Here is a 121,896-nt window from a genome sequence, read left to right as displayed (position 1 = left end):
ATTAGATACTGTTAAAAATATCACGTTAACAGATTTTATATTTTCGAAAGATATATAGCCAGTATTTCAAAGAAATCGGCTTTACAGTTTCAAAAGATCTTTGCAAAAGCATTTATATATTGGTTGATTTAAATTTTCCTTTGAAATAAGTATTTTTTAAGGAAAAACCGTATGGAGACAGATATACGGATAAGAGTCCTTTTCAGGACAACTCATGTAGATATCAGTTGATATCAAGAAAAAAATATTATGTGTCACATTTTCTTAATTTCTTCAAAGTTAATACATAGGTTATCATTGTTTGAAACTGTTCTAACTTTAAAACAATAGCCAACAAAACTGACGTAGGAAACAATTAAGTAGGTTTACTTTATAAAATTAAAAACGACATTTCGTTTGATTTTATTGTTGTGCTTTTGATTAATAAATATTGTTATTAAATCCATTATGCCTTGTATTATTGTTACAAATAGGAAATGTAAATTCTAATCTCTAAGTAGTAGTAAGTAAAGAAAAAATTAATTATTTATAAAAGCAAAGTTTTGTTATGTGTAATAAATAATTTAATATATCTTAATTTTAATTAAATAATCCGTTGATTTTACAGTCATGCATAATTTTAATCAATATTCTTCTCGTACTGTTGAGTAAACTGATGGTATTACATTTCTCTAATCTTCCATACGTTTGTTCTAATACTTTTCCAAGTATACTAATTTATACGTTCATATTCGTGGTTTAATATTTTACTTTCCTGCCTATTTTTACCTTCACTTTCTTAACGCAATCTTTATCATAGGTTTATCGCCTTATGCTTGTCATATCGATTTATTTATTATTTTTCTAATCTGTAAATTATTATTGAAAAGACAAAGAACAATTAAGAAAATCGTAAATATTGCCGTTTGTTCAGCGTGCCTTAAAGTAATTCGCATTAACAAGTCGATAAAACTGTTTCTAACACAAAAAATCGCTACTGTATTCTAACAGGTGTAATACATTCATACACCGCAAATAAATCCTGATTTAAAAACTGAAAACTTGACTAAAGTGTTGAAAATCCAACCACGAAATTCAGTTAAATTTCAAAAGTAGTGAGAGTTTGAACCAAAGCAAAGGGAAACGTGAGAAAATATATTTACAATTTCATGTTATAAAGCTGGCGTGTAACAGTCTTCTGGTATGTTGAACATATTTCCAATAACCTTCATATAAGTTACCTGAATTGTTTCTTTAGTTGTAAATTTTTCATATTTATACATCACAAACTATTCTTAGCGTATAAGAAAAATTGCCATGCTTGTGAATTTCATATCAATAAACACACACTATTAAATTGTCAGTAATATCTTAAAATACAATAATGTAGAAAAGTTTGGAATTTTGTAAATCATATATTTATATCTGCTGGTATATTTACAGAGCTTTAAGCATAGATTCGTTAGAATAAATCATATGCAACCCTGATATGTAGAAACTTACTCATTAAAATGTAGTTGATAAAGAGTTAAGTATTCCTTCTGCACATGTTAAAGTTATCTTTATAATAAAATGAGATTGATATCAAATTCCATATTATTCAAGCGTGAGTATGTGTTTGTTCAAGATTTTCTTTACACCTAGAAATGTAAACCTAGTAAAAACTTTAAATTCAAGAGCTACACGTTGCTAAAGAAGATAGTGGCAACTACCAAAGCGTCTTTGCTCTTTTCTTTATTTTATAATTATATCTAAGACATATACAAATATATTCAAAACAAGAATGGCCATTGTTGGACATGACAAGTCCAACCTAAAGTTTTAACATATTAGAAGTAAGGAAATATTTAAGTATTTTCTTAAATGTTGACAATGAAAGTTTAGCATATTTAAGAATATGTAATATAAATTTACATAAACAAAATATGGCCTTTTCTTTTCATAATTCTTCAAATTACAATTTTCTTTTTATCCAAAATGATTTTTTACAAATGCATTTTAAAGTACATTTCATCATACGACTATTATTATTATTTAAGTTTTTAATATTTCACAGTAATAAAACACACCTAAACTATAAATTTAATTCAACTGATAAACTTCGAGCGAAAAGAAAACTTGTTCCGAATAAAATACTTTAAGAAAAAGTTCAAAATTTAATAGGTACTAAACTGCCATAATGAGTTACATCACCAGAATAAAAACATAAAATAACTGGTTATGAAGATTATGATTCTACACAGAAAAAGATATCTTGAAACAATAAACGGAAACCTAAAATATCGACGAAACCAACTTAAAATGTTTAATCATCAAGAATAAATTATGATATCTGATTTAATTTTAGGCGCAAGGAACAATACATAAAAAACTTGAAACGCTTTGTTGTAAGATATTGTTTTATTAGTATACGTATAATTTTTAATGCATCTACTTTAAACATCTTTTTCTAATAGTTTAAACGTTTTAATGTGTTTATTCCATTCACAAGTTTATGTTTTCATTCTTGCTGAACACCAGAAATGGTAACATTCAGTCAAATAACTAAACAAACATTTTCGTTAATCTTTAACACTTTATTTTATTTTTACCTCCAAATTTTATTTACATTTCTGTACACTGGAAGTGTTAATAGACTGTGAAACATTTTGACACTTCCATAATACACTGCTGTTTGGACAACTAAGATGATGCCAATCCATAAATTATTTTTTACTTTTCACAAAATTCTGAGAACTTCGCAGACTTACATTAATTGTAAATAGAGAGTTGTGTTTAATAAAACATTACAAAGTAAATCAGTATCAAGATCTGTCTACAATATCAAAGAATAGATTCTTAAAGAATAGCACACCAAACATTTTAAAAAGTCTAAGAAAGTATATGCGACGTAAGATTGTAATAACGATTGATTTCGAAACTATTTTACATATTGATTAATATTCTGTTTAGCTATTGTTATTCTAGTATCCATAGTTTTTATATAAAGCTACTACTTACGTTTAAATGAAGAAAGTGCATAATAAGTAAGAAGTCTTGAAACATTACGAATACAGATGTTAAAAATAACAATTCTGCAACACGATCTCATTTTAGGTGAAAAGGAATTATAAAATGTTTGGTGATTAATATTACACATAATGATAATATTTTAAAACTGAATGTTAGTTATACATAACCAGCATTACTTTTGCCAGTTTACGAACTGTTTATTTACTTAGCAGTAAAATATATATATAATGCAGATACGACGGTAAAATCTAACGTTGCTTCTTTAATCTTTTATCACCACTCTGTATATGTACATCAGAATTCGAAAGTTAACAGATGTTAAAAATGGTTTGTGCAATGATTTATTCATACAAAGCAGCATTTGCAATATTCAAATAAATCAATAACTTTAGAATCTCATTTTCCGAAGTATTAAGAACATTTATTTTTCGAAAATTTACTACACATGAAATTATATTTACCTTCGAAACACAAGGGAAATTTGGTCAAACTACAAATCTTAAACGGCAGACAAAAGCTTTGTGAAATTCCTAGTAGATGATTGTAGATTAACACGCAAGTTAGAACACATACATGTAAACGTACACTAAGTCTGCTTGCTGTGTAACTGCTGGAGAAATTATTTCGTCCCGTAGTTCTGATAAAAGTCCATAACTAATTGAAATTTCAAACATTTCGTATTTTACTAAGCCATTAAAGGTTTCAGTAATAACAGTACCGAAACATGATTTGAACTAAACACACTATCTGCAGGAAGTCTTTCATAATAATAACAGTACATTAGTAGTATTTGAGATATACAGATTATCTATCTATTGTGAGGCAGCCTTTCACTTCACTCAAAGACTCGTCAGTTTGTCGAAGTTAAAGCACCTTATGCCGGATAAAAACTAAAAAAGTGCTGTTTAAATGCTATTAATGTAACTTTTTGTTTGGAAAATCGAGGCTTTGAAATAGTTTTTAGCATCATTTTGATATTGAACAATTTATAACCACATTTGAAAGGTTTTCAATTCAGCTGACAGTGAAGTAAATTTCAAACAAAATTCTTGTTTTCTTAAAAAATATACTCGACAGCACGAGATAAAATGATTTATATATATATTGTAAAATAGACACAGCACAGAAATGAATTTTTTCATTCTAGACTTTAGTGTGATAAAAGCACACATAGTTGTTTAAATGTTGCATGCGCTTTCTTGTGATAAAACTTCAATTGTTTGCTCAAAGACGACACATACATTTAACATGCTCAACATTTTTTGAAAATAACAGTATCTTTTTAAATGTGACGATTGCTAGTTTCTAAAAATGTTGATCTATTTGGAAATATCTTTTTAATTATCGTCGTAAATAATAAACTTAATTTTGTTTGTTGTTAAGCTCAGTTATACACTGCGCTATCTGAGAGTATTCTCTTCCGATAGTTTAAAACATACACTGGCACCATACAGAATGTCGCTAAGCCTTTATTAAAATTCATTATTCAGTGACAAATCTGGAAATCATTTAATTTTTTTTTAAATTAAAATTCTATGTATTAAAAAGTTTTATATTTTTGTTTCGATAATTTAGGTTAATTACAAAATATGAGTGTTATGGAGAGCTTTAAATGACCACTATTGCACAGATTAGTAAACTAGAATGAAAATATATTTTATTGGCTGAAGCTGAGGTAGACAGATAGGTGAGGAAAACAAGATCACAATAATATTGTCTTTATTTTAACAAAAATGTATGAAACACTTAAAAGGTTGAAGAGCTATTATATTCCTTTTGATTTTTAGTTTCTTCACGTACTTGACTGTTCGTCAGTCAAATATCATATAGCTATTGATTGATTGTTTGTTTGTTGTAATTAAGTACAAAAATACACAATAGGTTGTCTGTACTCCGCCCATCACGAAACCCGGTTTCTAGCGTTGTAAGTTCAAAGACATAATGTTGTGCTACTGGAGGGCTATATTACTATTGAAGAATGAGATTTGTTTTAAATACAAGTTATCTGAATCTCGAAATTTACAGTTAAGAACTTTACAATAGGCAATTTCGTGATAATTAGTGGATCCGAGGATGAGCATTAATTAAGACTTCTAGGGTCTGTTCAATGGGAAAGGAAACAGATTTTGAATCAACAGAACTCGACAATAGTTAAATTCAAAATACAAGCCTATTCAAATTTTTCCGACACTTAAGTACCTTTTGAAGTAATATAAATATCATTAATACATTTATTAAAGTTCTTAGAATAAGGGACTGACAAAAACTGATATATATGTTATGCTGATGCATAACAACTGTATATATCTTCTGTTGGGTTACCTTGTATAATATAACTTGAACAAAGTAACATTCTAGATTTATAATTAAATATCCTCATTATATAAAAACAATGAAATAGTTGAAACCTGTGTTTGACACAAACTACTTCTTCTAATTAAACTAAGTTAACTAATACACTAAATTTCTGTAACTGAGTATTAATTTAACATTTTCCAGAAAAATTAGCTTAACTACTTAGCTGCGTTGTTTAACATTTTCCAGAAAAATTAGCTTAACTACTTAGCTGCGTTGTTTTGTTTTCCATCTACTTCTGCAATCACTCTTTAAATTACACAAATGCTGCCATGTATAATTTATATTATAAATACAAAAGCATAATTTCAGACGGGTATATTCAGTGAATGTTCATTTTAGTAATGTTTATTTTAAGTTAAGATTATGTACATGATTACACCCGAATTAGACTCGGAAACAAATGAAAAACATCGTGTGTTTCTGGTTATATGTAAAAAGACTATGATACTAAAGAATTCAGATATTATATATCTTAAAATGAGAATCTGCCAAGACCCACTGAAGAGTCTTTCTACGGTTGCACTATTTGATGTAGTACAGTCTTACCGTTTGAAAACCCGATAAGTGATATTCTTTGATCTAATTCAGTGACATATCTACTTAATTAGTAGTTACTAGAAAAGGATAACATAATCCAAATATTTTTGTAAGTTTAATTACCTGCCTTAATTATTTATTTAGGATGTGATTAGTGATAAAGTTGTTATCATTGATTAAAATTGCAAGATTATTTATGTACTGTAGTTTCTACATTTTTATTTGAATTATCTAGCATTTAATGAAATTTTGTTTAAATGTTTCAGACGTTAAGTAGCACATTTATTTCATGACTTTAAATGCAAAGAGGATAGAAAATAATAAAAATGAAAAAATAAGTTAAGCCTAGTTTTTGCGTCTTCGCGTAAAACATTTCATGGCAAGATGCAAGAAACAAAATCTTAACACTTGTTCCATAGAATGTGTAAGGATTTGAATTTCTATTAATGTAAGAAACAATATGATATATTGCTACGTTGACATGAATAACAAATAGTCGCAGTTATAGAGAGTAATACAACAGGAAAATACAAACAAATGGTTAACGTCGTTCACACTGGTAAGTTAAAAAAATGTTTGATTTCGAAGATTCATTCATACTTCTAGATTTTTAAGAATTTGACTTCCGTTGCAAAATTGTTCGTAGAATTCACTTCGAATAAACAAATAATTCAGAAATAACTCAAAATGTCTGTTTAGCCTGTAAGTGGTTTTTGAAACTTTCATATATTTAATATATGAAGCCAGGTTTCAGTAATACCTTGAGTTTAACTCACGGACTGTTATTTTAAAGCGACAATTCTGATATTTAAAACAATCTTTGGTATTTATCTTTATTTTCACACAAGTTGGAAACATTTGCTCACAGTAAATTGGCGATTGCCAAAATCTAAACTGTCACTCACTTTTAGACCTACGTGAAACAGAAGTAAAATGAGCTACATTATATTGTTAAGCAAGGCCGGATTTTCTATTAACAACAAATAATATTTGTGCACGTTTGAAATAATTTATGTCACTACAAATTCTATTAGTTTTTGAGCAAAAATTTACATTTTATTTGAACAAGCATAAATCTCAGATATTTAAAACAAACTCTACATCGAAGTGTGGATAAATATGAAATACCAGTTGCATACCTTTTATTATAGGTTCTTTATCAATAATTTTTCTTACCAATGTATTTCACTAGTTGGTACAGGCAGAAAAAATTTTTGACTGATAGAATTAACTGGTGTACATACAAACACAAAAACCTTCACTGAATACAAGTATACCTGTACGCATGCGCATATGTACACACACATTTATATATATAAAAGTGTGTACATGTATCTCTTTGTAAGTTATTATAGATTATATTTGCCTACACAACCACGCAAGTACATAAAACAAATATGGCATACTTCTTGAAAATTTTCAACATTTACAAAACAATTTCAATTGCTTCGTTACAAATATTCGATTCCTTGGCCAGAGCCTTCTGGAGGCGTACGTTAGAACACTTCTGTGAAGGTGTTGAAAGGTTATAGTAAAAAATTACAATATCCAATCTTGTTACGAGAAGACCACAGCTAACTTTTCACAACTTTCAAAATAAATTGATTCATAGATCATTAACCAATTATATTTTGTTCTCAAATACTTTCACTAAAATAATCTTAAGTTTATTTAGCAATTTGTAAATCTATCTGGAGAAAAGCCACTGCTTCTGTGTCTATTGTTCTCATTCAGTTAAAAATATTAAACATAAAGTTAAGAGAAAATTTTCAATCTTTCAAGGAAACAGGTTTCTTCTTTGCTTCTTTTTTTTTTTTTTTTTTGCTAAGCACAAAAATACACAATAGAACATGTATGCATTGTTCAGTGCGAATATCGGAATATGAGTTTTAGCATTATAAACCCTCTGACTTACCGCTGAGTTATAGAGGACAAATTTGTTTAATTTATAAAATTATTTCCTATGTATTTGTGAAATTCGTGTAATTTTTATTCAAAACGGCTAATTGAAAATAAGAAGCAGTGTTAATAGAGAAAAAAGTAAGATGCCCAATATCAGTTGTCCAAATAAATAAATACCTTATGTCTCATATGTAGAAACACTGGTAATTCATAGGGTTAAAATATAATGTTACTGTTGCTTCAAATAGATTAACTGGAAATTACGTAAGATACAGATAGGTTAAGATATGACGTTTAAAATCCCTTTTTATTCAAACATAATCCCATCTAGTGAGTAGATTATAACATTTGTTCAATAATGCATGCGATTTGTTTAGTATGCGTGTCTAAAATGATGAGACACTATACTGCTACAAAGTTTATAACAGCTTCTTTTCAATCTGAATCTCACTATCACAACTTGTGAAGTGTCTGGTTGACTGGAGTTCATCATTAAATTGAATCATACAATGCTAGTAGAAGTGTTGATAGCGTTATATACAATTTGAGAAAAGATCTCTTTTCAGACTCGGTTTTGGTCGGATGGGATTATGCAGTAAAGGTGGAGCTTCTTTTATTCGAAATTATAATTGTGGGTGAGCTGGGTCCGCTTGGCACAACGGTGTAGCTTAGTGCGAGGGGCTTTACGTCCGCCTTGGTCCTCTTAACTGTTCCCTGACCAGAGAAGAAAAAGGATGTATTATAATGGAATGTAGAATTGAATATTAGTTTACGGATCGGTTGTGGTGAAAGCAGTTCAAGAAATCAAAATACCTAATCACGCACAAAGTAAGTGAGCAGTAAGCTAGTGTAATTCGAAACGTCCAAAACCTCTCTTCTGACTCTATCTCCAAACAAAAACAGTAAATGATTTTTTTTTTAAAATGGATCAATATTTCAACTCCATACCAACCTGTGTACGTTTATACATTTTATGAAATAACTCAGCAGAAACTTAACTACTGACCTTGCTTGTTTTTGTTTTGAATAAATTATCCTATGTTAATTCACGCTGACTAGTTGTTTCTTCAAAAACTCCTATTACAGCTTTAAACCTAGCAGGACCAAAATTAGCAAGGAAACTTGGTGTGACCCGGGTTTTTTTTATTTATATGGCGTAGCTCCCTATTAAAGGGTCTTAAACGTCCTCAAAAAGTCGCACAAAACTCAGTATTTAGGGTCACTCAACCTGAATCTGGCATCCGATTTTGTGTTTCTTCTCTCCTCTTTCAGGATCACGGGGGCTTCATATTTGAGGCTCTCACTCACAAGTTAACAATATTAAATGTGAGACAAGTACTTGACCACGCGTGGGTGCCATAACCTCGTTTTTGTTTTGGTAGAGACCCTTCTTGAGATATATAAATAATTAAGGATAATAGAGGAGCTTTATGTGATCTGCACACTGACGCCTCTGTAAATAAAAAGTTCTTTAAACTTCACAGTAGAACATGGGTATTTGATGCTAATAAATACAATTAAGACAAATATAGCTTCTTTACTATGCCCGCACATGAAGACACGTCACTAAACAGCAGATATGCAAAATTACAGTCCCAATTTAGAAAAGGCTAATTAGACGTGAAATTGAAATGAAACCTTTTACATTAGCATTTATTAAGAAAATTATGCACTCAAAACAATCAATAATAAAATACAATTATCCCTTTATGCATTATTTAGTACCAAGTCTTGATTGTTTTAGGTTTGCTGTAAAGGTTAGTTTTTGCATGCGGTATAGAATTAAGTACAATAGAGAAATTAGTGAATTAATAAGAAAACAAATAGGATTGTTTAGTACCTGTCAGCGTCTTGCTCTTTTACAGCTTCCAAACGCTATCTTAAATGAAAAAACACGACAAAAGTGCAGAAAATTTAATAAGATATATTCTGTTTCATGAAACTATACTTGATATGAAACGTAAGAAAAACAGATGAAAGAATAACTTAAATACATGTTGAAGATGAATAAAACGAGAATTTATACACTCCATTTTTAGTTTTTGTATACCATGAAATCTGATACAACACCTTTTTGACTGTCCTGCCGTCGTCGGAAGAAGACATTGGTAGCGATGTTGGGGTGCCAACTACGCTACTTCCGGTACTCTTGTTAGAATAGTTCAGAGGATCTTGACTTTCATGATGAGTTTCTAAAAATAAAAACTAAAAAGTAGTATTCACTTCCAGAGAATTAATGAACTATTCCCTATAGCAGCCAGTACTGCTTTCTTGGGGAAAAATATTTTTAACACAATGATAGCATTTTACATCATTTTCTTTTTACTTGTGCTTCGATGGTTGTTTGTTCAAAAGTCACAAAAAATGATTGTTTTAACCACAAAAATGAGAAATGAATGATTAAAAAAAATAAAATGTAGTTTTCCTTTTATCAAGGGTACGAGCAATATTTCCAGATCAAAACAATTCAATTGTCACACCATTTATACAGCTTAAACACACTGCTTTAAAATAGGCTTAGGTTTTCTCATTAGCTTCCAATTTCTTACAAGATTTAACTTGGCACTAGAGAAATAACTTTCTCGTACGAAGGAACACGATATGTAAATAACTCGAGTGTAGAACAAATGGGTGATTTAATCTGTATTTAGCATCCTTGATAAATATATTATTAAAAGTTTTCATATTTATGACACACTGGGAATTTCATGTGTATGAGGTTCCGGAAAAGTAGGTAGCTATTTTGGGATATTACAGGTGTTAGAGATCAAAATATTTCGCAAAAGTTGGGTTTTTAGCCTGCTATTTCTTTATATTTAAACCAGGCCCAGCATGGCCAAGCGCGTTAAGGTGTGCAACTCGTAATCTGAGGGTCACGGGTTCGCATCCCAGTCGTGCCAAACATGCTCGCCCTTTCAGCCGTGGGGGCGTTATAATGTGACGGTCAATCCCACTATTCGTTGGTAAAAGAGTAGCCCAAGAGTTGGCGGTGGGTGGTGATGACTAGCTGTCTTCCCTCTAGTCTTACACTGGTAAATTAGGGACAAACAAACAACTTTAGACCAATCGATTTGAGACTTTGTATAAATATATCTCGTGAGAAGCCCACGACTAAAAGACGAAAAAACATTTTCGGGATTTGTGCTTTGCTTTTGATATAACAGAGATGAAAGGTAATAAAATCGCAATGTAGATAATATGATTTCTGATTATCTGTTTTAGAATTTCGAACAAAGCTACTCGAGGGCTATCTGCGCTAGCTGTCCCTCATTTAGCAGTGTAAGACTAGAGAGAAGGCAACTATTCATCAAGACCCACCGCCAACTCTTTTTCGTGATCCCGACGATGACCGAAGAAGGTCGAAACGTTGTTCACTCCTCTGGATAAAAAAAGTTTCAACCCAAACCAGCCGTTTTTACTTATATATTTTTCTCTACAAGTGGGTTTTCTCGTCATCACTGAGTGTATGAAATAATTTTTTCCTTTACATTGATTTTTCAGTTAGGTTCTCTCGCTGATATTTATATTTTCAGCAGTAATTCCAATAATGTGTCACAAGCTTTTAACCAGCTGAAAAGATTTAGGTTAGTCCTAAATACATATACCAAGTTTGTTTTGAATTTCGCGCAAAGCTACACTAGGGCTATCTGCGCTAGTCTTTCCTAAGTTAGCAGTGTAAGGCTAGAGGGAAGGCAGTTAGTCATCACCACCCACTGCTAACTGTTGGGCTACTCTTTTGCCAACGAATAATGGGATTGGTCGTCACATTATAACGCCCCCACGGCTGAAAGGGCGAGCATGTTTTGTGCGACCGGGATTCGAACCCGCGACCCTAGGCTTACGAGTCGAACGCCTTAGCCCACCTGGCCATGCTTGGCCCAGGATTTCTGAACCTACAGACGTAATATCTGTGTGCATACATTAAAGGGGTTATTATAAATAGGGTTTTGGTACATAAAATGCTTGAAATTGTATATACCATGTCGAAGAATAAATTTTATTTGCCCAAAATGTACCTCTAAAGTTTTGTGATTGTGAATAAATTTACTTATGAAGAAATTAACTGTTCTCAGTATAATAAAGTCACAGTTAATTATGCTCCAATACATCTTTCTCACGAATAACGCTCGAGTTGATTACGTGTTAAGTGTCTATCCTTGAAGTACGTATGTTTAGTTTATGCCTTTTCCAGTATCTTCAATACCATCCTCTTTCTTTTGCATTCTAGTGTATTTTGAAAATCTAACTGAAAGAGACGTTCGAGGAAGATAAAGGAATGCGCTTGCGAATATTGGATTTTCTAGTTTGTTTAAAGTTTATTTTACTTATTATTTTTTTTAATATCTCATCTTCAATGTTTTTATTATTTAGTTCAACCCATGAAAAATCCTTATTTGGCTAAATCATCCAATTAAGAATATGTCATTATAAAGTACAATCTTTATTGTTAACTACAATAAATAATATTTCATTACTTACGCATCGTTAACTTTTCATTCAAATTGCTTAAGTACAAAATTATATTTATTTTAACTTTCAAGAGTAATAGGGGAACTAGGCTAAAGCTTTTTATCTTCATTGAATATGCTACGTTTAAGTATCTCATGAACCTTCAGCAACTTCAACGAGTTAAATATTCGTCTCTTTATATAATTATCGTGTGTGTTTTTTTCTTATAACAACGCTAGATCAGGCTACCTGGTCAGTCCACCGAGGGGAATCGAACCTCTGATTTTAGTGTTGTAAATCAGTAAACTTACAGCTGTACCAGCGGGGTACTATAATTATCGATTAATTTTTTCTTTTATACTTAACAAATTACTGTATTTCAATAATATAAGAAAGAAATGGAGTACTGTATATATAAAGATAATATAAGGAAGAGATGGAGTACTATATATATAAAGATAATATAAGGAAGAGATGGAGTACTGTATATATAAAGATAATATAAGGAAGAAATGGAGTACTATATATATAAAGATAATATAAGGAAGAGATGGAGTACAATATATATAAAGATAATATAAGGAAGAGATGGAGTACTGTATATATAAAGATAATATAAGGAAGAAATGGAGTACTATATATATATAAAGATAATATAAGAAAGAAATGGAGTACTGTATATATAAAGATAATATAAGGAAGAGATGGAGTACTATATATATAAGGATAATATAAGGAAGAGATGGAGTACTATATATATAAAGATAATATAAGGAAGAGATGGAGTACTGTATATATAAAGATAATATAAGGAAGAAATGGAGTACTATATATATAAAGATAATATAAGGAAGAGATGGAGTACAATATATATAAAGACTTAATAGTCAAATGGGAGGAAAATAAAGTGTATTCTTAGAAAATATAAATATATATCAGTTTTCTTTTATACGTAAAGGTATATTAAAATAGCAACTAATAGGTTTGGACAAGGGTGTGATTTTTTTACCAGAACGCGAAAAGTGAAATGAAGGTTGAGAGCTCATACTACTAAGTTGACGACAGTCAGTAACCTGAAGGCTCGTGCGTCGCTTGCAGCTTTTCTGATTTCGGCCAACCTTGATGTGCATCAGGCGAGGGTGAGGTGAATTGAAGATAGTCCTTTGATTCCGAAATCGGGCTCTGTCAAGAAAAGATGAATAATAAAGTAACTTATATCTACTGTCATCTGGACTATAAAAGGACAGCGTAGTTTCCAAACTCTCATGACTAAGCAGAACATTTCGTAGCAAAAATAAGTCTTTTATTTAAATAAACTGTGTTTGCAATACAAGTTTTTAGAACGTGTGCAAATAATATAGGGTAATATTTCAATCCATGTTTTGATGATGGTTTTCTACACAACAATTGTATCCACTAATTATTTGAGCAGCATCAGTAATTCTAGCTTTACACTTTTTTATTTCTGCGCAACCAATAATATCAACTATACATTATCATACTTATGTATTTAGAAAACTGAACCATAAAAAAACACAGATTTGTGTGAATATTTATTCAGTTTTGACTTTAAAGCTACGAGGTGAAACACAACTTAAACAGAATTCCGAAAGTTATTAAGTCTGTCTCTCTACCTACCTATTTGAAGTTTCAATGAAACTCTAGGTATTTCAGGGAGGCTAAGATCAGTTTCTCTGTGTTTAACAGGGAAATGTAATCGAATTTTTAAAATTAATGATGGAGACATTAAAAACTGTGTACGCCAAATTGATCCAATGGACAAGTTTTACAAAACTGATGTGATTTTGCAGTTTCCCCTATATGTTTAGAAATAACAATTTTTGTTCTATTTCGAAATTTGTACGAATATCAAACAGTTACGTATACTAACCCTGAAGAAACCACATATAAAAGTGTCATTGAAGATAAATTCATGATTTGTGACTCAAAAGTTAGAGACATACTTGCTGAATAAATGCATTGCCACACATATACCGACGAACATTACACCCAAGGCTACAACGATGGGAATCATCTTAGTTTGTACTTTGGATTTGGGCTCTTCTGTTACGCCCATCTTGTCTTCTGTATCCACGAAACGTCCTTAACAATGAAAAAAATACATATTTTCTAAAACACTCGATGGAGTATTCAAAATGAAATATCTAATACAATATTCTTAACGTTTATTGTTATTTTATAGACCAAACAATAAGAAGTTAAGAGAGAGTAATATATCCTTCTCTCGACTTTGAAGCAACAGAACGACAATTTTAATTATCTGAAATATATAAACTTACCTAAAATATATACAAAAAATTATTTTTAGGGTATTCAATTATTATATTAAACTAACAGCATTAGAATTAAAACTGTTTAAAACATTTTTGGGTATTAAACGTTATACATTTAAAACATCATAAACTTAACACAATCATAAAACTCAACAATTCGCAAATATTTATTACTATGTTTCTCTGTTATGGTATACACGATCAGAACAATTACGTTACACAAAGCAACCTATACCATACCAAAGGATGTAAGTTCAGCTGCATGTATGCTGCAGAGACTGTATGACATTTGAAAAGTCAATGGTTCGATGAGACTTACTCAACTGTGAAACATTATTATTATGTAGATTATATCTAGTCCGAGTCAGAAAATCTACACCCTAAAATATTCATTCGAAAAGTCTACACGAGATAAAAGTAACGCTTACTGTTTTTGTAATATTGAAGATCCAGGTAAGCCAAATGCTGTTTATTGGGAAGATGGATCTGAGTAAGGGATCTGTCTGAGTTCGTGTTTGGTCGTATTGCTTATTGCGACCTGGGGGAGTCAGGTGCTTTCTAAACCCATTTTGTTAACTTACAAATGTTATACGATTAATTCATGATACTACCGCACAAATATTGATATTAATTACACTAACTGGTAAGATTTAGTTAAAGGTGATTTGTTTGGTAAATTATTCTAGATATTGTTGCATTGTGTATGAAGTTTCAGGTGAGGAGAGAGCTCATGCATGTATGAATTATATAACGAAATAATGGTGTGAAATGTTTCTTAGCTATTTCGATAAGTATAGTAATGATGTATTGCCGATTTTGAGGATTTTGATATCCTCTGGTGAAGTCGATAAATGTGTTTTTGACAGCTTCTATAATACGTTGTTTTCTGTATTTGTAAGTATGTGTGTGTTTTCCTATTAGCAAAGCCATATCGACTATCTTCTAAGTTTACCGAGAGGAATCTAACCTACTGATTTTAGTTTTTGGTATGTCTTAGAGCTGGATATTTATTGGTTGAACATTTCTTTGATTTCTAGTTATATTATATGTGTTATACAATAGTTATTTTCAGTTGTGACTATTTAGTTAACTGGATGATATATTTGTTTATTGTGTAGTTGCAAACGTATTGCTGCTGCTTAAGTAAATAAAGGTGTAAACTCTGTAAATGAAGTTGTGGGTGTGTTATTGATGTCGATAAAAGTGATATTTTTGTGGTTTGTTTTTTATCGTGATTTACGGACATGTATTTTCTATTTTGTTTCTGTGTGTTTGATGCTATTATGTTGTAAATTCTTGTTTTGATGTTCTTATATTTTGAACATCTTTTGTAGTTCGTGGTGTGTTGTTGTTTTAAATTACAGCATAGAGGGGTTTTATACTATTTTGGACAAACTGAATTATAGTGGTCTCCACCATAGCTCACACATCGTAGGAGAGACTTACAGGCTACTGCAACGTACCCATAATTTTGATAATTAAGTTACGACTACAGCAGGTGTTTCAGCCTTTTCCACCCAAAATCTATTATACCAGAGAATAATACCGTTTAACATTACACTTTGGATATTCTTTGTTTTGTGTGCGTAAACTTTTATCATGTTAATTTGTCTTTGTATTTTATTTCAATTTATTCGTTCTATTTTTGTGTGAGAAATGTTGTGTTATGTGAGTTCCTTCTGGATCTTTAACATAATGCTTAGGGACAATAAGGGACCTGTTGACCCATCTCAGCTGTCCCATCCTCTAAGCCAAAATAAAAGTATTAAAAATATTAAAGCTGGCCTTTATCATTCATACATATATTTACCAAGGTTCTTTTAAACTAACTAAACTTTACTGCCTCCACAACATCCGCAGGCAGCTCATTCTACAGGCCAACAACCCTAAACTAAAAATAAAATTTTCTTAGCTGAAGAAGGCTTCTACCTTGCTTAAATCTATGGCTGTGTTCCCTAGTTCTATAATTCTCGCTGTTAAGTATGGAAAATGTTTATGCAATGCCATTATCAATTCCTTTTAAAATCTTAAATACTTTGTCCCCCTCTGGTACATGGTAAGTCTTTGAATTTACAACGCCAAAACCAGGGGTTCGATTCCCCTCAGTGGACTCAGCAGATAGCCCAATGTGGCTTTGCTATAAGAAAACACAAACACACTTGAACACTTCAATCACATTCCTTCTAACTCTTCTTTTTCAAGATAAAACACTTTAAGCGATCTTAATTTCTCTGCATATGACAACCCTCCATCCAAGGTACCATTTTAGTAACCCTTCACTGAACCCTTTCTAAGAATTCAATGCCCTTCCTATTGTAAGGAGCTCAAGACAAAACACAATACTCTAAATATGGCTTTTCAGTGACCGATACAATGAAACTATAACCTTTTCAGTCTTGTATTTAACATTTCTTTAGATACTACCTAAAATCAGATTTACCCTACCATTAGCAAAAGCGCATTACTAGGATGGCATAAGGAAGTGATCAATCATTACACCAATATCCTTTTCTTTCATGACACTGTTAAGGTTATTCCCATTCAAATTTTACTTATAATTCAAATTATGACTCAACAAGCAACATTAATCTAGTCTGAACAAACACCTTTTAGAACAATAATCTGCTTTTTACTATCAAGTAACTCTTCTATATAATTAGTTAATTTATCCCTCACACCTATAGAGATAAATTTATTTACAAGCCTTTTATGTGACATTTTATTAAATGCTTTTGAAAATCTAGATACACTAAATTTACACCCTTATCCTTATCGACATATGCAGAAACATTTTCAAAGCATGTCAAACGATTTGTAATGCAAGATTTTTCCTCAATGAAGTCATACAAACTACTCACAAAATTCTAAACTTTATTAAATGACTTCGTAAAGTATCTTTCATCAAACTTTCTACAATTTTCTTGCAACATGTAAGATTAATAGGCTTATACTTACTGGGACAACTTTTGTTATCTCCCTTGAAGATAGGAAAGACATTTGTTTACTTTTCAAGGACTAACAAAATACTGTGGCAAGTGACTCAAATATCCTATCCTTGACGTTCTTTAGAACCCTCGGGTAAATATTGTCTTTAAACTTTTCAATTTTATTTTAAGGAGCTTAGAATTTATGCAATTGTCATGTTCGACTTTGTTTTATTTATCAGTTACTCAAGATGTATTCTGCTTAAGTCTTTAATAAAATTGAAGAAAAAGCAGAATTAATAACCTAGCCGTTTCATAAGCATCAGATACAAGCCACCCTTTACCATCATTCAGGAGTCCTATCCCCATACTAACATTTTGTTTAACCCTAATTTATCATTAATTTTACGTTTTCAGCCAATTTTGTTTTATACATATTCTTAAATCCTAATGTATTATTTTACCTTCTTTCTTGGTCTTCTATAGTACCAATCAATTTAAATTTCCTAATTTGTGATGTTTTCTTTAATTTTTATCTCTTGTATCCTTTGTCAGTCAACCTATTTTTTATATCCATTAACCCTTTTCTTTCTCTAAGGAGTATAATTGTTTTGATTATCGAGAAAATGTTTCTTTAAACATTTTCCACTTTTGCTCAGTCTCCAAATTACTCAGCGGTCCAATTCACAACAGATAGTTCTTGTTGCATCCTTTCCAAATTTGCTTTTTTGAAATTTGGAATCAAAATATCATTATTCTTGATTTATTTGAGAGTGAGTTTTAAAGTCTCGATCTTAATACATATTTTTGATCTGAGTTAATCAATATTTTTCATCGGAAGGGGGAGTTAAATACTTTTGTAGAAATGGATAAGTTTTCGGTGTATCATGCTATCTACGTAACGCTAAACAACGTCGTTCCGATACATTCCTTTCCAACTTATTATTTTATTAACTGTGATTTTTGGTAAGAAGTTGAATTACATATTCAAAATTGTTTAATATAACGTATTCAGCCTTTTGCAAATATAATCTACATATATATTATATAATCCATGAAGTTTACATTGTTAATTAGCCATTTTAGAAAGTGTTTTGATCGCTCTAATGACTGGCGAAAATCATATTCTAAGTTATGTAACAGATTTACTGTTACACATTTGTTTAACTATCTGCATGTAATTCAGTTTGGTGCATGTGATGTATATTGTTGGATGTGTATTGCGTAAGTCCAACCTGTTTTCTAACTTTGAGGAAGATTTTCGAGAGTAAGAACAATAAAATATGTTTGACTATAACATTAGCTAGTCTTCGAATATTGTTGAGCTATCGAGAATCTCGCCTAATAAGTACAAAAGCCAGCTATAGAAGACGTGGAGTGATAGCAATTGAAATTTGTTGATAAGCTACAGTCCGTATACTATAAACTTCGAAAACTATAGTTGCGACAAACGATAATTAAACGAAAAACTACAGATATTTGGCCAGAAACGTTTACCGATTTCGAACGTTATAAATTTCATTAAATTAACTTCGGAAGTTAGCATTTCTACGAATGTGTTAGATATCTTTTTTCGGTAAAACTGAGCTTATAAACCTATAATAGGGCTATCTTGCTTTCTCGTCAAGAGAAGTGTAACAGTGTTAATTCAGAATTAATTCGCCTGTCGTGGACTTGGACCGTCGATAAAATATTAATTTCCAAACCAGATAGAAGACTGAATATTGTTTGTGAGTTTGTAAAATTTCTCTATATAAATAATTATTTGTAATAACTGTTATTATAAATTATATTACATTTTATATATTAAAATACATTTATGTTAAGAAAGATAATTATGTTTCAATTTCGTCAGTAAATATCGTGCATCTGATACATATTGACATTCAATTAATTTCTAAATTAAAATTTCTATTTATTCAAAATTGTAGAACGTAACGTAAATAACATAATAAATCGGAGACCCGTCCGAGATAAATTATAATACGTAACAGTTATTTTTGTTTAATTTTAGCTTTTCTTTTGTGGTTTAACAAATGATACTTTTATAATTACTTCATATCTTCTACCTATCATTTTGTTACTTGGGATTAATATTTGATGAAAATTCCCTGAGTAGATGTATGCAGATACATTTAGAAGGCTTATGGCATTTATTTAATGAATGTGAAAATACTCATACCATGAGGCGGGGAAAATTACATATTTCTTGAAATATACAAGGTTTATTTGTAAGATGATTTCAGCACCTACATCTAAACAATAAAGAGTAAAGGTAAAGGACCGCCATAATTGATTAAAGGGGCAGACATGTCTAAAAAATAGTTATCCATTGTTCCACACAATAAATACAGTGGCGTATAGTATGGCGAAAGTGTTTAAGAATTGGCTTACATGAATTCGTCGTTAGAGGACGTACATATCACAAGTTACCTTAGTCTTTCACGTATAACTTACTAAAATCTAGCTAACATCCTTACACATTATTTCTGTGATCAGAAATATATGTCGATAACAAATGCATATATTCACAAATTCTTTAAATTAACACTTCTTACTACAGAAAAACAATGTCCAGATATTAAACACGACATGACCTTTCCAACATTCTAGCAAATGAATTCAACAACTGAATGTAGCTGTTAGAAACACGATCTCAGATACTGATTCAGTGCTCTTGTTGTGTGTGTGTTTATCTTATAGCAAAGCCACATCGGGCTATCTGTTGAGCCCACTGAGGAAAATCGAACCCCTGATTTTAGCGTTGTAAATCCGAAGACATACCGTTGTACTAGCGGGGGGGGGGAGCGGTGCTCATATTAAGGTAAGAATATAGGTATCCACCAACTGTATTGTACCATCAAAGAATGTTCAAATTAACTTTTGTGTCTGTCTCGGTTTCACAAAAAACAACCTCCAAAACTGATAAGTCTTCAACATCATCGATTTGTACCAAAGTTTTTTCTCATTTTTGTAAGCAGTTAGATAATTCTCAAGTAAGAGAAATAAAATACCATTACTAAAAACGGTGAATAAATAAATAAATTATACGGCTTTTTTCTAATGATGCAATACTACTGAGTTAGTAAGTTCATTTGAGTTTTATACTAAAAGACATTCATCCTCAAATGAAGTGTAGTTTGAATAACAAACATCATGAGGGGAGATAATGAATAGAAAATTACATTGGAATAATCAACAAAAAATTCATCAATAGAATGTGCACAGTGTTTTGAAAAGAAAACCTCTATATGGTTTTGGTTTGGTTTATTTTGAATTTTGCGCAAAGCTACTGGAGGGCTACCTTCGCTAGCCGCTTCTAATTTAACAGTGATAAGACTAGAGGGAAGACAGTTAGTCATCACCATCCACTGCCAACTCTTGGGTTACTCTTTTACTAACGAATAGTGGGATTGACCGCCACTTTATAATGCCCCCACAACTGTAAAGACGAACATGTTTGGTGTGACGGGTATTCGAACCAGCGACCATGTACAATGCATCACATTAATAATTACACTGTGCAACACTCAAAAAAGTACAAGAGATCTGTGGCCATTTTTATATGCAAAATGACATGGGAAATCCATTTCTGGCCTTCGTTTTGTTGACTTAGGCATGGTTTTTGCAGAATTGTCACTGTATACCCTTTTTGTCATCATTATTAAATAAAATTCTCTACCGCATTGTAAAATGGTTTTCAAACCAGGGCTAGAGACCAATCTTAGTAACACCTACAATGTGATATGATAAATAGCACAGTACAGTTTAAAATCACATTTTCTGGTTTATTATTGTGTGCTTATATTTAATTGAGTTTATCACTTAATACTTTATACGTCAAAGCTTGTGTTTAATGTTATTTATTTTTTTCTTTCAGATCTTATTTGTTTTCAACAATGAGTGCAAGACAGTGCAAAAATGATCCAAACAGATTCTGTTACATATGTGGGGAATTAACTTTTGCTAAAGAAAAGCGCAGTATTACACGCCATATCAAGAAAATGTACAAGGCGTACTTTGTTTGTGACTTAGGAGACCAGGACAAGTCATGGACTCCTCATGTGTGTTGCCTTACATGTGTGAAATACATTGAGTGCCTGGAATGCAGGAAAATATGTTCACATGAAGTTTGGTGTGCCAATGATTTGGCGTGAGCAGAAAGATCACTCTAATGATTGCTATTTCTGTTAGCAAGACTTTACAGGCTGTACTACAGCAAAGAAAACGAAACACATTCTTTACCCAAATTTGCAATCAGCAATGCGCCCAGTAGAGCACTCAGAAAATTTTCCTGTGCCCAAACCTCCAGATCAAGAAATGCAGAGTTCCAGCAGTGCAGATGAACATTCCAGTGGTGAATATGTGGAGCCCAATCATCCAGAAAGCGAGAATAAACCAATACCATTTTCCCAAGAGGCTCTAAATGACTTGTGCAGGGATCTCTATTTAACCAAAGACAAAAGTGAGTTTCTGGTATCAAGGCTTCAAGAACGTAATCTTCTTGAGAAAGGAGTGAAGATAACACTGTACAGGAAACGTACAGAGGATCTGCTTGCATTATTCACCATGAAGGACGACTTATGCTTTCGTAATGACATCACTGAACTTTTTGAGCAACTGGAAATACCATATGATAACACCAACTGGCGACTTTGCATAGATGCATCCAAGGACAGCATCAAAGCTGTTCTGCTACACAATGGTAACACTCTGCCTTCTGTTCCCATAGCTTATAGCACAACCATGAAAGAATCATATGAAAATCTGAAAGCAATTCTAACAAGCATACAGTATGATGACCATAACTGGCATATTTGTGCAGATTTCAAGGTTGTGGCCATGCTTACTGGCCTTCAGCTTGGCTATACTAAATTTTGCTGCCTCCTGTGCTTATGGAACTCCAGAGCAAGAACTGAACATTATGAACGCAAGGATTGGCCGATCCGAGATGAAACTGAGCAAGGAAAACACAACATCATGCACAAACCACTTGTGAAATGTGATAGAATTCTTTTACCACCTTTGCATATTAAACTTGGTTTGTTTAAGCAATTTGTGAAAGCCTTGGACAAGGAATCCTCCACATTTGCATATCTTGCAGGGAAGTTTCCTTCCCTGAGTCAAGCTAAAATTAAAGAAGGTATCTTCATAGGTCCCCAAATTCGAAAAATTGCACTTGATGAAACCTTCATCACACATCTCAAGAGAAAAGAGAAGCTTGCCTTTGAGTCATTCAAGAAAGTTTGTGATAACTTCCTGGGGAGCCATCGTTCAGAAGACTATGTGCAAGTTGTGAATGATCTGCTGAGTCATTATCATGATATTCGATGTAACATGTCTCTAAAGGTTCATGTGCTCCACTCTCATTTCGATTTTTTTGCGGAAAATCTTGGTGATGTGAGTGATGAACATGGCGAAAGATATTCCATCAGGATATGTCAGTGATGGAGCGACGATTTAAAGGAAAATGGAACCCTGGCATGTTGGCAGACTACTGCTGGGGTATAAAAAAAGAAGATCACACTCCACACAAGAGGCTTAGAAGAACAAAAGTTGTTTAAACTGACAGGTGTATGTTTTTAATTCATAACCAATAAATGTTTTGTTATACCAACTAAATTTTTGTTTTGTTTTTTGTAGCTTTCAGTATTTGTAATGCTGTGTTCAATACGCGATATTTTGCAGTATATTATAAAACATATGGTTCATGGTACAGGAAAACGGTGCGTAATCTGGAGGAATAAAGGTCAGATTCAGAATCAGGACAATTTTTTGACCCAGAAACAAGTCTTACTTAACTTGTACTTTTTTTGAACCTGAAATTTGTTGCACAGTGTTATTAGTCTTCACTTGAGATAACAGTGTAATTTTCTGTTACAATTTTCTTCAACTCTTTTGTATAAAATATCAAAAAACAAAAACTTATGCTCAGAGGTATATATGATAGATACTTATTTTTGTTACCTTTTCAGCATACGTCTAACATTTTCTTTTTTTTATTTTCGTTTATTGATGCTATGTCACATGATTATGTTCTTATGCTTCTGAAAGAAATTTCCTTTTCAGTATTTACCAAGTGTCCTGTTTCTTCTAAAACTGCGTTTCATTAGCTTTTCTGATAATCAGTAATGTTATTTTAGCACGAGTATACTTACCCTCAAGGCATGTAGTACCATTGATGTCTTGAACATGAAAGAAACCTTCTTGACAGACACATACGCCTTGCACACAGTGCGCATGTCCGTTGTGTAACTGGCATTGTTCAACAGCAGTACATTCCTGGCCCAGCTGCTTGCCTGCAAATAGAATATCTACATGAAACACATGATTGACTAAATTGATAATCTATAAATTTTAAATATTACGTAGTAATTTCTGTTGTTGACTCATAGTAATTGCTTGTTATGCTTATTGCTCGGAGAACAAATACAGTTTTATAAATAGCACTAAGTGGTTAAGCTGCTTACAAAATAATCTGGGTTATCTGGGTAATAATAATAGGTAAAAACACAATACGGTGTAAAGTAGTTTAAAATTTGTTTGTTTGTTTTGAATTTCGCACAAAGCTACTCGAGGGCTATCTGTGCTAGCCGTCCCTAATTTAGCATTGTAAGACTAGAGGGAAGGGAACTAGTCATCACCACCCACCGCCAACTCTTGGGCTACTCTTTTACCAACGAATAGTGGGATTGACCGTAACATTATACACCCCCACGGCTGGGAGGGCGAGCATGTTTAGCGCGACGCGGGCGCGAATCCGCGGATTACGAGTGACACGCCTAACGCGTTTGGCCATGCCAGGCCAGTTTAAAATAAAGTTTAGATCTGCAATTACGGAAAACAACAAGTTAATTCGATACAATAATCGACACTTTCATGCGTCCTCTTCAGTCCAACTTGTTTTTATTACTGAGTTTATAGTTCATACTGTGAAACATTTCAAGAATAATATATCTGATTTAATGTAACATGAAGAAAACCTCTTAAGGTCGTAATGTATGGAGTTCAAATTACTAAAAAAGTAAAAAACAAAATCTGTATAGTACATATTTTACATAAAGCTCCAAGTGGCACAGCGGTAAGTCTGAAAGATTATAACACTATAAACCGGGTTTTAATACCCTTGGTTAAATAGTCCATTGTGTAGCTGTGTGCTTAGCTACGTATAAACAAAGGACTGTATTTAAATTTCTCTGATAGTAGAATTAATATATTTGATTACCTATCAAAATCGTTTCACATTTATAAAGCTAAAGTCTGGGGTTCAGTTCTCAACAATGCTTAAAACGCACATCGCCTACTGTGTAGCTTTGCTCTAAAAACAACAACGACTAACAACAAAGTAACTTATTTAATATTAAAAAAATAGAAAATAATTCCGTCGCATAAAACTTACTCAATCAATAGGGAATTCTAGCTAGATTAAACTGAAATATTCCTATATGTAGTAATATACAATAAAATTGACATTGATAAGAACCATCTACACTTCTACTTATTTAAAACTTTTCTTTTTCTCTAGTAGAGCAAATTTGTCGGATGGAGGAGTTTAATTCGGTAATTAAAACTATTTCGTCGTTCAATGAGTGTGTTTTTTTCTTATAGCAAAGCCGCGGGGAATTGAACCCGGAATTTTAGCCTTGTAAGTCCGTAAACTTACCGATGTACCAGCTAGGGAACCAATTCAATGATATAGGATAAAAAAATAAACACTCCATGGTTCACTAAAACTTAGTTTTTGAAATTTGAAGATAACTGTTTGCTATAAGTTTTGGAACAAACATTAACAAATGGTTGTTAGACAACTCACTGAGTATTGTTTACCTCAAGTGAAAAAGAAAAGGCAATAAATATACCACAACAAATGTAGACTTGTAGACTTAGAACGTTCATGATGTATGAAGTGTAATAATATAATACACTCTATTTCTTTATTTTTAGGCCCGGCTAGGCCAGGTGGGTTAAGACGTTAGACTCGTAATTTGAGAGTCGCGGGTTCGAATCTCGGTCTCACCAAACATGCTCTCCCTTTCAGCTGTGGGGGCGTTATAATGTTACGGTCAATCCCACTATTCGTTGGTAAAAGAGTAACCTAAGAGTTGGTAGTGTGTGGCGATGGCAAGCTTTTCGCGACACTCAGATAACAAACAAACAATTCTTTGTGGCATGAAATGTTGACAGAATGTGTTTACTTTTTGTTTTGCTTTATAACTGAGACTTTAGCCAGGCTTATTTCAAAGGCGCAACATACAAATATTGGAAACTAATATATTGTCAAAATAGTATATATCGCTTGCAAAGCTTAATGAGAAAACAAAACAAAACTACACAACCAATACTTCACTTTGAGGTACAATACAATCTAACTCTCACAGTAGCATTTAGTTTTAAAAGTCAGCTCACGTTTGTGCGTTTGTTTTTCCGTCTTCATACAAAACTAAGAATCTGATTTTCATCAGGTTTTCTTACCATTTAAAGCTTCCTAGTTTTATATTGGATTATACCAATATCTTGCACTACTAAAGGTTTCAATAAGGACTCAAAATCTTCGTATTTTGATACAGTAGGCATCAAAGAACAAACAACAGAGGTTCATACTTTACGATTATGTTCAGCGTCATTCTTTAACGATCTTACATATTATACAAATAATACAAGCCTGAAACCGTCACTAATACAATAATTATAGAGAGACATACAGATCAAAATAACAACAGTATTATTGTACACTATTCCAATGCTTGAAAATCCCTAAATAACCATATAAAGAGTGCAGTGTTAAAAATATAATAGGTCTAACACTAATGTTTTATGTGTATTAGTGTGTTTTTCTTATTGGAAAGTCACATCGGGCTATCTGCTGTATTCAGCAAGGAGAATCAAACCCCTGATTTTAACGTTGTAAATCCGAAGACTTACTGCTGTCGCAGAGGGGGACAATATATTATGGTACGTGCAATCAGTTATAATCATGCCTCGCCAGCTTCTAAAAGGTATTTAAAGCATAATATAATATAGCTAGTCTTTATCTCATGCTAGAAAAAAATGTAGTTTCAAGTCAAATATGATGAATGCAAGCAAAATATTTTTTTTACACAGACACGTCATAAATGTCAATATAAATGCATTATTAATAAATTAGTTTTATCTTAATAATTCGTTCATCAGATAAAGTTCCCAACGTAGAACAACAGACGTGATTGATTGTGTTAGACATAAAACTGCTTACACTATGTTTTGTTTTCGCTCACAGTTATAAATCTGTCACGCAACTTTGCATTTAACATATACACAAACGCGTAAAGTTATTCATGTTTTTTATTTCTGTTGAAAATATGTCGCAGGTTTGTTTACAAAAAAATTATGTTTCCATTTTGTCCTCCAGAAAAGTAAAAAACCAAAAACATAAATACAATACACGTGGTGCTTACGCTATAACAAGAACACGTTTGATTGTAGAGAATATCGATGTGAGCTTCCACACCTGGAATCAACGTTCTTTCCTCCTGCCCAATGAATTACTTTTCAAACAAATGAATGCATCAGAAAGGCCAAAGGTCACGTTTTGTTATCAAGACTGAACTGTGGTTGTTTCTTTCATTCTATCTTTTCATAAAATGTTTTATAATGAACAATCTCAAGAAAAGGGTTAATGGTATTTCTAAATAAATTACTATTCATTAATTAATACAAGAAATGTACTTGTTATGTCACTCCAAGGGTTTTAAACCAACAAGTATACGATAACACTATGTTTACGGCAGAGCCGTTCCTGTTTTGGTAACCATGATAAATTATCTCCAGCTTTTAAGAAGCACTCAAATAACAATCTTTAAAAGAGTTGTAAAGGTGTACAAATAATTACTGATGTAAATAAACATTCAAGAATAATAACAATAAAAAGTGAGTAAGAGTATGAACGTATGTTCACTTATCATAAAAAAAGGTAGTATTGAAGACGAAGCCAGAAATTCTGTGGTATTATCAATAGTGGAAGTTGTGTTTTGGTTCAAGAGTGATAGTTAAACAGCAGCCATTGGTATAAGAAAGATGATAAAAATGTATATATCAGTGTTAAGCACAAATGTATACAATTTTACAATTTAGATTATGCCAACCGCAAGGATCTAACCTTGAATGTTAGCATCATAGACTCTCAAGCTTACCGTTGAAAGGGAATTATGATACTTATAGAATGATAATATGGATATCAATATGAATAAACGCTGCAACTGTTAGAAACATTTTAGTGAATGATATTAAAATTGGAAAACAAAAATGAAGTGGAAAATTCGCGAAAAATAGTTATTTTTATAAGAGTGAAGATAGAAGAATAGAGCCATATTTTAAAGTAGAGCCTAGATATGACCAGACATAATAGAGTTTACAAACACAAATGGACCAAACATTAATAATAAAACATTACTTTTCAAGGTTATATTCGTTTTCAGTCTCCTGAAATCTTAACACAAACAATCAGTAATTATTTGATAATATGTTTGTCCACTTTTTGTACCTCGATGTAACGTGTTTTATGACAATAAATTTACTGTATTTCATAAATATCATAAAATACATAAACTAATGGAAGATATTCTTTTCCTGTTAAATTTCTTTCCAAATGCTGACGAAGTTAAGTCCATGTATGATATCAGTTAGTTTAAAGACCTAAGAACGCAGTTCTTATACAAGGAGAACCTGTACAGGCGATTAGGTGTGTTATATCAAAATAAATTTGAATATGAAATCAACATGTCACTTGACAACCACCACAGGTGTAAGAGTCTCGGCTTATGGCACTTCGTAAGTAGGGTGATTTCACAGAAAATTTATGTTTTGGGAAGGACATGTAATAGCTTTTTCGACTCAAAATATTCAAACACTGTGATAATAAAAAATATGTTTAAATTTGGAAATAAAATTTTTCATGAAGGAAATATTCCTTGTACTTAATGTCATTGAAATCAAAAGAACTAGGGGTCAAATTGAGTAAAGGGACCGAAAGGTATGCTAGACAAAGTAAGGTGTCTTGTACCAAATGAGAACTCAGAAGCACAAAAGTTAGAAGCATAAGTTGTCCACGTGGCTCAGGCAACAGTAAGCAATACGATCAACGAGGAGCTTTGTCTGCACACAAGTTGCTTTCATGAAATATACAGTCAGCCGTCGCATAACAAAAGCATATGAAGAACGAAATAGATATTTGTTGTATTTCTTGAAAAAACAAGGGCTGGGAAACCGTCATCCTTGTACATTATTGAATTATGGAAAGCATGAAGGAAGAATTAATGTATTTTGAGCATGACAGTCTGAAAACGGAGCTTTTTCTTATGGAAACTTACACTGCAGGACGATTGTTAAGATGAACTGTCGTCGAATAGAGCGTGACTGGACGTTGCGATATTAACTGTAACCATGTGGTGGAGAACCACAATTTTTTAAATATAAAATTATGTGTGAAAATGTCATCCCTAAATCTAGCTGAAACACAGGATTACTTTAAGGCAAAAAACAACAAAAAACAAACAGTTAAATAGAGTACACATAGAATTAACAACAGTAAATAATAACATTTTGAGAATAAGTCCACACCTTTTTTTATCTCTCAAGGTTATATGTATATTCATTCAAATTTTTGTAATGTCGACGGCGCTACCTTCGTTCCACCACTAGATGTATGATGTTTATTATAAGATAACATGAAATTTAGGTGACATCGTGAAAGAATGTGACATAGTAGTTAATAAAAATGTTACTCTCAAAACTCATAAATGTTTAATTAGTGTTGACTAGTTTTGTGTGGAATTTCAGCAACAGACAGTAAGAATCACTCTTATTTTAGGTAATTTTAAGTAGACTGTTAAAAAATAATCAAGACTTGCTTTTTTTTAGAAATCAGTACGAACTATTTATTGTTATCAGTATTATAACGGTCAGCTATTCAGACACACATTATTAATAAAATCTATCACTAGGCTACAGTTTGTTTGTTTTTAATTTCGCACGAAGCTAAACGAGGGCTATCTGCGCTAGCCGTCCCTAATTTTGTAGTGTAAAACCAGAAGTAAGACAGCTAGTCATCACCACCTACTGCCAACTCTTGAGCTACTTTTTTACGAACGAATAGTGGAATTAACCTTCAAATTACAAAGCCTTCACTACTCAAAAAGGCGAGCATGTTTGCTGTGACGAGGATTCGGACCCGCTATCCTAAGATTGTGAGGCGAGCGCCCTAATCACCTAGTCATGCCTGGCATATTAAGCTATTAATTTTCAAATTATTTGTTACGCTTATAGCCGCCCCCTAGTGGCACAGCGGTATGTTTGCGGACTTATACTGCTAGAAATCGGATTTCGATACCAGTGGCCAGCATAGTACAGATAACCTATTGTACAGCTTTGTGCTTAACTTCAAACAAACAAACTAACAGCCAGAAGAATATGTTTGTATTCATTGCACTAGTGATACATTCTGGTGATGTTTATATACATGAATACATTAAATATTCTTCGGGCTATAAGAATTTGTTTTAGCACGCTACGTTCTTAAGTATATTAACGAAACGTGCCAGAATACACTTTAAGATCACAAAACTTTAAATTTTAAACAGACATTTTACGTTTACATAAAGTAGTGTGATTTGAATATCAAAGCTAATTATTTTGCTTTCTGGAGTGTATATAAAATAAAATACATAACATAACGTATAACACGTATGAAAGCGTGAGATAATCACATAAAGCCTACACAAAGCATTCACAGCAACGTTCATTACTATGTAAAATAATACTGTTATGAGAAATAGTTATTATTTGTGATATTTTTTATCTGCACGTTCATTGGTGCTTTGATTCTTAAAGTGTTTCTGGGATGTTGTAAACTTATGCAGGTAAATTTACACGAAGAAAACAAGTTTAAATTTATAACAGTAAGTACTAACACAACTTTAACAAACTATGTATGTATATGTGGAGTACTCTACTTGAGACATTAAACCTATCATATAAAGGTGAAGACGTTATAATAATTGATAAAATCCGCAGGACAATACTAAAAATTCACACCCTTTTAAACTTTTCTGTTGTTATTAGAGCATTCTGAGAAATAAGCATTTTAAATACATTTCTCTATATCAATCGTGCACTTTATAAAGCAAAATTCAACAGTCGCCTCATAATCTTAACTTAAAGCTACTTTTGCCTTTTTGCTATTTGTAGGAATTCTACTGCATAAAATAACTATTTGTTAAGTAATTTGATTTGTGAGTATGTAGTTGTGTGTACTCACTTATAACTGGCGAAACACTGAAATGATTGTCACAAAACCTCGCATGTATGTTTCAGGTCGTCCCGGGGTTGAATGGCTACGTCACGTAGTCACCATTAAAATACATTGTATTCTGAATTAGCGCATTTCTTTTTAGTAAGAAATAAGCACATTATTATTCTTCACTTTTATGTTGTTTTTTTAATTTATTAAAGACTTGTGACACGTGTTAAATGGAAACAACAATCAACAACTTTCTCACAGTTTATACGTATTACATTATTTACAAAGGTAAAACGTTTCTTCTCTGCACAAATCACAGTTCTGATGAACTCTTGTAGCAGAATTATCTGGCAAGGATGTCTAATTTCTTCGATTTCTTTGAAATCATATTCCCATATGAGGTCTCACATTTACGGCTTGAAGCATATTTGTTCCACTAGTAAAGTAACTTTTGTATGGAAAAAAAAGTAGAAGTGAGAACTTTGTCATCGTTCAACATATATTATTAAGTTGTCGCTCTAAGAACAAAAAACCAATTGTCATAGTATCAGGTATATGTGAGGTAGGCTGACACTGAGAATAAAAGAATATTAATAATTAAATACAGAATACTGAATGAATGAGAGTTTAGTGCTTTCCTGCTCCCCTAGGGGTGAGGTCAGTAATGACGTTTGAACCATATGTTACTGCAGAATTTTATAAACGATCTTTGTTACGTTCTATGGGATTTTTGGCGCCTGTTTATTATTACTCTGCTGAAAAATAAATTATTCGTAAATTTTCTTTACGTATCAATGCATTAATAGAAAGTAAAAATATGAACACCTTCATCTCAACTGCCTACACTATATCAATTTTGTTTCCACTGTAAATGTTTCGAGAGTTATATCAGTAGAGTGATTGATGTACATTTCGCGTTATTCTTGTTGGTGGGAACGACAGTCTGGTACTTGTAGATATTTCTCTATTTTATCTTAAGTGGCCATATGGTTTTGATTTAATTAATTTTTTGTATTAACAATAGCAAAACCACGTGATGACTCAGGTACAAATACATATATTATTGATCCGTGAAACAAAATATATTTAATAAACCTTCTTCAGGAATTCTACTGAAAAAATTATCTAAAACCAAATAAATAATTTGACTTGTGTGTGCCCGCTTATAACTGAAGAACCGCTGAAACGTCTGTCACTAAACCTGGCATGATACTTTAAGGCCCTCCCGAAGGGAGTGAAATGTGGGATCAATGTTCGTAATTGACCCACCCATGTTTTTCACGTACGTTGAACAGGTACATTAAAATACGGTGTACACTTATGTTGGATAAAAAATATCCCAAAATTGTAATTCATCATTAAAACAGTGAGTCATAATGAATGATTTGATTACTGTTAATTTAATGGACCAAGTAAGAAAAAGCACGCATTGTCTACGAGTTATCTACTGTGGTTATCAGTAGGCACATGAATCTACACTACACCATAATGCATACCTTAGAAATTTGGCTGTGTCTATCCTTGCCATCAACAGATATTATATTTTATACTGTAAGTTTAACTTACCTCCTAAGCAATGCAGCTGTATTAAATACGCTTACACGAGTAACAATTTTACGTATTATGAGGGTGAGTAACGTTCTTTTATCATCTTATTCGTTATGCTTTCTCATGGTAGTATGAAATTACATGAAGCGCAGTTTAGCTTGACTATAGACTTAAACTAGTATAAAACATTATAACTAGGGACCTTTTTAGTCTCACGAACAGTTTTTGTGTTAATGTGTCTTACAGAGATTCTGCATATACGATTTTTCACATTGGACTCATATGCACACAGACAAATATTAATTTATTACTAGTATTCTTACGGTTTACCGAGACACAAACAAAGCTCATTATACGCATGCATATTCATACGTGTTTGTATTATTTTGTACGTATTCCGCAACAAAACAGTCTGTGTATCTCTGTACGTATGCTTGTGTGAAGAGGCAATGTAACACATTTTAACCAGAAAAATGAGTTAAATGTAGGCTTAGTATTGATGGGGTTAGCTGCAGCGTAATAAGCGTAAAATCTAAAACACTAAAATGTGCATAGTAAGAATAATTTAAGATAATATTATAGTGTGGTAAAATTAGAGTGTTTTACTTCAGCCTCTCAAGACAACCTTTTCTTGTCAGTTACCTTTACCTTGAAGTAACATAGTATAAAGCTAAACTTAGCGTACTTTATGTCAGCTACTTTTTGTAGAAGTAACATAGTATAAACCTAAGCCTCAGCGTACTTTATGCTAGTTACCTTTGCGTTGAAGTAACACAATATAAAGCTAAGCTTTATCGTACTTTATGACATCAAGCTCAAGGTTTACTTTCATACACTTTTTTTAAGGAAAGGATTTTGCTCTAACATCAATTTATATATATATGTACTCACGTTTTTAGAGAACAAAACACTTAAATTCCACAGTAAAATAAGTATTAAGTAAAGCTTTGTCAACATACAGGGTGTATAATGTGCGGAATGTGTAGCATCCATATATGTTGAGAAGTACAGTTCAGTAAATATGGTAAAGTACCAGTTTCATTGACTAACAACTTTATAACAAATACAACAGCGTCAAAGAAAACCCGACGAGACAAAAAAACATAAAGGTAGAAAATTATGGGTTTAACAAAAACCAAGGATGTAAGATAAAAGTGGATTTGTAATTTTTTTAAGTATATTATCCATATGTATATATGTATAAAGCACAAAATTTACTTTCTTCTTCCAAGTAGCACTGATGAACTGTGAATTTAGTGAAGTTAATCTGTTGCACTGGAAGAAGTGAATCAAAGAATACATAAGGTATTTAGATGATCCTTTCTCTTTGAAATCTACGTTTTAGAGAAGAACAGACATTCACAAGTCAATAGCATTGTGTTTGTTATCTCTTGGTATCAATTCGAATTTTTGGAGATTTTTCTAATGTGTATGCTTTACAAAATTATTCTTTTCATATTTCCTTTCACAGAAATATATTAGTCTATAACTGTCTGTCGAAATCTTTACAAAATTGGGTGAAAGTTCATTAAAGTAATATTGTTTGGTAGTTAATACCTCATCTCACAGTGGTTGCGCTACTTATCAAGGACACCTAATTTTATGGATATTATAGATAATGATATTGAAACTTGACTCCAAGAACAATCTACTTGATATTTCCTTTTTATTAATTACCAAAATTTTACAAATATTTATTTTTTGTAAGGAACCCAATAAGGCTTTTTTCTTTAACCAATTCTAATTTCTAAGGTTTCGCCCGTAATACTTTAGAAATATGAGCAAAGTTTCGTCCAACTCTCCAGGCGATCACATATTATACTGTCAGAACAAATCATTGCTTCTTATCATAGTCTCATTCTTGTTATAGTGACCTTTTCAATTTGTTTTGTTGTTGAATTATGCACAAACATATTCGAAGACTTATTTTAATGTGACAGATTAGAGGGAAGGGAAACAATTAGTCAACTTTGCCAACTCATGGGCTGTTCTTAGCAAATAAGGGAATTTGATCGTCACTCTTATAACGCATCCACAGCTTCAAAGTGTGGATATCGATTTTTTGGTAATAACAGAGTGCGAATCATGGAGCCGCGAATTCACAATCAGGCACGCTAACCACTGAACATCAATCAGCTCGTTTTTTTGTAAAACTTATCTAGTAGCTTTAGGTGTAAAAAAACGCATGATATTCCCACATATCACACTTCTATAAATATCACTTATTGATAAGAATTCCCCTTTACTTATCTGTGTTTAAGTAATACAGCAAAAAAATTAAAATTAAGTTTAATCGGCGCCCTTTCACTGCACACTTATTAAATTCAGCTCAAGGATATACCAGTAATGGTTCTTTCAGGAAGTGCTATGCTGGAATTTACCGTTAAACATGTTAAAGGTATAACAAGTGATATTTAAAAATGCAATTTTTCGTAAATAATATTTTTATTTTTAGAAGGAAAGCAAAGATAATATATTTTTTTTTAGAAAATAATATGAGATGGCATTAAACTAACATAACATACCTACGCTTTAATATCAGGTTCAAAGACTATTTCATGATTCACAGAGGCTCTAATGTATCGATTAATGTTTGTTTGTTTGTTTTTGGATTTCGCGCAAAGCTACACGAGGGCTATCTGCGCTAGCCGTCCCTAATTTAGTAGTGTAAGGCTAGAGGGAAGACAGCTAGTCATCAACACCCATTGCTAACTCTTGGGCTATTCTTTTACTAACAAATAGCGGGATTGACTGTGACATAATAACGCCCCCACGGCTGAAAGGACGAGCATGTAGGGTGCGACAGGGATTCGAACCCGCGACCCTCAGATTACGAGTCGAACGCCTTAACCGACCTGGCCATGCCGGGCTATATATCGATTAAGCGACTCCTTTATCACCAATAACATCTACAGTAACCCCAAAGGATGGATGAGGGTATGTCCTTGAAAGTCTACTGCTAGACCTCTATCATGTCTTGGTGACTTTATGGGCGTGTTTTCAACTCTTTCTGGTACTTCTTTCGTAAGGGGTTAGCCATATCTATACAAGGATAGCCTCGAGTCACCTCGAGTATATTTGCCGGAGTTCACAAACAAATAAATACACAACTTAAATTAATATAGGATACAGTAGTTGAAAAGTATCTTTACAATTTTGAACAAATTTATTAAGCAAAGAAATAAAGTAATCGCTTCTGTATCCAAATTGTTTCAGTTGTTTGTGAAAACAAATTTCATGAGTAAAGTTAGAAAGAATGATGTATTACTGATTCCTGGCTAATCTTGTGGTTTTTATATTAAGAAACAAAAGAATATTTCTATCTTTTTTAATATATATGTTCAAAAACCAATATTTGTTTGTTTTAAATTTCGCCCAAAGCTACTCGAGAGCTATGTGCACTCAAAGTCTCTATTTTAAAGTGATATATTATCGGAAAAGCAGCTGCTCAACTCCACCCACTGCTAGTTTTAAGGCTATCAACAAATAGTGGGAGTGGCCAAAACGTCCTGATGTCTCCACGACCAAAAGGGCAAGCATCTTTGGGAGCGGGATTCAAACTCGTTACCTTCAGCTTGTGAGTCAACTGCCCTGACAATTAGGCCATCCCTAAATACTACCACCTTCACTGTAATAGCAATAACATTAACAGTCACTTTACAGGTACTAATCCATGAAATTATAACTTTACATTGTGGAAATTTTACGTATTACAATGAATCTAAAGAACTTTAGAAATATTTTAACAAGTATTTATCAATTTAAATTTAAAATGCCTTATACGTTTGTTAACAAATTACACTTAAAATCACCCACTGGTGACTAAGTGTAAGCGTGGTGACTTATTATGTTAGAATTTGGTGTTCGATCTCTGCGAAAACATATCTAAGATAGCCCAATACATAGTTGTGCACTAAAGCTATTGATAATTAAAATCTTTATTAATAATTGACTTAATTTTTTGATAAACGATGCAATTATTTATGTTAAGAGCATGAATCTTCATCTAACTGAAGCTGAAAACTAAGCAAACTGTTTTTATTTTATTCCACATATAAATGCAAATCTTTATGCACTATATTATTAGTCTTGTTTGTTTTTTTTTAATTTCACACAAAGCTACTCGAGGGCTATCTGTGCTAGCCGTCCCTAATTTAACAGTGTCCGACTAGAGGGAAGGCAGCTAGTCATCACCACCTATCGCCAACTCTTGGGTTATTCTTTTCCAACGAATAGTGGGATTGACCGTCACATTATAACGCCCCCACGGCTGGGAGGGCGAGCATGTTTGGCGCGACGAGGATGCGAACCCGTGACCCTCAGATTATGAGTCGCACGCCTTAACACGCTTAGCCATGCCGGGCCATATTATTAGTCATGGTCTTCAAACATACCATTACGTAATAGCTACTGTTTATAAATTCATGTTCTTTTCACAATGATAAATTATCTTTATCTCTCAGTTATATAGTTCTTGTACATTTTGTTCTCCTCGCTTCTAGTTAAAAAAATAATATTAAACTAATATTCCTTTATATATACATCTAAAAGGGCACTGGTTTAATAATTCTGAACATCAGGCAGGAAATGACAGAGTATTCTGATACAATCCTGATAAAGTTTTAGAAGTAGTTGTCTTTATGATCGTTACTCGAAACTCACACTTGCTGGAGTATTTCAGTTCAATTAAATTGAATTTTTATGAGTTCTATTCCGAAACAAAGGTAATACTGATAGATAATACTGATTTCCACAAAAAAGATACTACATGTATTTGTCTTTATATATAGTACAAGTGCAAATTTCCTTAAAAATTGGAATCACGTAATGTAGAGCAATAGAGATTCCTGGTGAAGTGTTCATGTTTATATCTCATAATGAATTATTACTTTAAACATGAAGCCAATTGCTTGTTTAGGTTAAAATTTGATCAAGACTTTACGGTGCTAATGTTATGTATATGATGAAAATTACAAAGTGGTTAAGAGAGAAAATCTGAATTTTAATGCTTAGTAACCTTATCTTCTTGTGAAGCCCCAACGTTGGTTTATTTGAATAAAAACTGATGTAATGTTATAAGTTATGAAGAGCTGCACATCTACAAGCTATGTTCTGTATCTGGTGTCCCTAAATGTACTATTAGATTTGTCATTTATATATATTTTTTAAACTTAGTATAACTATTTGAATCTGCTTACAGCTGTAGCGAGCGTAAAATACCCTTTATTTCATAGCAGAGGTTCGTTTGAAGGTGATTCCATACCAGGGTGCGTTTAGAATTTATCAATACCTATCAATGACGCTTTAAATCCAAAGTGCATAATTTGGTTCAAAATCCTATGTTAATCGCTTCAATAAATTGCCAGGTGAACTGACCTTATTTATGCTTATCATACAATGAATAGAGGATACTGTGAATCGAATTGTTGAAAGCAATATATGTATTGTAAAGTCTCTTTACAACTTGTCCTTTCTTTTGCAGCTGCGTCAGAAGGCAACAGGATTTCGTACATTTGTTACACAGGTAGGTCAAAATACAAAAATATAAATCTTAAGATGTTTCTGTGTTGCAACGTCATACTCCCCCCCCCCCCCCCGCTAGTACAGCGGTAAGTCTACGGATTTACAACGCTAAAATCAGCGGTTCGATTCCTTTCGGTGGGCTCAGCAGATGGCCCGATGTGGCTTTGCTATAAAAAAGACACGCACAGCAACGTCATGATTTACTTATTCTCTATTCAGAAGTAAAAAAAAATTATTATATTCACACTTTTGTATGTGCCCATTAATTATATGATATCATGAATACATAAAAATGCACCATAATTGTACGGTATGTGCAAATAATAGCGGCTGTTGTGCATTCTCTACACCTATGGGGTGTGTACACATTGTGAGTGTACGTGTGTGCTGTATATGTCATGGCACGTAGTGTACACTGTTATTTGGGTGGTTGCGTGCATATGCTAAAGGTTGATAAATTAATTAATTTAATTAAGTACTTTACACCAGCACTAGCACGTGGTCACTTTGCTATTGTTCTTTTTTAGAGAATTCATAACTGTGGTAGCTCTTTAAACAGCAAGTAATTTCAGAAACCTTAGTCAGTAAGACTAAATTTGTAGTTTTGTGAATTTTTGTATCTGCTCTGCTGACTTTCTCAAGCGGTTCTATGACTTTAATTTTGTATGTGGTTTGTTTATCATCTAAAGGTGTCTCCTAAGTACTTTGAAGATTTCTTCTTTGGTTGTTAAAGATGTATATAAGTAAATAATTTGTAATGCGCGTATTGTATTTCCACCCCAATTCTTATTATTAAGTACTACCGTACTTATGATGAACAATGGTGGTTTAGCCATGGGTTCCTGGTTACTGTCATTAGAAACTGTTATTTTACTTATTGATTAAAAACTAAAACATGTTATGAAAGTAAGTGAGATAAAGTTTATCTAAAAATTTTCAGCATGTTAGATTAACCATCTAAAGTTCTTATTGTACAATTTCGTAAAGACTACAGACATAGGAAATGTATTTCGTATTTTTGACGCAGAGGATGTTGCTCGCCATTGTTTACTGGCAATAATTTGGAATCTGTAAGTTACAAAAAATAGTTGCTCTTCAAATCACATATTTTGCCTTATAAGTTGACAGACGACAGGTAATTTATCGTCGTTTAACCTGTTTAATTAATATCTCATTCAATCTACTTATCTAATGAAAACTTCATTGTATTTATTGTTTTATCTTTGTGCGTTTGTTATATTTGCTGCTAATTAAAAGAGAAGATTGATTGATTCGGTATGAAATAACCGTTTACGGTGTTTACACATCACAAATGCAACGTTTAAAAATTTAACTTTATTAGACGCATTTAAAAACCCAGGAAGCAAATATTCCTTTCTTAGTCATGACACAGAAATGCATTACATACGGTAAACCGGCAACTTTCAACTACCATATTACAGTACTTACAAACCAATGTTAAGGGAATATAGCATGGTTACATTCAACGCAAAAATCAACGTGTTGATTGGATGGCCTGGATATCGTGTTTTTTGTTACAGCTTATTGGTATACAGTTTTGGACATTAGTTCTTTTTCCATGATTGTCGAAAATATGGACAAAAGATGTTATATCAGCAAAATCCTACATGTAACGGCTTACAATTGAACAATCAGAAAATAAAAATGTACAATGGAGAAAATTAAGAACAACAAATTGATAACCGTGTAGTTGGATCAAACACTTTGTCAATTTTGGAAACCGAAAAACCTACGAATCTGGGCAAAACCATTTATCTCTTCAAGCGACAAGTGAACCTTATTAAAGGGTAAAACACTTTGATTGAACATCAAGTCATTTTAGTTTGTTTTATTTTGTTTTTGAATTTTGCGCAAAAATACACGAGAATTATCTGCACTAGTCATCTCTAATTTAGCAGTGTAAGACTAGATGGAAGGCTTCTGATCATCACCACCCACCGCCAAATTTTGGGCTACTCTTTTATCAAAGAATAGTAAGATTGGCCGAAACACTATAATGCTCCACAGCTGAAAAAGTGAACATGTTTGGTGTGACGGGGATTCAAACTCACGACCCTTGGATTACGAGTCGAGTTCCTTAACCACCTGCCCATGCTGGGCCTAATTAGCCTGTTTCATTGTACTAAAGTAACTATAAATAGAAACTCTTATAAAGCTGTTATCACACAGTTGTGGGGCTTGGCATGATCAGGTGGGTTAAGGCGTTCGACTAGTAATCTGAAAGTTGCTGGTTTGAATCCCCGTCACACCAAACATGCTCGCCCTTTCAGCCGTGGTGGCGTTGTATGTGACGGTCAATCCCACTTTTCGTTGGTAAAAGAATAGCTCAAGAGTTGGCGATAGGTGGTGATGACTAGCTGCCTTCCCTCTAGTCTTACACTGCTAAATTAGGGACGCCTAGCGCAGATAGCCCTTGAGTAGCTTTGGGCGAAATTAAAACACAAAACAAATACACAGTTATGTGACTCTTTATATACAGTTTGTAAAAAAGTTTGAACGTTAAAAATTCCATTTACTTCAATCGCCATATTACCATTTTAGCATTTTGCTTACCCTTATTTGCAGAAGTTCTTCCTCTTAATGTTTACATTTTCAGCCACTATGTTTTTTCAGATACCCAGTCCGACTTTCTGTTTAACCATCTTTCTTAATATTTTACAATTCTATAAAATACCTGAAATAGTAGTCAATTTAAAGTATTTAAACCTATAGTGTTTACACTGAATTTTATTTTTCATACCTCGTGAGAGCCAACAAGGTTTTTTACTTGCAGTTATCCTTTTTCTCTGTAAAGAACATATTTTTCTTAAATATTTGATAAAAATATTCCACATTTGACCAGTTTTTCTAATTAATTTAGATGCCCAGTTGACAGCAGAAAATTCTTGCCGCATCCTTTCAAAATTTGCTTTTTTGAAATTTGCATCCAAAATATCATTATTCCAGATCTCCGTATGAAGTAAAGCACCAAGTATAGTTGAATAAAGATAATTATCACCCAGATTATCCCTAATCCCCATCCTCTCAACCATTTGTATATTAGAAATTAACAATAAATCTAAAATAGCAGTGTTCCCAGTAGGTTCTACAAACAAGTGGTGAAGAAAACAACCCTGAACAGGTTTTGAAATCTTGACTCTCTCATGGTTTAACTGACATTCCCAAATCTACACGTTTATATGTCTAAAATTATCCACATGCTATCATTAGAATTTGAAGCTTCACAGACTATAATGTATTTTATTTTTATATTTTTATTCAAATCTTACTTTTACAAATTCATACAAAGGGTTTGCGTTCGTAAACGTGTTCAAGGCTCCGCATCTAAGGCTGTCCCGAATGTCATATCTGTTCAAATTTGTAAAATAGTAATAACAATAAAGCACAAGATAGCCTTGTGCTAGAGAGCTAGCAAGCCAGTTTTGAATCTGTGAGATACGACAAAATATTATCTGCAGTTTGTGATGAGGATATGTTATAAGAGTAAGAGTCAATCCTTCAGTGTGGAAGTTAGGGTGCTGGTGATTATATGCCTTCCCCCCGTCAGTAATTCAAAATGGTAGCAGGTAGCCTTGCTTTGTCATATACACAAAACATACAAAAGGGAAAGGGGAACAGAACGAATGCAACATACTTATTGATTCATTAGTTATTCATTGATTTCTGACTTTGATGCCTCTTGTACACTGCTTCACCAATGAATTAATATTTATTAGGTCTCAGCATACTACTCTTTGTATCAACAGTCTCCATTTTCGGTACTACAGAGATTAGATTGCATCTTTTACGAGCATTTATGTACTTCTCTAATGACACGTAATACTTGTTGTTGACATATTTATAGGAAATATAAGATAATATCCCACTAAGTTAAAAATAAAAAAACTATACTTGGTAGATAAATTTAATATATTCTTGCGAATAGTGTGCATATATCATGTCGAAAGTAGAATTTAATCTAAGTTCCTTGTTTGTAAAGCCCTCACGTGGTTGTTTTAATTCTCTCTACATTGGCCTTATCTAATTTAACAGAATTATATCAGAAGTGTCTGTCAACATACTTCAAATTGGATACCTCTTTTGCGTAAAAGCTATACAAAGTTTCACATATTGTAACACTAACTGGTAAATATCTTTTAAGTAAGTAATTTTAATCTCAACCCAAGTGACAATGTTCATTTGTCCTAAAACAGCATAGTGTTAGTAAATAATAACAGGTGATTTCAACTTGAAGTTTAAAGTTAACGTATCATTTTTTAATAGTTAATAATAAAGTAAATAGCACAATCGTATAGTTATTCTAAAATTATTATTTTCCTTTACATTATGGGTGATCATATGGTATATTCAGGAACCATTTCTTAGAGAAAGTGTTAATGAAGCATGAACATCAAAATTCATTCTCGTATTGTGCTTGTGAGAAAGTTTATCTGATGTAACGTGCACTACATGATTCCACTACGTGTTTGCTTCAGTTTAATCAGTGGTTTAGAAAAATGTATATTCCAACGGTTCGCTTACTGCTCTTTAACGGTAAAACAATATAGAAAGTTTATAAATACCTGTGTGAAAAATAATACAGTTATCACAGCAGTATATTAATTTTTATATGTGTTTATAAGCTGTTCAAATTTTAAATTATTCTTATAAAACATTTTTCAAGCTAATTACATTCCATTTTAGTCGAAAAAAAGGAGGTTTGTTATTAAAATATTATGTATAGTACCGTTAAACATTACTTATAAATATTTGTATCTCACACATACAGCCTCCAAGTGGTACAGCGGTATGTTTTGCTGATTTACAACACTAAATAGCTGGTTTCGATACCCGTGGTGGGTAGAACACAGATAGCCCTTTGTGTACTTTGTACTTAATTATAAACAACAACAATCAAACATACGAAGCATTAAGATAAAAGTTTCCAACATAAGTAAGAAATCTTAAATTTCTCCTAGAAACTACGAATTAAGCTTGAAACTTTTGTTAAAGGTCTAGAAAGTATTTTTTTAAATGATGTATCTGACATTTGAGTATAAAAGATAAGAGAGATAAATTATTATATGTATTTGGCACACTTATGCTCATATTTATTAAAATTTTGCACAGTTAAAGTTAGTAATGACATTATTTTAATGATGTTTTAAATTCACAGACATATTTGACTGAAGCAGATTTAAACGAGGTAGAAGACTCTTATGGATTCCATAAAAAATTTAAACTATGGTCAGTTTACAGCGTATGAAAGTTGTCGTCACATAATGTTTTAAACCACACTTTACTAACAGTCCTATCAGATTTTGAAGGTAGATGTAAAGGAAGAAAGTATAGTACCCTTTAGAAATTCATTCCATATTAACAGCAATATAGGATCATAACTTTCTCCTACTTTAAAAAAAAAGTGGTCAGGAAGAACTTAGAGCAAACGCAGTATATATTAGTGACGATATTATCAGGAAACATGGTAGCGCTTAGTATGTAGGAATGTGCCAATAAAAAAATGGTTGCCGTATTAATGCTATCTAATGCTTAAAAATAACTGCTGAAGTTGAGTTATAGCCTTATTTTAGCACTTAACTGTCATTATAGATTGTTTCACAGCTTGTGAGACTTCCAGTATCATTGAAAAGTATTGGAACTAGCTAAAGAGTCAAAGTGGTTATCTTTCTTTTTTTCAAGCTATTCAAAAAATGAAATAGTGCTTAATGTAAGCTAAAAATGGTCATAATTCTAGTGTAAATGATATTATCGTTACCCCTTATTATTTGTTTTCTTGCACAAATATGATATTCTTGCAAAAAACTTAAATACAGTGTGAAGCAAGTATTACCAGCGAGTAATAAATGAACATGCAGAATACTCAATACTTTGTACACTATATAACCGGTGTCTTCAGGGAATCAACCTTTATATTATGTATGAAGTTAAGAAGTAACAAAAATCAATACATCTACTTTTACGTTTTATTATACTCGTTTATATAATACACTAACTTTCAGTGAGTAAAAACGTCGCAAAACAAGTAGTAACAACATTTCATAAATACAAAATGATGTATTGATGACAGTAAAGAAGTAATGCAAGCATGAATATAAGGACAACATAGCTATACATTTTTCATCTTCTTCCCTTACTGAAGTTTCCTCACCATTAAGTTCCAAGAAGTCAATATTATGACCAGTGATGATTAATAATCTGCTGTAGCCAAATGTATGGTGCAATACCAGTATCTAAAGTCATTCTATAAACACAGTGAAGAAACTGACAAAAACTGATATGATATTACCAATATTTATTACCATTGAATAACATATAATAATAAAACAAATGTTCATTTATCAATCTACTTCACTTAAATTGTTTTAATAAAAAATTACAAAGTATAATATAGAGATAGCGTGTGTATGTCTAATGCAAAGTCACATCAGACTATCTGCTATGTTCATCGAGAGAAATCGAATCCCTTATTTGAGCGATGAAATCCGAAGACTTCTCACTGTCTCAAAGGGAACGCAGGAATGGTAGTGCCAAAATGTTTAGAATCAAAGTAGGGATAAATAACAAAACCTTACAAGATGCACTATATAAGTTGCTATATCTTTCCAAAAATAGCTTTTACCTTTAACTAATTCTGTAATTCCTCAGTTACATAAATTCAGGTTTGAATAATAGCATGTACACCGAATAGTACAAAACAGTCTTACACTGTCTAATAACCATAAGCTCAAAACAATGGCTCAGTAATTACTGGCTATGTAGGTAGGGACTTTTGTATGGTTTTGTGTATTCATCTCTATCTTGTTTCTGTACTTTTGGGCATTGTCATCTCTTCATCATACTTAATTTTTCATAATTGTTTTATTACTTGTTGAACATACCTTACTGTATTACAACTTACAGCTTTTACAGCAAGGAAATTTCTTTCAAACAAGCACGACGTTTTAGTTACTGGTTGAATGCTGATTTAAATACTAATTCCTTCCTTACTGTTAAAACTTGTGTATCTTGAGAGTAAATACACTAGTGATCAAACCTCATACCTATTTTTGAATATTTTTCTTTACTGTGAAGTCTGTAATTTGTAATAAAATACTATTTATAATCAGTACGTAAACTCAAAATTAAACACTAATAATTTAACTTAATTTTGAAGATATTTTTAGCCAAGTGAGTTAAGAGTATTGATTTGTTTTTGTTTTATGCAAAGATTTACAATGATTACTTTGAAACATTTATCGAAAGTAAACTGGTCTCAAGAAGTATTTGTTTATACTGAAGATTAATCACACTTTATGTTATAATGATGCTTAGTGCTACTTTTGCAACTATCTCCTTTTCTGGTGATAGTATTATGGCGCACTATTGCTCATCATCTCAATGTTCGTAATAAAAAGCTTCTACAAAAGATGGCGAGATTAACCTTAGAGTACATATATTGAGAAATATTTCCGCAGACCTTGCAATGCTTACTGGAGCTGTATGGGAGACTATATAGGTATGAGGCCAAATGGTATTGCTGTGGTTCCAATTTCTCCAATTATATTTCTTATAGAAAAAACAACAACTTGATTTTAATGTGTGGTCGTCAACTTGTGAACTCTCATCAGTTCCAAGCCCTTGTTTGTTATCTAGTTAATAGCACCAAAATATATACCCAGGTTGATGAATGACTTTTTGGGTCAAAGGATTCACTTTCGTAATCATTTTTTCGTTGTTATTAAGCAGCTGCAAAATAAGTTATCTATTTTGCGTGCACTGTTGGGATTGTACATCGAGGTGTCAGAACAATTTTCCTGACTTTACAATTGAGAAGTTGCTTGATATTGGCTTTGAGTGTAGTCAGTAGCCAATTGCTATCGTTATCTCTTTGCTGTGCAGGTTTTTATACTTTTATAGAGAGCATAAACATTTCTTTTTCGAAATATTGTATCTGTTGGCTCTGAATCCTGAACAGTGTTGCTACACGAATATTTTTTCTTCAGAAAGAACGTGACATAATTCTTCAATCAGAAGTTAACTTTTGGTAAAGTTTCATTGTCGAATGAACAGGAATTATCTTTCAATAAAATATGTAGGTAGCACCATGGCTCACATTTGAATTGCCACTCCACTTCATTAGCACAGACAGCATGAGTATTCCTTTCCCTGATAGTCCATCTATAACACACATGAAAAATGTGATTTACGTAAATGTATTAAATCAGCTTGATTTGATTGGGTTTTTATGCCGCCGGAATTAATTTTTCGTTTTATTATGTATGTTTCTGAAATTGTTTACTTGGACGTTAATAAGTTCTGCTGTGTTCAGCAGACAAGTAAAAATCTGAAAGATATATAACTGAAATGAATCACTTATACAATAAATCGTGATTATGTTAACTGTTTAATTTGGTTTTTAAATCAAGTTACATTCTGAAAAGCTTTATATTTTATAAATAAAACTAAAACAAACAAGAGCTTTTTGTTTTATCTTGGTTGCCTCATCCACGAAATTGAACTATACGTGCACACACGCAGATATATACGAGGTCTGATAAAAAGTTCGAAGAGTTCTTCTCTTACAGGTGCCAGTACAGAGGCAGTAAGCTTCACTAAAGTGTGTACAAAGTACAAATAGTGGTATACTCTACGAACAAGCCATTTCTCCAGACCTTATACCCGTGTTGTGAAAAATGAGTTAAAAGACAGACATATCTCTCGCCCCTATCATAATAAAAATGGACAGAAAAGAAGAGTAACGTGTCTGCATCAAGTTTTGTGTGAAAAATGGTAAAGGAGGAACAGAAATCCTCAAAATGTTAAGAACTGCCTTTGGTGATGACTGCTCAGTAAGGCTATTGTTTATCTGTGGATAAAACGTTTCTAAAGTGGCTGGGAATCGGTGAAAGATAACTCATGTTCTGGGCGACCGTCGACATCGTCCACTGATGAAACGGTCTCTAAGAAAAAAGACAGTTAACTAGACCTTTTATAAAGAGGTCTTAATTCGATTGAGGAAGAAAGTTGAAGAAGCCACTGCGAGCTGTGGTCACGGGTGATGAAGCACCTTCACACACTGCTGTGTCTGTTCAAAAATTGTTGACAGAAAAATATTCCTGTGATACTACACCCTCGTATTCTATCTATCTGACTTTTTTTGTATCCAAAAATCAAAATTAAATTAAAATGAAAGAAATTTGATGGCATTCCAACCATCCATAATAATGTGAAAGCAGAACCTAGTCGCATAACAGTTGAATACTTCCAGCATTGTTTCCGAAAATGACAGGAACGTTGAAACGAGTGTATATCAGCTAGAGGAGATTACATTGAAGGGGATATCATATAATATTGATGTATGCACATTATTATTCAGAATAAAAGTAAAGTCTTAGAACTTTTTGGTCAAACCTTGTATATATATATATATGTGTGTGTGTGTGTGTGTGTGTAAACACTATAATATTATATCCTTCTTTTTTCCTTTATTAATTTCTTCAACTTGTTTCTTAACTTTAAAAATCACTCTTTGGATACAGTTTCAATGAGAATTTATAATAAAAACATGAAAATACCTTTCTTCAACAAAACATAAGTAAACTAACTTAAACGCATATGTTCTCCAAATGTACAAACATATGATGCATTCAATGTATAAATTGGGTATGACAAAAAATGTATATTAAATATATTGAAGTTTATTCAATATGCTTTCTTTTTAATTAAATATTATTCTAACAATACTTTTCTAGTTATTACAGAAATGAAATTTATTTCATATTTTTTCATAATTTAATACCTCTTACTTTATTGTCTTTCATAACTCTTAGCAATGGCTTCTACGGTTTCACAATTCCAACTGACTTTACATAACCTCTGCTACTTATGCTTTCTTACCTTTGTTTGCGCCCCCCGCTAGTACAGCGGTAAGTCTACGGATTTGCAACGCTAAAATGAGGGGTTCGATTCCCCTCAGTGGGCTCAGCAGATAGCCCAATGTGGCTTTGCTATAAGAAAACACACACACCTTTGTTTGTTTTATAAAAATAATTGTTTGCGGTTTACATTACACGCCGCAAAAGGGAAAACATGAAAATGTATTTTTTGTTTTAAAATTAAAAAAGAAAAATAGAAGAAGATAATATTATAGTGTTTTGTTATTCGTAGACACAAGTGAACCTTATTTGCGTTTTGGTTATATCTATAATATCTGTTGGTTTATTCATATTCAGCTACAGAATTATTTAAAAGGACGTCTCCAATAGGTAAAGAAGAAATTAACTATAAGGATTCAGTTATAAATGTGGAAAATACGTCTGAGGATTTCTTGTAGAAATTAAGTAGAACTTTTGATAAATGGATGTAGAAAGAAGAAGAATTAATAGATTGCATAACAAAAAAGTTGAGATCAATAGCAACAAATATTAAATATCAAACGTTTTATTGGAAGAGACTCAACCAGAGAACAAATTCTCGGAAAGAAAACTGCGATCTTCAGAGAAAAGCAAAATAAAAGTAATTTAATGATATTTTATGTGCTTTAAACACATACAAAAGTTCCTGAAATAACAAATTTGTATTTTGGAGAATCTTGAAACCTTAAATATTAAGTAAGTTATAACAAAATAATTCAAGATGATCCCTCTATTAATATCTCTAAATTTCTAGACAACATTAATAAAGTTATATCAAATAAAGAAACGCAAGTAAGAACAATATTAGAAGTGTACAAGCTAATTATACAAATTGAAATTCTGAAAATTATAATGGAGTAATCAAAAGATGAAATTTACCGAAATTGACTTTGGAAATGTGGAAGTTATTTAATAAAAGGGAAAATATTGAAGAGATTTTTGAAGCATGGATGGAATTTTGGAATGCTTTATGTGGAACGGAAGAGAGAAGTTAGGAAAAATGAAAATAGAAAGAAGTGTGTATCCTTAACTTTCTCTAACGAAACTAAAGTTTATTACGAGACAGTTCTATAAAGGTAAATAAAACAACGATCTTTATCTCCAGAATGTAGCTTTATTTTCTCAATATTTCGATATTACCCCTTCGTCAGGAGTTGTCAATATCCTACAAGTTAATTTAGGATAAGATACTTATACTCTACGTACGTGACATCCAAAACCTCAATATTAATAATGTTATTACGGAACGTTATTGAAAAAAACATGGCTTATCACAAACAGATAACATCAGATGTTATTTGAATAACATGATTTTCTGGACCGAAAACTTAAGCATCAATTTTAGTCAATGAAATGGGCAGAAACAAAGGTTAGCATTTAATGTAAAAATATTAATAACATTTTTAAATTTTAATATCTTGAAGTTTGACACTTCTCTATACGCACTCATAACGGTTAAGAAATAGTTTTGGGCATTGTTTTGTGTATATATCAATATAATAAAGTTAAATAACATTTAAAAATACAAATATGGAAACATTTTGTATTTACATAATGTATTCTATTCTAAATCCAATAATTTAACTAGTTTACATGTTGGTTTACAAATATTATTCATTTAGCATTGTTGGTATGATTTGTTTCAACAAATTTAAATTTAAGAATGACTGATATTATTTCAATATGATCTGAGCTTTCTAAACACAAGTATCGAGGTTCGATTTACCGTTAACGGTGTTCCAAGTTAGATTTAACTCGAATAGTTAAGTTGTCGGATATTTATAGCTCTTGGCGAAGCTGTTATATTGAAATATTACATTCTGGAGAAACATGTTGTTATTATATTCACGTTTATAAAGATGAAAATGTGGTTCATGGAAAAAATTAAAGAAAGACAAATAAAAGCCAGAGATAGAAAAGCAAATTATTACAGATAGAGTTAAAGAAGTTCATAAATAAAAAACGAAAAAATAATTTATACTGCAGTATAAAAAATGGAGAAGAAATCACAGATACAGTAACAACACAAGATAGAATCTAGGTGCTATTGTAGGAGATAAAAATGTTTTTGGGGTCTACGTAAATTAAAAGGACAAAAAGAAATATTCCCAGGAGTAACTTCAGTAGGATTAAAGATGTGAGGCATGTGTGAATAAGAGAGAGATTGTATGAAAGATTTATGATTTTGAGAAAAAATGATAATGTTATAAGAAATCTTTAAATGCACAGAATCAGAATTTTTTGAAAATCATTAATTTAACAGAAAATACTTTTCAAAAATGAAGTACCATTTACTCCAACAAATAAACCTGATAAACTAAAACTGACAGAAGATATACATGAATTAAAAAGGAAGTTAAAACTTAAAGAATATTTCTATAAAGCTTTGAATAAATTTGAATTCTTAGTAAAATAGAAATCATATTTTTACTCTGTTTAAGTAATAAACCCTAAACTATAGTTAATTAAAAAACAATGGAAATACTTTATCTTTAAAAGGAGTGAATATCCCAAGAAACTTAGAAAGTCTAATTGGGTATTTCAAACATCGGATAAAGATATGATATGGATAATTATGACCCCACAATTGTATAATTTATAATAATATGGTTTATGAACATTTAAAAATAAAATGTTTCACTGAATATTGGTGGAATTAAACAAATTGAAATGCTTAAATTTTGTAAAAGAAAAATTAAGGAATTTTATTGAAGAAGATAAGATGATGTTAGTAAAAGCTGGCACAGTGGTATATTCGCGGACTTTTACTGCTAGAAACCGGGTTTCGATACCCGTAGTGGGTAGAAAAACGTTCTCCGGTCGGACAGATGTAAGTTTTCGGATTTACAATGCTAAAATCAGGGATACGATTCCCTTCGGTGGACATAGCAGATGCTATAGAAAACACACACAGTTAATAAAAAAAAAAGTATATTTTAAGCAATTCAAAAATTAACTACTTTTATATACTTCCTAAGATACATAAATCAAAAGAGATTAATGAATTATTGCTGAAAACAAGGAGTGAATATATTAATACTGGAAAATTTTCAAATATTTCGTCAAGACTAAGCGTAAATGGAAGGAATAGAAACTTACTGAACGTTTAAATGACCTTTTGGAAATATAATTAAAACCTCTTTTATCTCATATTACGATCCTTATTAAGAATGATTTTGAATTTATTTAAAAACTCTCAGAAAGGTAGAAAACATATTTTTGTTTCTTTAAATTTAGTAGCTCTGTATACAAATGTTAAACATTACTATGGACTTAAAGCTGTGAAATGTCTTATAGATGAAAACAAAGAATCATTTCACTCCAGCTTTAATAAAGATTTTATTTTAAAAGATGTATGTATGATCTTAAAATCTTTGTTTTTTTGTTTTATTTTTAGCTATGAGGAACAAATTCTTCACCAAGTTTTTGATCCAACAATACACTACTTAATTATTTTGAAGAGAATTTTGTAGTCCTGTAGAAACGTTTTGGAAAAACAGTTTTAGACAATTGGTTTGTGACATGTAAAAATACGCAAGATATTAATAAGTTCATGAGAATTTTGAATTCCATAAAGAAAGAAATTAAGTTAACTTTTGAAAGAAATGATAAAACCTCGTTCTTTTTTAGATGCTTTAGTAAGTGTTTCACCAGAAAAGATGGTTGTAACTGCTATTTTTTATCAACTCACAAACTTACATCAATATGTAGATTCTTTTAGTAACCATCCCAAACACATAAGGTTAAATGTTTTGTTAAATGTTGCAAGTAGATTATATCATATGGTTTCCAATGAAATAAACTAGAGGTGGCACATCATTAGAGTTCAATAACTTCTTAGCTCAGTGTCACTATCCAAAAAAATTATACTCAGAGGTTTTGAAATTACTTATATTATTTTTTCTAAAACCTATTTAAGTAGAAATATTAATAAGTATAAAAAGAATATTATTATAAGTTTTGTAAGGAGTCATTGTCTAAATTTTATGTTGATATTTCATTTTTAATATATAATTAAAATATATAGTAGATAAAACCTGAAACACATATTCAAAGATTACAAAATTATTTTTATCAAGAATACAACTTAAATATTTGTATAGATCACTGAGTAAACCCAAAGCAAGAGATTTTTCTATAGAAGGTATTTTCAGTTGTGACAGAAAGAACAGTGCTTTACCTAATTTAGGTTACCTGACAACTACTAAAATAGTAAAGAGCAATAAAAAGGTATTTAATTTTTCATTAATAAATCATTTAATTGTAATTATAAAACGTAATATATCTTTTATTATGTGCAGGTTGCGGTACATTCTATGCCAACTAAACAGATTGTTTAATATTAACGATGAGTGCATATATATTCTATATAAGATATTCTGAAAAGAAGTCCATTTCCTGCTGACAAACACTTTAAGAATGTACTTTGAGAAAAAGCTAAAATTCTAAAATAACCACATTTTCCAAGTTTTACTTTTTTGGACATGTAATGTAAAATATAATTTTTTTTGAAAACATTTCATAATTTTTTTTGGTGCCATCTTAGATAGGTAAAGGTGTAGTAGTGACTGTGTAATGTCGGTTGGAATTGTGAAGCTGTAGAAACTATTGCTAAGAAATACAAAAAAAAAACCAATAAAAGAAGTAAGAAATATTAAAGTATAAAAATTTATGGAATACCTTGCACTTCTATAACAGTAAGAGAAAGTATAATGAGAATTTGAATATAATTGAAAAGTAAAATATATTTGATAAACTTTAATTAATTTTATTTAGTTTTGAGCTTTCTTTAATACACTTCGTTTATACAAAGAGCGTATTATATCTATATATATTTGTACATTTGGAAAACGTATGTATTCAAGTTAGTTTAATTATGTTTAGTTGAAAAAGTATTTGAATGGTTTTGTTATAGAATATAGATTCTCAGTAAAATTAGATCCTGAAGAATGACCTCAGAAGTCACGAAACCAAGCAAAGAAATTAAAAAAAAACTGAAAAATATAATATTTCACTGTTGTTTATCGTAGACACAAGTGAATCTTATTTATGATTTGATTATACACACACACACACATATATATATATATTTAAAATCATTTATTGCTTACACCATATTTGAAGGTAATCCAATTCAAAAGTCAACCATCCGTAGATACATTTAAAGGTATTCTTACTGTTATTTTTTAAATTTTCAATTTTTTAACTCTATAATTTACTAAGTAGGAAAAAATTATGTTTCATAGACACTATTGATTCTCTGAATAGTCTTGTACACCTCAGTCAGATCATATTTAATTATTTTTATCAAATCAAACAATTTCAGAAACTCTTATCTGTCCTCCTTGTATGACAACCTTTCTATACCAGTAAATCTCTTCTGAATCATTTCCAACAATTCAACGTACTTCATAAAGTAAGGAAACCAAGACCAAACACAATACACCACATATGGCGTGATCAGTAGCCTATACTATGTTATTATAACTCTTTAGACATGTATTTAATACTTATTTAGATACTACGTAAAATCATATTTGGCCTACTACTAGTAACAGCACAGTACTTGGATGGCTTAGGAGACTGATCAACCGCTATACAAAGATATTTTTCTTCCATAATAATGTCAAGGTTATTCCCTTGAAAATTATAATTATAAATCAAATTATGATAACTCACATGCATTACGTTACAGGTTTTTATAATTCAAAGACGCCGGCCATTTATTCACCCAACTCACGAAATGATCTTAATCCCTTTGTAAAGCAACACCCTCACAGCTAGCAACACACAAGACTTTAATATCATTAGTAAATTTTATGAACTTATTAATCATCCCTTCGCCAATGTTACTGATATAAGATCCTAAGACTGAGCCTTGAGATATCCCACATATGAAATTAATCCAGTTTGACTGAGCACCATTTACAACAATCATCTGATTTCCGGCCATCTTTTTTAGCTAATTTATCCCCCACACCTACAGAGATTTCTTTAATAAGCCTTTTATATAGCACCTTGTCAAATGTTTGCTGAGCGGATTCACGCATATCCTTTCACATGTGATTGCACTGAATTCAGCAAAGTTATTGCGTTCTTTTTACAAATACGACTTCTGATACTTTCCAAAAACCTAACAATTGAAAATTTTTCGCTTCGACAGTAATTTAGGCTAACCTTTTTTTTTTTTTTTTGCTTTAGGTTCAACTTCCTAGAAACATTGAAACTGCTTCACGTACTAATTTTTCAATCATCCAATAGTTTATAATATTCTCGTTCTCATTTGTTTATTTCAAAACTTTAGACATTCCGTACACACTTCAACAGTAGAACTTGTACTAAAATGAGCTACCTTGGAGGTTGTCCATAGGTATCTAGCGTGATGTACCAGCAAAGACTGTCTATAGAATCGCTGAATACAAGTTTAAAAGTAACTATTATTCTAAATCAAAAATTTTATCAAAGAGTAAAGTTCAACATCAGTGCAAAACATTTATCATTATCATCATGTGATGACGTTTTTGTAAGTATACCTTAAAAACTACATGTTAAAAATATTTTCTAATTAGAATAACATAAAATAAAACTTGAAAATTCCCTAACTGAGGTTCTCACGACTCTCCACTCATATACATATATATTACGCATTAAGTATACGTACCTTGTTGTTTTCCTATTGTTGTTGTTATAAAAAGTATTTTGTTATCAAAGGAAAAGACACATTTCAAAACTGTATTACATTAATGTATTAAATATCTGTCTATTTAAGCCCATCAAATGTTTCAATGAAGCCATATTGAGAATGATCAGACATGAAGTACGATTAAGTAGTATTTAATTGAGTTAAATCTCTATAGATGGCAGGGTGTGTTGCTTTTCTTAAAGTATAAGAAAATAAATGCACCACCAATTCTTAATTTTTTCTCAGTCGAAAGAGTAAGGAATATAATAAATTCTTATTAATTTTTTTTCATAAACAAGTATAAAACTGAATATCAGGAGAGTGTTCAGCTGCATTAACACGTGCTGGAGCCTTGGACCTTCTCTTTCGCAGACAGGTGCGATAACAATAGGCTACACCTAGCTTTTTAATACTGTGAAAATGCTTATAAAATAATTTACCAGTGAAAAAAAAATAACCTAAAGGTGTATTTAAATACACTGTGTTACGATTTCTTACTTACAAAGAAATAAAATACACATATTTCAAAACTTTAAAAGGACTCAAATTCTCACCATCATTTTTTACTTATTAAGTTAGTTACATCTATCTGTTTCCCCTTAAGAGTTAATACTTAAGTGTATGAACATACTATATTTTTAATATTTACAAACTTTTTACGTTTGTATTCTTTTAGTATCATGGATAAGAAACACTTTAATTGTCTACCGCCAAAGTCTAGCCATCTGCTTAAGTTACTGTAAAAAATTGCTTCAACTGCACAGTTAGATTTGTATCAACCATAATAATGCCCAGCGACTGCTGTTCTTACTACAGGTGTCATTCTTATAAACTTGTAGTTTTGATTCCTAGCTAAAAAGTGTAAGTAAATTCCTCAAAAAATCTCATTTCTTAACATATAGTTGTTTAAGATTTTCGTTACAATTATTGTCGTTATTAATGATGACGTAATGAATTGTCAAAATGCGAGTATTGCGCGATATTTTAGACTACAGCATTTACCGAACTGCGTAGTACGTGTTGCTCATATATACATAATATATCAGAACTTTCCCGTTCTTTGCGCTCATTCCCTGGATTAACACTTGGAAATACAGGATGTTCGGAATGTCACTGTACACTTATACATGTATATGATTACAAAACTGCACAGTGACTTTCCGAACACCCTGTATTACGCATTGGGAATTATATGTTTCTGCATAACTTAGCTTATATTCCTAATGTTCTAAAATAAAAAAAGCGTAATATTATACCTTCAGAGGTATTAGGAATTATTTGTACATGGGATACACCTCTAAAAATGTCTGTGTACATCTTTGTTTATTTATGTACTTAATGATGTGAATTATAGTTATTTTAACAACATCGTATCTGCTGCTCTTCCATAAAAACCTTGTTTAATTCATTACCTGTCCTTCTGTGGGTCAGCGATAATTTGCTTACATTGCTAAAATATGGTATTCGTCTATGCACGGTGTATAGATAACCCATTGTATAGCTTTGCACGAGAAATACGTTACGTATCAAGTAATTTCTAGTTGATTATGTAATAAACAGGTGAAATGTATGTTGTAATACTATCAAAGCAACAAATTATAAAGAATATTCAGTCGTAATATAAAATGTTATTTAAAGTTTATAATCATGAGTGTTCCTATTCAACACATCATACTGGCCTGATACAGATACTATATATACATCATGTAGGAAATGCTGAATAGGTTTATTGAAACGAAGTGTCGATTTAATCGCTTAAAACCAAAGCAGGCACTCGACTCGTAATCCGAGAGTCGCGGGTTCGAATACATGTCACACCAAACATGCTCGCCCTTTCAGCCGTGGGAGTGTTATAATGTGACGGTCAATTTCACTATTCGTTGGTAAAAGAGTAGCCCAAGAATTAGCGATGGGTGGTGATGACTAGCTGCCTTCCCTCTAGTCTTACACTGTTAGATTAGGGATGGCTAGCACAGATAGCCCTCGTGTAGCTTTGTGCAAAATTCAAAACAAACGGATATAAAAAAGTCAAAATTATAACAAAACATAATTGTCGATTGAGCTAAAATTGATCCCTTAATATTTTAACATTGGTCGTCCAGAGCTGAAATTGGTAAAAAGCAGTTTTACTTTGCTTTGTTTTACTGAAAATGACCTGATAAAGTTTATCGTAGTAATGCTGACACTCATTTTCAACACACCTTGCTTTCATAAAAAATCGAGAAAGCTGTAGTCTGTGGAAGTTGAGATTAAAGTTTTCTGGATTTTTATTGCGTTTCTGGCTTCCTACCATTTTTAATCAACCATAATAAATCTTTTAGGTCAAGTCTGTTTTACTATGTATATATTTTTCAACTTAATTAACTTGATACCTGTATTTTCATTAATAAAACTTCCAGAAAAGAAAATGTGGTAATGAATTAATTATACTAATAATTTAATTAAAATAATTCCTTCTAAGAAGAAAGTTGCTTCTTTTTCCTACTGCGTATCGTTTGAACCTTTAATTAAAAATATGTTATTAATATGCATATATATATATATATATATATAATTACATTACTTCAATTTACCTTCTTATACCTACGGTCGCGGAATAAACTAATGAACAGTTTTTATGAACAGTTATTACTTAGCCAATAAAGGTTGGTTTCTTACATCAATAAATTTCAAATGTTTATGTAAAATCACTATTGTGTATTAGTTTAAATATATTAATAAATAAAATAGAAATAAATAAAACATACATTAAAATTTTAAGCTTACTCTATACTTTCATTAATACATATATAATATTATATATACATATTTTGTTATGTATTATAACTTATCTCAGACGAGCATCCAACTTACTACGTTGCGTATTACGATTTCAAACAACCTGAAACTGAATTAAAACGTAATTTAAATTTATAAGTTAATTAAATGGAGAGATGTGTCAAATTTGTGATGTTTGCCAACAAGATTGATATACACAGTTTTCTTTCTTAATACAAATATATTTTAACATAAAAACGATAATAAAGTTCATAATAAAGGTTATTACAAATAATGATTTATATACGAAAGATTTACAAAGAGTATCAAGTCTTCTATCCGATCCAAAACTTCCTTGATATCTTATCGAGGGTTCATGATGAACGAATTTATTCTTTGTTGATATAGATATAATACACTAAAAGGGGAGCTAGCTAGCTCTTCGCTGATTACATGTAAGTTTTTCACCGCTAAATTATATAATATCTTCGCAAAAAATACTAACATACGATGTTAATCCGCCAAAGTCAAATGGTTTGTAATGTCCGAATTCTGTAAACGTTCCTGGTCATATATTTGTAATTTTCAGATTAATAAGTATTAATTACAGTTATAGTTGCCGAGGTTGGTATTATACCAACTGTAGCAAACAATAATATATACTGTCTCATCACGTTTCGTTGGTTAACTTTTATAAGCTTGAGAGGAAAATTGAGAGAAATTTAAACTGGCAATGACTATTATTTACATACACATATATACACTCGAGAATCTTCTAGAACGTTGGTAAGAAGGCGTGAATTTTGCAATACAACTTAAAAGCGTAAGTTTAATGCATTTCTGAAAACATATTTACTGAACAGTCATCAATATTAAAATGAATATATAATAGTAATTCCTTTACATTTTATTTTATTTTTCATGCTTACACCTACATTACTTATGATAAAGATTACTTTGCATTATTTTCTTTAACTTCGTGTAGATGGCCAAGTGTGTCAAGGCGTTCGATTCGTAATCCGAGGGCCGCGGGCTCGAAACCCCGTCACACCAAACATGCTCGCCCTTTCTGCCGTGGGGGCGTTATAATGTTACGATTAACCCCACTATTCGTTGGCAAAAGAGTAGCCCAACAGTTAGCAGTGGGTGGTGATGACTAACTGCCTTCCCTCTAGCCTTACACTGCTAACTTAGGAAAGACTAGCGCAGATAGCCCTCGTGTAGCTTTGCGTGAAATTCAAAACAAACTTGGTATATGTATTTAGGACTAACCTAAATCTTTTCAGTTGGTTAAAAGCTTGTGACACATTATTGGAATTACTGCTGAAAAACCTAACTGAAAAATCAATGTCAAGGAAAAAATTATTTTATACACTCAGTGATGACGAGAAAACCCACTTGTAGAGAAAAATATATACGTAAAAACGGCTGGTTTGGGTTGAAAAATTTTTTTATCCAGAGGAGCGAACAACGTTTCGACCTTCTTCGGTCATCGTCGGGATCACGAAAAAGGTCGAAACGTTGTTCGCTCCTCTGGATAAAAAAATTTTCTCAATCCAAACCAGCCGTTTTTACATATATATATATTTCATACACTCTCTTACACACAAATCGTACTTGTGGTTTACATATCCTGCATCATGTACAGCATAATATACCCGACAAGGTAACGAAACTATGTTAAGGAAATTAGGGGTGAGAAAATATCATACTTAACTAAAAGATACGAGTCTGAAACAGACAGAGCCATTTACAATAAATCAAGCCTGTTTATGTTTCCATGTAATAACACATTAAATAAATGAAAGATATATACAGTCCTCCTGTATTTAAATCTCTTGAATAGATATAATTTGAGTAGCAGAACTAAAACTCGCTGGTACTTTATCAGTTTTTGTATAATGTTTATTAATGTTCACATATACACTCAAACGGACTTAAGTAGGCAAAACTTTAAAACAATCAGATTACTAACCTAGGACAACAAGCTTTTAGGCCACCCTGTAGATACATATTATTAAAAAATGGAAATTAGAAGAATGTTGTGCAAGAAAATAAATATTTAAAAAGAGTACATAAAGTAAAATACTGAATGTTAGAATGAACAAATCGATATTATTATTCGTCAGTGTCTAGGACTATTAACTCTTGTTACATTTGTAGCTTCAATTAAGCATGACATTGTTTTTCATATTTTATGTCTCGAACTAATCTTAAAATCAATAACTGTAGTGATTTTAAACATAGTGAATGGCATAGATTGCTTGAATTGTAAAGCCGAGGAAAGATGTCTTTATTTTTATAGTTTTGGTTATGGAAAATTTCACTATACGTTGTTTGTCTGCTACCATAATAGATCCAGCAGCTGCGTCACATTAGATTATAAGTTTTTAGGCGGTGTACATAATTTTTGTCTTGTAATTAGAAAGCTATACTTTATTTAGAAAATTGATTAAACTATGGTGAACTTGAACGTAGTGTAAAGTTTATTACAGTAAGAGTAGAAAATTTCACTGAAGGGAAACTGATTTCAGGTCATAAGTGAACTTCACAAATGTTTTGAGCATAATTTAGTTTTGGTTTTGTTTCAGTTATGTTTTTCGTTTTATCTAAGTCAGCTTTACAAGAATATATACACATGGTAGTGTATGCAACTTGCAGAAAACGTTGTAAATTAAGTGTATTTGAAAGAAGAGAGATTATAAGCTACTGGAAGATCGATAAGTAAATTAGCTTCCTTACTACGTAATCTGCTATGCATGAAAAACTGAACATGTGTAGGGAACTATAATACACCATCTATGAAACTTGTTTCACCTTAACTAAATATTCCGTTTCTAGTATTAAAAAAGTTTCAGAAATCATACTTGTAATCAATTTACAGCAATTTTGCTGTATAATATGGCATATGGCACAGCCTGTGGGATTTGTGCACTATTCTCTAAAGGTATTTTGGAAGAGTTTGGAGATATATATATATATAATATGAAATAACAATTGGTACCTTTTAGCTTGATGTAAAGCCCACAACAACTGATACCTTTACAATTTGTTGCAAATTTTATGGAGTGTTAAGCATAAGTTCACCTAGTTGTGTCCCCCCCAGTGGCTCAGCGGTATGTCTGCGGACTTACAACGCTAAAATCCGGGTTTCGATACCCGTGGTGGGCAAAGCACAGATAGCCCATTGTGTAGCTTTGTGCTTAATTCAAAAACAACAACAACATCACCTAGTTGTGACATAATAAATATTCAGTTTCCGACAGTAGTTATGATGGGATGTAATGACTTAAGTTGTCTTTTAAAATTGAGTGTGGGAACTATCTCTGAATTTTCTCCACATCTAACTGGTCAAATGTATAAAAAGAAAGTTAAGCGAACATGTTGGATGTTGGTTTTTGTCAGTAAGCTAATCAATCTTTCTAGTAAAACAAACGCTCACTTGTCAAAAAATAAGAGCCATGTTTGATTTTAATATAACAATATCTGCGTTTTGAAATCACCACCCCCCTACCCCAAGACATTATGAGTGTTCAATATATAGTATACCTATGAAATCATCTGGAGATGCTACTAATATCCTGCCATTATCAACTGCACGAACATTTGAAATAACAATGAATATATATGTTGTACCAAAGACTACTAGTTTCTTACCGAATAAATTTCTGTTGGATTGCATATTGAAGACTTTTATATGTTTCAATGTATTTCTTAAATGTTTAATTTATCCTGATAACATATTTGCATATAATGTCAGGTTAATGGAAACATATATAACACAAATACAATTGTGTGTGTTTTCATTATAATGGACGTTGCTTTCACACATACTATTACCAAAGCAATGTATGTAAAATTAAATGAATTAATTGGATCTCTTCGGCTATAGGTCCATTACAGCATTCTAGACATATCAGTTGATAACATTTGCTACACGCGATGTGATATATAACTGCAGTAAAAAGCTTATTTGCAAATTGCCCAACCACAGTTAACGAATATGTTACGTCCAAGTATTTTATTATAATATTACACTACATTACTAATTGTTTTCAATGAAATCACTTTTTGACTTTCTACGTGCATTAATCAACAATAAATAAATATTTAAAATATTATATTTTTTATTTGTCAGAAGATCCTGATTGACAATTAAACTAGGTATTTTAAACATGAATAGCATTTTATAAAACACATAAATGGTCAGGTTAAAGACTCTAAGGTTGAACTAGTACAGTCCCTAAGTTGAACTGTTGACCAGGGGAGTGACCACCAACCAGCACTTTTAGTTCACATCCGAATAATAGAATTAACTGAAACTTTCATAAAACGCCTATAGTTGGAAAAGTGGAATATGTTCAACAGTATATTGTGGGCTCTAACCTTGGATCTTCCTATCCACAGCTAGGCTTGCTAATCACTAGGTCATTTCCAGTCCTTATCCAAAGAAAGTGAGTCAAATAAAATTAATAAAATAAGTCACCTGCCTTATTTCATTAGGGAATGAATCTTTGCAGGATTTTACAAACCAGATTAATATATGCTATGAATGGTCAAAAACATTTATTCATATCTTTATTTGTAAGTGAAGTATAAATTTGTCACATTATTCTTGTTTTAGTAGTGTTTAACTGGAGGAATTGTTTGAAAACTCTTTAAAATATAACAATGTTGATTAATTTACACGTAATAAAATCAGTAACGCAAAAAACAATGAGGCGCTTATTTTACTTATAACTTTGAGAGCATAAGTATGCATAATCGTAACACTCAAGTACCATACCATTAGATAAGACCAAACAAAAACTTGGTGATACGCGCTGTATACTAAGTTGGTTAGCTAAAAATTAGACATTATGCCCAAGTAGGCATTCTGCAGCCTTATACAAGAATTCTATATACAAATAAACACTAAATATAAAGATTACGTATTAATAATTCAAAATATACAACATATTTGTCACAAACAACAATTAAAAACTAGTATAAAAAGATGTAGATTATACATGAATCGAATGATGAGTTTTTTGAGCAAAACACACGGTATAACAAAAAGACTCAACCTGTTATCCAAATATAACACCAACTTTAAAAATCAGCTTTAAAGAAAACGTATTACAAATTTGTTTTGTTTTTTGATACTCACAAAAAGCTACTCGAGGGTTATCTGCGCTAACCGTCCCTAATTTTGTAGTGTAAGACTAGACGGAAGGCAGCCAGTCATCACCACCCACCGCCAACTCTTGGGCTACTCTTTTACTAACCAATAGTGGGATTAACCGTCACATTATAACGTCCTCACAGCTGAAAGGGCGAGCATGTTTGGTGCGACCGGGATTCGAACCCGCAACTCTCGGATTACGAGTCGAACGCCTTAACACACTTGGCCATGCCGGGCCCCGTTATATCTTTAAGAAAGTGTTAAGCCTAAATATTGTTCATAAATATATTTATGTATCTTATAATCGAAACGGTCGTGGTTTTTATTATGTGCTACACAAACTAAAAAGTAGTTAAAAATGTGTATCGATAAATAAATAATACATAAGAAGTTATTATCGCATTGTTTTAAAATTGTAAAAGCTGACTACGCTGAGCGTGTATGGTGACATTATTATGACCTCATGTAATATAGTAAGACCACTATTTGTCACGATATGAACTTGATATTGTATACACTTAGCAAGGTGCTAAAAGGTACAGTCGTGTACCATTGCAGCTTATTCTTTAAAAAGTGTGATCTGCAAGTGGTTCACAAATACCGATAGACGATTAAATTGGCGAATGTGGCGTTCAAGTTCATCTTAAACATGCCCAGTCGGATTAAATCCTCAACTGACATATCAAACAATCTACCAAGTTTCGTTTTTACATTCCAACAGACACAGATCTGTAACTGTCGCTAGCCAATCACTGTGTAATGCTATAAACACATAAGTATGGCTATGTCGCTGCTGGCGGATTCTAATAGTTTAAATAATGAAATCAAAATAATCAACGTCTGTAAAAGCATTAAAAATAACGTGAGTTTTATACGATGCTAATATTTTTATATAACCACATTATTCTCTACACTATTTCTTGTACCCAGCCTTTCGTTGGAAGTTATAATATGAACTGAAAGATGAAATCATATACTTATTATAAACAGTGCTTTGATTTATCATTTAGCAGATTCACTGCTCTAAACACAAATGGAATCATAAAATATATTGCTAAGTTATTATTTTTTGAAAGATTCTGAAATGATGTTGTTCCTACTAAAATATGTGTAATACTTTATTTTTGTGCGTTAATGTCAGTGTAAAAGTAACGAAAGAAGTAAAGAAGTTTGAGGTTAGATATATTATATATACATTTCATAAATTTAGATTATGATAAAAGATAAAAACACGTGATCTCTAATGATATAAAAATTTTATATATTTCAATAACCATTTAAGGTCTTAAAACTGACGTCGCATGATATTTAAAGTTTAAACTCGAATATATTCACAATTTAATCATTTATAGAATAACTAAGAATTGTTTAGGTCACTGAACTATTGATATTTGTTTACTAATTATTTTAAACCCAATTATCAAGAATTACGGAATATATACACTTCTGTAGCAAAATTAAGTTTATCATAAATGTGAAAGTAATTAAATATTAAAGATACAAAAACAAACAAACATATTTGTTGATAACATGTACAGTTTCTTAAGGAAAAAGGTATTGGAAACTTCTCTATAATGATTGTATGCGTGTTTAAACTTTACGAAGGAAGATGTACTTTACCAAACACGTGTATCAGTGTAACTAAAGAAGACCAAGTTTAACAAAGAACTAGTAAATGTTCTGTACTTAAATTACATATCTCACACACACTACTACCCACGTAATTGTTGTATTTTTATAAGACGTGTAAAACAAAGTCGTTACTTTGTTCAGAACGAAATCCACTTAAAAAAACAGCAAAAAACACAGAATAGTATTACCATTTATACTTGTTTCAACAGCTGTTGTACTTACTAACCTAAGAAAAACTGATGTATTCAATTAATTAAAAGAATGAACGTAGAAGGTCCATCAAATTAATGACCAATTAATAAAAATACCATTATTTTAACACTAGCCCTCACTAACTGATTTCTAATGGTTTCTTTTGAGATTTTTTAGAAGTAACCAGTAGTTTCAAAACGTGCACATACATATATAACATCCATTACAGTTATCATGATATTTTGTATCACAACCACGATGCAAAACCTATTTTGTTTTCTTCAGTAATGCAGATTGGATAACCTACATGTTTACATTCCATAGCTTCACGTTTAGAGGTAATGATTTACATCAGTTGAACAACTATGACGTCATATTAAGCCAAAAGTAATTTTGGTTTTTGTAAATCATTGAAATAACTATTTGCGTGGAGAGCCCTCTGGAGAAGCTATCTTTGACTTTCTTTTTTAAAAAAAAACGTAATAAGATAGTCTCAAGTGTTTAGGCTCGTAAAAGACATGAAAAATACATATGAACAAATATCATGTTTACCTAACCAACTGCCTGAGTATTAAACTCTACGTCGTAATACATGTTGGGTCAGATTCTCGTTGGAATATTACCACAGACACAGTACAATTTTTTTTTGCGACTATGGTATCTATACTTTACCGCATTTCCATTAACGGATATCGTTTTCTTCTTTTAATTGATAAATAATATTTGATATGCTTACGATCGTCTTGAAGGTCTCCATTTTGATGAAGGAACGATGCATTGTGAGATACTTGTTTTTTAATATCTAGGACGTAACGATCAGAAATATATAAAGAAACTTAAAAATGTATACAACTACTCGGAAGAGATAAAAACATAGACAGAGATTGAAGTATCTAAGTCGAAATATGAAAGAAATGTTTTAATTTATTCTACAACCCGAAAATATGCATTATGTAAAATATATCAAAGTTTGAAAGTGTGACCGTACATCGTATCTGCTACAAGAAAAAAAACGCTTAAAACTTATGAATAAACGTTCTGACAAGAATAAATTGCTCTATTAGAGGAAATTATATTCAATCATTGTCAGGATGGAAGTTAGAATAGTAAGTACTTTGTTATTTTCAGAAATAAAATACACTGACAGTGGGTCCGACACATCGACCAAATTGAAAGTTGTAAATTTAACATTAACACATGATTCAAACATAAAAAAATAGCTCTTAGAAAACGCATACTGTTCTCTTGAAAATGGTAACTCACTGAGTGATTCTATCAAGAAAAGAAGCAATTTGACACACTGGATAACCACGTAATAGATCCTGAATTCAATGGTACAGTCATAAAAGCACCCCAATAGCCTGACAACATCACATAGCGAATTCGTATTTGTACCTTAATAAACTTTTGTTATTATTTATGCAAGCTTTTTTAATTACACGTTAGTGTTACGCGCCAAGTATTACCCTTTTATTGATATCCTATTTAATATTCGCGTTGATTTAAGGGTATAAAAATTCAGTAATTGAAAGTAAATTCATAAGAGGGAAAATGAAGTCAACTATTGATGGTAGTTACGACGCAAAATATTTTATTTTAACAAATCAAGCATTTCTAAATATATCATCTTAACAATAACTAAAAACAAAGTGTCTTGAAATACAACTGTACATTGAAATAAAATTCAAATGATATTTGTGGATATGAGACCATAAATTCATTGAAATCTAAACCATAGAATATACACATATATAAACCATAAACTAAAAGGAGAATACAGGCAACACACGAACAATATTATGAAATTAACAATAAAGCAAACACATTTATTCATACAGTTTGTGTTAAAAATTACTGACTTAAGAAGAATGTATGAAAAACATATCCAATTTACGTGATGTTTATCGCTCAAAGTGTTCCATTTATTTTTAATTATGTTGGAGCTATTAATTTATATGTTATAACTTGTGGTTTCTTCGTGTGATCGAATCCCCAAGTGACAGAGTTTTTAGTAGCGGAGGTTAATTCTACTCAATACCTTTGAGTGTTAATGGAGTCTGTTTTCCAAATGGCATATCATTTCTTCTATGTATGTGGCATTTTAGAAACTGCACATTATTTTCATACTGAGCCATGAGTGAAAGGGTATTTGTATCGATGTCGAAGCTGCTAATACTATTTTCCCCCATTCATAACTTCAAATTCCTGACCAAAAAAATGCAGCCAGTCAACAGGATTCTATCCCTCATCATACACGATAAAGGATTGATTGCCACTCTTATAATCCACCTACAACTTAAAGGGTGGGAAACATGTTGTGGTATCGCACGGATTCGTTAGTTCCAAACCACATAGCTATATCATTGGGCGAACTTGCGCACAGTGTCCATTTCGGTCTTTATACTGAAGGAAATTTTTTAATTTGAAAAACAAATGTGAGTTTAACCAAAGATAGATATATTTATCAATCCAACAACTGAGTGTGAAGTTCAGATATGTTTATCAATCTAACAATTGGCGTGTGAAGTCCTTTAAAACATTTTTAGATATTTATTTCGTTTCTAAAGTCTATGTATAAAAGTAAATATCTTCCTGTAAAAGAATATATTTGTTTGTTTGGAATTTCGCACAAAGCTACTCGAGGGCTATCTGTGCTAGCCGTCCCTAATTTAGCAGTGTAAGACTAGAGGGAAGGCAGCTAGTCATCACCACCCACCGCCAACTCTTGGGCTACTCTTTTACCAACGAAAAGTGGGATTGACCGTCACATTATACGCCCCCACGGCTGGGAGGGCGAGGATGTTTAGCGCGACGCGGGCGCGAACCCGCGACCCTCAGATTACGAGTCGCACGCCTTACGCGCTTGGCCATGCCGGGCCGTAAAAGAATATAACTAGAACAAAAATTTTTAAAAATGTATTTAAAGAGGGCATGGGTAGAGTATGTCTTTTTAGTAAAGACTAGTACAGAGGTCGCTGAAAGTATTTTTAAGTTTTGTCCAGAAATAAATTTAATTTCAAGCTACTTTGTATTTAAATACAATATTTTTGTGTGTTACATTAGTTGTTTATTTATTTTGGAATTTCGCGCAAAGCTACTCGAAGGTATCTGCGCTAGCCGTCCCTAATTTTGTAGTGTAAGACTAGAGGGAAGGCAGCTAGTCATCACCACTCACCGCCAACTCTCGGGCTATTCTTTTACTAACGAATAGTGGGATTGACCGTCACGTTATAACGCCCCCACGGCTGAAAAGGCGAGCATGTTTGATGCGATGGGGATTCGAACCCGCGACTCTCAGATTAACCAACCTGGCCATGCCGGACCTTATACTATACTATTGTTATTGTGCAAAGCGAGGAATCAAACGATAGATTTTGGTGTTTACGTCCATGAATTTACTGCTGACCGAATGAGAGGACAGTAATTTTAAATACGTTTAACATACGAAACATTAAAAATATGTAAACACTAATGTAAAATTAAGCGAGCAGTTGTCTGACCATAAGTGGTCGTGGTGACCATTGACTAAACGGGTATTATGGTCACCTTTTTTATTTGTTCATAGAAGACATCGTCATACCACAAAAGCCAGTAATAGGTAAGTTTTGGGAACATTGTTAGAAATAAAATGATTCGTCTAAGTGGTAGGTAAGACGTTCGTGGAATTGTTTTCAGTTGAAATCACGAAGTTGGTCAGAACGTGTTAAGAAGAAACAAGAGGAAAGTATTTCTAGTTCCATCCACACTATGACCCACGTATTAATATATTATTTACAGTTTGTGTTATTATTGTCAATGTAGTTTCATGCTCTAATCTACGTCATTTTATATGTGCTAATTCTATTGCCAATTTTGTTCTCATGTTTATTGAGTCTCCTGTTATTATATTCCACCTAGAGTTTACTGAATTTGTTCTGGCATATCCTAATAAACTTTTCCTTCTGATATCACTGATGAAAGGACAAGTATATCCCAGAAGTTAGCTTATATAAAAAGAATTCACTATTTTAGCTCTAAATACAGTCTTCAATTGCAGTAAACACCAATCTAGAAATTCGTAGATCATATACAAAGTTAATGCAATAAAAAAGATAAAATATTTTGGTGAAATTTATCATTGTGTAAAATGTAGGTGAAATGAGTTTCATCATCATTGTTACACTTATGAACAACTTTTTAGATTCATTTAGCGTCAGGTTTAATAATTATGTTGATTACTCTAGGTGATGTGTGGATTGAGCATTCTAAGTTTTCTAACGTACATTCACGAGGAAACATAAATTACTGCACATACCTGATTATGATGCCTGTTCACGTGAAGCCATATTGGATGTGTTGCAGATGTAATTACCAAATATCCTGACAACCGAGCCTTTATCACTCTCAGACAACGCTGCCAACCTTGAAAGGTCTCATGAGCACCTTTCAAGCAGTTCATATTTATGGCGTTTGCTCTTCACAGTTTGGTAAATAACAATATTTCGGCATTTTTCACACGCTTCTACACCTCCATACATTTCTATAAGCAGACATTACAGGGGACTGAGTACGTTGTATTAATTTGTTTTTAAATATGCACGTCATAAATTTATGTGACAACACAACCACAGTCAATATAGTATCGTGGTGGAAATGCATGTATGAGAACTACACTTTTACATTCTTTGGCATTTCTTATGTAGTGTAATGCTACAAAAAATGATCGCTTTGGGGAAAGGTATGTAACAGTCCTTTTCGATCCAAAATATTCATATGCTAAGATCATAAAAAGTGTTCAGATCAGTAACTTACATTTTTTCAAGACTGGGACATACCATTTTCTAAATAGCCTTAGAAAACAAAGGAATATAGAACAACTTGGTGTACCAGAACTATTCTGAAATAGACCTGCAGCAAGTCGTACCCCAGACGTGATAATCAAAGTTCGGCGTTTTGTATCAAGTGGGAATCAACGTGTCCCACTTAACAGTAGGGAACATACTCAAGAAGAATTTCTGCCTGGAAAAACAACGTAAGTCAAGCATATATAAGTTCCTTCCACGTCACGTCTGTTGAACTATCACATGCTTCAAGCAAGTGGAAAATAAAGTGAGTGTTCATACTATTCCATACGATGACGTACGCAGGGACCACAGATTTCTGAACGCGATTGATAAAATAAGTGCTAGGAAATCATCGTTGTCCTACACTAGATTGGTTACGAAAGCAGTATGGACGTAACGAAGTGGTGAGGCTTCAAAATCATTTTATGACAATGTACTCAACATCTATAATGTTAGAAAACGTTATTATTTTTCAATCGTTATTACTCTATATATGACACAGTATTTCGCAATTATTTCAGTAACAAATAGTATATTTCTGCAATAATCTCCATACTGGATCATTGGTAAGTCTGAAGGATTATAACGCTAAAAACCAATTTTCAATACTCAGTGAGAGCACAGTACAGATAGCACACTGTGTAAACTTGTGCTTAATTACAAACAAATAAAAGTTCTGTAAACACTTTATTTATTCCCATTCTCTACAGAATTTCTAAAACTCTGCTCTTATCACACATCAGTTAGCACGAAGGTGGCTCCAAGAGATAGGATGTTGTTGCTTGTTAAAATTTGCTCAAGGGTTATCTCCATAAGCTTTCCCTAATTTTTAAATGATAGACTTACAGTCAATTTCAGGAACCTCCAACTCATGATGAATTAGTGGGGCTTCACACTCACTCTTATAACGCACCTATACGATTTTTTCCGACGGTAACGGAACACGAACCACGAAACCTCAGATCCACAGTCTGATACGCTAACCACTGAGAAAAGCTAAAAACTCACTCACCATGTTATTTAGCATGAAAATAAACACCTACAATGAGTTATTATTATTTTTTATTATTGCCCAATCACATTTCGTTATTTCCTTTACTACTATTAGTGTTTTCTTTTTATATAAAGTTTAATGTTCAGAGAGCTTTTCTGGCCCATTTATTATGTATGTCAGTTTCTGTGTACTTTTCTGAAACTTTACATGTTAAATATATCTGGAATTTTGTTTTCCTACGTCAAAAAGGTAAAAGTTTTTTGTCGTTTTAGTTTAACTCACATCTGGAGCCACGTACATGTCTCACCAAACAAAGGGCGAATCAGGTTGCGTGGAATGAATGTTTGAGTTTTACCTCGTAAAATATATAAAAGTCCAATTATCTTATTTGTATCGATATTTTTCAGAGCTTTTTTCAGCCCTGAAGTCCCATTATTTTCTAACACCCTCTCATCTTCATTCATACTCTCACTTAAAACCAATGAAAATATAGTCAGACTGGCTTTACAAATAACACACACACATATAAAACGATGGAATATGAGTACTTTATTACCTTTGTCAGGTTTGGTTCAGTAACAGTTATGACTATATCTCAATGGTAAAGCTCATGAATATCCGCTCACAAATGTAAGCTGATGATCAAGAAGTCTTCAACCAAGAACAATTAAAGTTTTTTAGTCCTAGTATTACGCCTTTGTATCTCGTTAAAAAAGGGCTTAATTTTGTTATTTGTGTACTTTTTAAAGTACATCTATCACGAAATGTTAAAGTTCTTTCAACATTGGGTAAACTTATTTGGTAGTAATTCATTACTGAAGTGCTAGATATGCAGCGAGAATCCAGTGTATGATATCACCTAGTGACAAACACAACTGAGGGAAGAAAAATAATTCTACGTTTCTAAGATATTTCATTCACTACTAGATATAGTTAGGTACCATTTGAAAGAGCTTGCAAATAGGTATCATCTAAGATGCATTTACAAGCGAAACTATGGTAGAAATATTTGTGGAACGTACTACTGTCTTTGTTTCCCTCAATTCTATAACAATAGAGATTCTCGAAACACCGCCGCTTTCATTTATTAATTACAACGACAAGCATCAATCTTCAGTTATGTACAACCACAATTATTATTGAGAGTAACTGAATATTTTATGTTTCGAATATCAACAAGTCTTTCAACAGCTTTATAGAATCTCTTATAATTCATACCAGTGTGAGGTAGTCCATCCTAGCAAGTCTTAACACGTGTATATTACACAAGCCGAGTACCTGCCATTAGCCAGTATTGATTGGAGAAAAATGTTGAACTGTAACAAGCTAGTAATGACCTGTTCAAAGTATTCTGATATAGACACACAGGTACTGATGAGCTAAAACCACGAGAAAGTTAATAGAAGTGTAAGGCTATACCTTTCATTTAAAGTATAAGGGAGCACTTCCAATGATAAAAATCAATATTTTCCTCTCACTTTATCAGATGAGAACAGTGTCTAACAAGGTATGTTATTCATCACTACAGTATAAAAAAAAAGACACAGTAACAGTATTCAATGACTCTGTACATGTATTTTAAGAAATTGTGTTTCTTTATTTATGTATTTTCATACAATCTCTAAATGTTTTCTGGATAAACTTGTAAAATGAGTAGAAATGAAAAATACAAAGTGCACATAATTAATATTTTTCGAACTTTAAGAATTCTTTAAATAGGCTTAGAAAAATGCAGTGTCTCAACTTTATATCCACACAAGAAATTTTTGATGTTTGATAGTTTCTCATATTGTCAACTTTTCATACTATGATTAGTAAATCATATTATACACACGGACACTTTTAAATATATATGTATATATATGATACAAATACGATACAATTAGGCATATAGTGTTAACCAGTAAATAACTTATAAATAATAGCAACTTAATAAAGCAAAATAACAAATAATCTGTTTGTTTTTTGTAGAGCAAAATCACATTGGATTTCTGCTGTGTCCACCGCAAGCAATCTACCCTTGGAGTTCAGCGTTGTGAGTCCGTAAAATTAGAATTGTGTCACGGAAAGGAAAATAAAAAAATCTGAAAATTCGTAGTGACGAAAAACCCACTTGAAGTAAAACTCTATCTTTAGAACTGAAAAACTGCCAGTTGTAAACTCTCCTTTTGTTAACCTGAACATGACCTAAGAAGGCCGAAACGTTGTTCTCTACTTTATTTTAATAAAAGTTTAAATACCCATACCAGCCATCATGAAGTACAAAAAATCTGAAAACTGCAAACGAAAAAATCAAAATATTGTAAAATGTGTAGTTTGAGTGGAATTTTCCGTTAGTAAAGTACTTACGCTGTTAACGATGCTGTCAATTGGGATCAACTGACGAGGTTTATCCTACTAGCGAACTAAATCATCACTGAAAACGAATGCAACTTAGCTAATATATAACAGATTATAATTACAATAGAAAATACAAAAATAGCAGATTAAAAACATAAATTTATACACATACCTATCTTAAACATAAATACACAAGTGGGAAAATATTTTTAAAAAGATGAGGAAACAAGGTAGGAATAAGCATAGTGTAACACAATTTCATCTGTAAAACCTCACAGGAGAGCATATTCACTATCCTGTCCATTCCTGCATACAATAATCCAGATGGACTAAGTTTACCAAACTTAGTTATGTTTATCATATAATAACTAGAAGTTTCAGCGAACCGAATTATTGCAAGTAATACATACACTATAAAGTATGTTTGTACGACATCAGAAGAATCAGATCGAACCTATAACTTGTGGGTTTTTATTCTTTACAACTTGTCCCTCTTTTTGAAATTGCATGAGAAGGCGATAGAATTATGTACATTAACTATATAGGTGAATTAAAATACACAGATAAAACATCCTAAAATACTTCTGTGTGTCGACATCATATATTCGTGATTTCCATGCATGTTACGCCACACATATTATAATGTCTAATGTCATTTGGGTGATGTAGTGTGGTTGCGTGCATACACTAAAAGTTGATATATTGGTTAATTAACTACTTCACGCTAGCACTAGCATTTAGTTCCTGTGTTAGTTTTGTTTTAATTTCGCAAAAAGCTAAACCAGGAATATCTGCGTTAGATGTCCCTAATATAGCAGTGTAAGAATAGAGAGATGGCAACTTAACAGTCTTATTATAACGCCCCCACGACTGAAAGGGCGAGCATGTCTGGTGTAATGAGGGATATAAACCGAACCTACAACCCTCAGATTACTAGTTTACCGCCCTAACCATCTGGCCGTGTCAAGCGGGATCCTGTGGTGTTGTTCTATTTGGTGCACGCCAAAAGGATTTTTCTACTCTTTAACAATTACAAGCTTACATTAAAAGAAATATTTTTTTAAAATGGAAAATTCGTTATTTAATTTTGAATACGATTACGCCACAAATAACTCTTACTCAAAGTAGTGATACATATTTTCAGTGAAACTATTAAGACTTTGAAAAATGTTTATTATAAACTTGTTTACAGCTTATGAATAATTTAAAAGATGATAAATGATAGCAAGTTATAATATTTATTTAAACCTTTTAAAACGAAATTATGGCAACAACAATCATAGAATAAATACACATTTCGCTGTAACAGTTACTAGAGCTTAAATTGTTATTCTTCCAACGAGCTAGAACATAACTTTGCTTTACATGATAGCAAATACAACAGTTAAACCTAATTCAGTCACGATATGGAGAACGTCTAATGCTTATATATCTGTTCTAATTAACATTATATTTTAAGGGTTTTTGGTTAATTGTAATGACTGTAGATATATCAGCTACAGTAATGCAGTTATTATACTACTAGTCAATGCCCTCATTACTTAATAGTTTACTCATAACAGAGACATTATTTTAATCTTTTTCTACTAAGTAAAAGTTCCCAGCTAAAGACTTAGTCAATTTCAAGTCAAGAATATTATGACTTGTCGAATATTGTATGAACAAATTTTATTTGGTCTTATTTCAGTTAACTATTAAAAGCAAATGAATATTAAAAAAAATTACTTTCACCGTTGGCTCTAATATCTTACATATTCACAATTACATGAAACGCTCTTTTTACGTTCTATTTCCTTTAATCACCTTTGAAATATTTATTCGTTACTTATTTATTTAGAAACAGAATTGTTATCCTGAAATAGTAGAAACTTTAAGCATTTAGAATAAAATATTTAAAATAATTTTTCAGTTTTGCTCTTCAGATATTGTAACTTTTTGTTAATAATCAACGACCACAGAAATTTCTAATATTTCAAAAATTGAAAAACCTCATAATTTAGTCTAGTAGCAACAAAAATATGCATCAGTTTTTAGCAAGAAAACTCTCAAAGCCTCAAAGCGTTAAATAATTTACTTGATTTTTGTGACATATCTGAAATCATACTTACCTTTAAGACACTGTCCTTCAATTGACAGAATACTTTTAAAATCCTTGCAACCACATTTGCCGGTTTTGTTATCACAGAACACAACATTAATGTCGCCGCAATCTTTGGTGGTGTCACACGTTATGTCGGCGTTGAGTACAGCTGTTTCGTGAAAAGGTAGAGAAAAAATTAGTCAAATAAAAGGTGCTTAATAGTAGTTAAAGTTTATAGAAAACTGGATTACTTTTTGTTTATAAATCGGTGAAAACAACTTTGATCAACAAACTTATCATAAAACTTTACTTTTATTCATTTATCCTTAGCATAGTCAAAGATTTACAAACCTTGTGTCTCCACCAGCTAGCCACACTATTTTAAATGATGTGGTAACATTTTTATGGATGTTATTTCTTAAACAAATATAATAATTTAAAAGTTTATTATTGTTTTAGTATTACGCTAATTTTTACATTGAAATTGTTATATCATTATTTAACTAAATACTTCCCTTCTAAGACAGGAGTAAGTCTACGAATTTACAACGCTAAAAATCACAGGATTAGATTCCCTCGGTGGACACAGCAGATATCCCGATGTGGCGTTGCTATAAACAAAACACACACACATTTAACTGAATGATTACTCAGATCACACAGAGTGAGAGAACTGTTTGGGCATTCATTGCCATACCAAAGAATAACGTTCTTATAAGGTTGGCAGAGCAATCAAGTTTCCAACAAACATCTCAAGGATGGAACTGGACCAGTAAAGCAGCTCTCTTCTGGATTGAAAAAAGCAGTGAACCGAAAATTTACAGCGCCACCAACATAATATTTGCGACTGACTCACAGGCAGTACTGTGTAAAATACAAGAGTGGTTAAGCACCAAATGGATTTCAGAAAGCGAAGAAACCGCAAAATAAGAACATTAACTGGATGTATATATCAGGTCACGAAAGGGACTAAGAGGACAAGCTCGTCAGAGAAGCTTTTATATCAAATTCGGTACATAATAAGTACCAATTTCCTCTACACTATATGACGAAAACACTTATACTTTAAATGCCCTTTAACATTAGTTTTTTGTTGTTGTGGTTTCGACATCCTTTGTAGTGTGTTGTATATTGCTGTTGATAGTTACAGTATTGTGGGTTTATGTTCTTTCGTGCATTGTGAGTTAAGATGGCCTTCGTCACATCGTGAGAGAGATTCATACATTTCTGTATCTCTGACGACTGTAGCACCGTATTACCACTACGGTAGGTGTTTTAGCTTCTCCCACACGAAATCTCTGATACCATAGTATAATATCCCCAGATATTATACTGTAAATGTTATGTGATTCTGTGTATATTTTGATTGTGTTAGTTGTTGTGTTTTACTAGGAATAATATGTTCTATTTTTGTGTATGAGATGTTCTTGTCTGTTAATTATATTTGTATTTCTTCAACGTTTAGGCTTAGGTGTACACCTTTGATTAAAAATACTTTTGTGTTAGGTTTATTTCCTGGTTTAAATGCGTCCATTTTTGCGGTCAGTAACCTCTGTCCCTCTAATGAAAACAACCCCTTGAATAATCTTTTAATGTCTGCAAGTTGAACTTTCGACTTACATCGTTTAATTTCTCGAACAATATGTGAATTTTTGTAAGCATCTGGGACGCCTTTTGATGATTTTACACTATTGGTCCCAAAGGAACAAGAAAAAAACAAAAGAAAACAAATATTGATCCAAAACTACAGTCACTAAATCAACGCACACAACCATCAAATTTTGCCATCATAACACAAGGAGTCCCAGGTGCTTATAAAAATTAACATGTTGTTCGGGAAATTAAACGCTGTAAGCCGAAAGTTCAACTTGCAGCCATTAAAAGATTAGCCAAGTGATACAAACCACGGATCAAGTATGATCTTCACGTCTAAACTGTCCGTGTGTGCTTGCGGTTTTATGGTAATAATACGTTTCTGTTTCTTCCTTGTTTTACTTTTGCGTATGTGGTCCCATTTTAGCAAGGGCCAGTAAGTGTTCGAGTTGTAGAATCGTGGTCATAGCAAATTGACTGGGATAAATGTTTTCCATTATTCTTTTAAAATTTCCACGCGTAACTTATGGGAGTAAAATGGGTTGAAAAGTATTTATTGGCAGTTCACCTAATGTTTATGTATGGTTTCCTTCAATGATTTCTACTTAGCTTTTCAATAACCAACAAGATATCTAAGCGGAATGTACAACAACTGCATTTCGATCGTACCCGTATAACTAAAATACTAACCCTAATTACTATGTAAATATGCTTGATGCGTTTGATTCGGATAGCTTAAAAGATAGTTAAAGTAGGTCAACTGGTGTTCAAATAGTGTTCCTTAAAATATTTCCTTATTTATTCATTAAAACCAATTCCAAGATGCGTTTGCAGCGTAGCGTATTAATGTATCATTTGACCTAGCATGGCCAAGCGTGTAAGGCGTGCGACTCGTAATCCGAGGGTCGCGGGTTCGCGCCCGCATCGCGCTAAACATGCTCGCCCTCCCACCCGTGGCGGCGTATAATGTGACGGTCAATCCCACTATTCGTTGGTAAAAGAGTAGCCCAAGAGTTGGCGGTGGGTGGTGATGACTAGCTGCCTTCCCTCTAGTCTTACACTGCTAAATTAGGGACGGCTAGCACAGATAGCCCTCGAGTAGGTTTGTGCGAAATTCCAAAACAAACAAACAACTAATGTATCATTTACGTAATTCATAATATCATATTAAAGTGAAGGACATTTCAAATTGATCACTTTTAATCACAAATGAAGTATTTTGTATAACTGATAGAGCATTAATTTCGGAAAAGTATGGTGAAATTACAAGATGTGTGTCGCTAAAGGATATTGAAATCACTAAATGAAAAGGTTCATTTCTCTTTTGTACTTAAAAAAACCAAAAAACCCAGAGACATTCTATGCGCCGCTGTGCCACGGCTAAAAACGAGCTAAAATCAATGTATTGAACAAACTGTTATTTTACTATTACGGCTAAAATGCACATTTCTTAGATATATTGGCATTAACATTTTAAGTTCAACCAAATTTCATCTTACCACAAGTTATGCTAATCATTTTTTCAAACATTAAAGGGTGAGTTCTTTTTCTGTCAACCTCTAATCTGTTTACAATCGAAATATGATTATAAAATAATATTACCAGAAACATAAATAAGTTACTGATCTAAAGGAAACATATATTGACTTTTTAACTAATGCATATTGGTGTGTTTTTTGTTACGCTCAGTTGTAAAATAACAATTATATATTCAGACTTAGCCTACACTTATTATTTTAATACCTTTGCAATTTTACTTTTGATGACACTCATAGGATACGTTTGCTACAATTTCTTTCTCTACAGAAAGTACTGCTAGAGCAGATACCCTTGCTTGTGACATTTTAGGCAGCAAATAGGTCTTATTTTAAAACCTACTAAGTTATTTGATAAAATTCAACTAAGTTTCTTTAATTCAAAATCTAATGAAACTGCATCAAGATCAGTATTGTCATCACTTGTAAGAATAATGTCTTCAAAGGTCTTTTGTTCCATACTGACAATTGATGTAATGTTCTTCAAGAAGCCAAAATTTGCACAATATCCCTTCATCATACTGAAACATTCAATTAGCTTCATTGATACCGTATGTACGGCTACCAAGGAATAAATTTCTTTTGAAATGCTCCTGGGCATGTACTATGGGTTCACCAATATTCTCATAGCTAGCCACTCACATTTTGGTAGAACACACGTGACCAAAATTATGGTGTGAAAGGGAGTTGTTCTGCAGGCTACTTTACTGTAGCAAGAGATTGTTCAAAGCCAGGTTGATTGTATGATGCAAGTCTTTCTTTTTTTTTTTCCTGCATATGAGATATCAAATCAAATTGGAAATCAGCACTTTGCATTTGTTTGCTTACAGTTTAAATGTCAAAACGTATGGCATACCCGCTGATAACAGAGACCAAGAATTTGAAGGATTTCGATTCCTCTGTAAAACTATCTTCTTCAGAATACAGTTTTTCATTCTTTGTTTATCTCTCACTGTGAAAAAAATGTCCAAAAGCTGCTTTGTTTGGTTAATATTTTAATTTTTCTTTCCCAATGAGTATTTGACAAAAGTTTTAGAGAAATATCTACACAAGACTAAAATTTACCATCTGCTGGTATAAAAAGCAAAATCAGCATAATTTGATATGCAAGTATCAAACAGCAATGAGAGAAATGAACAAGAAACAAGCAAAGCTCTGTTATTCAAATTTAGTTTGTACTTCATTGTTCCGGCCTCGCACATTTTACCATCATCATGTCTTAGACTCCTACAAGCTAAACATATGAGTGTCGCACTCACGTAAAAACTGCTAAATAGTCTTAGTTAGGTATTGTACAGTGCTTTTTTGAGCATTCAAAAATTCCATAAAGTGTCCGCGTACAGACACGCAACTACCAACCAAGTCTACAAATCTGATGATGACAGAAATATCATATCAGGCGTAAAATCAGAGTAATACTTGTTTCGTTATATGTCTGCAACAATGCTATGTATAGGATTTATTGCTGACATTTGGAAAATAAGTTCATTTTGTACTTCGTGACTGAGACGGTGATATTTTCTTTGGCTATGAATCTTTACACATGGCCATTCACGATTGAGTCAGATTTGGCTAAAACTTCTACTTCTGACAAAATGTTTCTATTTGAATGGATATATATCAACCTATAAATATTACCAGAATTTAACTTTCAATTTGTGAGACAAGGCTTATGCACAGTGTTGTCAATATGCTCTTAGGATGCTCTAATATACCTAGCACACAAACTTTTGCTCAACATTGTCATTTGGCTAGAACCGTCATATGAACATTACGGTTCTGATACAAACGTTTGCTCAACGTTTTCATCTGATTAATTTTGTTTTCATTTGTTTGCGCGCGATACACGTGGTATTGATACTAATTACTTATTGAAAGTATAAAGATTTAATTTTTACTTACTTTTCTTCTGCTATAGTTTTTTATGAGACAAAAAGTCTGTTTGTTTGTTTTATCTTTCATAATATTAGCTATATATTTGTGCGCCAGCATTACAAATCGTGGGGTTTTCGCAAACCTGATTCGATTTTACTACTCGTCAAGGAATTTAGCAGCTAACCCTCAAAATTGAAATTCTTTTACGCACGAATAGAGTAAATTAATCTATAAGAACTTTGGCATAATCAAATACATCAATCTAAAGGGTTTGACCTCCTAAGTGCAAAATTATATTAAATATCAAATCAGTCAAGGGATGACAGATCTACAAGGTAAAAGTTTGTACTTGAAAAGTAAACAAAAACCTCAGAGCCGTTTAATGAGCCGCTATGCTATAGCTAAAAAAACTTTATAGATTAGTTTACTCCAATTTTGCCTACAAGAATTTCAAATATCATAGCTATTGAGAATTTCTTCAATAAATGAAAAATAGCACTTCGCAATTTGGACCTTACATATATTGTAAAAGTGTCAGTCAAATTCCACTAATCAATTGGGTTAACACGCTTGGCAGTGAGTGATGCTGACTAGCTTATTAAATAATTAGGGACACCTAACACGATCCTCTAACAGTTATGCGAAATTCAACAAAGAAGAACAATAACAAATTACTTATCTATGTAGTATCACGAAACGAACAACTTAATTCTTAATTTTATGTAAAACATAACTCAGAGAAGTTTCTTATCAAATCGGGTTCACAGAATCTCCAATACTCTCCAAGAAAACTATTTTTTCTAACATACTACAATGTAAGCTTGGTTAATATACTGCCAAACGTTATTATAAGGCGATAAGGTTGAGAGATTATAACGCTAAATTCTGGGTTAGATACATGCAACTGGCACAATGAAGATGCACATCACAGTGATTGTTTTTTCAGTTTATATGCACACATATGAAAACTTAAATGATATTCGTCATTAACATTTAATATTACTCAGCCAAATGTAACGCCCCCAGTGGCTCAGCGGTATGTCTGCGGACTTACAACGCTAAAAACCGGGTTTTGATACCCGTGGTGGGTAGAGCACAGATGGCCCATTGTGTAGCTTTGTGCTTAATTCAAAACACCAACCACAACAACCAAATGTAATTTCATCTATTACTATGTTTTCCATTAGCCCCTCAGTCCTATTTTTAAGATAAGTATATACATATAATTTTATGTCACGTAAAATGGAAGGGGAACTACAGCCCCATCCCGAATTCACCACTTATCCATTATATTATATATTATAAGTAAAGCAAAAAGTCCATATGAACACTTGGTCTACGTCACTGATCAAAGCGATAACACTTACTTCTAATCAACACTTCTTAACGTCTGAATTTTATTAATTTAAATGAAAAGAATACTACCTCTTGCTGGCGCTATGAAGAAAGACATCACAACAGGTCCAGCTTTACCTCTATATGACCATAGTAACCAATTCGCTAGAAGTGTCGCCACAGAATTCGGTAACATAGTTTATTGTTTTTGTTTGTTTGTTGTTGTTGTTTTTTAGAAATAAATCACACAATTAGAAATACAAGTGAAATTTCACTTTAAATTCATTAGATTAGGACGAAAGTATAGTTGTTCGACAGATCGGTTTTTCTATGCAGCTCATTCGTTCGAAAGAAAATATACTGTGGGACTGTTTTACAACCTCACCTTCAGGCGATGTGCATAACAAGGTAAGAACGGTTCGGCCTCCTTCATAAACAGTAATTCATTGTCAAACTATGATGACTTTAGGCCTGTCCTCTGTTGGCAGCAATTCAAACTATAAATTTCAAAAACAGAGACCTTGCACCTTAACCTCATCTTCAGGTTAAGAAACGTTAGGAAGGTCGAAACGTTGTTCGCTCCTTATCAATAAAAGTGACAATACCTATTCCAACCGTTTTGAGATACATTTTCATTTCAAGTGGGTTTCTCGTCATCAAGAAAGGTCTTGCACGTTTTAAAGAGCAGGCTCGGCATGGCCAGGTGATTAAAATACTCGACCCGTAATATAAGGGTCGAGGGTTCAAACCCACCATGGGCTACTCTTTTACCAACGAATAGTGGGATTGACCGTGACAATATAACACCCCTACGGCTGAAAGGCCAAGCATGTTTAGTGCGAATGGGATTCGAATCCGCGACCTTCGGATAACGAGTCGAACGCCTTAACACAGTTGGCCATGCCGGGTCTCACAAATATGTAAGCATGCTTATAACAGTTATGTAAATACATGACATACACAATCACTGTAATCTTTATGTCGTTTCAAACTATAGTTTATTCCCTCTTAATTATCTTATTTGTTTTTTTAGTTTTGGTTGTAGTTAAACACAAAGTAACACAATGAGCTTTCTGCTTCTGTTGCCACCAAGGGTACTGAAACCTGGTTTTTAACTTTATAAAACTTCAGTTACAACTGAACCCTTTCTGGGAGGCACACTTGTTCTTTTATGGGCCCAAAAATAAAAAATAAACAGAAACAGAAGCATAAATACAACAACTATGTAATATCCAGTCGGAAATACTTTGATATGTTTTTGCATTATTTCTACAGATGTGTCAGTATCCGCAGAAAATTGTACGATTATGACATTTTTCAATGTATGTGTTTTAGGTTGTTATAATATAGAATAAAAGTAAATATTTTATACTATTTTAAACTTGCTCTTCAGTACAGTGTTCATGTACTGTGCTGTTTGACTCATAACAAATTAATAAGGAGGTGAGGATAAAAATTCAGGAAAAAGACGGTTGATGTTTCAAACGTCTGGTTTTCTGTTCGATGTGTTACTAATAAAAATATCCAGTTGTCACTAACTCAAGGCAAACCTAAACCTATTTCAAGCTACTATTCTTGAAGTGTGCAAGGAAAAGGCGTTTTAGTGTAAACTGCAGTAATGCAAAAAGTCCGGCCCGCGATGTCCAACAGCAAAGTCAAACATAGAGAGTTCGCGCCTGCGCGAAGTTTAAGTGCTATAGAAAAATATGCACTAGATTAGATACTGGATGGTTTCATATTTGTGTCTAGCAATAAAGAAAATTTAATAAGCAAATATCGTTAATGCATAGGCAATGACGTAATATTTCCGTAATTATGAAATATCACGCGTTCCAATAGTTCTTCGAGATTTACTTACGAGCCCTATTTTGATATTATTTCGTAACAAAAATGGCAGCTAATCGTAAAAGAAAAGTTGACGACGAAATTCGGCAGTTTCATAATGATTGGACTGCGCAATACTGTTTTGTACAACAACAGAAGAACGTGATTTGTCTGCTGTCTCATTCGACAGTAACAGTGGCAAAGGTATCAATATAAAGCGTCATTATGAGTCGAAGCCTAAAGATTGCCACACCGTTGTCAGTGATGAACGAACAGCTCGAATTGAATCTCTGCGGCGGTCGCTGAATCACCAGCAGAACGTTTTCTCAAAGCAGTCAGCAGATTTAGGTCCAGCATATGAGGTCAGTTACGATATTTCTTTGATGACAGCGAAATCTGGCTGACCGTACACTGATGTCAATTTTGTCAAGAAATGTATGATTACCGCATCGGAAAAGTTGTGTCCGGAGGCAGTTCGTGAGCTACAAAGGGTGGCTTTCAATTGTATGACAGTTCAACGAAGAATTTCACACTTCTCAGCAGACTTGACAATACAGCTTACAAATAAAGCAGCCAACTTTGTCTACTTCTTTTTGGCAGCGGACGAGTCGATTGACATCAGTTCAACAGCACAGCTAATAGTTTTTGTTCGTGGTGTGTTGTCATCATTTGATATCACAGAGAAACTAATCGGCATGGGTTCCATGAAGGGTCAGACAACTGGGTCTGCTCTATTCAAGGAGACAGTACATTGTGTAGTAGTGTTTCATTGGATTTCACGAAACTGATAAGTGTGGCAACTGATGGAGCACCAGCCATGACTGGAGAAAGTAGTGGGCTGGTAATGCTGTTGATGAAGCATCGAGGAAAGCAGAACAGACAGTTGGTGAACTTGCACTGTATTATTCACCAACACATCCTGTGCAGTAAAGAACTTGTTTTTCAGGCACTGATGGCATTAGTGACGAAAACCATTAATTTCATCAAATCACGAGAGCTCAATCACGGTCAGTTACGAAGTCTTCTTGAATAAATTGATTCAGACTATGGTGACCTTCTATATCACTGTGAAGTACGCTGGTTGAGTCGAGGGAAGATGCTTAGAAGATTCTGGGAGTTGATTGAATTCCTCAGAAGCAAGAACAAAGACACAGAAGTGATTTCCATGACTGATCCAGCATGGCAAGCTGATTTGACCTTTCTGATCGACATGACACAATACTTAAATGATCTGAATTTGAAGTTTCAAGGCAAAAATCAGCTTGTCTGTCAGCGTGCAAATCACGTCTCAACTTTCAGGATAAAGTTGCAGTTGTTCCGGCAGCAAGCAGCATCACTCAACTTCGTGCACTTTCCCACTTTTCAGTCACAGCTACAGAAGAATCAGGACATTGTCACACAAGTTTATGTTGGGAAGCTAGATACTTTGATTCAATCTTTCAACTCACGGTTTCATGACTTTGACCAATGCAGATTGTTGATGAAACTTTTTGCTGATCCGTTCAGTGTGTCAGTGGATGACTTGTCAGCAGAATATCAGCTCGAACTTACTGATTTCCAGGAATATGATGAATTGCGGGCTATTTATCGAGAAAACAGTTTGCATGACTTCTACAAAACGTTGCTTGATACATTTGCTAATCTGAAAGAGAATGCACTTGTCCACACCAGCATGTTTGGCATTACGTACTGCTGCGAACAGAACAAAAACAACACTCACAATCAGGTGACTGATGATTATCTGGAAGAAGTTTTGCATCTTTCAACATCAAACATCAAAAGCTCGTTGATGAAACTTTTTAAACAACAGAGAGAACTTCTGGAAACTCTAATCATACTGTTTATTTACGTAACTTTTTGATATTTGCCAATTTCCACATGTATACACATAGGCTAAACAATCAGAACATAGGCTTCATGGTTCAGATATAGCAATAAATAATGTATCACTGCTGACCTGAGAAAGGGCTACCAGTAAACATCACCTGTCACCTATCATATGACTACTCTTAAAGAAATAATCAGTATTGTCTCTCAGTTTTACAACACAACCCCAATTGAAACTGTAGAGCATGTTCAACAGCATATCGTTTGCTCAGACTTTAGATTTGATATGCATCCTTGAATAAAAAGCACTAGGCCATGCTTGACCCATTAAATATTTGTGCATTGACACACTTCATGATGAAGTTGGTGATCTTAAGATGTAATGAGAAGAGTGTAGAAATGTTAACTTAGCATATGTGGTTTCCAAAAGAGATGCTGCTTTTAAAGATTATTATGAACTTCCTGTGTTGAAGTCTTCATAATAAAAATATTGATGTTTTGTGTATTTTTCAATGTCCCTATTGTTTCTTCGAATTTCAGATGAGTTACTCAGCTTAAATTTATTATTTCCTTGACCTTTCTCTTTCTTATTTTAAAAGTACTAAGTAGTGCAGGTCCCAAATGCACAAAATGTGGCATAACTATAGTAAAGTTTATGAGTAATTTTTTTTTATCATACATCTCTTAAGTTTTCCTCATTTAGCCCTTCCTCAAAGGATTTTCTTTCAGATTTACATTATGCAAACATTAAAGTGATTGAAAGATAAATCTAACATTAATTATCAGTTATTATTTTTTATTTTCCTTCAAAGTTGACAAAAGTAAAACATTTTTAAAAAATTTTAATCTTATGAAAAGTTATGAAGAATTCCTCATTTTTGACAGCACTAACAGAGATGTAGATTTCACTTACTTTAGGCCTTTTCACCTGTAAGGGACAGGATATAATAATCTTGAAATGTTTTCAGCGTTAATTATTTTCATAGCAAACTATTAAAATGGTGTATGCTATTATAGTCATTGATTTTCATGTTAATGACATAAATATTTTAATTACTGTGCTCAATATTTTTGTCCTGTTCAGAAGCCACTACATAAGTGATACTTTTTTCAAAAGACTTTACAAGATTAACTATCTTCTCATTTAAACAATATATCACAGTTTATTGGCATACTAGCTTTTGTTGAAATGTATACTTCTGTCTTTTCCCTCTCGTTAAAATATATCTTTTTTTTCCATATAATACAAAGTACAAGAAACAATGTCAGAAAACTTTCCAATACAAAATAACAGCAAGTGAAAATATTAAGATGTGATAATTACACAAAATCTGTTATTATGATATATTTTTATAATATTAGCTCACAATAATATTTTGACATAAAATACAATGACATTAACAGTTATTGTAATTAAATTGTAAAATATATAAGAAATGAAAGATACAAATATTTCTACAATATGTGTGTGTATGTATATACATTTTTTCTCAAACTGTTGTTCTGCATTTTCTTGAGTAGAATATTTACGAAAGTCATTTTTCTATCAGTGTAATACTTTGCAAAGGATATAATTATTCAAACTGTCACACACACATGTTTAAATACAAATACACTATGTTTTAAAGAATTATAGGAACAGTGAATAAAATGATTATAAAATACAAATATTATGGGATTATTTTCCCTCTAGTCCATGAAACTGACATTCACCAAACTACATTTATATGTTGACAGTTTATATTGTAAGTAGCTGCCATCTAATCACTCAAATAGCACCACACAAACATAATACCTGTACAAGTACAGAGAGTATTGTCAGCAGTTGTGTAGTAAATGCACTAATGGTCCTAAAACAGAAATTTCATACAAAACTTCATGTTTCATGTTTTGGATGGCAAAGGCTACTCTATGTAAGAGTTTGGAACAATATTTCACCTTTCACAGATGTATGGAAACTCAAGAGGATATATTAAACAAATGCTGTTGATAATAAAAGCAGCAGATGACATCAGCCAAAACATCTAAAGGTGATGTTATGTAACTCAGGATATGCTCTTTAGGTGATATACAGCAGTCAAGTAGATATCTTACCAATGATCTTGCTGTAAGTAAAAATGTGAATGTTACTTCCAGGACAGCAAAATACACATTCGCACCAAGTGACATAAAATGGATGTGTATCTGCCTCAAAAACCAAATATAAAGAGATGTGATCATACCAAAAAACGGAAAAGAACAACAGGCTCCAAACAAGGGGATACAAAAAAAACTGAAGGAAAGTTATTTTTATAGATGTATCCAACTTAAAATTATTTATCTACCATCATTAATAGATTGTACAATGCCAAAGAAAAGAACAGAATCATGGTCAACATACTGCAAAAGCAAATTCTTATTCATTACACCATGCTCATAAGAACAGAATCTGTTTATTCAACAAGACAGTGACCTCAAGAGAATGTTATGAAATGACACCTTGGAAACTAAAAATAGGCTGATAGAACATATGTACCATGGTTGCCTGCACATTTCAATTTTTGAGAATTATCAAGACTGTATGGGCTTATATAGAAACTGAAATGGTCAAATGCAATCACAAAACTAGAATGAATTCTGGGGAGTAATATCTGAAATTTGGAGCAATATTTCGCAAGTATACATTCATGACTTATGGTACATAAAAAGTGGGTACTGTCCTGCTTAAATCAAACAATAAGGAGTAATTTCTGAGATTTAGAGCAACATTTCACAATTATATATTTATGACATGCTGCATATAAACAATGGGTACTGTTCTGTTTAAACCAAATACAAAACTACTAAAACATTTCTGTACAATAATTTTTTTCTTTTGTAATTTGTTTAATAATCTTTTGTACTGATGATAAATTGAATATTTATTTGCAATTACATATTGTTTATGTAACACATATCTTTCCACAATTAGTTACAATATTGTGTATACTTCACATTTTAACAATTCATGAAACCATTAGCATAGAAGTGATCACGTTTATCCAACTCTGTATCCTAAATTGTAAAGAATATAAATATCAGATAAAGTTTGTGTTCACCTTTAGCAATATTTAAGTAAATGAATAACATTCTTTAATGTTTATGTGTAACTAATATATCTTATTTGATTGTATTTCCCTAAAATTTTATTTCTTCATTTATATTAAAGTTTGACATGGATTTTGTTTTCCACTATCTATCTTCAGTCCTGTATTCTTCAAGAGATGGTAAAGTGTATAATAATAGTATTCCAACTACACTACATTCACTATATTTATTGCAGACAATGCATTTTGCACAATCCAGAGGTTTTTGAACTGCCTGGGATAAAACAAACACAGTAATGCTAGAACACAATTTATAAAATATATTCAAAACAACAATTGTTATGGTGTGATTAAATGTGTTTTGGAAATGTGTGATACATGATTGAAATCAAACTTGTCATAAAACATTAGTATTATGCCTACTATATTTTTAAACACTACATTATTTATCCAAGCTCTCAGAAATGTTGAAGAATTAGGAGAATGTATAGTAATAGTATTATTAAATGGGAGCTTTGATAGCTTTAAATAACAAAAAATGTTATTATGATACAAGCCCTTTTTTATGTATAAATTATCTACTTAGTTATCAGGAATAACTAACAACTGGTTTACATTTTAGATAAGATATATTTGTCATCTCCAATATATCTGATGGAAAAATGAAGACCTTGAAGTTAAAAATGGATTTCATTGTGAAGTATAAGTTGACAAGAAGAGAAAGAAAACTCTATGAGAGAGATACTTCATAGTGTAGCAGTGGTTTATTGGTGTAATTTGTCTATATTGTTACATGTACAATGTGATACAAATATACTCAATTGCAAGCAATATAATAGTTATTTGAGTTCTGTATGATTTAAGAATATGTTTTTTATTGTTAGTTTTCTAGCTTTTCCTCAGTGTAGATGAACTAATTTCTTTAGATTTTGATTTAATCACAAGGTCTTGAATTTTTACTTCATACAACAGCAGTCAGTTGTTTAATTTAGCTCAGCTGTATAATTTTATTTTGCCATATTTAAATTTAGTTTATTTTGAGATTTTTCATACTTACAATAAATTCATTTTTGTCCATTTATATTATTATGTATTGTATAGTTTTCCTCTTTGGGATTTTTATGAAAATTCTAATTACTAGACAACTCTTTTTCTTTTGTTACTCATAGTTTTCATTTCTTTACTTTGTATTTCATTCTGTGAAAATAATACAAGTAGGTAAATCCATGGCTTGATCTTCCTCTCTTCAAACCCATGTTAATTACAGTATCAATCAATTGTTTCTACATTTTTTGTTTGTTTTTTGTTTTTTTTAATTTAGCAGTGTAAGACCAGAGGGAAGGCAGCTAGTCATCACCACCCACAGCCAACTCTTGGGCTACTCTTTAACCAAAAAATAGTGGAATTGACTGCACATATAATGCCCCCATAGCTGAAAGGGCGAGCATGTTTGGTGCGACCGGGATTCGAACCCGCGACCCTCGTATTACGAGTTGAACGCCTTAACACACTTGGCCATGCCGGGGCCATTTTTTTCTCTTTTTTTGTAATACCACATATAACATTTCATTTAAAGCAAAGAAATGGCAACAGCTGAGTTATTGTTAGAGTTTTAAAAAATACGGAAAGATGTTTTAGAAGGTATTTGTTTTTAATAGATCCTAATTTTAAAACATAAAAGATAAAACACAAGTTATATTACAACTCAATAGTAAGTGTTTTCAAAATATTAAGCATAAAACTAATATCACAGTTCAATAACAATGAAGTTACAAAAGTAATCATAAGAGATTCTCATCCTTTGTAGAGTCCATACCACTGCCTTGCCAACTACCAATCCTAGTCTGTTTGTTGTAATTTGTATTGATTTTATAACTTACTATTACATGTAGGTGAATCACAGTACATAATTTAATGGCAGTATACTGTATGACAAATCAAACAAACCAACATCATTCTTATTAGTATTTAGATTTAACATGTGAGTATTGATCCACCCTACATTTATCTCAATGAGGTATTAGGTTTTCATAAAGCAGTTCTAATTATTTATTATAAAGAAATATATTTCAGAAAATTAAGATATTTATAACACCTAACTGTGAATATTTTATTGTGTGTATGGATGGACTGGGATCCTTTACAATAGGTATCTGTGACTGGGAACAATGACATTTCAGTTGAGCATGTGGTCATGAATTGTTCACATAATAATGGATCTGCTAGTCTATCAAATCTATACTACACTTAGCTGTGTCAGTCCATCCTATAAAATATCTCCATAGAGATGCTACAAATTGAAATATAGTTTCTCCAGTGTCAAGTTTGGCTTCTCTGAATTCCTGTGGAAAACAGTATGTTCATAACAATTCAACAATGCCACTTTTAACTTATCATCTTCCATTTCACCATATTGCCTGTATACACTTGTAGGCCTTTTCCTGTGAAAAGTGGGCTGAGACAGACTGTCTAGTTTTGATTTTAGGAGAAACTTTCATAACTCTCCAGGAAAGCATGCATCTCATCTTTCTGTTCATCAGATTTGGGCAGCTTGGGTTAGCTGGCCTAGACACCATTGTATTGTCATTCTTGAGTCTTTCCTCTTTCTTTTGAGTTATCTTGGTGACCTCAACTTGTACTCTTATTCTTTTTATTTCCAGTCTTTACTCTTTCTTGATTTGTATTCTTATTCTTTCTCTCTCTACTCCCTTGTCTTTCTTCCTCTCTCCTTTATCTACACTCTTCCTTTTGCAGGTCTTGTTATTGCTGAACAAACTCTCATAGGTCGCCATCTTTTAACCAAAGTTGTTTACCTCTCTCTAACTATTTATCAAAATCAGTTGACATGGTTATATAGTAAAATTGCAATCTCTACAATATTTTTGCCACCACTATAGTTATGCATATTTAGTCCTACGTCTGTTGTAATTCATGTCTTCTGCAGTCACTATTTATTGATGTATAACCCTGGCTGGTTATCCAAATGGTAGGTTTTCTTTATGTATGTGTAGACAAGGATTCTTTACAGTAGGTGCCTGTGACTTGTTGGAAATAAATGTCAACAATAAATGGACCAGCACACAATCCACTTGTTTCAAAATAATATATATTCAAAACAAGTCAAACATATGTATAAGAATTCATTACACTACTGTTTCCCACAGTAGAACCTTTTCATCAAAAATCCACACAAGTTGATTAACTTACTTTAGAACTTTATATTTTATATTTACTTTTACTTTACTTTATATTTCTGTTGTTACTATACAAACTGTGAATCTTTCACTTTAGAATTTACTCATGACAACTAAACTGACAATCATGCAGTATAACTTCACTTAATTCACTTTCATTAACATACTTTAACTTCTAATGTGTATTCTGCATCTTCATATATTTATGACATATGACAGAAAAATCTTGAAATATCTAGTTCCTAATGACAACACACAATCTAACTTCACTTTTTTCACTTTCACTACTTTATTTTAACTTCTTACTTGAATTCTTCATCTGTATGTATTTATAACATGTAACAAAACAATCTAGAAATATCTGGCCATCAAGAATATTCACATAAGGAGAAAAACCTGGAAGGTTCGAGTATAATTATGTCAACAATATAACAAAAGCCTACATACACAACGTATGACTCGTATACAGAGTTACATGACAAAACTTGCCATAACTATTGTTTTAAAGTACTTAACTTTTAACACACTTGTTATGAAATTAAAATAATAATCACTAAATAAACTATATCATATCTCTTAAAGTAAACAGTCTTTTATATTCAACATAAACATTCCCTAGACATCACCTTCTCTTTACAATTATAACTGAGCTACTTCACTTTCTACATATGTAGAAATGAGCATAATCTTATAAACACCTTTAATACTCTCCTCACACTAATTTTAAATTATTTATGCTTCAATATACCAATCATTAGACTATTATACAACCTCCACATATAATTGTTTTGTTTTCAAAACTTCGTGTCTCTAGCCATACATTTTGATTTATATAAAATAGACTGCTAATCCATTTGTATATGATTTGCTCCTAAATAATTCTTCAAAGAAAACGTAAAGTAATTTATTGCTTACCACAACATAAAAAAATTACAAACAAATAAGGTGTTAAATCCTCTCTAACAATAAAGATTTCAAAATAAATATAATATCATGCACCACACTGGTGCTTCTACTAGTGAAATTTAAACAAATTTATAATTCTAAATCAATTTATCAATCTATTTTTCATATCATATATCATATATATATCATTTTTCAAATTTTCTTTTATTGGTTCTGTAGTCATCATCACTCATATATTTTGTGAACTGTGATTTATTAAACTTTTAAAAACTTACAAAACCTTAAATCAGTTTTAAATTTAATATTTTCATTAGTGTTAGTTTCAGAAAGTAAAAAAGGCTATCAACATTTTGAATTATAACTACCTCAAATTTCACTAAAATAATTTTATGTTTGATATAATTTTTGTATTTCATGGAATAGAAACAAAATCGAAAGAATACAAAGATATGGGTTTGTATAAGAAATGCAATAATAGGAACAGTATTTCAGAAATTTTGTAATACAGTATTACATGTATGTTAACTTGTTCTGAACCCTTCCACTTAGTTCTTAATGCTAACACTAACTTATTCCTAACATCAGAAAGAAAGGAATTAAGATTATTATTTTCCCTACTACGTTTGTCTTTAGATCTGATAAATTTATCTTCATAACTAATATTTAACTTGTTATGTTTTAAATCTCCTTTTTTTAAAACTCATTATCTTTCCATTCCTATAAATTACTTGATTTACAATTTTCCAAGTATTCTCACCATTTTACTCATTTAGTTTAAACTATCTTTAATAAAAACATTTAGGGATACTTCAAACAACAAACTACCTTCATATGCTTAAGTAGAACATACCTCTAATATATAATTCATCCTTACCCGAATAACTATCTCATAGGTCCAACCAGCCAACCTGTTCCTTTATAAGCATATCCTTGTTAACCTTTGTTTCAATGTTGGTACCTACAAAGTAATTCATTCCTGCATCTATCTATCCAAAAGAACAGTCCTGAAAAGCCACATATAAAATTTTATTTCTAAACCTTCAAAGGAGTTTGTTACACCTATTAAGAAACTCTTCTAATGTACAATTTGTAACATTATTTGCTCCTACCTGCATTACAAAATAAAAAAAGAGAGAGAATTAAGATTTCTTGATACAAGCAACTAAACTGCCAAAACATACTATAAAATCCATTATAACAATATTGTAGACCTACACTTTCTTTCATTCTCACTACCAATAACTTTATAGTAGAACATCTCAGTACCAAAACACCTGTTCATCTATTTCCTCATTGCACAGAGCCAATGCTTCAAATATATAACCTAGTCAAAACTAGCACCTGAATGCTAACTGAACCCTCCTTCAGAGAAAGTTATTTACTTTGTTAACAATACTCTTGTATGAAAAAACTTTTTCTAAACTATAAATAAATTATAACTGACAAACTTGTAAAGGGTTTAAAGAAAAAACTGTAAGGGTACAATGTATTAAAATATATTTAATATAATTCAGCATAAGAAGCTGAGCATAGTAAGCAATAAGAGTAGTGAATAAACTATCACCTTATTACTAAAACAAAATCATACAGTTTATCATTTATGAAACAGCACAAAAATACAAACATATAAAATCCATAATTCCAAACATTTTGATGCACATTCTGAACTGAGGTGAAAATGAATGCTAAGATGAATTGACTACTCTAAAAAATACATGACAAGCTCAAGAAAACAAGGACTGTGTGCCTATTAAAAATATCCAAAAGCACTTCCTTATATGGCAAAAATATACATAGTTAATTAATGGTTTTATATAAATATACACTATATAATGTCATGCAGAAGAAGGGTTGGTTTAAAGTTGTATGAATTCAAAATATATATAAAATATTTTTACAACTACAAACTGTACACTTTAAAGTAACATACAGAAATACATTAATGAATAATAGAATACAAAAAAGCATGAAAACAAAACTTTGCAAAATCTAGGTACATAGAAAACCAAAGAACTAAGCAGTGGATCATTTGAATACATGAGATGTAACATCTTATTAGAGCAATGTATTAAGAAAAAGATTGAGAAAATGTTTTGCTTAATTCTATCTGAAATTACATTAACACTGCTTAAGTAGTGAGTACAGGTCAATAATAATACACATCTCTAATACAAATGTGCAGATTATGCTACATAGAAATTAAAGAAAATACTCTGATGTTTCATTCATTTATAGTGAAAATTCAAAAACTAAACATAAAACATACAATTGTGCATACCCTTTGAACACTCATCCACTTTCGTTTTTTTGACAGACTGTTTTATCCATTTAAAAAACAAACAACTCTGAAATCTAGCCTTGATCATTTACATATTTATCATGCTTCTGCTAATCCTTTAATACATTCAACAAATTTTGGGGCAACTCCTTCCAAAGCAAATTTAACAGATCAACTGAAAAATGTCGTTATGATCAAAATCAAACAAAAACAATTTATTAAACTGTAACAAAAATCCAAGATAACACTTTCAAATTATTGAAAACAAATTTTATCACTTGTAAAAAAGGAACAAAAACAGCTAGTAAATCCCTGCCTGGCTAGGACTTGATATAAACATTAATAAACAATTCAACATAAATACCAGTGTTATGAATTTAAATAAATAAAGAAATTAAGAGAAAAAAAAACAAAAGAAAAGGAAAAAAATTAATTCCCAAGAAATATAATATTCCAAAATTAAACAATTTCTCAAGATCAGTAACAGTACTGACCAATGATCAGCATTAATTCATTCTAACTATATATAGTTAACTAAATTATTTAAGATCAAAGAAGAGTTTTTATTTAATCATTAAATTGTAACTAACTAATTTACATAATCTTTAATAACATTAATTCCTGTATGTCACTGCTAAGGAAGCTTGTGTCATTTTTGTTATACATGCACTCAAGTTCAATATAATTTAGCTAGAAGGTGAATTAGTACTGTAATATAACTAAAAATTCATAGTTGAATTAAATGACAGAAAGATTAATAAATGAATGGTAAACAGAACCATAACAAAAATTAAAGTAAAATTTGCTGTTTCACAAGCTTAAGATTATTCATACCCTGCCAAAATATATATTTATGCTCCCTTGCTCTACCATTCTCAACACAAAATATGAGAAAAGGTGATACTCTGATATTATAAATTCATTTAATAATTTAAAATAAGATAATCAGAGCGTCTAACTCTTTTTTTATTCTAATAAGAATAAACATTTTAACATATATTAAACCATCATAATATGAAAATCTTTCCATGCTAGCAATCATGAAATAGCCCTCCTTGGAACCATTCAATTATTTTCTTAAGACAAGAAGCTCATGACTAAACTCAATACTCAAAATAAGGCCTAACAAGTGACCTATACAATAAAATAATAACTCTTCAAATATTCTTTACATAAAACTCAAAATCCTATTTACCACATCACTAGCAACAACACACTGCTTGGATAAGTTAAGTGACTGATCAGTCAAAATCTCAAGATTCTTTTCATCCATAACACTTCTAAGGCTATTCACATCAAGAGTATACTTGTAGTTTAAATTATTCTAGCACATACACATATCCTTGCAGTTATTGTAGTCAAAAGCTATCTGCCAGATATTTCCTCAGTTCAGCAAATGATATAAATCCTTCTGTAAATCAGCAGCGTTATTCTCACAGCCAGCAACACCCAAGACCCTAATATCATCAACATATTTAACAAATTTATTTCAACAATTCCTCTGTGTACGTTATTGAAGTAAATCAAACATGTGAAAGGCCCCAACACTGAAATATGTACACCACTCTTGACATTAATTTGATTTGAATAAGCTCTATTTATAAAAACACTCTATTTTCTTTTATCCAGCCTATCTTTGATCCAATGATATAACTTATTCTTCCTACACCTATAAATAACTTTTAACAAGCCTTATATGTGGTACTTTGTCAAATGCGTTTTGAAAATCCTTGTACATAAATCCACACCTTTATCCCTCACCAACATAATCAGTAACCTCTTCAAAGAAGGAAAAAAAGATTAATAGAGACAAACTTTCTCCTTGTGAAACAATGTTGACTATCAAACAAAATTTTGAAGTTTGTTAAATGACTTTGCAAAGCATTTTTATCAGACTTTCAAAAAACTTTCTCCCTGTTGATGTAAGACTAATAGACTTATAATTATGTGGTCAGTTTGTATTACTTCACTTAAAAAGTGGAGTAACCAAGACATCTCATAATCATTGAAAATATGTCTACTAATATTTACCATCCCTCAAAGGCCTTACTTTTTTATACCATGTTTTTTCAACACTATTTGGACATTGTCACCAACTATAAGCACCTTTACCCAGAAGCTTCACCAGACTAATGTTGCCACCTTTTATCAACCCCCACACATGTGGAAAATTTCCAGTTGGTGACTACTAGCAAGGTATTAAAAATGAAGAATACATGAATAAAAATTCATGAAAATGTATAACCAAACCATTCAATATTTAAGGATTTGTCCTATCTTTCTAATAAAGCTTGGAATTTTAGAAAAACTAAATTTGAGACACAATAGCAATTTACCCCTCATGAAAGAAAATTATTTTTCCAGAAACACTCAAGTTATTGAGTTTCTCTTTTGACATTAACTTTTTCTATTAATTGTGCATACTATTGATATAATACTACAAGTAAATTACTTGTTTACTTCAGAAAAAAAAATCTTCCCTAATCATGATAATGCATAAGTAAAATTACTTATATTCTTGGTGATCTTAAATATTATTGGAAGAATTCTCCATACTCAGATCCTAGAATACTTTGTTTTCATCTCATCAGGCATGAAAAACTCACTGAATTGTAACTTAAGTATTGAGAATTAAATATAAATCTTAATTAGAGTATAATATGAGAAATAAATATTTATAAAACTGAACAATTCAGACAAGAAGGGCAATTTCTATAGTCTGTACATTGTTAGCCATGCAAAATGAAGCAAACACATGCAAGACATTAGAAACCCATGATTACTATAACATTTCATATTCAGATTAACTATAAGATATTAGATGTCACTGTGTGACATTAAAAGGGTAATAACCGGGACATTATTTAGCTATGCAGTAACAGTTATTCAATACTATATAGTCAAAGGAAAAAATAAATTAAAAAATTCGATTGTGTCACAAGTCCACTACTACTTCCAACAAAAAACAACTTATTTTCCATGAGCTAAGTATCTGAACTCCCAAAGTGTGTACAAACATCTGTGACTATGTAATTAAAATTCTATAAGTAATAAGGATATATTACTTGCCTTCTTCTTTTAGGAAGACACAGTAAATAATTACTATACAGATTATGTAGTTTAAAATATTTTTTAGTTAATTTTTTAGTTAAAAATATATGTATATTTCAAAGATGCATTATACTAACATCACAGATTATTATCATGTATTTTCTTCTTAGTAATGTAAATAGTTAAACTGTGTATAAGTCTGTTGTATTTTTGGATGAGTAACACAATACCTACCAACCACATTCAAAGAGAATAAAAATTATGAAATTTTTTAAAACTATAAAAAGTTACATAGATCTGTGCATCACTGATTTTATAAAAAATGTTAATTAAGCATCTATCTTAATGATTTATTATCAGTAAAGTTGCTGCTATGGTCCACCTAACATTTATATAAATAATATCATTTGTTATTTGGTATGATACAAATAAATATTCTTATATATATATATATATATTTGCAATAATTATACATTTTGTAATTCAACTGGATATAATACATTATAGGTGTTATTTTTTACTTTTATAAAACTATTTCTTAGGTTTCTAGAATATGTTTGTTCAAACTCCTTATTCCAAACATATATTTGTATAAAAGTTCTTGAGGTACTTTGTTAAATACTTATTTATGTTAGTATTAATATTGATACATTTAAAAGTCATGCTTTAATAACCATATTATTAATACACGAGTTATAGATGTATCTTTGTGCAATAACATTTTTGGATATGTACGTTTTCAGCAACTCATCATATATTTCAGTCACAATTTAATATTTTGCTATTATACATATCTTTTATTTATTGTTGTCTTTCATGAGTTACCTTTATTAAGTAAAATATTTTTTTCTCTGAAGTTTTTACTTATGTTTTTAATATGTGTTCTAATGTCATGCACACCTCACCTCACATCTTCAATTTACATTGATTTACATACATTTTCAGCATATTTTAATTTTACATTATTATTGCATACATACATCAGCTTACTATTGTTATTTATTACCATTCTCATGCAACAGCATCATGATTTGTTTTCTAAATTTGTTTTTTATAAAAATATTATAATAATTGAAACATATTAAGCTGGCTTTGTAGTTTTTATGTGTTTATTATCTAATTAATTTTCCAAATCTGTTCTCCTCAGAACCTTTTATTAAATATTTTGCTGCCAAATTTGGAGATAAACAGCTCTCTCAGTGTAAAATTTATTTCTAGATGTGCTGGAAAATTAAAAAAATCAAACTTTGAAAAGTATAATATTTCTTCATGGCCCAAAGGTATAAATGTATTTGTGATCAAAATGACACTTTTCAATTCTAAAATAATGATTATATTGTGTGTCCTATATGTATGGTAGTGTTCTAGTGTGTGTGTGGAGGTGACACATACGCCATGACAGTGTGGTTAATGCAGTTTATATAACACTTTAAAATACATCTCCTTTTAGCCATTTCCTTATATCTTTTTGTCAGCATATTTGTTTGTATAACTCATGTATTTGCGCACTGCGTATTTTTTTAAAATACCTGTCATCTACATGAAATTTTCAATTCAAAGCACGTTATCCGAATATTTCAAAGGCTTAAAACAGATATAACTAAACCAAATTCATTTGTTTAATTTCAAAATGTTAATTTAATTTCTTTTTTGTTTTCAAAAACTTCTTACTATGTATAGTTCTGTATGCAAGTAATACTTCAAAAAGTGTTAGAAAGCTCAGAGAAAAACAAATATTCAAAGTTCATTGTTTTAATGTACTGCAACTATCTTCAGTGCCACAAGATCTGGGAGGTTGTTAGAGCCATCTACCTCTCCTATCTTTCAAACTGTGCCAGTAAAAATGCATCAGACTTAGAAAAGTTACTCGTAGAAAAAGAGAGAGAATGCATAAAAGTTAATCCGGAATTCAAGAATGTCCATAGTCCTAAGGTGTACCTTAAACACTGATACACATTTCCTCGCTTTGCTTGGTCAAATATACCTTGTCCTCCCTCACTTTTAATTTGCTTCATACACGTCTGATCTTACTCACGTCCTTTCCATTACTACACCAACTGCCAACACTGCCAAGAGTCAAAGATAGTGTGTATTCTTTCAGGTAGAACAAAACTCGGCATACTCTATTTTTAAACAGTTAACAATTAATAACCTTTGCTCTTTTTAACAATTTTCAAAATAGCATTACGTGTAGTTTTTCTTTCTCGAATTATGGGCACACACCAGAAATTAATCAATCACGCTCGTCATTTTTTACTGTCTACTGACTGACTGACAGACAATACACAACTGTTTAATGGTGCAGGTGGTTACTGATAACTCTCTCCAGATAGCCTTTGGCTTCTTTCAGGGAAAATAATTATATTGTTACTTTTGTCCAATTAAAACAATGATGAACAGTCTGTGTATTCACTCAACTAACTGATTTATTACTACCACTCACTTGTACAAAATATTCCACTTTTCCAAACAACTATGCAGCTCTTTAGGTTATACAATCCAATTTGTTTCTCTGACACTATATATTTGATTGACTCACTAAAGAGACTGTAATTTAATATCCTCAAAACATTCACTTGTTGTGCTATATATCTAACTCTCAATGAAAACTGATTCAAAACCCCAAAAACTGAAAAAAAAACCTATTACATAAACTTTTGCCAAATAATGCAAGTGCTTACTGTTTTCATCAAATTTTACCAAATGAAAGCATGCAGTGTCTTCTTTCGCAGATCGTTTGGTGTGTTTTGAATTTGTGAAAAGGACACACAAGGCCTATTTGCACTAGCTGTCTTTAATTAGTAATAACTCTCGGGCTATTCTTTTATCAACGAATAGTCACATATAAAAGGGCAGGTATGCTCAGTGACGAAGATTCAAACTCGCAACCTGCTGTTTAGTGCCCTAACCTTCATGCCATATCCAGCCTTCAAAACTGTTTACAAAACAGATAATTGTAATACAAAATGTTCAACAAATAACAATATAATGAAGATAAGTATATGACCAAAACACTAGTTAATTCATCAAATTTTGTCTTAATTATCCAAATCCTTTTAGTACTACCTCATGACGTATTTATATATTTTTTTCAACTTTTATAGGGTATGCTAAAGGTTCTTCTGTACATTTCCTATAAAACACTTTATTTCGTTTGTTTTTAGAGTTATATTCCGACAGTTAAAACAAAAACATATTTTTAACAACAATAAAGGTCAACTTATGAAAAATTCAATCAGAATTTATCATAAAAACCCTACTGGCCATGTGTATGTTAATCTTTCTAGACTACATTTCAAAAGGCTCAGGAACCCGAAGAATAATCAATTATTCGAAAGCACTTGATTTTTAGAATTTTTTTTGTTTTTCTCTTCTTAGTTTGTTTATTTTTAGGTGCAGTCCTTTCACCATAATTAATCTTTATATATAAATAATACTGAACTTGATCACATTTTGCAGCTATAATAGTTTCATTTCTGTATCATCTTAAAATCACTTTTCTTTAAAGTAAGCTCAATGTTTGTTGTAGTTTTATCTTGAAAGATCGTAGCTCTATTCTATGAAATAGAAAATGCAGCATTGCGAGAGTACACTCTAGGTGTTAATTTTCCATCTAGAGTTACCAAAAGACTCAAAGTTTGCTATTCAAAAGTCTGTCACATCGTGATTACACATTCACTAGCAGCTTGTATTATCCAATTTATTGGAATAACACGCTCATTGAATACCATAAACACTAGTCTGTAATATTGTAATATATATTTATGTTCTATCAAATATCACTGTGCGTTTAATGGTTTTGTAGCATATTTACATAATCTTACCAATTATTTGGGTCTATAGAGAAAACTAGTTAGTTCGATTTATAAAATATTCATTACAGTAAAAACTGTAAAATTCAGCACGCTTACTAAAAAAAAAAGATAATAAACAAACTAACTTACAAAACGTAAAATTTAAAGCCGTAATGTCCTCTGGTGGAACACCAGTAAGTCTGCAAATTTACAATGCTAAAATCTTAAACATGAGTCCCTATGAGGTGTCCCCCGCTGACACATCAGTACGTCTGTGGACTTACAACGCCAGAAACCGAATTTCGATACCCGTGGTGGGGAAAGCACAGATAGCCCATTGTGTAGCTATATGCTTAACTATAAACAAACAAAACCATATCACTTAATATTTAAATTTTTTAGGTGAAGCCTGTTCTATGTTCTTTAGCGCTGCTTTTATAAGTGTAGTGACGGTTGTTTACACGGTGGAGTAAGTATGTGTGTGTGTAAGGAGCCATAATGAAGCCCGAAGGGCTTTACAAACTTAAGAGCTTCTGATAAAGGAGGAGATATAAAATTATAGGGGAATAAATGTTAAGGGCCCGGTTACTTTTTATATGAAGGCATCTCTTGTTGTTACTCTGCTGGATTTATAATTCACGTATATCACTTCCATTGCTGGCTTACAAAACAATTTTGAAATGCTTTGGGATGGCTAAATATCACTACACTTCAATACAAATTGATAAACACTTGTTGGAGTGCAGTGGTACTCAATAACAAGAAAAGAAACATTATCTGTAAGTACTACATTAGAAAAAGAATAATTATAACTGGTATTGACTCACATGAAAAGTGTGTCCAATATATTTTGCTTTTCCTGCGATAAACTATACAACAAGTATTGTTTATGTTTATTTCCTTTTTATTATTCAAAAAGAAAATATCAAACTCAGTTGACACACAATTTTTTTAAAATCAGTTAATACTAAAAAATAAATGTATTATGCATATTTCTATAATTCATTGTACTGTCTCTTTCCTTTAAGGCATGTGAGTGACAATTATAATGGGTCACAATCAACAAATGTCAGAGCCAGTTTTTCTATGTCAAAAATATAAGTAAGATAATCAGATTGCATACATGGTTTTGTTAAAAATACCGATTCATCCACTGACTGCGTAAAATTGCACAAGGATACATAAGTATATATATATATATATATATATATATATATCAGTCATTACTTATGTAAATATATATTATACAAATACTTGTACCAGTAAATCACATTTCGTTACAGAAATATTGTATTATAGTAAGTACTCAAAGTTTATTAACGAACATAATGTTCATTAAAACAAAAGTAGAAAATGCAACTTCGACTTTTAAGGCGAGTAAGTATTATAAAATACTAGAAAATGAAAATAAACAATGAAAGAAAAAAAAGGTTTATATTTGTTTTAAATCGTAACAGTTATTTACAATTCATATCATTCTTATTTTAGTGATATTAAGGGTAAAACGGTCCGGCATGGACAGGTGGGTTCAGACTTTCGACTCGTAATCTGAGGGTCGCGGGTTCGAATCCGGTCGTACCAAATATGCTCGCTCTTTCAGCCGTAGTGGCGTTAAATGTGACGGTCAATCCACTATTCGTTGGTAAAAGAGTAGCCCAAGAGTTGGCGGTGGGTGGTGATGACTAGCTGCCTTCACTCTAGTCTTACACTGTAGAATTAGGGACGGCTAGCGCAGATAGCCCTCAAGTAGCTTTGCGCGAATTTCAAAACAAGCATTTAAGTGTAAAACAAAATCAACATATATTTATTTTATAAAAAACAAATCTAACTGATATTGGGCGAGCACAATATTGAGCTTGCTATAATTTCGGTTAAACACATGCTGTTTTGAGAATAAAATCAATAAAGTTGTTATGATATGAACGCATTTATTGTGACGGAGAAGAATGATTATAATTAATTGCACTTGTCATAACTCATTAGACCACTATATTCCTTATTGAATCTTTTAGGGTTGTTTTTTCTAAGGAGAAAACGAGTTTATATTATTATTTTAACCACACTATGTCTACCATAGTCATTGTTGACGCTTATCGCTTAAGAGAGCTCAATAGACCGTCATTGTTATGCGAAAGTACTTCACAAGAGACTGAATAAAGAATGTTTTATTCCACTATGGTTTATAGTTTTTAGAGCAAGAGCAATTTTGTTAGACCGTTTTTCACGAGATTAAATTACTGGTGCGAACATTCTCAAGTACATAAGTTTTAACGGCAAAGAAGGTTGTAGTATTTAAATCTGCATCGAACAATCTAACAATGTATCTAAATATTAGAATTGATAATGGTTACCTATTTCATGTATATATCAATCCGTATGAATTGGCGGATTATTCATTTTCGGCTCAACGTGACAAAAATTGAATAAACATAAAAATTTGGAGAATGTTACGTGAAATATTTGCATAACATTAAAAATATCTAGAAAAATAATTATCAAAGACAAAGACTTGTAGAGATGTGTCTGGGTATTTGTTAAATGTATGATTGTTTGATTTTATTAATAAAGCTTTTCTGATTTTTCTTCTTTTAATATCTGGTTTATGTTTTATTACCTTGATATTCTATTAAGTAAAACTGTGTTTGTTCTAGTTCAAATGCTCCTTGACTTAGAAAAGGGTTTTTGGTAGTCTTTTAACCTGATCTTAAGGTAACACCTATGTGAAAGGCTTGGCATTTTTTATACTATATTTTGTAAATTATTTCTTTGTGGTGTGGGTTCCTTATATAATATTCTTAACATGGGTTTAATTTTGTTCCACGAGTGAAAACGAATCTAGCCGTGATGTTGAGGTTATAATTGAGTGATAGTAGCATTTCTTAGGTTTGCTGACCAAAGTTGTATGAGTAAAATCTTGAATAGGAGAAACTGCTGTCCACAGTAGAGGGTACACCTAATCAAAGAGTGTATTAGGCCTCTACGTCCTGTTTTCAACTTAATTTCTGGTGAAAAATATATTTAATATATATATATATAATTATTACTACAATTGTTGTATTCCAGCTGGTATGATGAGCTCTGCATTGAGCTAAATGTACCATTGGTGTATGATATAGCACATATAATACAGGTGAAATACTACCATACACGCTTCTTCTCTAAAGATCCCTAAGCCACTAAATAAGGAATGCAGCAAATAGAATGTAAAATGTATAATAATAATGCTTTGCGATAATTATTAAGTTTAAAATTAACAATTTTTCTATAAAAAAAAAAGCGTGTCAGCGCGCGACTTCTTTCTTAATCATTTGAACTTGGGGTCACGTGGCATTGTCGAATATCTTAAAATCACACTTAATGTTTAGTCTATGTTCATTGACGTGCAGTATAAAAAGTAGGTTTATTTATGAAAGTATACACAAATAATTAGTAGCAACTACTGTTATTAATCACGACAGTTCTTTAATTACGTGTTTAATGTGAACCGTAAAATGATAGAAAGTGAAAAGTTGTCTTCGACACAACTTTTATGCTTAGTCTGAATGCAATCGTTTGGTCTAATTTTGATAGTTAGGGTTGAATGTAAGGCTTAATTTTAAATACTGAAATAAGCCCGTAACTATAACATACTCTTTTAGCGAAACAGTTGTTTTTGCTAAGTAATACAGGATTTATTTTATGACTGACATTAAATTACGTATCACTATATTATAGAATGGGTGGTAATTATGTAATGCATATTTATTTTATTTCATGTTGGGTTAATTGTTTAATTTTTTCTGTAATTATGCTACTAACTTTAAAGCTTGCGTAGGGAAATGCATCATGCACTTAATAATAATAACGTAAGACGGAAAATAGATATTGTCACACAATAAAATTATTTATTGTAGTTTTTGTGCTTCGTATAAATGTTTACCTTTCAGTAGAACCTTGGTATTTCTTCGTCAGGTACAACTAAAAAACTGACGACAATAAATCAACGTACAAAAATTTAGCATAATGTATTATTGTATTATCGATGTAGTAAAAAAGAAGAACGAAATATACTACGACACTTAATTTTAAAAGTTAGATGCCCTCTAATATTTCATGCCTTAATACTGTTATTAAACATTAACATTTTATATGAGTTGTTTTCGTTTACATCCTCAAGTTTGTTATTATCAAGTTCAAAGTTCAAGACAATGGAGTTTTTTTGTATTTTTTTTTAGAAATGAGCATAATGCATTACTGCTGTAGCTGTAATTTAACTTGTCTGAAGTAGAAAGTATAAAATGATCCATATTTTTAATGTGTATACATACTGTACATACAATATGGTAAACTGTTTGTTAGCTTGTTGTAAAGTACAAAGTTACACAATGGGATATCCGTGCTGTGACCATCACGGGTATCGAAACCCGGTACTTAGTGTATACGCTCTCAGACTTGCCGCTGAGACAAAGACACAGTAAATTATAAAACAACTTGTAAACTTTTAAAATAAGTGAATATTTGTATTAGATTTATTTGTGTATTTCAGTGAAAAAGTAATTATTCTTTTTATAAAGTTTTGTAAATGCTTATTTTCGATCGTGATTTAGATTAATTTTGAGCGAACTGGGAGTGTCAGGTGCTAGTGAAGACCTCTTCCTGCTAAATGTGCTTAGAGCACATTGAAACTTGTCCTGTGTTTTTCCTTGGGTTTGTGCTATGTCGCTGAACATGCGCAACTGTAAGTATACTACTGTCAAGGAAAAATAAAGACGATTAAAACAATACAAAGTTCAATCACTGTCAAACGTTTTCTCATAAATTTATGGACCAATTTTGATAAGATATATTCTATAGAATACTGAAAATCGCTATTTTATTTAGCTGATAAAATCAGTATGTACCAACAGATGGTGAATTTTTAACAAAAAATTTCTTGTGATTGTTTTCACTGACAGATGACAGACAAAAAGTACTAACTTTTACGATAATGAATGTTTTTTTTTATATAGACGGCCTGGCATGGCCAAGCGCGTAAGCCGTGCGACTCGTAATCCGAGGGTCGCGGGTTCGCGCCCACGTCGCGCTAAACATGCTCGCCCTCCCAGCCGTGGGGGTGTATAATGTGACGGTCAATCCCATTATTCGTTGGTAAAAGAGTAGCCCAAGAGTTTGCGGTGGGTGGTGATGACTAGCTGCCTTCCCTCTAGTCTTACACTACTAAATTAGGAACGGCTAGCACAGATAGCCCTCGAGTAGCTTTGTGCGAAATTCCAAAACAAACAAACAATTTATTTATATAGATTAACTCTTCCTTTTGTGCCAGTTATTGGACATCATGATAACATAGAGTAGAAAATGCTATTCTGTTGTTGAATAGAACATAGTAATGTGTAATTAAGTGAGAACATTTTTAACAATGTAAAAATTAAAAGTCATTGTTTAAATGTGGGGAAACTTAACAAAACGCGCTTCATAATTTAAAGGCTAACTGTCAATTCTAGTTGATATAACTAAATTAAAAAACAACAACAATGAAATTTGATCCAACTGCTTATAGGGAAAAGAACCTTCATAAACATTTACTTAAACTTAAAAATGGAACCATGCATTGATGAGAATAACCACGAAATGATAAAACCAATACTCTCCCACCCATGCTTAGTTTACGGAGCTCCGTAACACATAAAATAGGATGATCTGTTATCCCAGGTAGTAACAGCTATAATACACTATTTTGAATTTGTTAACGATCTTAAAATAAAACCATTTAATTATGGTGTAATATGTGCTAGTTTTGATTTAGAATTCTTATTTACTACTATAATTTTACTGCACAACAATATTTTTGAAGAGTTTTGCTTCCTGAAAAGATTTTGCTGATTGTGATAGGTACCTGGTGGGTAAGCACAAATATAGTTTTGGTTTTGCTTCATCACACAGGAACTCTGAGAAATAGACAGTTAACTGTTTACCGGCAATAACGTATTTAATTGCGTTTATGTTTCTAAAACGCTATTAAGTTCAACATAATTAAAAGTGTTTTGCTCCTGATTTTAGTTTGTATTCAATGCAGTGTCCAACAGTAGTCAGCAAGCATTGATGGATTTCATTTGCCCTGATATAGTTTTTCCATTGTAGCAATGTTATGACAAAACTGAAGATTTCGATGAAACGGTACGTGATGGACAAATTTGGATGTGATTTTTGTGATCAGCAGCCAAAAATCTATAAGCAACACCAAACAGTGTTCAAGAAGCAAAAACTTTGTTGTGCAGTGTTTTCGACGAGAGCAATGAGAGATATTAAACACCCTCGCTCTACCGCTTGTTTTCGTGACTGCTTGCGTTTATATTGAACACCGTAAAATTTCACATTGGAAAACTCAGAAAATCCTTCTCCGATTTAGAATAATCAAGATCCGAATAATTTTGCAAGTTTATTGAGGAATCTCAACCTCAATGTGCCCATAAAAATTGTTACGAATCCGATCACACTTTACAGAGTTTTATTAACCTAAAACCATAAGACTGTCCAATCTATATGCTACAAATATGCTTCAAAGTGATCCAGATTCTGGATCTGGACCAAATTTTGGGATATCTCATTTTGATATCTCATCGTGTGTAAGTGTTTGTGGGCATCGCTCGATTAGTTTTTGAGATACACTCACCGAAATATACACACAATGAAACACGGACCCGATTGCAATGCTCTCGCCTGGCAAGGGTATTAGTCAGAAAAATGTGTTGAAAACTTTAACAAATTACGTCATTATCCAATCACATTTATTCTCCAGTGGTGAGGTATATGAAAGCCTTGATGCGTAGAGATGAGGTCTAGTTTAGCACCTAATTTAACATTTTTGTTTTCTTATCATGAGTTTGTTTGTTTGGAAGTAGCATAAAGCTACACAATATAATACTTGTGCTTTGCCCATCACGGGTATCAAAACCTGATTTCTAGCGTTTTAAGTCCATACACAACTACTTTTATTATAGAATATATGTTGATATTCTAAAAAAAAAAAATAAACATGTTAACAAGCAGATCACTTTCCGACTAATTTTAACCAACAATGCGATATTATTAAACTTACTCCTAAATGTGACGAAAACAATACCGTTTTTGGACACGTGTCTCGAATAAGAAAGGAATATTCACTGTGTCGTTTTATCCCAAACATATATCTATAGAATCATACAGCTATTTTCATGGTTTTGTAGAATTTTCCTACAAAGAAAACAAGACCAAATCCTATTTAACCATGTTCTTTAATAACTGAGTAATAATGAAGTGTTTCACAAATTTAAAGAATGCCTTTGTAAAAATGCTTTTCCAATAACCCTTGGAAATACGAGTAATCCCCCTACTATAACTTTTAATGTGTTTAAAAATAAAGAGTAAAACTCCTCATAATTTATGATTAAATTGTCGTGTTATATTTAAAAAATAATAATAAAATACCTTATAGAATTTATCTAAATGTACAACTTTATATATTTACAACTAAAATGGGCTAAAAACTATGCTTTTTGTTAGGGACAGAATACATTTTATTTGTAAACTTGAATATATTTGTTCCATCGACAGGAGGCTTCAACATAGATACAAAGAACATTGGAGGGCAAAAATACTCTGTATCACATTAGAATAGGCAATAAACATTGGAGTACAGTAATATTCAGCATATAAATAGTACACCCTTGTGCAAATTAATTGAAACAAGACGGAAAATTACGATTTTTTTCAATTATTTGCGTTTTATTTCTGAGAATCCAAAAATTACACACAAATTAATACATGATATGACTGCCTTTATTTTTCAGAAGATCATTAATCCGCTTTGGCATCGTGTCCACGAGTTGACTGCAATATTTACTAATTTTTGGATTGCGGTACCACACCTCAATTAGCTTATCTTTCATAGTACAGTCTTTTCCCCGAAGTTTTTCTTTACAAATAGCCCAAATATATTCAATAGGATTTAAATATGGAGAGTTTCCAGGCCAGTCCAGCACCTTTATTCGCGTTGTAGTCATAAAATTCTTCACAAGTTTCGATGTGTGGCACGGAGCCAGATCTTGCTGAAAAATTCCAGATCCATCTGGAAATCTCTTTTTCAATTCTGGAACGACTCTTCTCTGCAAAACTTCGATGTACTATGGCCCTCGCATCATACCTTCTACGATATGTAAGCTAAAAAAGCCCCATAACATCTTCTTCAAGGGATGTTTTACGAACTGATTGATGTGAGATTCTCGAAGTTTCTCACCTAGAGATCTGCGAACGTGCAGACTTCTTTGACCCTGTACGAAGAAATGAGTCTCGTTACTGAATAACAACTTCCTTCATTGTTCTTGCGTCCAGTTCTTGTATTTCAGACCCCATTGATACCGTTTTTTTTCATTCAGTTGGTAAGAAGTTGTTTTTGACTGGTCTCCTTGCCCTTCGACCAACATCAAGAAGCCGACGACGAACCATTGAAGAGATGAGTCAGATATCCCAAAAACAGATTGACTGTACTGCAAAACACAGCTAATGACGCAGTCAGTGTGAAAAAAAATATTATTAAAGGAAATCAGCGGTTCCAGCGAGCCTACACCGGCCTACATGCTGAAAATATTGTAAAATGACCATTTGATTCAATTAATTTGCACACGGGTGTAATTTAAAATGATTTTATAAGCGAGCAATAAAAGTGACCTCTCCTGGTATGTCTGTGGACTTGCAACGCCAAAAAACAGAGTTTTGATACCCGTGGTATAGATAGCCAGTCCATTGTATAGTTTTGCGCTTGATTACAAACAAACGAAAGTGAATGTGCACATTGAAAACCATTGCTATTCGACTTCGAATGCTAGTTTTCAACAACAGAAAACACTTCCCGCTGGTACAGCGGTAAGTCTACAGGCTTACAACGCTAAAATCAGGGGTTTGATTCTCCTCGGTGTGCTCAGCAGGTAGCCCGATGTGGATTTGCTATAAGAAAACACACAAGACAGAAAATGGGGTCTGCCGTTGAAACTTAAATTCTAGCTAAATATATTTTTAACTAATAAAGTTGTAGTTTTTTGTTATTTTTTAGTAGTTACCTTTTAAACAACATTTCCATAGGGCAGTGAAACGTTTAAAGCTCATATTAAGAACCACACAGTACTAAGTCGTGAAGCCAAAGCAGCCTGCAGGACACACTGTGTGCTATTAACAGGAGTGATAATATAGGTATTTTCATATTCTGTAAGGCAGACTGTGGTTTTCAAATGTATCAGATATTTGCAATTGATGCTCTCTATTAGACTTACTTTATATTGCAAATTTCAAGGCAATCGATTTAGAAATTTTTGAGATACAACATTACCAATTTTGATGTAGTTTTTTTTTTCTCTTCACACCTCAAGTACAGAAACATTTCATTGATAAAAAAATCATAACTTTTATGGATTTTTTTTTCAAATCTGGTACACTGATAGATCTTATCAATCTACAATTACGGTTCTCACTTGATGTAACTATAAGCCACAAGTGCAAAGTTATTCATCAAAAATCGCTGAAATGTGACGAAAATGTTTACGTACGTCATCGCGAAAAGTCACATGAGCTATTTATTTGTCTAATATTTTTGCTACACCCTCACCTAAAAGTGAAAATAGGCTGTTTTTTTCAGTTTTTGTTATTTTGATTAAATATGGCTGATTTATATCAGTAAAATGAAAAGGTGAGGTAACATGCAGATACGTAAATAGGGGCAAGCAAACTATATTAGCATTTTCTAGCTCATGTTTTCGAAAGAAACATAGGGTTGGACGGTTAATATTTATTGATCGTCAAGTTTGTCAGCACGAATTTGCTAAACTTTATAAAATTATCCTACACTTAAATAATTAGTAGGAAATTAGACTTAAGAAGGAACTCAAGTTAACCAAAGTAGTATAACACCTTCTTGTAAGAAAATTTAAGAGCATTACACTCCCCTGCTTAACATGAGTTCCTTCTTAAGTCTAATTTCCTACTAATTATTTAAGTGTCAGTATCATATTTGTTTTAAAATTTCTTCTCGTCTTAGATATAAAAATTAAAACTAGTTTACTTTGATTTCTTTCTTCTGGCACTCAGTGGTTAAAGAGAAATAATAACAGGCATGCGTCTTCTTTTCAGCAAGACATTACGCGCTTGTGCAATATTATTGTACTAAAATGTAACTCCAATAAAACAAGGGCAGTATGTTAGGATTAAAGATTATTTGTTATCATAATCGATGCATAATTGTATTGTTACGTCAAATGTACGCCTAACCGATATATATATATATAAAACATATATAATAATGAAGACGGTTATTTGCACCAGTGATGTCGTTATCATAAATTGATGTATGATCTAACAAAGCTGATTCTAATATGAAAAGTAGGGTTAATGTGGTGGTATTGTTTCATTTATTAAATGTTCATAGAACCTTCAAACTAAAAACAGTAGTGAACACTCTTCATTTTATTAAATCGTTGAAAGAAGTACTTTATAAAACGATAACTGTATAACTTGATTTATAGGTTTAATAACTGTAATTAACATTCACGAAACTTTGCTCATCAGTAGAAAGGATTCATTAAATCATAAATTAGGTTAAATGATAACAATCAAAACATGCACATTTTATCTGCTGTATTGTCATGAATATATAAAATACACGTAGTGATCATGTCACTAGTTGTGTGCACTAGCAAGAGAATACGTAGATAGTACACCGATATAATTTTAATGTTACAAGTAATAGACTGTAACATTTTCTATGGACGCTAGAACCAGAATTTTCATTTGTTGTCAAAACTAATTAAAAAGATTATACACGAAAATTTTGCATTTCAGTTATATTTTCGTAAACGTTCTTTAAAGCATCGTAGTAGGTTCTAGAACAATGCATTGCTATAGTAAAAGCAAATATCGTGATTCTTGGTAGAAACAAGTCTTCAGAGTTCTGACCTGAGATGTAATATACATCGTATAAATTGAGAGTTTTAATTATTACAGGAGTCTGTAAAAGGAAAATATTAGTTGGATTACCTATACCAACTGACATGACTACAGTGATTTATAAAGATGATTTTTTATACTGATAAATGATAAGTGTAGATGAATATGTATTTAAACATAAATTTCCTTTTAGAAATAAGTAAAAGGAATAAGAGCACTCCGTAAAGTGGCTTATAATTCATTAATTTTTGTGATATTTAAAAAAAGCAAATCAGTACACAGTGTAAGTTTCTTTTATTGTTACTTTTTTATTTAATCAATGATAACAATAATAGTATTTCTTCCTATAGATACCATAAGAAGAAATAATCTTTCATTGCTTTTGTTAATCCAGTCAGTACTTTGGATCAAGGTATTGACGTTACACGGAAATAAGATAGATGAAGAAAATAGGGTAAGAATTTTTAAATATAAACAGGTTTACTAATTATAGATGCAAAGCTTTTACAAATATAAAATTATGTGTCCATCGCGGATAACAAACCAGATTTTTAGTGTTGTAAATTCTGAAGCTTATCGATGAGCTACCAGAATGAGGAGCAGTCATTTAACAATAATGTTTGTTTTCAAGGGCAATATGAGCTAATCATTTATAATTTTGAATTAACATATTAGAAAGGAAGCAGTCAAAAACACGAACCACCAATTTTTCCAACTTCTCTAGCGCAGCATGGCCATGTGGTTAGGGCATTCAACTCGTAATCAGAGGTTCTTGGATTCGAATCCCTGTCACACCAAACATGCTCACCATTTCAGCCGTAGAGGCATTATAATGTGACAGTCATTTCCACTTTTCATAAGTAATGGACTAGCTCAAGAGCTGGCGATGGGTGGTGATGACTAGCTGCCTTCTCTCTAGTCTTACACTAGATAGCCCTCGTGTAGTTTGCGCGAAATTGTAAACAAACAAGCACAGGAACCAAGTGTTAGTGTTGGCGTGAAGTAGTTAATTAAGTTAGTTAATTAATATATCAACCTTTAGTATATGCACACAACTCACATCACATTACCCAAATGACATTATGCATTATAGTGTGCCATCTACATGCATAGAAATAACGAATTGATGACGTTGATACACAGAAATATATTAGAATGTTTTATCTCTATATATTAATTCACCTATATAGTTAAGGTAGAAAATTCTGTCGCTTTTTTATGCAATTTCAAAAAAAGGAAGTTTGCAAAAGAAAAAAATATATACAAATTATTTGTACATACAGTTATCTGATTCTGAGTTTTTGATGGTGGTGATATTTATTTGTTTGGAATTAAACACAAAGCTGTGCCTACCACGGGTATCGAAATTTTGTTTCTAGTCGTTTGAGCCCGCAAACATACTGCCATGTCACTGGCTGCAGAGAAGTGATGACTAATTGCCTTCCCTCTAGTCTTACACTGCTAAATTAGGGATGGCTATTGCAGATAACCCTCGTGTAGCTTTGTGTCAAATTAAAAAACAAACAAACGTCGAGTAGCTCTTTTACTTGAAAATGCAATCAAGAAAAACAAAAGTACGACACACCTGATTACAGGTTATTGAAGTGAAATACATGTAAGATTTATATAAAAACTGGTGCATGCATGCTGGTATGTAGTGTGATTTAGTTTTTCATTTCTCTTTGTTATTGTTATGAGTTGAAACTGGAAACTAATTATCAGAAACTGATTGCAAGGTTTAAGAAACAACAGCTGTTAATGCATATGTATAGTGTAACAATTGTTGATGGCATTTTCTTTAAATATACATTTGTATTTATTTTTTAATTTAGGGTTTATTCGAACCAAAATTAACCGAAGTCCATTCAGTAGTCACCCAACCTTTCTCTAATTTTAACATTTCAAGTTCAAAACAACAGCAAAACATAACAGACAAATCGCTGTACTTCACTTTGGATTCTCAAGCTCAGCATCTCAAGTTTAATGATCTTCTGGGAAACATAACCAAAGATAAAGTACGACTTCATACACTTCCTTGGAGAAAAATATATGCAAACAATCTTCAAGAAAACAGTAAAAGTTTTATAAAGAATTTTAATTTAGAAGTAAGATTACCAAATTCTCAGGAGTCAAATCATTCCAACTTCGTATTTACAACAACAAACAATACCCAAATGAATGATAGGATTAAAATGATGAACTATGAACCGTATTTTAAAATAAAGCATGATATGAAATCTATTTTGAGTTACAATGGTACGAATAACTCTAAAAGAGGAGAGCAGATTAAACAAATAAATTATCAAAACCCGCTTTGGCAAAACAATATCAATAATGTATATCTTAACAGTACAAAAGATTTAATTTTTCTCCTGCCACATTCTCACAATAAGACTCTTAATGTTGAATCTAAAATGATGCTAAATCTCAGCAATAAAAGTATCAGTCTTGCTGAAGATGAAATGTTGTCATTGTATAATAATTTTATTAAATATGAAAATCAGACTATTTTACCATTCAGCAATGACCCTAGTCGTGCTGGTTATAAAAACATAACACTGTTTGACAGGAACTCCTCTAATTTAAGTAATAAATATGTTTCATCCCATATCATTCCATATTCATCGTTGATTGCGAAGATGGCTGCTGTATTTAACGGAATGCTTAAAGTACCTGAGAATATAAACAACACTTTGTTATTCAGCCATAATAAAAGTAACATATCTTATATAATAAATTTAGTTTTAAAGAAACAAATTTTCAATTTTTCTGATGAAAACATTTTACCATTCCTCAATAAAAATGACAATTCACAGTTAAATAACCAAACTAAAACTAGTATTAAAAGTACCATCATTGTAGAGAATAACACCTTACCATTTAGAAGCAATAATATATTACTGTTGAACAGTAACACAAATATTTTGGCTTATAAGATATTTTTTTTGAGTAACGGTAATATCAGATTTCATAAAAACGTATCTCACAGAAACAGGAATGCAAGTTCGCTCTCTAGCTACATTACTAGTATTCACAGCCATAAACCAAAACTTTTCAGAAGCAAAACTACAAAAGCTGGTATTGAAACAGCTTCACCTTTCAGCTATAATACTACAACTTCTTGTCATACAACAAAGTACTTCACAAGCAATGATACAGAAATTGGAAATAATATTACTTTATTTACCAGAAATACGTCTAACACTCTGGATCATAAAACAAAAACCCACATTGGAGATACAACACAAGTTGGTGTTAGCACTTCACCTGACAAAAGTAGTAGAAATATAGCATTTTCATCTGATTTGAACTCTTCTACTGATTTGGAAGTTGACGTAACAAGAAGAAACCATCCAGTGATAAATGGCTTTAGTAATGCCACAGAAATGTTACCTCCAGAATTTCAGAAAGACATTGCATCTTTTCAGAACTTATTAGAAAGCGTTTTTGGTAAAACACTATTAACTAAGTATGTATTAAAATGAATCTTTGTCAAAATAGAATGACTTAAGAACAAATCAAATTTTAATAATATTTAAATTTTACTTTGAACAAATATATTTAAAAACATTATAAGTGTCCCAATTTCACTTTGAGTGTAACAAATTATATCATTTATGATTTCATAAATTGTGTTAACACAATAGTGAAATAAATTATTGGTTAATTTCAAATATATTCTTGTCCCCTTTTTTGAACCTATACAACTATGTAATCAAACTATAACGTCATTTGTGTAAAAGTAATAGTAAATTCAACATTGCATGAAGTTTGTACTTACAGTTTCTTTTAATATAGAATATAGTTAATTGTGTTTATGTAAAATAAGAATGCACTAAAATGTAAAACCTACAATAAAAATGTAGAAAATGTAATTATCATTAACTTGTAACCAAAACAAGCTGAGTTTTCGTCAGTCATGACAAAAAATTAATCTACTAATTTAACATACATGGTAGATGTGTACAAAGTCATAAAACAAAAAAGAATCATTAGAACTTGTGGTGTCTTTAAATGTTATTTATTCACACTGTGATCTTACAGGTATATATACATTTCAAGAACATGTAACATTAATGCTTATAACTTATTTTTATGATTTATTCAGCCAAACAGTCTGTTTTAAATAGTGAAAAATAAATGTGAAGAGTTGCTGATGAGGGGTGAAATTCCTCCAAACCTGTATAAATCAGTGGTAAATCGAATGGTAGACTGACCATCAAAGTTTTAGTAAATTTATTAGAGTGAATTGACTTATCAGTTGGGTACCTTTCGGTGATGTCGAGAAAACCTACTTGTTTACTAAGCAGCCAATAGAAAATGAACTTAATACACATGACAGGCATAGCCAAAAAAGAAAATGTGTATGTAAATGAAATAAGTGGATGTCTATATTGTGGTGTTTCTGGATGAGCACGTACAACAATAATGCATTCTATACGAGGTCTGTTCAAAAAATACGCGGACTGTTTGAATTGCGCGGCTCCAGTTGGTTCCAGTGGAATCCGCTTGGTGTCGCTAGGTTCGCACAGATCAGCTGATTACGACGCCATTTCTCGATTGCAGATATCTTTATTTGTGTATTACCTACGCGGTTTTAAGTGAAGTGCGATTTTTTCGTTTGGCGGATTTCAGAATGAATGACCTGAAGGAGCAACGACTTGCTGTGAAATTTTGTGTTAAACTTGGAAAATCTGCGACTGAAACCTTTGCTATGCTTAACACGGCTTACGGTGATGTTGCTATGAAGCGTACGGCATGTTTCAAGTGGCATGAACGTTTTAAGGATGGTCGACAGTTTGACCATTGAAGATGATGAGCGTCCTGGACGTCCTTCCACGTCAACTGACGACCCACACGTCGACAAAATCAACACCCTGGTGCGGCCAAATCAACGTCTGACTGTTAGGGAGCTTGCTGAAGAGTGTGGGATATCAGTTGGATCTTTTTACGAGATTTTGACCGAAAAATTGAAGATGCATCGCGTTGCTACGAAATTTGTGCCTCAGAACTCGTGCGTTTTTGGCCAAACACTCGATCACTGTTCTTCCCCACCCCCCCTACTCACCTGACCTTGCTCCTTGCGATGTTTTCTTGTTCCCCAAACTCAAAAGATCCTTAAAAGAAAGAAGATTTGAGACGATTCCCGAGATTAAGGCAAATGCGACGAAGGAGCTGGAGGACATTACAAAAGAAGCGTACAAGGACTGTTTCAACAAGTGGAAACACCATTGGGATAAGTGTGTGCGTTGGGGAGGAGAGTACCTTGAAGGGGTCCCAGACCTGTAACTTCTAAATAAAGTACATTTTGTTTTATGACGTCAGTCCGCGTATTTTTTGAACAGCCCTCGTATTCTGTAATATTATGTTTTATGTTGAGTGTCTAATGAATTTTTATAATAGTATACTTTATGTTTTTGTGTGTTTGTTTAAACTCTGAAATGTGTGGTTAAAGTCTATAAAATATAAGAGACTAAACAAAATATTTTTCAACAGAAACACTATTTATTTACAAGTGTCTTTAAGGGCTAACATTTCACTAAAACAAGTTAGCGTTATTGGCTAAATTGTTATTAAAACACCTTTAATAAACCACAACCAATTTTTATATAAATAAAAACTTTAAAAGTGTGGTATTTACATCTTGATTTTATATTTTCTAATATTTTCAAAAGAGTATGGATATGCTGTAAGAACAAATGGTTTACACTTTCATAATTATTTAACTGAAATTAAGACAAAATATTTTTAAATAATAAATCTCAAATCTTTACTAATGAATCACTAATTTAATGGAAATAAGGAATGATCACAATAGAAAAGACGAATACCTTTAGGTGTTACTGCATCTTGCATCTGTGAGTATTACATCTTCATAATACAAATATGTGAAAATCAAAACAGTTGGTAGACACAATGAATTTATTTTTAAACACAAATAACTCATAGTATTATTTCATCAATTAGTAATAAGGCAAAAATAAAGGAACAAAGTAAGTTAACTAAAGTAGCAAAATGACATGAGAAATTGTAACCCAGCTTTCGTTAAAAAACTGCACAAATTCAAAATTATGATTTACACAGTTTATATATTTTTTAGCTGAGTGTGATAACAAATTACGGTTACTAATACAATATAATTTCTATAGATGTCTTTCTTAGTTCTTGTAACGTAAATTCAATGTCTTGACAACTCCTCTCTCTGTTTACAAATTCTCGTATTATATATGTAAAAAAATTGTTGATACAGTTATACATTTCTTTACATAATAAATTATTTTGCTTTAATTAGTGAACAATTACTACATCCTGGAAAGCTGAATAAAAACAGGAACGAATATGATTATAGTTTTTCCATCATTTTATTATTATTGTCTGTGCTTACATAAAATTTAAGCCTAAATTATAACTGTATTCTCAAGATGCCTAGTATGGGAATTTAAAGCTTAATTGCAATAAAGTATGAAACGTTTAGACCTTCTTAGGCCATCTTCATTTTAACAAAGAGAGTTTGCAACTGCAATTATACGTTATAACTGAATATCAAAAATAATAATTCAATCATAAATTATAACTTTTACAGGTATTAAACTTTCAGCTACATAAAACAATGTAAGATATGCAACATCGAAAAAAAATTCCTTTCTTCTGGAAAGTCTTCGCCCTCCTATCTTTATGAATCCATTTTTATATCATTCCTTTCTCCTTGTTTCTCTTGCATAACCTTCATCTTGTTATGTTTCTCCTGACATAATTTGACCTATAATAACAGCAGTTTTCCAGAAGCACTAAAATATATTAAAGATGAAGAAAATCAAATAGTATAATTCAATTCATTATACAAGGACTTTTAGTATTTCTAATCTCAGAAAATGTTCAATGTAAGATACAATGGACTATATTTTAACAAAATACTTCTGAATTTACAAAACTAGTGTTGAAGATATCTGGATGTACTAAACTTGTATTGGGTACTTGCACAAATAAAAATAAATATTGCAACATAATTAAGTGTGTGTATTTTGAAAACTGAACTTATCACAGAAATAATTTGTTAAATCTAAATTTCAATAATGATATTTCATTTTTAAGTCTTCAAAATTGAATCTTATGGGCATACAACAAAAACACCTATATGTGTTGACAGCAACCTATTAGTATTACAAATTATAACAGTTGAAATGTACATAAACATCATCTAGTATTTTCACTATGTCCTGGTGGATAATATTTATTAGCTTTACCGTTTTTATGTAATGTTTATCTTGTAGTATTAGAGTTATTTCGTATGGATATTGTAGCAGCAAATGTGATGGTGGTTTTCTCCTTATACCTTAATGATTTGGTTTAGTACTTCGATCCTAAAATATGAGATGCAGTTATATATGAGGGAAGATTATACATATTAAATGTAATTGTTTTAAAGACTGGTCTAAATTATTCTCATCATTACTTACAATATAAATTATTTTGCAATTGAAAAGGTACAACACTTTGAAATAAACCTACACCTGTTATGGTTCATTTTACACTAAAGGTTATTTACGAAGTGGCTTTTTTTTCCAATAACTTAGCATTTCCTAGCACATAGAATAAGACAGCACAGTTGATTCCCATGTATTTGGATAAGCTGCTGGACCATCCTGTCATTCAGACAGATGAATGATTTAAGCCAGCTTTCTCATCCAAATTAATAAAACATATTATTTTCATTAGCATTCGTGTTTGCACATACACCTTTTGATAAACTGGTAAGGATACAAGAATGCACTGTATAAATTACCTGTAAAAAATATTAATTCTGATTTTATACATTATGTAAGTTGCGTATGTCTGACTCCTTATCATTCTCTGAGTTCTTTAAGCGATTTGTTTGTTACCATTTCTCGAACTTAATTAAACTCCACTTTTTAAAACTCAAATAAATGTTTTTGTTTTAGATACTCTCTGACTATTTTTCTTCCTGTGTTTATGTTTGACTTATTTATGCGCCAATTCTTTAATCGATTTGTTTATTACCGTTTTCCAAATTTAATTCAACTCTTCAAAACCAAATAGTTTTAAATTACCTTCTCTGATTCGTTTTTTGATTGCTGTGTTTTTGTTTTTATTCTACAGTATTCTGTGATTTATATTTTTGTTCCCGTTGTTTGTTGCCTTTACCCAAATTTAGTTCAATTCAACGTTTTTAATTCTCAAATTTGTATTTTATTAACCATAATTCTGTTTGAATTGTTTCATGCGCTAATATTCTTTCGCTGTTTTCTTGTGTCAATTCCCAAGCTAACAATTTATTAAAACCTTATTTTTAAAACAGATATCTTTATTTTGATTTTTACAATTTTATTTATTTATTTATGTGTGATCTTTTAATGCATAATCATCCCCGTCCTACCAAACATTCTCACCCTTTCAACTGTGCGGGCGTTATAATGTGCGATAAATTCCATTATTCTTTAGTAAAAGAGTATCCCAAGAGTTGGCGGTGGGTGGTAATAACTAGCTGCCTTTCCTCTAGTTTTACACTGCAAAATTAGGGACGGCTAGCATACATAGCCCTTGTGTAGCTTAACAAACTTAATGCAGAATCATCTTTTTCTGCTGTTTGGTTTGCAGCTTTTTTCCAAATTTAGTTTAGTTTACGGTTTTGAAAACAATAATATTAACTTCAACTTTTTTATTTTTTCTTATTTACTCTATTCCACTAATAAAAATATAAAATAAATTTTATTTTATTTTTTAGTTTTTTTGGTCTCGCCTGATCTGCGGCCGGCGCCATTGTGATGCCATTTCCTGAAAAGATAAGAAAGAAAGAATGCAATATTTCAAATTCAAATTTTGTAAAATATACTTTACTTTTCGACTGTTTGTGTACATTTCGAGACCGACATGCTGAGGATTGAGTGAATAAGAGGGAAATTAGAAAAAAAATCAATTTTATTGTCTTACCATGCATTAAAATTCTGTAACTATTTTGTTTGATGTCATTTCTAGAATTTTATTTTATTTAAACCTTTTTTAATATTCCGAGGGTCTGTTTCATGGGTCTTGGGAGGTTTTGATGCCTCTATTTCCCTCTCTGTTGCCTTTGAATGGCTAATAAATGTTTGGCTCCGTACTCTATTGAATTTTGTTAATTGTTTGTAAAATATGTCAATTTTTCCATAATTTTGGCAGATGTTTTTTATACGTATTACCAAATATTTTTGAGACAAATTTGTAAAATAATATTCAGGTCCACGCTCTTAAATAAATCCTTAGTAAGAGTGTAAAGTTTCAGGTTTCTAGTTTCTTTCCTCTGAGAACTATGACGGTCACAAGCAGACATATTCTGTTATTGTCATAGATTTCGCAAACACAAAGCAGTTAACTGTATTTACCCTAAGTTTGGGGTAGCCTTGATATAGTGTTACTACCGATTTTATTTACAGTACAATCTTTAGTCTAAACTAAAAATACAAAATAAAAACAAATTCGTTTTATATAATTTGATGTGTGAGGAAACTTATATCCAAAAGGTATCTTCCAAACACTAGTTTATTCTTTATGAGCTATGGTAAAAGACTTTTGGCCTTTAACAGTCTGAAATCTATTTCCGTGCTAATCACGTCAGTCCATAGACAATGAATAACGGTAAGCATCTCAGTTACTAAAGGGTTGACAGACACTGGTCGATAAAAAAATCCAACCACACCCCTTTTCAGCGATCCCCCATGATGATGTGTATAATGTATTGTTGAAGAGTTTTACTTTTTAAAAGCAAAATTACATTGGGTTATCTGCTCTCTCCATCACTAGGAAGTGAACGTTAGATTTTATCATTGTAAGCTTGTAGACTAACCGTTGTCCCACCAGTGGACATTTCAAAATTGAAAATATAAAACATCATTATTATTATTGTTTACAGACTACTGTTAGGCGTGTTTTACCTAGATATAAAATATTAATTAATAAGTAAGATTACCAGTGCAAAATTATTACATACACATACACACACACATACACTACATGGTCAAACGTATGTTAACACCCCTTCTAATTTGTGAGTTCGGCCATTTGAGCAACACCCATTGCTAACAGGGGCATAAAATCAAGCACACAGCCATGCAATCTCCATTGACAAACATTAGTAGTAGAATGGGTCGTAATGAAGAGCTCATAGGTTGCCACCTTTCAAACAAGTCAATTCGTCAAATTTCTGCACTGCTAGAGCTGCTTCGGTTAACTGTAAGTGCTGTTATTATGAAGTGGAAATGTCTAGGAGCAACAACAGCTCAGCCACGAAGCAGTAGGCC

The 121,896-nt window shown here is 31.9% G+C and overlaps 1 protein-coding gene across 1 annotated transcript; it reads right to left on the bottom strand.

Annotated features, from left to right (window-relative positions):
* Positions 1 to 7,589: 7,589 nt before the first annotated feature.
* On the bottom strand, positions 7,590 to 81,096 carry LOC143238250 (uncharacterized). The gene is made up of 7 exons (XM_076478324.1): positions 80,806 to 81,096; positions 74,406 to 74,546; positions 23,614 to 23,754; positions 14,202 to 14,340; positions 13,247 to 13,419; positions 9,859 to 9,980; positions 7,590 to 8,502 (listed from the first exon to the last, which is right to left on the bottom strand). The coding sequence occupies exons 1-7, from the start codon at positions 80,909 to 80,911 to the stop codon at positions 8,377 to 8,379; spliced, it is 948 nt and encodes a 315-aa protein (XP_076334439.1). The 5' UTR covers positions 80,912 to 81,096; the 3' UTR covers positions 7,590 to 8,376.
* Between the last annotated feature and the right edge of the window lie 40,800 nt (positions 81,097 to 121,896).

This window comes from Tachypleus tridentatus, chromosome 13 (genome assembly GCF_004210375.1).
Source record: "Tachypleus tridentatus isolate NWPU-2018 chromosome 13, ASM421037v1, whole genome shotgun sequence".
Lineage (NCBI taxonomy): Eukaryota > Metazoa > Arthropoda > Merostomata > Xiphosura > Limulidae > Tachypleus > Tachypleus tridentatus.
Note: the sequence above shows the minus strand (reverse complement) of the source record. Positions and strands in the feature narration are given on the sequence as shown.

Coding starts and splice junctions, on each gene's coding strand:
- LOC143238250 (XM_076478324.1), bottom strand. CDS start 80,911: ATGTTACCGAATTCTGTGGCGACACTTCTAGCGAATTGGTTACTATGG. Junction 74,547..80,805: donor CTTCATAGCGCCAGCAAGAG/GTAGTATTCTTT, acceptor TTCACGAAACAG/CTGTACTCAACGCCGACATA. Junction 8,503..9,858: donor ACGGCAGGACAGTCAAAAAG/GTGTTGTATCAG, acceptor TTCTCTGGTCAG/GGAACAGTTAAGAGGACCAA.